Source organism: Pelodiscus sinensis, chromosome 1, assembly GCF_049634645.1.
Source record: "Pelodiscus sinensis isolate JC-2024 chromosome 1, ASM4963464v1, whole genome shotgun sequence".
NCBI classification, from domain to species: domain Eukaryota; kingdom Metazoa; phylum Chordata; order Testudines; family Trionychidae; genus Pelodiscus; species Pelodiscus sinensis.
The window spans coordinates 264,088,620-264,232,798 of record NC_134711.1 but is presented as its reverse complement, the minus strand read 5'-3'; the positions used below and the strand labels follow the sequence as shown (position 1 = coordinate 264,232,798).

Below are 144,179 nucleotides of genomic sequence, written 5' to 3'. Positions count from 1 at the left end.
AGCCACAAAAAGTAACTCCTGACCTGATGCCCTGCCGGACTTGGTTCTGGCCGGTCTTAAATGTGATTCAGCATCCACTCAGTGTGGACACGCTATTTTGAAATAGGAAACCGCTATTTCAAAATGCATTTTGTGTATAGACGCGTTATTTCGAAATAACTTATTTTGAATTAACTATTTCGAAATAAGATATTTCTAAATAACGCTGTAGTGTAGACATACCCTGAGAGATCCCATGGAGAAAATAAAAGCAGTATCTGAAAATGTTCTATTTCAGCTTTATGGTTCAGTGCTATGTAAATCCATTGGTGCAGTATAATCTGATTTCCTACCGGGATAACTGGTCACACTGCTAAGCTGAGCTGTATGCAATGTCTGAGCTTAACCCCTTTGGATTTGGGGGGTACCTGGGACAAACAGTTGTTCAAGGTTATCTGAAAGAGATTTCAGGACTATAGGATTTTCACAGCTCCAGATTAAAATATGACTCTAGAGCACTGGCTTTCAAAGCTTTAAAGTACTTCTGTTTAGGTCTGTGTCTGGTCTTCTCTTGAATTTGTCATCTAGCTGGCTGTCAGTCAAGCCATCCTGCACAAGTTTTCTGAGGGCAGGGAGAAGCAGCTGCAGACTCAATAGGAGCTCTGAGCAGATCAGCAGCACAGCTGTTCTTCTACACTGGTTTCTAAAGCAAAAGTCTTTTGTGTTTACATTAGGTAAGGAAATGTACAATTTGTGCCTTTCAGATTTGTTATTGAGAGGCAAAGAAAGCAAAAATATATATAAATTCAGCAATTGTACTAGAAAAGGGTTCTGTGTCAGTACCTAAAACATGTGGCTTAGGTTGACTTTAATAACCACTATTAATGGGAACTTAAAGTTAATTTAGTTGGTAGTAAAATGCATGTTAATATTGTTGAAGTTTTTAGTATTGTATTGCTTGTAAATGTGGATTGTAAACTGTATGGCAAGTAGCTGGCTGTCAATCAAACAGGCCTACATTTTTTCCTAAAGAAAACCAGAGTGGAGCAGCTGCATGCTAAAGAGGAGCTGATCATCATTATAAACTGATTTGGATTCACTGGGTGCATATGGCAGGGTCCTCTTCTGAGCACCTTCCAAAAATCTTTTAACTGGATGGGGGAGGAAGAAAACATAACTCAATTACTGATGATTCATGAACAGGTAATGCAGGGGGAAACTCCCACTTATTTCCCTTTTACTGTAACCGAATAAAGGGATCACCTAAAAAAAATTACTTGTATAACATATTACTTCAGTGAGAGGCCAATCCTGTTAGTCTGTCTTAAGAGACTACACAAAGGATGAACTGAATTTCTTCATAACCTCTATTAGAAAACTGCCTCTTTCAGAACTAACTTTTGCCAGTGCTTAAAAGTTAAAGTAGATGTTTCAATGTATCTTAAAAATGAAATAAAATGGTCTTCTGCAATCTGTGTATTTTATCAGGAGCACTCTATTCCCACATTTAAGGAGTGAGAGCTAAATTATTCAGGATACTATCTGACTATTTGAAAATTCTTAGCAGATTTTGTATCAGTTTTATTTATGAAGATAAAACTTGTATTGTGTTTCTAATGAACCTATCGTGAGTCATTTGTAATTTGTACCATTTTACAGCAAAAAATTTTTTTTAATTGCAAAAGTAGGCATCTATAGTGCAACCCCAGAATACACAAATGCATGAGCAAATAGGTAATTTAATGCTCAGAATAGGTGTCTGCAAATGTAGAAGGGATATTTTCAAGCTAAAATATCCAGGAGTGTGAGCAGCTATTTGTTTTGCACCTGTATATGCCCAATGCACTTATCTATATGTTTATAAGGGGTTTTATACAAAGCCTATTTGACACCATCTCAGTGGGCTTGGCTCATGCACAATAGGTAAATCATGACTGCACATTAACAATTGCATTTTTAAAATGCATCCCTTACTGTCCTTATGTTTTCATTATAGCAATTGTTACAGAAGATGAAGGTGCCAACAGAATATTAGGGATCACAAAATGAAATTCATAAGTAGCAGGTTTAAAACAAACAAAAGGAAATTTTTCTTCACACAGCACACAGTCAATCTGTAGAACTCCTCACCAGAGAATGTTGTGAAGACCAGGACTGAAACAGGGTTCAAAAAAGAACTAGATAAATTCATGGAGATTAGGTCCATCAATATATATTAGCCAGAATGAGTAGAAATGGTGTCCCTAGCCTCTGTGAGGAGCTGGAGCTGGATGACAGGAGAGGGATCGCTTGATAAGCCTGTTCTGTTTATTCCCTTTGGGGCATCTGGCATTGGCTACTGTTAGAAGACAGGATAATAGGTTAGATTGACCTTTGGTCTTACCCAGTATGACTGTTCTTATGTTCTTATGTTGAGATACTAGGTCACTTCAGAGAAACATATATTACCAAGAACTGACTGAATTAGGACTATTAAGAAGCGGGGGAAAGGATCTATCTCTCTTCTACAAGAGTTTTCAGAATTCTTCCAAGAACAGGATATTTTCTACCAGAAATAAAGTTTTTTTAAACTTTTAGGGAGAGTTTACGTTCTGCTGAGAACAACTGGCTACACAATTTACATACAACACAGGGCCCTGGCTTTCAGGTACGGAGAAAAGAGACTGATGTCTGTCCATTATTCAGCTGCAATTTTAACAATTGCTTAGATGTCTTAGTAGTTTGACAGGTGTTCAATCAGGTACATAGGTGAAAAGCAATTTCTCTAAAAAATTCTCAAGAGGTGTGACTAACTTCATGCAAAGTGGATATGCATACTTGAGTCAAAAAACAGACCTCACTGGAAGTCTCTTTTGGGCACTTACATTTTTCTGCATACTGGCCATGGCTAAGGATCTGGGCACCCAGCAGGGATTTTGTACCTGGATGTGGATCACATAGTTGGAAGCATGTATGAAATGTTGAACAATCTGTGACATTTCAACATGGTTGGGCTCATTAGTGCTGCTCTTACAGGTGCCTGATAAGTTTACAGAAGCTCCCTGTAAGGAATTCTCAATAGACCTGCCAATGGAAAGAAAAATCTATCTCGGCAATGTGTATATACTATGTTCTATGCTGGAAAAAAAAGTACTTTGTTGAAGATAGTGAAGAGGGTGGGATGGAGGTGGGATTCTCCTGCTGCCCTAGGCACTCCCAGCATTGGTCCTGCACACTACTTTCTTCCACTATTTGATCTGAGGAAGTGGGTCTGGCCCACGAAAGCTCATCATCTAATAAACCATCTTGTTAGTCTTTAAAGTGCTACATTGTCCTGCATTTTGCTTCAACTACCCCAGACTAACACAGCTACATTTCTATCACAGACAGGTGCTATTCTCCTCCTTTTGGATGCATGTACTCTTGATGCTCAGAGATGCAGGGCATCTGTTTACCAGGTTATGGGGAGCATGAGCCTGTTCTCCATCCCTACTGGTGTCCATGAAGAGCGAAGTGACAGCTCTCCCTGTGGGGGGTTGTAAGTTTCAGCAGAGGGCTCTCATGCCTCCATGGCTAGAAGTGAGTCCCTTTGGAGGACCTCATTTTTTGAAGGTTGATACTGACTTGTTTGTGGTCAAATAAGGAGGAAAGGAAGTTGTCACAAATCCTATGCTCACAGGATGAGGCACACAGTTATATGCCTAGGACACAAGTAACTGGGCTGAACCTCATTTTACACCTACACAAAGAAGCAACATTTGCCTGATGCTCAAATGTGGGTGGAGTGCAGCTAGGGAAAAAGCAGCAGAGGATGAGCTGCCTGTCTCTGAGTTGGAAATTTTTAATGAAAAATCAGAACTCAAGCTAAGTTGTCTCCAGTGCTGTAAGAGTAGGCAGTAAGACATCAGGAGAGGGAACACTGGAACACAGCCATTTTCAAATGCAGAGCTACATGTTCAGGTGACATGAATCAATATAAGTCTCTGAAAGAATGTTCATTTGCACCAACTCAAGACATGGCCATAGCATGCAGTGCAAAATTACTCTGGACTCCTAAAATAGTTCCTGTGCATGCAAATACTGTCCACTGATTCATGAAAGCAGTGTCTGGTGCAATCCTATGCATTGCTTCCACAGTGATTGCTCATCATGTAACTATCTCTCTTCATAATGAATGTGAAACATTTGTCTGGTTTGAACTCCCTTGTCCAGCCTCTGTTCAGTCAGCTGCTGTCTTCTGAACATCTTGGCACTAGCAGTGTTCTTGTTCTACATATCATTCATTGCCCTCCCACAACATTCTCGGCATCCAAAACTGCCATCCGTGGCTTAAACAAAATACCTCAAATAACCTATCACTTTTAATGTTACCATCTTGTTGGATCTGTATATCCTATTTTGGTGCATGTATCATTCTTGTATGTATAGTTAGAAATATGAAGTATGAGACTGTTTGTTTATAATTTTACATGTGCCAATTAGAGCCATTACTGGTGCCTCCGGAAGCCTTAATGACTGAGTAATAATCTTAACAACTTGTAAACTATTTTGTTAGTCCTGTAAATCCAAAGATGATTGGGCTAGTAAGACATGTGCCCATACCACCTTGTACAGGAATTCCATTTTTTGACCCAGGAAGTTTTCCATGGAAAGGGGAATGTAAAAAAAAAGATTTCTTCCCTGAGGAGAAGACTATTTAAGCACCAGAAAGTTATCACCCCTTTGTCTTTGGCTGGCATGACGCACTCCAAAAGAAGGTTGGGGTCAGAGTAAAAGATCATCTGTGACCTGAAGATTATTCCTAGAACAACAGCTCTTTAGGGTAAGAATCTGCTTGCAATATGTTTTTAAGTTAATTAGAACTATCATTGCATTTTTTCATTTCAGTTTAGTAACTTACTTTGATCTGCTTTCACTTGTAACCACTTAAATCCTACTATTTGTACTTAATAAAAACACTGTTACCTGGGAGGGGGAACCAACCAGTGTGCATATCTCTCTTTCATTGATAAAGAGGGGGAACATCCTTATGAGATTTGTTTGTGTAAAACTTTTACTCAGAGGAAAATGGATTTATTTGGGGGTTTGATCACTTTTGAGGGTTGGTTTCCTGGGTGCTATGTCCTAGAACTGTATTCTCCCAGAGCTGAAGTGGTTCAGTATCTGCATTGCTCTTCAGGGAGATAGTAACACCAACTCTGTCCCTTATATGGGGAGACCAGAGAATCTGGACCAGCAGGACAGGGTGGTGGGAGTCCAGGCTGCATCTAGACTACAGGTTTATTTCAGAAGAAACTTTTTCGGAAGAGTCTTCCAAAAAAACTTCTTATGAGAGAGCGCGTCCACACTGCCAAAGCTTATCGAAAAAGCGATCTGCTTTTTTGAAAGATAGCGTCCACACTGAATGAATGCTATCTCACATTTAAACTGTGATTACTATGGACAGAGTGGCCACCAGGACACCTGTGCTTTTTCCTTTTTCCTCTTCTTCTGAAAGGACTCCCTCTTTCCCATCCACACATACCTTTTTCTGAGAGAGCTCTTTCGGAAAAAGGCTTCTTCCTCATAGAAAGAGGATTACCAATGCTGGAAAAAAAAAGCCCTGTTCTTTCGATTTTCTTACGAAAGAACACAATTGCAGTAGTAGATGTAAGTGACAGGTTTTTTTTGGAAAAATGGCCGTTTTTCTGAAAAAACTTTGTAGTGTAGACATATCCCCAGAGAGCAAGAAGGTGGGTGTCAGTGACAGAATCATCACACCGGGGAACAATCCCAGCAGGTCTTCTGTGACTGCACCCCATCACACATGGTCTCCATTTGTACGCAATGTACACATGACCAAACTTATCCCCCCAAGAGGAATACATACCTTCCATTAGCCATATCTGACGTCTGCATGACTAAAACTGACTTTATTTTTTATTTAGTCTCACAAATCTGTTGCAGAAACACCTTAAGAGAAGATGCACATGCTCCGGTGGCAAATGGCACCCACACTGGTAGAGTGCAAGCTGTCAGAATGTAAAAATCTTAGTTGAGGTTCAGAATTCTTATTTGCATATGCTAAATAAGTATAATAATTTAATTATGCAAATTTATGGATAGTTTCCCAAGCCCCAGAATATCTGCCAGTTAAATGTGCTATTTTTTAAAATATTGCCTATAATTTGCCATATAATCATTTATGTTCTACCCTATGCTCTCTGATGAACAGTAGCAGCTAGTACTGAATGATGCTTAATAGCAAGTTTCTTTAAAGATGATCAGTATCATCCATTATGGCTGTTTGTACTCCTACCATGTATGCACTACTCCTGAGACATACTAACTTCCTGTTCACTGTGTTCATGGTTATAAACCCCTGCATCTGACAGATTAATTGAGCAAGCTACAGCCCAGTTTGTCTTACCAATTCCCTCACTCTCTGATCAGGCCTGCCTCCCTATTCTTTTCCTCTGTTCAGACCATTAACTGCTCCTAAGAAAACTGTTGCAAAAACGGCTGTATTTTCTCCATTCTGTGAGAGCTGTACTGTTATTAGCTATTGCACACAGAGTTCTCAAGATGGCACTGTGCCCAGAATTCATTGGCAGGATGTATTTAACTCCTTCTAGTACAGATGCAAGCCATGGAGAAGAAATAAGGTCAATTTTTTCCCTACCCTATAAATCTTCTCCTTTTGGGGACAATCCACAGTCCAGAATGTTTACGATGTAGCTTTTTGTCATGTGCACTCCAGATGAAATCAACAGGAGATCATTTTAGTAGGACTTTGGACCTGCCTTTAAAACAAGCATGGCCACAGTCCAAAATGTTCAAAGATAATACAAAACTTGAAAGCACAGTTCACAATGAATAACTCTGGGTAGACACATATCTCACTGCTTTATGTTGGCCATGTAGCACTCATAAAACACCCATTTATCACTGCACAGCCTAGTCACTGATGTCAACAGAGTTTGCAGATGTCCTGGAGTTGTAACAAAGGTGGAGACCAAAAGATGAGGAAGAGGCATAGGCAGCTAAATTCAGGTATGCACTGATCTTTGCTTTTTTCTGTCATCCATATAATGTAGGATGCTGCTACTCTCCCACTACCAAGAATACCATCACTGATCACTCCAAGGCAAATCTTCCTATATAGTTAAGTAACTTTCATGTGAGCACTGCAGACGGCCAAATGGGTTGTAATTGCTGTGGATTTCTTTTTCTTCCAACTTGCTTAGATTGTGTGGGAACACACATTGTAGGGATTTTGGAATGTCATTCCATTGCCTCATGACCTCCTTCCTCCATCTGGTCATTGGTTTCTTATTGTTTAAGGCAGCCTTATGAGGAAAAAATTAGACTTCCTATTTAATGATTGTGCTCAACTTGACACCAAAGGAATGAGGTCCTTTATACACAGAGTAGTAGGGGAAAGAGAAGAAATTATCTCAGGAATTTCTGATTAGAAGCATTAGTCTTACACAGCAAATGAGAATAGAATAAAAGTTAGCAGCAGCTATACCCCTTTACTTCCAACAAATCAGATGCCAGTTCAAGAAAAAGCAATATTGCTCAATTTTTGCTTTAGTAGCATGCATGTAGAATTCATACCTGCCTAATTCTAGAAACACAGAGATAAATCCCACATAGATGCTCAAGTCATTGGTGTCCTTGGCCACTGAGTTTCAGAGGTGCAGAACTTGGTCAGGCATTTAGATAAAAAATAGGCAGCCAATAAAGCACTTGAACAAAGCCTATGTGCTAAAATACACCCTAATATCTATGGTTAGAAGCTACTAGAACAGGCAAAAAAGGACAACATTTCAAAAATCCCAACTTAGGCAAAAGGAAAAAGTAAATGCAGGCACATAAAGAAAGATTTATGTTGAATTCTATTTCATTCAAATTAGCGAAAGAGAATCTCCAAAGTCTAGTTGCTCGGTTCGAGCTCCTGAAAGCTGGCTGGAGGAATATGTCAATTGTGTTACAATAACGTATTGAGAGAAAGCAGAGACAAGCCATGCCTGCCAATACTAGAGGAACACAGTGAGGGCCATGGCTTCGGCATATGTTACTGAGCTTGCTCAGTACAAACCAAGCAGCAAATGGAGTGTGTGTGTGTGTGTGTGTGTGACTGTTCATGTCCCCCATGCATCGCCTCAGATAGAAAGTGGAGTCTTAATTAACTATACATTCTGTAAGAGAGTGAATATGTTTTTTTAAAATTTAACATAACTATCTGCCTGCCACAAAATTCTATGTGGGAGTCCACAAAACAAGATTTCCAATTTAAACAAAAACACATAAGGATAATAGTTTATTTTCTGATTGAGAGTCTGTTATGCAGATCAAAAGCTCACTAAATTCTCTTCTGAATGTATTTATTTTCAAAATAAAAGCGAGATGATGTATTTGGATTTAATTTTCCATTTAATTGTGGTGTAAGATTTTGGGAGGGACCCATTGTGATAACCAGGCCTATAAATTTACTCTACAGGCAGTCCCCGACTTACGCGGATCCGACTTACGTCGGATCCGCACTTATGAACGGGGCTTTCTCGCCCCGGAAGTCGGGGCGAGAAAGCCCCATTCGTAAGCTGCTCCGGTGCCCCTGGTCTGCTGGAGACCGTCTCCAGCAGACCAGGGGCACCGGGCGGGTTCCCGCGCTTCTGAGGCTTTGCCAGAGCAAAGCCTCAGAGGCGCGGGGAACCGCCGCTGCTACCGCTTCAATCTGGGTGCCTGTGGTCTGCTGGGGACCGTCCCCAGCAGACCACAGGCTCCCGGACTGAAGCCGCAGCCGCGGCGGGGTCCCTCGCCTCTGAGGCTTTGCCAGAGCAAAGCCTCAGAGGCGCGGCACCCCGCTGCCGCTGCGGCTCTGCTCCCCGTGTCCCTGGTCTGCTGGGGGGGGGGGAGCGCAGCTAGTGTGCTCCCCCGCCCCCCAGCAGACCAGGCTTTTGTTTTGGACTCTGGGGCAGAGCAGCTGGGGCGCTGCCGATTGGTCCTGCAGCGCCCGCTCTGGGCACTACTGGACCAACCCGGCAGCACCCCAGCTGCTCTGCCCCAGGTCCTGATTCAGCCGCTGCTGGTCAGTTTCAGCAGCGGCTGAATCAGGACGCCTGGGGCAGAGCAGATGGGGTGCTGCTGGGTTGGTCCAGTAGCACCAGGAGTGGCGCTACTGGAGCAACCCAGCAGCACCCCAGCTGCTCTGCCCCAGGCGTCCCCAAGTCAGCTTCTGCTGAAACTGACCAGCGCTGACTACAGGAAGCCCCAGGCAGAGTTGCTCTGCCCCGGGCTTCCTGGAATCAGCTGCTGATCAGTTTCAGCAGCAGCTGACTTGGGGACGCCTGGGGTTCTTAAGTTGATTCTGTATGTAAGTCAGAACTGGCGGTCAGTTTCAGCAGTGTCTGAATCTGGACGCCAGTTCCGACTTACATACAGATTCAACTTAAGAACAAACCTACAGTCCCTATCTTGTACGTAACCCGGGGACTGCCTGTAATTGTGACCTCCACTGTGACAAGTAAGTGAAAGTACATTAAATGCCACAATAACCTCTAATAACAAATGTTGATGGGGAAAAGTGTGAAAGTTGACAGACTGAATTAGTCTAAGAAGCCCAGCCCCAATATGACTCTAGGAGGACTATGTTGAAATTATACTTGTTTAAAACTGCAGAGGTACTGCCAGAAGCTAATGAACCAAATGTGGGTGTCAGATATTAGGCCTAATTGGTGGACAAGTTAAAGAGGGAAAGGGCTATTGTATCCATCAGCTTTCTTTTTCAGTTCCTAAAAGAAAGGGTGTGTCTAGACTACAGGTTTTTTTCAAAAAAAGTAGCCTTTTTTCGAAAAAACTTCCCCTGCATCTAGACTACTGCTGCGTTCTTTTGAAAGTCAATCGAAAGAATGCAGCAGTTTTTTCAACCACGGAAAACCTCATTTTACGAGGAAGAATGCCTTTTTTCAAAAGTGCTATTTCAAAAAAAGGCGCTATGTAATGCAAACTGTGCTTTTTTTGAAAGAGAGCATCCAGGCTGCCTGGGTGCTCTCTTTTGAAAAAGCAGCTTACTTTTTCAAAAGTACTGGTTGTAGTCTAAACACTCTTTTTCGAAAGAGGCTTTTTCAAAAGTATCTTTCAAAAAAGCCTCTTTCGAAAGAGGCTTGCAGTCTAGACGTAGCCGAAGAGACTTTGGGAGAAGAAAGGCCCAGGAGAACAGACAAAAGTAAGCTTCATCATCATGGCTGCCTCACCCACCATCTCCTGGAATCCTCGGCATTCTTTGTCCAAATTCTGAGGGATTCTCTGACCAGCTTAGGCCAGTGAGAGGGATTCAGATGACCTCACCACTGCCACCAGCTCCTGATGAAGCCCAACCACTTGGGATCAGATTCTAAGAGCTGCAACGATAACAGCTCTAGCTCCTCACAATTAACTTCTTTTTCCCCCCAAGAGGACAGTAATTCCATGTAAGAGACTTTCAAACAATAGTCCATTTTCTTCCAAAAATATCTGCAGTTAATGGGAAATGGAAAAGGGAGTGTTTGTAAAATGAAAGTCTTGTTTAATACTTTAAATTTCAAATATATTAGCTGCTTTTCCTTCTTTTCTATATCTTAAATAAAAGGTTAAAAAGATTTTAAATTGTGTATTTTCCATGGTGCTAAGCAGGCTGAGGTCTCTGGATACCAAGTCCCAGATCTCATTTATCGCTGTTTAATACTGGACATTGACTGGGTCATATTAACACCTTTAGCCCATTTAGTCCATCTAAATTACTACCACACACCTCAACAGTGGCCATTTGCATCTACAATACTTCTGAAGAATTCATTTTTAGCTCAGTCTGTTTTTATGTAAGGGTATGTCTACACTTGCAGCCTATTTTGGAATAGGGCTGCAAATGTAGGCATTCAGAATTGCAAATCAAGCCTGGGATTTAAATATCCCTCGCTTGATTTGCATCTTCCCGGCCAGGAGCCATTTTTTGAAATTTACAAGCCCGGAATAACTGCCCACGTCTACACACGGCAGTGAAACAGGCATTCAAAATAAAGCCGTATTTCAAACTACCTGTTAAACCTCATTGCAGGAGGAATAACAGGTAGTTCAAAATCGGGCTTTATTTTGAATGCCCGTTTCACTGCCGCGTGTAGACGCAGGCAGTTATTCTAGGCTTGTAAATTTCAAAAATGGCGCCCAGCCAGGAAGATGCAAATCAAGCACAGGATATTTAAATCCTGGGCTTGATTTGCAATTCCAAATGCCTACATTTGCAGCCCTATTCCAAAATAGGCTGCAAGTGTAGACATACCCTAACAGACCAACAGATTTTGCAGTTTACCCTAGCATCCAAAGCAGAGGCATCTGCAATTGTCTTGGAGACTGAGAACATTGATGTATGCTTTGAAAGATTCTCAATTACCAAAAACGGCCTCTTTAAAAAAAGGTATTTTTTTCACTGAAAATTTTATTTTCTTTAGAATTTTAGATGACACTTTTGATAAAATAACAAAAAATATTTATTTTTATTCCTTTTAGTTTTCTAACCCCCAAAACAACCAAAAATGGGGGAGAAATATTTCTGATTTGTTCATTGTTGTTTTTCCTTTGTTGTAAAAAAAATATAATTTTTACAAAAACATTAGAAAAAAGCCATTTTCTGGAGGTTTTTTTGTTCATGTGCGTGCACACACACTGCTTGGGGAACTGGTTTATTCACCAGTTAAACAATTAATATGAAATCTGAAAAAATTGGGCTTCTGATTTCCCCGGCTTTACAGATTTTTTATAGAAATACAGATGTAGTCCAAATTACTGTCTCCTCTGTCATTTGATGTTCTTATTCCAGTTCCAGGTGTAAGAAGCTACCCAGCAAATCCAACTTGCATTTTATTGTTCAGTATATTTGTGATAGATGCCAGATTCCAAGTATTGCAGTGCAGCTCAGGGACCTCACAGAATGTAAAATTATTATCTGATTTTGATCTAGGAAATAAAGGACACCTTGCAGAACTGATAAGGCACATGACCATACCTATACCAGAATGTTCTCCTGCAAAAGTAAATGGTTGATGGTTTTGTCTTTATCTCACTTCTACAATTTTTCTTAACTGGCAGAATATTCTCATTGAGTGCAACACTTTGAAATTAAGATTAAAGAGTGATGAGAAGGTGTGATTTGACCTATGACAACTTAGCAGATATTTAAGTGATTCTGAGATTTGAATTAAATAAAAAGTTGTATCTGTGTAAGGGCCACACCTGCTTTTTAGCAGGCTGCTGTCAATGTCTATGCCTTCGAGGTTATTTCCTCATTAGTTTTACTGGACTCAGGTGACCACCATTTCTCAAAACTGAAGGTCTCCTACACCCTAATTAATGTGTGTATAAGGTCAACTCAGTGGTGAAATCTGATTGACCATTTGGTGAACTTTTCCTGAATTATCAAAGTGCAAATTTAGGACATTTTCTGTATTCATGGGACAGAATAAATAAATGTGCCACTATTTATGACTCCAGCTCAGCAAGGACATGGAAATTACATGTGTTAGAAGCTTCTGTCTTAAAATTCTAGTGATCTGTAAAATACAATATCTTGCCCTCCTTCTCTGAGTAGAGAGACTCTTGCTGATTTTAATGAACTTTGGAGCAGGCCTTTTATCACTAAATATGGGATGAGGTTTTCTAGGTTTGGGGATCACACAATGTAATTATTGCAACGTTTTGCCATTACTCTCTGTAAAGGTAAACAAAAAGAAATTGCTTGAACTGCAGAGAGCTTTTCAGTGGCCACTCATTAGACACTACATAAGTTTAGGCTTACCTACTGGCAGAAAGAGTCCCACAAGGTTGGCATATGTATTTTTGGCAATGGTGATCAGATAAGTATTTTACTTACAACTATACCAGGCTTATGAGCAGCAAAACAACATGTACAAATAAGATTAATTTGGGGTATTAAAACATTGCTGAGTTGATGATTCATTACACCCTTTATGGCAAAAAAAAAGGTATCAGAACAATATATGCTCATGTTTTGCATGCCCTGCAGCAAGAAAGTAGAATGTCAATCTACTTTCAAACTATATGGGAACACAATGAACCAGAGCCATGCCTACAGTGGGATTCAGCCTGTGCATAATGGGCAAAAAACAACCAACAGTTTTGCACAAGCCCGTTGGATAAGTAGTCCAGAAACAGGTGCAGAAAGCATCACTGAAGAAAACTGTATTGAGTCCTGAGTTGCTGAACACAAAATCATTCTTGCTTACAACAAAAGTTGTTTATTATTTAGGATTTGTATTACAGTCACGACAACTAGACCCCAATTAAAACTGTGGCCCCGTTGTGTTAGAGGTAATATTAAAAAAATAGAAGGCAACAGGCCTTGCCCTAAAAGTGTAATTCATAAAGCTGTTTTGTAAATATCTGAAAGTTGATTTAGAAAGTCAACTTTTAAGAGGGAAATTGTATTTAAATCAATCAAACATTGAGGCTAGTAATATATCCCTACACCAATTTTTTTAAATGGACATTCAAGTAGTGAATGAAGTCTTTCCCATCCCTGTAAATGAAGCTTCATGAGCTATAATCTGCATAGTATAATGCATACATTGCAATTGGCCTATAAAAGTATAAGCAGGGTTCATTATATCAGTGCTTGTTAGAAACCATTTATATTGTACCTCACACTATCTCTAGCACTGGAGAGCCTGAACTAGTCAGCTACACATTATGGTTAAGAGATTTTAAAAGTGTCTCTTAAGTATTACGCAAAATGTCATAAAAATGGAAGGATTTCAGCACTGATGAATAGTTTATTAAGTATGCATAAGTTGCTGCTAAAAAGAGTAGTATCATGGTTTCCTTATGAATATGAACTAGCGGAATGACTAAATCTTTGGTCATGCTTACATCTGGAAAGCTTTGTTTGTTAGTCCACAAGCAACTTCCTTTCTATTTTCAAATGCAGAAGGTTTGACTGGTTAATAAAATGGTTGGCAATAAAAATTCCAAAAAGCAGTTTAGGTGGTGAAAGTTAAATTATGCTCTTGGATCTTTTGAGGCCAAGTCCTGCCGGTGGCTGCTCAGACCTAACTCAAAGGGATTGCCAATGTGCATCTCAAGGCAGGATTTGCCTGGAAGTTGTTTCGGGACACTCTGCACTGATGCCTCAAAGCAGCTGATAAAATGTTACAAAAATATACACTAAAACAGTTTTCTTTAAATGCACAGGCCGTTACAGTACAGAGGACTGAACTGCAACATGGGAGGATGGGTTAAACCCTAACTTACAACCAAATTCTGCTTTGGCTTTTAAAACACTCTCTTGGCTTGACTCAGCGAGAAGACCCCTGTGCTCCACTACTGACACTACCTATAGAGCTCAACACTGACATGAGGCATGCTGGATCTATGATGGTACACATGTACCTCTTTCCTTTGATCAGAAATGCCAGGGGCAGGCAGGCAAAGGAAGAGGGACTCAATACCCTCTCCAAGAGGCACTATAACAGGTCAACCCTTAGCCTGGGCTGGGCTGTAGTTTCTCCAAGTCTCTTACCCTGGGGCCTCTGATGGGAATCCGTACTTCTGGACAATCTCTCCCTGTGGCAGTTCAGCTCACTCCTAGGTTCCTTCCTGAGACCAGTTACTTCTATTCCCTGGAAGCACTCCCCCAGTCCTGCCATAGTTTGCTGGCTGGGACTAGCCCTCCAGGATGGCTCACCCCTATCAGCCTTGTAGTGCCAGCTATAGTTCCATCATGCTCTGGATCAAGGTTAGGTGCTTGTCCCACCATGGATGGAACTAAAACACATACCCAATGCTCTGGAGGCCATTAAGAGGCCAGTATCATCCTCTTGAAAGTGGTGAGAAATGACTCTGGATTGTTGCTGTAGCCTTTTTAGTTAGTTTTACCAGCACAGGTGGCATAGCTCCCCCTGGTGTATGAGCCCTGTGAGGTCTCCCTGTTCAGGGGGCATTGACCTTAACTGTTGCAGAAAGTCTCGCTGGAATTTTTGTTGCTGGGATACAGCCTCCTTCAGCAGCTGCTGTTGCACTCATTGGGCCTGCTGCTGGGCTGTCCGCTGCTGCACCATCTGCTGCTGCAATTGCTGTTGCTTGTTGGCCTGATGTTGCCATCAACTTACACTAGCACTCAGCCTATGCTGGTGGAAGCTTCCTCCCTCAACAGACCGGTTCTCTACCAATTGTACTGGTCCACTCTCAGCCTGGGTTCAGACAGAGTCCTGCCTCCAGATCTCCTATGAGAACTTCCTCTCCTGGCCATTGGTCTGCTCCTGTGGGGAGTTCAGCTCACTCTTGGGAGCCCTTATGACCATAGTCCAATTATTTCTCATCCCTACCAATGATTCCTCGGGCCGACTACAGATCACTGGCTGGGGAACAGATATGCAGTGTCACCTTTTTAATCTCCCCTTTTCCAGTGGAGCATGATTTGTATGTGTACCTAACTGGGACTAAGTGCAGGAATACTTGATAGCCTTTCTGCCAGGGGGAATGGAGGTGATCCATCACAGGCCAGATCATCCAGATTGTGATGTGAGGCAATCACAGCTTTATCACGCTTCGCTGACTAATTCTCCCATCATTTCAATACAGCTACATATAACATTGAACATTGCTGGCTGCTGTAAGAATGGATGCTCTTAGTGCGAGCAGTGGGATGGGACACACTGCTGAGCAGATCAATGAAGGGTGAACTATTTAGAGATGGGGTTGCCATGGCTCAAGACTGGGGGTCCTCACTATAAGGCACAGATAATGACTCATCCCAAGAAATCATATAAGCAATTTTCTCAGATACTCCAGTTCTGCATCACCACCAGAAGTATTCCTTACAGGTATGAGAGGTTATAAAAATCAATCTCATCAAATAAAAAGTTCTTCCCATCCCAAGGGACCAGTCATATGTCTAGGTCAATTTATAACTTAGAAGCTTGCCCAAAAAATCAGACTCTGCCAATACTTTAGTAACTAAAATCTGCAGCTTGGAAAAGTCATTCAGTCCTTTGTAGAGAGTGTCAGTTTGCAGCAAAGATCCTCCAGAAGCAGGATTGAAGACAAAATGGAGGGTTGTCCAGGGTCTTTTATGTCTTCTGCCATGTGAAGGGAATCCCATTGTTCTTGCTGTGGAAAAGTACAGCAACAGTAGAAGCCATTGCTCCCATGCTAGTCTAAATACTAACTTAACTACCATACACTGTCATAGCAGTCTTATTTTTTTCATGCAACCACCCAGAGAACTGCCCAAGTAAACAGTTATCTAATCAGTCATTCTTCTACAATATATCATAGAATCATAGAATACTAGGACTGGAAGGGACCTTGAGAGGTCATCAGGTCCAGTCCCCTGCCCCCATGGCAGGACCAAATACTGTATAGACCATTTATCTAACCTACTCTTAAATATCTTCAGAGATGGGGATTCCACAACCTCCCTGGGCAATTTATCCCAGCATTTAACTACCCTGACAGTTAAGAACTTTTTCCTAATGTCCAACTTAAACCTCCCTTGCTGCAGTTTAAGCCCATTGCTTCTTGTTCTATCTTCAGAGGCCAAGATGAACAAGTTTTCTCCCTCTTCCTTATGACACCTTTTTAGATACCTGAAAACGGCTCTCATGTCCCCCCTCAGTCTTCTCTTTTCTAAACTAAACAAACCCAATTCTTTCAGCCTTCCCTCATAGGTCATGTTCTCTAGACCTTTAATCATTCTTGTTGCTCTTCTCTGGACCCTCTCCAATTTCTCCACATCTTTTTTGAAATGCGGTGACCAGAACTGGACACAATACTCCAATTGAGGCCTAACCAGCATAGAGTAGAGCAGAAGAATGACTTCTCGTGTCTTGCTCATAACACACCTGTTAATGCATCCCAGAATCATGTTTGCTTTTTTTGCAACAGCATCACACTGCTGACTCATATTCAGCTTGTGGTCCACTATAACCCCTAGATCTCTTTCTGCCGTACTCCTTCCCAGACAGTCACTTCCCATTCTGTATGTGTGAAACTGATTGATCCTTCCTAAGTGGAGCACTTTACATTTGTCTTTATTAAACTTCACCCTGTTTACCTTAGACCATTTCTCCAATTTGTCCAAATCTTTTTGAATTATGACCCTACCCTCCTAGCTTGGTATCGTCTGCAGACTTAATAAGTGTACTCTCTATGCCAATATCTAAATCATTGATGAAGATATTGAACAGAGCCGGTCCCAAAACAGAACCCTGTGGAACCACACTTGTTATACCTTTCGAGCAGGATTGTGAACCATTAATAACTACTCTCTGAGTACGGATATCCAGCCAGTTATGCACCCACTTTCTAGTAGCCCCATCTAAGTTGTATTTGCCTAGTTTATTGATAAGAATATCATGTGAGACCGTATCAAATGCCTTACTAAAGCCTAGGTATATCACATCTATCACTTCTCCCTTATCCACAAGACTCGTTATCCTATCAAAGAAAGCTATCAGATTGGTTTGACATGATTTGTTCTTTACAAATCCATGCTGGCTGTTCCCTATCACCTTGCCACCTTCCAAGTGTTTACAGATGATTTCCTTAATTACTTGCTCCATTATCTTCCCTGGCACAGAAGTTAAACTAACTGGTCTATAGTTTCCTGGGTTGTTCTTATTTCCCTTTTTAGAAATGGGCACTATATTTATCCTTTTCCAGTCCTCTGGAATCTCTCCTGTCTCCCATGATTTTCCAAAGATGATAGCTAGAGGCTCAGATTCCTACTCTATCAGCTCCTTGAGTATTCTACGACGCATTTCATCAGGCCCTTGTGACTTGCAGGCATCTAACTTTTCTAGGTGATTTTTAACTTGTTCTTTTTTATTTTATCTTCTAAACCTACCCCCTTCCCACTAGCATTCACTATGTTAAGTCATTCCTTCAGACTTCTCGGTGAAGACCGAAACAAAGAAGTCATTAAGCATCTCTGCCATTTAAAAGTTTCCTGTTACAGTTTCTCCCTCCTCACTGATCAGTGGGCCTACCCTGTCCTTGGTCTTCCTCTTGCTTCTAATGTATTTATACAAATGGTTTTAAGCAATCATTCCCTTTAAGCATGAGCAGTGCATTGAGTAGAAGAGGAGTGAACAGGGCAACTATTAACTGTTAATAGCATATCTTTTGTGGAGATTTAGACATATAACTTCTGTCATTATTCTCATCATGACTTGGAGTCACTGTAGATCTCTTTAAAATTTCTGAATCAGTCTAAATGCAATTTCCCTGGCTAGATAATCTACCAGATGAATGTCATGCTGAGCCAAAATGCTGAATGGGTGCTGCAGATCTGATTAAAGACAATCTCTAACTCAATTTCTACCTTATCAACAGTGCCTGTTCACCAGGACATGTTTTATTTCTGTCTCCAGGGTCCATTTACTGTCTTTCATCTTCACTTGGGAGATGCATTGAAAAAACAAAACCCTTTTTTCATGTAATAAGATTCAGTAAACCATTATTGATTGACTTCATTAGCTGAGATTAATTACCTGAATAATTATCTGTTTTAAACCAAATGCATGCACTGGAAAATAATAAGTTCTACCATCACTTCCTGTACCATTCTCCCAGCTCATCACAAAGTTTAAAGAAAGCTAGAATCCTGCTTTTTATTTCCTTACTCACTCCCTCACATCTTTTTTCTCCTCACTTCTTCCCTTTACACTAAGCAGTGGACTTTTTTGTTTGTTTCTTCTTTAGCTACATCACCCTTCTCTGCAGTGAAGTTTCTGTCTTGTTCTAAAATTACATGGTTTGTGCCTGAGTGGAACACTGTTCAGTGTAACAGATCTGCTGCATGACTGTCCAGCCTGTTCATACTTTCCTGTGAGTTGTACAGTTTCTTGGTCATCACAATCCCTGCCAATGAAAACATCTAATCTTTTAAACACAACTCATAGAAGTTTACTGTGCTGGGGGTGGCAGTGGTGAAGGTTAGTACTTTTCAGTTTCACTGCTGGCCACAAATACTTTTCCTCAGTCCTTAGTAAGTGAATCATGGGGGTGTTCTACTAGTGACTCAGAAATCATCCCACCTCATTGTACCATTCACTAATGTTTGAGGTTTGAGCTGCTGGCATGGGAGCATTCCACTACAAACAAATCAGTTTCCATCACCTGCCAGAAATCCTTTGCTGCTGGCCTCAGATATTATTGTTCTTCCAAAGCTCCTGTACAATGTTTAACAGTTTGCTAAAGCTGTATTAAAATTGTCCGTGCCAGGATGTCATAAATGTAGCTTGTTGAAAAAAATACTATAAGGAGGATCAGATGCTTAAGTGGGGGGGGGGGTGTCCTATCATTAATGAGTAAACAAGTAGCTTCTGCTTCTAAAATTAATCCTTTTATTGGTCTGCTTGAGATGTCATTTATGCAAATAATATTTACGTGCCAGTTTGGGGGCTCTGACTGATACATTTGTCTTGGTAGGTTAAATTAAATTCTATGCAGTCACTTTGGATCCTCAAATTTTAGAAGGAGTCTGACATTTCTATAACATGCAAAGCTTTTATTTTTTTAACAAAATACTTAAATACAGAATATTCATTCAAAGTACAAATAGTGTGTGTGTGTGTGTGTGTGTGTGTGTGTGTTGGTGGGCGGAGCATTGGTGTTTTGTAACTGACTGCCTTTCAGAGCTAGTGAAAAACAGACATTGTTTAGTCAGTGTGATAAAGCAGAGAAAATACTAGACAGCTCAGAAGGGGTTAAAGAGATTATTTGGGGTCAGTTATCTCCACTGTGATATACCTTGAGCCAGTGCAGGCCTGGGGGGAGGAGAAAAAGAGAAAGCCTGGTCCAGTTTGGGGCTGAGCGATGAAGAGGCAGGATCTAGCTGTCTCCCTACCTGAAGAGAATAAGATTGCCTCTCCAGCCAAAGAGACAACTGCAAAGGGGCCTCCAGCACCTGAGATAACTGAATGGGTGAACCCCAAACACATTGTGGGTCTTGCCCTTGTCTTCTTCTGGCTGTCCCACAGAAAAGAGCCTGGGATCACAGCAAGGTACTGCCTAAGAGGAGACCCTGCAGTAAGCAGGCTGTTCAGCAAATTGAACAAGAGGGGCTGTGCTCCAAAGTGAACAAACTAGTAGCAAGTAGCCCAGAACTGCAGATTTGGATTCCCTGCTGGGAGGCGGCTGATGTACACAGTGGCCTGAGTTGGGAGTTAGTGGAGAGGGATAATCTAGGTCTCCCTACACCTTCTGCCCTTAAAGAGTGAGGCTTTTCAACCAAGAAGGGGGCTAAGCACCAGGCATTCTAATCACTAGTCTGCCTGGCCCTCCAAGCCTCATGTTATAGTCAATTTCATAAGAGTTACACAAGCTGTGTCCTTCAAACACTGAGATGCTGTTGAATTTATTTAATAAGATGATACTGTTTCAACTTACACAAATGGACCCTGGACTAAAACAACAAAAAGCCATATATCTAACTGACCTATTTGAAATTAGAACAGGATTTGCTTAAACAGTGTTATTGGCAAAAGCATGAAGGAGCAAATGAATGCTTAGCATATCTGGCACAATACTTCATAATGCCAGCTACAAAAGTGACATGTTCCTACTTTCAGGTGGCATTGTAAACAAGAAGCAAGCAGCATTATCTCCTGTATATATAAACAAACTTGTTTGTCTTACTAATTGGCTGAACAAGAAATAGGACTCAGTGGACTTACAGGCTCTAAACTTCTGACATTGTTTTGTATGCAGAATGGAAAAATACAATTTATTTTGTTTATCATTCTTATAGTGCAAATATTTGTAATAAAAAAATATAAAGTGAGCACTGTACACTTTGTATTCTGTATTGTGATTTAATAAATATATTTGAAAACATAGAAAAAACATTCAAAAATATTTAATAAATTTATATTGGTACTCTTTTATTTAACAGATTGATTAAATTTGATTAATTATGAGTTAATTGCATTAGTTAACTGTGAGTAATCAACAGCCCTAGTGAATATCATCATCTACAAGTCATATAGCCATTATAGATCACTCCCAAATTTCAGGAGGTTGTGACCATCCTATTTTTTCCATATTGCTAAATGGGTTGGGGGTTCTGGCCAAGTGGAATGGGGATATGGAAAGACTGAGAATCATTGATCTAGTACTATTCAGGTTTTCAATTTAATACATTAGATTACTTCTATGGTGTTACACTAAGGAGAATTTACTAACCAGCAACTGACAAGAACGTGTCTCTTCCAAAATCCACATCAGCTGAAGGTACCCAGATTTCTGGAAGCTATATTCTCCTTCCTATAAAATGAATATAAAAATATGAATCTAACAGCCTAAAAAATATCAGCAAGGAAGTATCCTTTTCCAATGTACCAAATCATGAAACAGCTGCTTTTATCACAATGCTGCCTATCTTTGGAGCACAGAGTAGGGGCCATCTGTTAGCATGCTGTAGCATACAATTGATTGTGATTCCAAGAAAAGGAGAGAGGAGTGGTCATTCTGGACGCTAGTGTTTCCTGTTTACTACTTCTTTGTCTTCAGCTTTTTAAGATACTCATAACAAACTAAATAAAAACCGTTAGAAACTATAAATATTTCACTGGGTTTTTTTTATCCTACCCCTGAATGACCTACTTAGGCTATATGCTTTCAGTCCAGTCTAGACTGGCTAGACTATTATTTGCTTCATTGTTTTTCCTTTCCTATTGAAATACAGGAACTTCTATGACTTCAGAATTCCCTGCAGTTTTCAATCTCTACTGCCATTGGTTTGAATCAGGGTCCCTCCATTCAGACCTGCCCCAGAAGTGGACATAGGCAAAAATAGAGGTTTAAATTCCAGTTTATGGCACTGTTTCACAGCAGCATACTACCATAGAGAGCCTTCTCTTACAGCATACCAGACTCAACCCTGGTGCTAAACCCTTGTCCGGAACTGTAAAGAGACCTTCCTAAGCAGTGTTCCCTCTAATCTTTTCCATCCACATGCAGAATAACGTGTATGTGCACCATGGTGTACAAATGTACACCACCAATAGAAACAAAGATACCAAGCTGTGGGTGCTCTGTTAATCTGCTCAGCGGCATTTCAATCTCTCTTATGATAAGTGGAGCATCCTCACTACCCTAAAATGTTTGGGGAATAGGAGTGCCAGACAAGCAAGATTCTTAGGACAAAAACTTGACATCATTGTGTCAAATGCACTATATGTATCTACCTGGCAACTATAATTATGGGATCATTGGTAGTAAGTTAAGAGCAGTGTTTCTTAAACTTTTTAAGACTTTTTCTATGAGGAACACCAAGAATATTTTGTTGCAGAAAAAAAGTTGGGGGAAAAAAGGGTCAGGGAAAGTTATTGAGCAAACAAAAAAAAGGTTGCCTGCCTCTTAAAGGGCAGCCATTTTGAATTCTCTTGTTCTCCGCAGCACATTGCTGTGCCACGGAACACTGTTTAAGAAACACTGCTTAAGAGAATGCAGAGCGGTTTTATCTGTTATTATATCTTATTTCTTGGACATTGGAGATACATAGATCTCCAATGTGTAAAGTGTAAAGTAATGCACATTGGGAAAAATAACCCCAACTATACGTACAGTATGATGGGGGCTAATTTGGCTACGACAAATCAGGAAAGAGATCTTGGAGTTATCGTGGACAGTTCTCTGAAAACTTCCACACAGCATGCAGCAGCAGTCCAAAAGGCAAATAGGATGCTAGGAATTATTAAGAAAGGGATAGAAAATAAGACCCAGAATATCTTACTGCCCCCGTATAAAACTATGGTATGCTCACATCTTGAATACTGTGTACAGATGTGGTCTCCTCACCTCAAAAAAGATATTTTGGCCTTGGAAAGGGTTCAGAAAAGGGCAACTAAAATGATTAGGGGTTTGGAACAGGTCCCATATGAGGAGAGGTTAAAGCGACTGGGACTTTTCAGTTTAGAAAAGAGGAGACTGAGGGGGATATGATAGAAGTATATAAAATCATTAGTGGTGTGGAGAGGGCGGATAAAGAAAAGTTATGTATTAGTCCCCTAAATAGAAGAACTAGAGGACACCAAATTAAATTAATGGGGAGCAGGTTTAAAACTAATACGAGAAAGTTCTTCTTCACACAGCATGTAGTCAACCTGTGGAACTCCTTGCCAGAGGAGGCTGTGAAGGCTAGGACTATAATAGAGTTTAAAGAGAAGCTAGATAATTTCATGGAGGTTAGGTCCATAAAAGGCTATTAGCCAGGGGATAAAATGGTGTCCTTGGCCTCTGTTTGTCAGAGGCTGGAGAGGGATGGCAGGAGACAAATCGCTTGATCATGATCTTCGGTCCACCCTCTCTGGGGCACCTGGTGCTGACCACTGTCGGCAGACAGACTACTGGGCTAGATGGACCTTTGGTCTGACCCAGTACAGCCATTCTTATGTTCTTATGTTATGTTCTTAGATATAACAGTTCTGCATTCAGAGCTAAAAGCATTAAGGGTAGAATGTTAAGAGACCTCAGAAGGAGGGATGAGAGCGGAGGCTAATGAGCAACATTTCGCCCAACTCCCCTTGAAGAAAGACCTTTGCCCTGCTGTTGCTGCTGCTGCACCACCTCCTGGGTGAGAGACCTGCCCCTTTAGGATTAAGAATGTTTAGCTGTAGGTGTTACATGCAGCCATTACCAGAGTGGGCTTTAATCCAGGAGACTGACACTGGTGGTGAGCCACCACCAGTGGGTTGCACCAAAGGAGGCTTCCCTTTGGGGGAACCCTTTGAGGCAGATCAAGGGTGCAGGTGTGTGTTGTATTGTGTTGGTGGTTGTGTGTGGGGATATATAGTTTGATTTTTTGTGTGTGCTGGTGAGAGCAGCACATTTGCTATTTGTATGGTGGCCTATTCAGTGCCTGGTGAGAGCAGGAAAGGGAGGGGAAGGTTCTTGGTGAGAGAAGGTTCTCCTTACGTGCCCACACTGAAGGTCAAGGAAGGGGTTTATGTGTTGTGTTACGGGTTCCCCCCACCTGGCCTTTATCAGTGAGACCTGGCTGGGAGTGGAGGGTGGCCTTGGCTTCTCCCAATTGTGCCTGCTGGTCCAGCACCAGCCGCAACTTGATGGTTGTCTATTGGGATACTATCTCACTGGCCAGAGCCCCACTCCAACAAAGTACTAGATTTAAGTGTTTGTGTCTGGTGTTGGGTGGCCAGGATAGACTGGGTGTTCTGTTTGTGGACCACCCACCTCGCTGCACAGCAGATGCTCTGCTCAAGCTAGCTGAGATGGACTTGGACGTGGTGTTGAGGCTTTTGGTCTTTGGGGACTTTCATGTTCATGCTGAGGCTGTTCTGTCTTGTCCAGCTTGAGACTTTAAGGCCACCATGATGACCTTAGGACTAGCCCATGAAATAACTGCCCCCACACATGGGGCAGGTCACACGCTTACTCTAGCCCAGTGGTTTCCAAACTTTTAGGCATCACACCCCCTTTTTGATTTTTGAAAAACCCTCACGCCCCCCCCCCCCAGCAAAACTTGTTGAGCAAAAAAAAACTGACTAGTGTAGCAAAACTTGATGGGGAGGGAGAGGGGCTGGGTTGCCTTGTGCCCCCCCTGGAATTTCTTCATGCCCCCCCCCAGTCTGGGAACCCATGATCTAGCCTTTTGGATTAAGGGTGATAGACATTTCAGGATAAGGGATGTGGTTACACTTCCTTTGTCATGGACCGATCACTGCCTGGTCAAGTTTGGACCATTTGCTGACCTTCCCCTCTGCAGAGGTGGGGGACCCATTAAGATGGTCCGCCCTTGGAGGTTGACGGATCCGGAGGCTTTCCTGAGGTCCCTGAGGGATTGTTCGGCCATTATGGCTAGTGGTCCTGTCAATGTCCTGGTCGATATTTGGACATGATTGCTCCTAAGTGCTCTTTTTGGGTTAATCAGACCAAGTTTGCTTCCCTGGTTTTCTGGGGAGTTGTAGGTGGTGGAGGAGAACTCGAGCTGAGTCCAATCAATTGCGGCTTAGAGCCACATTATGAGCCTATTCTGTGGTGGTGCTGACAGCAAAGAAAAATTACTTCTCCGCCTGCATCACATCTGCACAGAGCCATTTGGAGGAATTGTTTTGAGTGGTGTGGGGCCTCTTACAGCCTGCCCCTTGTGATGAAATGGGAGAGACCTGAGCTATCCACTGTGACTTGTTTGTGAAACCCTTGCATCCCATATCAAACTTTGCATCCAGTTTGATGTGGACTCTGGCTGTTATGTAGACAGGGAGAGTGTGTCCCTGTTGATTCTCTTGGACTTCTCAGTGGCTTTTGATACTATCACCCATGGTATCCTTCTGGAACATCTGGTAGAATTGGGTATCGGAGACAGAGTTCTGTGGTGGTTCTAGTCTTACCTGTTGGGACGCTTTCAAAAAATGGAGCTAGGGGGCTGCTGCTCGACCCCATGGCAACTGTGCTATGGGGTCCCACAAGGTTCCATCTTGTTCCCTATGCTGCTATGTTAAGATGCAAAAATGTCTTGTTTGCTTACATGTTGGACGGGCAGCCAATATCACAGCACAGAAAAGTCAACAAGATTGTACACAAGACAGTACATAACCAAGGCAAGAAAAATGAATTTGATTATGTAACATACAGGAAAAGTCACCTTAGATAATTAGCTCAGGTATAAGTTGGAGACAGGAGACTGCATACATTGTTGCAAAAGTGTTTTATCATTAATATTTTTAGAGGTACTCACTATTACCCAACCACAATTTAGCAAGATGGAGTGGGCTGAGATGGTCTCACTGGACATGAGACGCTTATTAGGTGCACTGAAAGGTATTGGATAGGGGTGGTGTTCTAGATGTCTTGTGACTACTTCTTTCAGGTTTGGTGTGACTCTAATGTAACTCCTGAGCTTACAGCAGTCTAAATTAGAAAAGAATCCAACCTGTTGCATACCTCCCAGCATTTCAAGTTGCTAACACAGGACGCAGGACTGTTCGGGTTTGGCTCATGTGCTGCTCTAAAGATGGAGACAGAGGACCAGACATGTCAAATGAGATTGGTCTTTCGACCAAGCACATGGCATCACAATGCCACTCAGATTTGACCCAGCTGTCCCTCCATAGATGGATTTGGACGAGGGTGGGCCTCACCTGACTGGCACTTAATTCTGTACAGTGGGTTGCAATGCCAATCGATATGGGTCCCTCTGACATGGGAGTCTTGAGGCAAACTATCTAACAACAGAAAATAGGGGATGCTGGACCCAAAGTAAGACAATCCTGTAAAATCCAGAACTTTTACAAAGTATGCCTTCTATGTACTGAGAACTGTGTTGGCAATCTATACCTTTAAGGCAAGGGGTGGGGACTGGTCAAGCTCACAACCTATAGGGAGCTCAGTAGGAAAATATGTGATTTGGGTGTCCCAGCAGTCAATATGGAAACTGCAGACTTAAATTTAGGTGTAATGAGCGGTGTATCTCTGCCTTAGGGAGCACCTTGATTTTTCTCTCACTGTGGATTTTTGTGCGTAATTGTTCTGAATTTTAAGAAATAAAGAGTTACGTTGCATTCTTCTAATGAGAGTACATATCGTTTTATCTAATTTCTGCTGAGTGAGTTTTGAGCTCCAGTTAAACTCCAGCCTTGCTAATTGTGTTGCTCTTTGGATTTTATTTTGATAATTTTCCACAGCTCTATGTGGTGGGCCAAAGTCATCCTTGCTATAATGCTGAAGAAGTTAAAGGAGTCCCACCAGAGAAAAAGTGAGTCTGTTAATCTTCTTCTGAGTGCTAAGGGAAATTCCAATTGCTGTATGAAAGTTTGGTGCCTTTCTCTCCAAAAGACTTGAAATATGTATGTAGAAAGAATAACTGAAACATCACCCAGTTAGTGTGACAGTGAAAGTGTATTCACAAGTGTATTTTTACGCATATATATGACTGAAAGGATTTTTTGGCACTGTCACCTGGTATCTGGATTGTAACAAGCACTTATTTTATTATTAACAAATAACATGCGTTGGGATTATTTATTGTGCTTTTTATGGAGCATGTTTTTTTTTAGTGTTAAGATTTTCATCTGAGTGTTTTTCTAGGCAAGTATAAACTTTACCTGTGTAATTATGTAGCTAATTTCTAACATGGTAACCAATCAGCAAGGAGAGAGAGAGAGAGAGGTGACACTTTTGCAAAGTGAGACACTAGGCAGCTGTTGGCATAGATTACACTGCTCTGTTAATGATTCAGGCCTGTATTTCTAAAAAATCACTAATTCTATTTGCTTCCATTTCTGGGTGTAAAAACTAAATCTATTCCCTTCACAATTCCTGTTTACCTCAATGGTGTGTCAAGCAGTATGAGCAAAAAAAGGGGGAGGGCTCTAAAAATGAAGAGCTTTTTGGAAAACCTGAGGATTTTTACATTTGTTATATTAAAGGATCACAAAGTTCTGGAAATTTTAAAAATGGTGCTGTCAAGAATGTGAAACTCAATTTATAATTCACCCCAAAATAATTATTTCATCACTTTTTTTTTCTCTGAATTTTCCACTGGAGCTGGTCAACTCTCAGAATTTCTATGGGAAATTTGGCCATTTCAACATTTGTTTTGGTTCCAAACTGGAATGAAAATAGCACAATTCAAAAGGAATATTTCAATCATGTCAAATTACTTTTTTCCTAAATGTAATTTCATTGAAAGCAACACATTTTCAGAAAAAGTACTGAAAAAATGCTTTTTCCAAAGGCAAAATGGTGTCAGAAAATTTCCAGACAGCTTTAATGTCTACCAGCCTCTGCAAAATGAAAACTGCTGTAGTATTTATTTAGCATGAGCATAGTGGTCTAGTCAAGTGATGGCATCTTCAGTGATGTGATGCAGTTCTTCTGGACCACTGGTGAACATAGTCAGTGTGCATTGATCAACAGTGTGCGTCATCATCTCTGTTCTGCCGCAGCTGCACAAAAGGCTGTAGCGATGTTGGTTGGCTGCACAGACCTTGCCCAGTCCGGAACCTGTTCTGCAGGAACCACTGACAATGGGGCAGGTGAAATCCAGATGGGCAGATTGTGGGGTTGGTGACAAGGGACTGACTAGGGATTATAACAGATTTCCATTGCTCTCGCCAAAGTGTTTCTGCCCTAACATCCTGGGCTGTGTCCAGACTCAGGGGTTTTTTCGGGAAAAGTAGCCTTTTCCCGAAAAAACTTCCCCTGCGTCCAGACTCAAGCCGCGTTCTTTCAAAATAATTTCGAAAGAACGCGGCTTTTCTTTCAATGGCGGTAAACCTCGTTTCACGAGGAAAAACGCCTTCTTTCGAAAGTTCCTCTTTCGAAAGAAGGCGTTCTTCAATGTAAATAGGGCTTCCTCGAAAGAGAGCATCCAGACTCGCTGGGTGCTCTCTTTCGAAAAAGCGGATTGCTCTTTCGAAAGATCCGCCTGCAGTCTAGACGCAATCTTTCGAAAGAGGCTCTTTCGAAAGATGCTTTCGAAAGAGCCTCTTTCGAAAGAAGCCTGCAGTCTAGACATAGCCCTGGTGTGGCAGTTGAGACCATAATAGGCGATGTGATGGCAAGAGTGTATCTGGCACTTTAAAAACGTCTTTGTGTAGAGACAGGCATGGGTTGGGGCATACTTTCTCCAGTAACTTGCCAGTGGCAACTTCTAAACCCATGAGGAGGAGCAATATTGCTCAGAACTGGGAGCTATGGGAGTGGAGTCAGACGCAGGGTGCCAGATATGATGCACATGGTAACATATCCACCAATATACTGGTGCACAGTACTCTGCTACCAAATATGAGATGGCATCTGCAGGGTTGTGACATAAGCACTCCATGATGCATCTGTCAGTTTCCTAAGGTGACCATCTTAACTTTAGCTGCTGTAGTTGCAAGAAGTAATTGTCCACTGATAAAACTATTATCAACAAACATTGTGTGCCAGAGCTATTTGGGATTCTGACAGTATTTAAAACTGTCCCTGCTCACAATGGTGGACAGAATTTTAATCTTTTAAGCTTTAAAAGCCAATTTTTCAAAAATTGCCTCAATTTTTGCACAAATAATTTTGCAATTCTGCAACACTTAACATTTGTGTATACAAATTACAGAAGATGCATATAACGCACAATAACTTACACTCACATCACATGTTATTGGGCACAACTTACTGCAGCTACAAAATTGTACAAAGAAAATAAGAGGTCTATTTTTAGCCCTGATAATGTTCCTTTACGTGGAAGTTCTTAGGTCTGAAAGAGATATGTATTGAAATATTATGATAAGTGTGGCATAAAAACATAATACAGTTAAATTCTAAATTATATGCTACACTGTGTTTTCAATTTATGATAAAGATCAGGAACATTCAAAGCAGGTTGCACGATTAGAGACACAAAATGGAAATTTGTATTTGACTGACACTATAGACATAAAGGATCCTGTTATCAAAGAAAGCCCCAACTCAGCTTCTGTTTTTGCACATGCAAATTCTAGTGTGCTTAAAATGACTGTATATACAATATGAAGCATACAGCATTTGGCAAATGTGGTCCATATGGAAAGCAGGCCTAGATTTAAAAATTTGGGAGCTCAATGTATTATGGAAATTGTGGGCACACCCTCATTCCTTAAAGATCCCCTACCTCATGGACCCCACAATGTCCTTCCCAAACACCCTACACAGACCCTTGACTGCCCCTCCCATCACACATATACCAATAATCCTCTGATAGACATCCCACCCATCCTAGCTGTCTTGACATATATCCTACACACCATAGCTCCCCAGAAACTCAGCCCCTTTGGCCACTGCTCCCCAACACTTCCTGCTCACCCCATAGACCATAGCTCCTCAGAACCTCAGCCCCTTTGGCCACTGTCCCCCAACACTTCCTGCTCACTCCATTACTCTCAGCCTCACTCCCACCATCCCTAGACTCTTTTTGGCCACTTGACAGCTCCCTCCATGCCCATCACTCCATTCCCATCCTGGGCTAGGATGGCTTCTCCTGTTCTTGGCTGCCCAGATCTGCTTTCACCTATCTTCCCCACACTACTCAGACTTGGCCCAAATGGTCTTCTGTCGTAATAGAGGGAAAGTCAGGCCAAATTTGAGCGAGTGGCATTGCAACCCGGCACATGGAGTTGCAGCACTACTACTTCCTTTCACATCCTACTGACTTAAAACAAACAAACAATGGGTACTGAAGAACAACTTGTACCTTCTCTATCAGCTTCATGTAACATGAACACTCTAATTGACTTTTTCCCCCTTTTTCCCTTCCTTCTCCTCCCCATTCCCTATTTATTTTGGAACTGGACCTTTAATACTCCATTCATCTGAAGTGGTCTGTGCCCACTAAAGCTCATGATACCATCTATATGTTTTGTTAATTTTTAAGGTGCTGCTAGACTGTTTGTTGTTTTTTAAGTTTTTCTAGTTACAGACTAACTCAGCTACCCCTCTGGAGCTTTTTGGGGTTTTTTTTTGTTATTTTTCCAGTGATCAAGAACCCCCACCAAAATGGTCCTATGCAGGTGCACTTTGATTAATACTAACTTGGTGGGAAGCAATATAGAAGGCTAAATTCTTGTACAGGTTTATATAAAAAAGCCAAAAACCTTAGTAGAACCATTATCATATTAGCTCTAGTACCTAAGAACAGGACAAATTAAATAAGTAAACTAAAAGAGGTAAAGCCCTGTTTTACAGTAGTTTTCCTTTTAATTGGAGAACCTATTTTGGAACTTACTAAATGAAATGCTATGTCATGAGCCTCATCTTCCAAAGTATTTTAGGAATAAGTCCACATAGCCAATTCTTTACCAGAAAATATGAGTTGTGGGGGCAAGGGACTCTTTTGCAATGTGAGAAAGCCTTTGCATTTTCCTATGCAAATAATAAGCTCGAGACAGTTGTTTTTCAGACTGGAATAAGGGGATGTTGTCCTGGCAGCTCCTATTTACTGTAAACCAGCTTGTTGTATTTTAAGAGGGTGATGAGGAGTCCTGTGGCACCTTATAGACTAACTGAAGTGTAGGAGCATAAGCTTTCGTGGGCAAAGACCCACTTCGTCAGATGCATGTAGTGGAAATTTCCAGAGGCAGGAATAAATATGCAGGCCAGGATCAGGCTGGAGATGACCAGATGGATCCAATCAAGGAGGATGAGGCCCACTTCTAGCAGCTGATCTGGAGGTGTGAATTCCAAGAGAATAGAAGCTGCTTTTGTAGTTAGCAAGCCATTCACAGTCTTTGTTTAATCCAGAGTTGATTGTGTCAAACTTAAAGATGAACTGTAGCTCAGCAGTTTCTCTTTGAAGTCTGGTCCTGAAGTTTTTTTGCTGCAGGATAGCTACTTTTAGATCTGCAATTGTGTGTCCAGGAAGATTGAAGTGTTCCCCTACAGGTTTTTGTATGTTGCCATTCCTAATATCAGATTTGTGTCCATTGATTCTTTTACGTAGGGACTGTCCTGTTTGGCCGATGTATATAGCAGTGGGGCATTGTTGGCACATGATGGCATATATTACGTTGGTGGATGTGCAGGAGAATGTATCAGTGACAGTATGGCTGATCTGGTTAGGTCCTGTGATGGTGTTGCTGGTGTATATATGTGGGCAGAGTTGGCACCGAGGTTTGTTGCAAGGATTGGTTCCTGAGTTCGAGTTATTATGGTGCGGTGTGTAGTTGCTGGTGAGAATATGCTTCAGGTTGGCGGGTTGTCTGTGGGCAAGGACCGGCCTACCTCCCAAGGCCTGTGAGAGCGAGGGATCATTGTCCAGGATGGGCTGAAGATCACTAATGATGCGTTGGAGAGGTTTTAGCTGGGGACTAAGAGGGTGGTTCTGCAAGCCACTGTCACTGTCTTCCCTAAGCTGAATTTGCGCATGGAAAATACTAAGTTTTGCAGTTGGGCAACTAGCTGGCTCAGAAGAAGAGCAAACACTCTCAGATTTATCCCCGTTTTCAGAGTTTATTGTGAAACACTAAGGAATTTTGCCCACTAATGACAGTTTAGCACAACCTGTTTGGTTGTGAACAAAATGAAGGCTGTATTTATCTTACAATCTAAAAAGGTGGGCAGGGGGAGGGGGGCTCATTACCTGTAGGGGGAGGGGTGTGCCTAGATGTGCCATTTCTGATGCGGGGGACTCGTTGGAGTTGGATGGGTCTGGGGACCACAGGAGAGTGGACAGGAGGGGGGCTGGAGCAGGGTCAGGGATGGCAGGGGGCATGGGCATCACTTGGGAAGGGAGCAGAAGTATCACATGGGGGGTAGATGGAGGGGGAATGGGCGTAGCAGGGCGGGCAGGAGGATAGAAGCCAGAAGCAGTGACAGCAGGCAGGTGTGCCCCTCATGGGCAGCAGAGGAACCGGAAGCAGCCTGGCCCTCCCTGGCATCCACACACACTCCTGCAGCTTGTAGCGCTGTGTGCAGGAGTGGGTGGTGCCTCACAAGTGCAGGCATGCCCGTGTGACGTGTGCAGCACTCCTCAGTGTGTCTGGGGTCGTGCCTGTGCCCTAGAGGCTAACCTGCTTCCAGCCATAGCAGATGCTGGGAAAGCCCCTTCCCCCCTCGTGGCAGGATGTGTGTGGCCTGACCTGAGCCTGGCAGCAGGATCCCACCTATGCTCAGGGGCTGCCTGCTGCGTCCGCATGCCACACATTAACACTGCATGTGGTTCCATGTGCGTGGATCGCAGCATGATCTCCAGACTGAGCAGCCCGTGTGACACTCACAACCCATCCTCCTGTGCACCAGCCTCCCCTGCCCTATGTGTGTGGCAAATTAAGACCACTCACCTGAAGATCCCTCCCCGGCATCTGACAAGGCATGGGAAACATCCCGGCTGGGGTCACAGGCTCCATCTCCTTCTCCTCCTCCAGCTGACCTTGGTCCTCGTGCTCCTCCTCCACCGTGACCTCCAGCCAGGCGACAACAGGGGTCTCGAGGTTGGAATCCACCATGTTTCCCCACCCCCAAGGATCTGGTGCAGCTCATTGAAGTAGGGCCAGGTATGGGGTCCTGTCCCTGAGCACGAGCTGCGCCCTCTGATCCAGACATATCCCTGGCGGAGCTCTTTCGCATTACTCCGGACCTGTTCCAAGGTCCAGGGTAGGTGTCTGTGCTCTGCCAGGGACTCGGCTATGTGCTCGAACATCTCAGAGTTGTGGTGCTTGGCAAGGAGATCCTGCAATGTCTCCTCCTCACCCCACAGCTCGAGGAGGGACAAGATCTCCACTCCGGACCAGGAGGGTGCTCACCTCTTGGCCCCCCTGGGTGGGTCCTGGGACCCCTGGGGCTGCTCCCTGCAAGGGCCAGGGGAATTGCGGGGGGCTTGAGGCTGGGCCATGAGTGGCAAGGCCTGTAGGAGGGAGAGCCACATGGTGAGGAGCTGCTGTCAGGCCAGCTTCCTGCCACAAGGCTTGTCCCGGGTGCTTGCAGCTTTAAGAGGGGCCAGGAGACGGAAACTATAGAGTCCTAATTAATTTGGATGGAGTGGCCACCAAGGGACCAGTGTTATTTCCTGGAGGCCCCTTCTTTTGGAAAAAAAACCTTCCTCCTCGTCCACACATGCCTTTTTCCAAAAGAACTCTTTCAGAAAAAGGCTTCTTTCTCACAGAAAGGGTATTACCAATGCCAGAAAAACCGCTCTGTTCTTTCAGTTTACTTTTGGAAGAACGTGATTGCAGTGTGAACGTAAGTCAGGTTTTGTCGGAAAAATAGCTGTTTTTCTGACAAAACTCTGTAGTGTAGACATACCCCCAGTCTCTTATGAAGAGAGCTGTTCCTCCTCCCACTATGCTATTCAGAATGGAGATCTTTTGATACAGAGTCAGAACATAGGTCCTGATCTCATTCCAAGACAAGCCACAGATACAACGAGACCACTGAGGATCAAACTTTGTTGTGCCATACATACCATGTGCACTAATCAAAGGAGCTGTCACAATTGCTACTAATGTTCTATGGAGAGTGAGCCAACATCTTATCCAGAGGTGGGGTCCCTTTTGCTCAGGACTGAAGTACTTTGGTCAAAGGAAATTTGTATTATCACTATTTGTGCTATATAGTAATTGTGCTCTTGCTGTTGTCAGGGCAATGGTTTCAATGTATTACCTTTCATAAGCACTGATTTTTAAAGTATTACAACAGAGAATACCCGCTAAGATGTGCCAAAAACTCGGAAAAAGCTAGACAGACTCAAATATCACAGACAGGAGAATTTTTCCCTCAGTGTTTATCATTGTATCAGTTTTAAGACATTTTTTTCTAGTTTTCTCATGTTGGGTGTCTCTGGTTTTAGGTGCTCAATAACCACAATGAACTGGTTTGTACAGGTGCGACTAAAGGCAGTTATTAGCCTATCCATTCTAAGCTCTGTGTTTTGACGATCCCTAGGGAATCTATTGCTGCTAACAGGAATTCAGGGTGGGCCAACAGACTTGCCAGGCCCCTTGGAGCCAGCTCCATGCTCCCAGGATATGTCTACACTACACTGTTCTTCCAGAAAAACCTATGCGAATTGCAAACTGCAAATTGCATAGCTTTTTCCACTTCTTTTTTCGGAAGAGGCTTGTCAGACATTTGGCCCATCTGCACTGGGCTAAATGTTGGAAAAAAACCCTTTTTTTGGAACATCCCTTCTTTCTCGTAAAACAAGGTTTACAGGGATGCCAAAAAAGCATGTCTGATCTTCCAAAAAAAAATTTCGGAAGAGCAGATGCGTTCCCTGGACGTGGCAGAAATTTCCAGGATACCTCCGGAATCCCGGAAAAAACTCTTTTGTGTAGACATAGCCTCAGAAGAGGAGGGCCCTCGGATGTAAAGGGCAGGGCTGGGGCAGTCCTCAGTGCTACCTGGGGTGTACCATGCTGTTCTCAAAACAGCTCTCAGAGTTGCTTGGAGTGCACTGCACAGCGCACCTGCAGTGGTTTAAAGGGGTCATTGATCTGCCTCTCCCTGTGGTAGAGGTGGCTGGTCCCCAGGGCCTTTTTGAATCGCTGGGTCCTAGGGCAACTGTTCTTTTTTCTCCCCTTGCTGGTATTTGTAGCACTCAATAGTTTCTTGTACAAACTGAATACAATATCTTACTGTGTAAATCTCCTAGGATTAGAACTGTGATTAAATCTGAGATTGGACATGCTTGCTCAGGAGGAATGGAGGAAGAGTTTGCTTTGTGTCTGCCTACACCTTATAATGCCTGAAGAATGAAAACAGGCACTAACTATTATATGTTTCTCAGCAATATGAGGTTTGTGTTTCTTTAACTGAAACCAAAGTATAAGGTTTGAAAAACAAAACAGACCACTAAATCCTGTGGTTCTACCTATTCAGGCAAAACTCTCAACAAAGCCAGTGGGAGTTTCCCACACTGTAAAAAGACAAGTGGTAGAGGATCGGGGCCAAAACTGTTCTGGCTATTATTTCAGTCATCTTTAGAGGAGAGCAGTATACGATGACAGTTAAACACCAGTTTCTGATATACTAATTAGACATTCAGGAGCTGTCATGCCAGCATTTAACATTTCCTTTCCAACATGGCCTCATTTGATGAGCTCATTCACATTCAGCAACATGCCTATGAATATATGCCAATGAGATGGATGGAAACCCCTCTAGTAAGGATGGCCAAATCACACTTAAAGTGCAGCTCATGAACCCCTCCACCCATTCTCCATCTACCAGATGGTTTGTGGGAGCTAGGGGATTCTGCCCTGTGGCAGGGTGATAAGGCTAGGGATTTTGCCCAGCAGCAAGGGGATCCGCCCTCCAGAAGGCACCTGCTGGGGCTCAGATCTTCAGCCCCACACTTCCTGAAGCTACAAGGCAGAAGCCCCTATCCCCGCAATCCTTCCATAGAGCAGGCATGCACTAGATCTCAACGATGTTCTGAAGACTGTTGTATGTGGTTCAAAGGGTCAATAGGATCTGCCACTCCTGCCCTATAGGAAGGAACATTTTTCATTAGTTTCTGAGAACCTCCATGGACAAGCTTCAGCAGGAAAAGCAGCAAAGGCTGGAGTTTCAAAGATTCTCTCTCAGCACTGACTTAACTGCTCCCTTTATAGTTAGTGGGAATTTCACAATGTTAAGAGCTTTGGAAATCCCAACTTCAGCCTTTTAAAAAATTCAGACGCTCCCTATCCCCAGCCGGCCTCCATGTTTAGAAACATCGTAGAGGAAGCTGGCATCTGTTCAACATTTATGCCAAGATTTTCAGAAAAGGTTTCCTAAAATTGGGCAATGGGGAACTACTACATGCTCATCACTTTTTGAGCATTAGCGCTCTTATTTAGGCTCCTTAATATAGATTAGAAACCTAATGTTAGGAACCTACTATTTTTGAAAAGTCTTGACTTACCAATTTTTTTTCTGTTAATAAGAATAATCTCTGGGGTAAGAGGAAGCTTCATACTGAAAGAAATTATGCTAAGGTACGCATGACTTAACAAATTAGAATAAGAAGCAAAACACCACCTTACCATAAACATTAGCTATGAACAAATTCTCGATCATCACTTCATATAGACATCCCACTGTTTTCTTTCTTTCTCCTTTTTTTCAGTCTTCAAGTTCTCAAAAGTGAAATATGAGCAGAACTCCCATATTTCCTGTAATCATCTATAGTGAATCCAGCTCATAGTTTATACTGCCATTGCCAGTTAATTTAGTACTGTTTATTTTTCATAAATGAAATATTACTCATCATTATGACTAGTCAAATGAACAAGTGAAGCATCATCCAATGAACAAACTCCTTGACTAAGACAGCTGTCAGGGCTAGCAACAGCTGCTGATTCAAGAAAGGAATGAAACTTTGTTTTCTAAATCAGAGCATATCCAGAAAAACTTGTTATAAAAAGAAAATAACTTTGACTACAGTCATGTATCAGATAAACCAGGTGGGAGGAATTTTTGTATTTAAAAAAAATCTGACTTTATTGTGTTATAATAAAGAAATTGGAACATTAATTCTCAGCTATCTTTCTCTCTTTATGGGCCTGATCAAAAAAGCTCACTGAAATCAGAAGTCTTTATATATACAGAAAATCTCTCTGACAAATTCCAAGCACCTCTTTATGAAGTCTTTTCTATCTGTCCATCTTCCAGTCACCTCTCTAGAAATGCTGCTACCCCTTCATTATTTTGATAGAGTGATAAAAACAAGCAAAAAAAGAAACAATATAGACATTTCTACTTACAAATTTCTTTTTTGCAAACTAAAGTAAAATGATCAGAGGGTATGTCTAGACAGGGGTGCTATTTCAGGATGCTTCCGGTATCTCGAAATAGCTATTCTGCATCTTTTAAACAAGCCCATTATTTTGAAATTCCGATGCCCCTGTAAACCTCGTTCCATGAAGATTAAGGGGCATTTCAGAATAGCGGTTTATTTCAAAACTTGGTGCTGTGTAGACAGTGCCAAATTACAAAATAAGCTATTTTAAAATTAACTCAAAATAAGCTATGCAATTTGCAGAGCTCAAATTGCGTAGCTTACTTCGAGCTAAGGGTGCTGTTACACAGCAGGGCTAAAGTCAAAATAAGCAGAATAAGAGCCCTCAGGAGGTTCCCCAAGTTCAACCCCCTTCTCAAAGCAGGACCAATCCCAACTAAACTATCCCCGGCAGGGCTTTATGAAGTCGGGACTGAAAAACCTCTAGGGATGGTGGGTCCTCCCTAAGGAACCCATTCCATTGCTTCATCACCCTCCTAGTAACATACTAAAAGAGTCGTCCTGACATTTGATCTCCCGACACCAAACTCATTCCTGATGGAGCAGTAGCTGTCAGGCATGGAGAGCTTCCAAAGGCAATGGCGACGTGCTTCTGGAGGGGGATGAAGACTATGCAGGCGTGAGCCACTTGCGAAGTTCCAGGAAGATGGCCTTCTGCATGTGGAAGTTTTAGAGCCACTGCTGATCATCCCACCGCTCCATGACGATCTGGTCCCACCAGTCAGAACTGGTCTCCCAGTGCCAGAAGCCATGTTGCACTGTGTGCAGGGGAAGATAGAAGGGAACGTGGTGCAGGAGGAGTGCCTGGGCCTGGGTGAGGAGGTCTCCCCAGTCCAGGCTCATTGTCGTCCTCCTGTAGCATTATGTAGGCAGTTTGCCTGAACTGCGCCATGAGGCGCAGTAGGAGGTCAAAGAGCCTGGCACAGCTTTGCAGCTCCAGCTCCTGTTGGAAGTGCTGTGGTGTCCACAAGAGCAACCAGAGCACGCAGTGTGAGTTTGCTGTCCCTCAAGGAGGTAGGCAATGAAGAAGACGTGTGTGAAACATGGCTGTAGAGAGGAGCATGAGCTTCAGCTAGCCTCAGCAAGGAGCTACAGGAAGTGACTGCTCTCCTGATGCCCTCTCCGCAGTGCTTCCAGGGGGCTTTAAATGTGATACAGGCTCCAAGTGGTTCGATAGAATTCTGCGCTATTTCAATGGGAACTGGTAGTGTGGACGTGCTATTTCAAAATAGATATTTCGGCAGTTATTTTAAAATAACTTATTTTGAAATAACCTGGTAGTATAAGCATAGCCTGAGATACTTGTGTGTCCTGCCTCTAATCTAACACATACTCTATCTGGATACTGTTGTCTTTTATATTCTTGGGCCTACTTTGGGAGGGATGGGGGCAACAGATTTGCCAGGCCCTTGAGCAATGAGTGGGGGTTAGCACTGCTCTCCCAGAAGGGGAAAGGGTGGGGCTGGGGACAGCCAGCCCGCAGCACTGCCCAGATCATGCCACGCTAGCTCCCTCCAGCCCTCAGTGATGCCTGGGAGTGCACTGCACAATACTATGGTGGCAATTTATAGGGCTCCCAAGGCAGCGCAATGGAGTCCGGAAGCCCTGGGCTCCCTTTTAAATCACCGGAGTCTGGGACAACTGCCCTCTTTGCCTCTTTCCTTTGTTGGGGGGCCTGGTCTACTCTCATTTTACAAGCCACGCCAGTAGCAAGTTAGTTTATCTGCCATGCAGAAGATGAATGCCTTGCCAAGTTTTTTTAAACAACGGCGGAAGTGAATATGAATTTACATTCTGAAAAGTAAGACTATGTGGCTATCGTAAGTGTAGCAACTGTCTAAGTAACTGGTGTTGAAACCATTTTGTGTGAATGAATCTGATACCGTGGCCTAGAGAGGATTACTGTATTACTAAATTTATTCCATTTTGTCTACAATATAAAGCTACAAGTTATCAGCTACAAGATTATGGTAATTTAATTCTTAGCTATACTAAATCCATTATAAATCATCCTCATTATAACATAACCTTGTCATAAGGCACTAACGGTCTATTCAGGATGTTATTTTATTAAGGGTAGAATGTCATTTCAGTGTTCTTTACAGAGATGGGCATTTAATAGAAGATGAAACTGGTTTCCAGATGTTCTTTCATGCAATGGGGAAGGGACACCTAATATCTTTTAATAAAACGGAACACGAGTATTTTGTGGAATGTGTTCACTGACACCAGATTCTGAAGACCCCAAAAAAATAATTGTTTCACATGCTGCAGATCAGATTTTTCATAAGGGTTGGAAGGAGTAAATACACTGAGAACCTGATCCTGTTCCCTGAGGTCAATGGCAAGCTTCCCACTGATTTTTATGGGAGCAAAATTAGGACTGCAATAAAAAGAAGAGATGGAATATTAGATAATCCAAGTTCTATCATTTTCCCCATCGTGCACAAGTAAGAGTCACACAATTTAATATCTAGTAAAACATTTACAGCATCTGTTCCTACAGAATGTGTGTAGAGAGGCAATTGCAATATATGTTGTCATAGGGAAGAAACTTCAGTCTCAGTAGTATTAGTAATAGTAATGTGCCAGCAGCATGCTTTGTGCTTACCAGACAGGAATAAAGACAAGGACTCTCTCCCAAAGAGCTTGAGAGTCTAACTTGACGACTTACTGACCTGGGAGTTTGGATGAGGAAAGGAAAAAGCAGAGGGAGGGACGTGTGTAGGTCAAAAGTTCCAGCTTGTGCCTGGCTCTATGCAGGTGCGGTGTAAAGAGAAGAAACCAAGAAACCTCCCTGTCCCTTTACACCTAATGGAAAGGATTTTGTATAGTTCCACTGGGAAACTGGGATACATACGTCATTTTCTGCAACAGTTACTGCTTGTGCTAGCTGCCTAAATGGGATCCCGGGCAAGATCTACCTCTTCCACACTCAGACTGGCCAGCACAGCTGGCTGAGTGCAAAAGAGAACAATGCAGCATCTGCTTCCCAGTAGAAAGTCTGACTAAACCAGCCAGAATTCCCGTAGGGCTCTCTTGCTGAAACATTGCCTTTCCACTCCTATCAAAATTAGGCCAAAGTGTTTACTCTGATTTATTCCAAGGTGGCAGCACAGAAAAGAAGAGTTCTACCTGTCAGATGCTAGCTCACACTTTCTTAGTTTTCACTTTTCTACTGAGATGGACAGAATTAAAATTCCCATACATTTAACTGTAATCTGTTGATTTAGAGCTGAACTTTTGTGATGGGATAAAGGCCATAATGTAGCTTTACATATACAGGCAGTCCCCGGGTTACGTACAAGATAGGGACTGTAGGTTTGTTCTTAAGTTGAATCTGTATGTAAGTCGGAACTGGCGTCCAGATTCAGCCGCTGCTGAAACTGATCAGTTTCAACAGCGCCTGAATCTGGATGCCAGTTCTGACTTACATACAGATTCAACTTAAGAACCCCAGATGTCCCCAAGTCAGCTGCTGCTGAAACTGATCAGCGCTGATTCCAGGAAGCCGGGGGCAGAGCAACTCTGCCTCGGGCTTACTGTAATCAGCGCTGGTCAGTTTCAGCAGCAACTGACTTGGGGACGCCTGGGGCAGAGCAGCTGGGGTGCTGCTGGGTTGCTCCAGTAGCACCGCTCCTCGGCACTACTGGAGCAACCCAGCAGCACCCCATCTGCTCTGCCCCAGGCGTCCTGATTCAGCCGCTGCTGAAACTGACCAGCAGCGGCTGAATCAGGACGCCTGGGGCAGAGCAGCTGGGCTGCTGCCGGGTTGGTCCAGTAGCGCCGAGGAACGGCGCTGCGGGACAAACCCAGCAGCCCCCCAGCTGCTCTACCCCAGGCATCGTGGGCAGAAACGCCTGGTCTGCTGGGGGGGAGGGGGCACTAGCTGCGCCCCCCCCCCTCCCAGCAGACCAGGGAGACGCAGAGCAAAGCCGCAGAGGATTTGTATGCAGTGTAGCTATCTTAGCCTGTGGATATTAGACAGACGAGGTGGGGAATGTAATATCTTTTATTAGACCAACTTCTGTCAGCGAGAAAAAACAACAAAAATCGATCCATTACCTCGCTCACCTCGTCCATCAAAAGGGTTTGTGAGATAGCTAGATTGAAATACTAGTGAATGGACAGACAGACATAATTGTCTTGTTTATTGATTGATTCAAAGAGGAGATCTATATATGGCTCATTAAATGAAGGTCTTGAAATTTTGATCTAGCAAGTTCAATACAAACTTTTGTAAAAATTGGTTGGAACTTTAATTCAGAATCCCATTATAGATGTAGAACATTTCTATTCAAGTTTTCAATACATTGACTACATAACCCTTGATTTGTCTGTAATTATACATGTGCAGCTTGTCCCATCTCATATTTAATCACTAACGCTAAGTAATATTTGATCTCTGGAGAGGACACTTGCTTTAATTACATTTCTGGATTTTATTAAAAAAAAGAGCAAGGCGACAGCTAGGTTTTAAAGAAACTGGTGTGGGAGACCGTATGGCACTTAGGATTAGGGTGTGTCTATACTGGAAAGTTTTGTCAACGAAAGTACTGCCAACATTCATAACTCATCAAAAAGAAAGTTGCTAAATTATATTTACACTACCACACACTGTTGATGTATCATGGCCACATGATTAGCTCCCCCGTCGACAGAAAGAGCAAAGCAATGTGAGTATGTAGCCCACGGTACCTGGATCACCTGTAGTCACCAGGCACTATGGGAATGTGCAACGTAGCATAAGGCATTTCGATAATGTGAAAAATGTCCTATCTGCCATCTCTTTAGTTGTCAGCCCTCTGAGGGTTTCTGGCTTATTTCTGTGCCATTTCAAATTGTGACAGTCCTTGCTGTGCACTCTTATCATCTGCTGTGAGAAATCATAGATCCTAGACTTCTCTCTTATGCTGTGTTCAATGTGCTTAGGACATCATACATTGCAGCAGAGCTACTTATGCACTTAGTATCAGAGGAAGAAGCTTTGGGTGCGGACAACAATGTGAGTGCCATGGACAGTAGCATTGGGCTGTCACAGAGCAGCGTTGCAGAGCAGAGCAGAGCATTGCTTTTGGGCTAGGGAACAGGAGCCTGGGGAGTGGGGAGAGGGAACAGGAGGCAGGGGAGAGGGAACAGGGTCCCCTGCACCCACCTCCTCCCAGGATTCCCTCCCCCCCCCACCGCCTAGAGGGAAGCCGGCATGTGCCTCCTCTGGGGCAAACCCCCACTCCCACGGCACAGCCAAACCCTTGAACATGCCTGCCCCAGGGCCCGAGCCCCTGCGCGCACCTGCTCCGGGGCCAAACCCCCCTCCTGCGGCGCAGCCAAACCCCCGTGCACGCCTGCCTTCGGGCCAAATCCCAGGGCCGACCCCTGCTCCCACGGCGCAGGGAAACCCCTGTGCTCAACTCACCCCTCCTGCAGTGCAGGGAAGCCACCATGCTCCTCCTCCAGGGCCGACGCCCCCTCCCGCAGCGTGCCCCGCACGCCACAGAGCTGTGGGAGGAGAGCAGCCAGCACACTTCTGGAACCCCCGGAAGTGGCGCGAAGCTGCAGGCAGGACTTCCATCCACCCTGCAGGAAGCCGGCACTACTCTGGAGGTAGGCAATGGGGCTTCTCGGGAAAATAGGGGGGTGGGGGGGTCCCGAACACCTCGCGATCGACTGGTCGAGGCCGTGTGATCGACCAGTTGATCGCAATCGACTGATTGTTGACCACAGGGCTAAGCTGATACCACCTGGTTATTGAACGCGTCTTTAGCAGACTGAAAGGGAGATGGAGGTGTCTCTATGGCAAGCTGGAACTTATGGAGGATCATATCCCCATGGTGGTGGCCATATGCTGTTGCTTACATAATTTGTGCAAAAGTAAGGGTGAAGTGTTTGCCCATGGGTGGAGCACTGACACACACCACCTGAGCGCACACTCATGACAGACACTCATACTGTCAGAGGAGCCCACAGGGCAGTCATCAATATCAGGGAGGCTCTAAGGAACTGCTATGACAATTAGGAGCACCGGCACGTCTCAGTTTTGGGGTTGCTTCCCCACCTCATCCCATTGCTTATCCTGAGCAACGCATTCCCATAAAACCAAGGGATGTTACAGGCTTCCACTGGGGCCAGAGTGATTGCTATTAGTTGTGTCACACAAAATAAGCTCAAAGAAACCTCCTTCAGTTTTGTCTTTATTGATCTCTTTCATGCATGGTCACACACATAGGCTGTGTCTATACTGGCATCCCTTCCGGAAAAGGGATGCTAATGTAGCACTTTGGAATAGGCAAATCTGCGGGGGATTTAAACATCCCCCGCGGTATTTGCATTAACATGGCTGCCACTTTTTTCCGGCTTGGAGATAAGCCGGAGAAAAGCGCCAGTCTAGACGTGATTCTCCGGAAAAAAAAAGCCTTTTCTGGAGGATCTCTTATTCCTACTTTCAATAAGAGATCCTCCGGAAAAGGCTTTATTTTCCGGAGAATCACGTCTAGACTGGCGCTTTTCTCCGGCTTATCTCCAAGCTGGAAAAAAGTGGCAGCCATGTTAATGCAAATACCGCGGGGAATATTTAAATCCCCCGCGGATTTGCCTATTCCAAAGTCTACATTAGCATCCCTTTTCCGGAAAGGGGTGCCAATGCAGACACAGCCATAGGGTGAATGCTGGTAATAAGGGAGGGTAAGGGTTGTTGGAAAACCTCACAATCATGTTAAAGTCCAGCTTTCAATGTCACAGCTGCTGTGACAGGGAGTGGAGTGTGCTAGAGAAAAAAATATATTATCAGACTGAAAATGAGTGTGTGTGTGTGTATGTAGGAGGGTTGCTGGATACAGAATTTTGCATGTGCAGCTATGGAGGCTTTTTTGGGGATGTAAAGGAAGGGATCCTGTTAAAAGAATTCTGCATGTGCTGACAGGGAGTCCTTTGGTTCTGTACACTCTGCATCTTGATTAGACACTTCAGCATCTTGGTTTAGTCTTCCATGAGCTTTAGCATGCACTCAGTGACTTCTGTTCTAGCTTGCATCTTCCTGGCTCACCTTTCCTCCCTTTTCTCAGTTTGGAGCATTGAATGTTGCAAAACATCCTTCGCTAGGTCCTCTCTGGTCTGCTGAGGTGTTTTTCTTATTGACTTCAAGGTCTGGACTGGAATACAGTAAACTTCTGATAATCTGGCACTTTTAGGACCCAGGGGGTGCCGGATGATCAGATATGCCGGACTATCGGAAGGGGGGGCTATGAAGGGTCTGGGGTGGGGTGGGGAGATGCCACCCCAGACCCCTCATAGCCCCCCCTTCCACTAGTCCGGCTCTTCCCCAGGCATCCCCGATTCAGCCGCTGCTGGTCAGTTTCAGCAGCTACTGAATCAGGGACACCTGGGGCAGAGCAGCTGGGGTGCTGCTGGGTTGGTCCCGTAGCGCCGCCCCTCGGCGCAGCGGGACCAACCTGGCAGCACTCTAGCTGCTCTGCCCCAGGTGTCCCCAAGAGCAGCTGGGGTGCTGCCGGGTTGGTCCCACAGCCCCGAGGGGCAACACTATCGGACCAACCCAGCAGCACCCCAGCTGCTCTGCCCCCGGCTTCCCCAAATCAGCTACTGGTCAGTTTCAGCAGCGGCTGAATCGGGGAAGCCGGGCGCAGAGCAGCTCCAATTGTCCTGTTGCCCGGAGCACTTCCGGGTTCCCGATGGTGCCGGACTATCAGGAGTGCCGGAGCATTGGATGCCGGACCAATGGGGTTTTACTATAGTAACCAATAAAAATAGAGTGACTGTACTGTTCCTGATAAGGATTGCAACATCCTAACATGCATGTCTCAACAAAATGGGCAACTTTTCTTGTTACCCTAGAGGCAAACACAGATAACTCCAGACACTCTGATCATGGTGAGTTTTAAAGGGGGTGGAGGAGGGTTAGGCATGGGGTCCTAAGAAAGTACTGTCCATGCTTGTGCAGTAAGTGTACATGGAAACAGTTTGTAAGAATCCTACACTTGTCCACAGTCTGCCCTTACTCTGGCTGATATCTCTCTGCTAAAGGTTAATAGGAAAGCCAGGCACTGCTTTTGAATGCAAGTGTATGCAGCCCAACTGTCCCGCCTTGGTTCTGGCAGCACAAATCATGGAATGGTTTGCGAGAGTGTTGTACCATAGCAGTGGGGTAATGGCAGCCCTCTCAGAGAATCTCCATGAGAAAATAAGTACCTCAGGAAAAGCTTTGCCACCATCGGCCAGCAAGATTCTATTGCAGTGGTCTCCAACCTTTTTAAGCACAAGATCACTTTTTGAATTTAAGTGCAATCCAGGATCTACCTCAGAGCCAAATACAGCCTCTTTTGTACAGCTTCTTTGAGGCCCTACCCCTCCTCCCTCCCTTTCCTCCCTCCCTTTCACCAAGCAGGGGCAGAGGGTTGGGACACAGGCTCTGGTCTTGGGCTAAGGGACTTGGCGTGTGAGAGGGGCTCGGAGCTGAGCCTGGGGCAGGGAGTTGGGGTGCAGGAGGGGGTTCAGAGTACAGGCTCTGTAATGGAAATTGGGGGCAGGGGCACGCGGTGTTGGAGGGGGTTCATGACTGGAGCAGGGGTTCGGCGCTACCTCCAGCTGAACACTGCTTGCCTCAGGTGGCTTTTGGGTGGTGGTGTAGTGGGGCTAAAGCAGGCTCACCCCTGCCCTGGCCCTGCACCTCTTTCAAAAGCAGCCAGCAAACTCCCTCCATCCCATGCCCTGTGGTTTCCACCCCCCCCCCAAATTCTGTGGAGATAAAATACAAGGTGGTAGAGGGGCACCCTGACATCAGCGCCCCCTCCTCTCCCATTCCTGCTCTGCACAGTAAACAGGAGGCTCCTGGGGGTGGGGACAGCTCCAAGGCAAAGGGCAGGAGATGCATAGCAGTAGGGAAAGGGGCAGCTGAAATGTGCTGTGCTTGATAGCCTCTTGGCCAAACCAGTCAGGATCACCTGTCAGAGGCTCCAAGATCTACCAGTAGATCCTGATCTACTGGTTGGTGACCACTGTTCTATTGATATCTCTGTGTACCTCAAAGCCCTGTTTGGACATAACGCAGATCCAGGCAGGGCTTAGCCAGCTCACAGAAATAAAGCCTCTGGTCACCAGTGTTCCCTCTAAGCTACATGGCAGCACAGCTTCACAGGTGATTAATCAGCCCCGCCCAGTCAGCTCCCTGCACAGAGCCCTGAGCCTCTGACTGGGCAGGGCTGATTAATCATGTGATACCTTGCAGCTTAGAGGGAACACTGCTGGTCGCCCCACATTGCTGTCTCTCCCCCCCCCCCCCCCCGCAGCTGCAACAGAACAACTTACCACCTCACACTTTCACCTGCCCACCTCCCCCTGCAATAGAGCAACTTACTGCTTCTCATCAGCCATATGTGCCACCCACACCCCTCTGCATTAGAGCAACTTACCCTATGTCTCTTTCCTTGCTTCATGCTCCATGGCCAGTTGCTGAGACTCCCCATGAACTTTGGGACTTGAGAAGCATTCCTGGATGCCTGCTGCACCAGTTGACCTGCAGAGAGTCCCTCCTCCTCATTCGCTTTCACCTCTTCATCAAGAACTTCTGCCTCTGAGTTAAGTTCTGTTTTTGCTGACTCTGTGCTTTCGGATATATTCCCAGAGTCCTTGGCTGTGGATGTGGTGTCGCTACCCAGGATTACATTCAGTTCTTTATAAAAACAGCATGTCTTGGTATAACTAAGCAGTCATATAGTATTGAAAGCTATCTCTATATTTTTGTGCATTTAGTTCAATTTTATGTATTTCCTATCTTCTACAAGAGCTGTTTTCTTCATAAGAAGCCAAAATGTCTTCTTAAAGAAACATTGCTTCCTTTGGTTTATTAACCTCAGCGCAGCATTTAAAAAGAATGCTGAAACACAATAGACAAACTCACACATTTTTCATGCACAAGGTACTATTTAACCTTTAACTATCAGGAGATGACATTTTATCTGTGAGTTCATGGAATAGGAACTGTCTTATTTTAGCTGATGTTTATATTGGCCACATGTAGGAATCCCTCTACTGACAGAATGAGTTTATGCAACTTTTTTATAACAACTGAAAGCTGTTTAAAACCACGCATATGCGACTTTTATAAATGTCCATAAAATTGTTTTCATTCTCTATATGATTTGTTCAGATGTATTGCCCAGGAGTATGTTGCAATATTACTTTTCACGATGATCAAAAGAAAGACTTCTTACATTTACCATGTGAAATCCGCAACACTGGTGTAAACCGACATAGCTTCCTAACAGACTTACACCAGCTGAAGATCTGTCCCTGCGTGCCACTTTTATCTTCGGGCTTCTTTGTTTCTTCAGTTGCATTTTGTTTTCTTTACTGGAAATATTTCTTGCTGTCAGTACTGAGAGAAGCTGTGTTACTTTATTTGGTGACATGAGTGGCTCCAGCGCACAGCAGTAGGTAACTAATTATTTCACTAAAGAAACATTCTTCATCATTCTCACCTTTCCTGGACACTGAGTCATTTAAATTGAAACTCTATCCAGCAGAATTGATCTCCGCTGTCAACAACAATGAAATCTAGCTTTTTCATCAGATTGTAAGAACATGCTCTTTGAGAAGACCTCTATCTGAGGATGGGGTCTCTTGCAGACTCAAACAATCCTTGCATTTCCATATAATCTCAATTGCAGTAGCTGTCCTGTTAGGGCAGTTTACAGTTCAACTGACTTGATTTCATAGAAAGGCACTTAGTCAAAGCCTCCTCTGGTGTTAGTACCAGAGTACTAGATGCTGGCAATGTGCCCATGGGTGTTGATGGCAATTACTATCACAACTCTAAGTTCCCATTCTCTGCTCCTTTCCTAGTTTCCATAAACTCAAGACTTTAATCCCGGGATCGTCATTGGTGTGTCTAACCAACATCCTTACCTTGAAATAAGCTACACAATTTTCACTATGCAAATTGCATAGCTTATTTCAGGGTAATTTTAAAATAGCTTATTTCAAAAGCTGGTGCTGTCTACACAGCGCCAAATTTCAAAATAAAGCATTATTCTGAAATGTCTCTTAACCCTCATGCAATGCAGTTTACAGGGACATCAGAATAGTGAGCCAGTTATATTTCAGTATAACGGGCTTGCTCTTAAGACGTGGAATAGCTATTTTGGGATACCAGAGGTATCCTGAAATAAGCTACATCTACACAGTGGAGTTATGTGGATGACACGCCCACTGACTTCCTTTGTGATGCCTGAACTTGAAATGGTCTAAAACAGACACTTAAGGAAAAATAAACTTAAAAAACAATGAATAGTCTGGTAGCACTTTAAAGACTAACAAAACATGTAGATTGTATCATGAGCTTTCATGGGTACAACCCACATGTAGGCTGTGCCCATGTAAACTCAGGATACCATCTATATGTTTTGTTAGTCTTTAAAGTGCTACCAGACTATTTGTTGTTTTTTAAGTTTATCCTATACAGAATAACTTGGCTACCCCTCTGAAGCTTTTGAAGGAAAAATGATAGTCAGAAGTTTAGCTAAGAAAGTGGGAGGGGAGAATGTTGGATTTCATATGCAATAATCTAGTTAGGACTGAAGAAAGAAAATGGCCAATGTCTGCTCAAGCTCTGCTCACTGTCCTAGAGTAACTAATGGCTCTGCTTCAATGATCAGTAGTAGAATAATTAAAAGTATTGACTGCAACAGTCTCATCATTAGGTTTCACTATTCACTGAGAAGAATAACAGTACCATCATCAGGCAGGCTGTCCCTCTGCAAACTGAGGCAGACAAGCATTCTCTCAAGTCATTCTGGAAGGTTTTCATTGCTCTTCGCAATGGTCCTACTGAAAGAATCCAAATCACAGGATTATGCTACCTACTTTCTTTCACAAAAGCTGTTTTATGCTACCATTCTGGAAAAATAAATATTAAGGAAGCACATGGCTAATAGATGGTGAGATTCATAGAGTAAAGAGTGGCACAGAAACTAAACAAATGGAGATGCCTATCTCCTAGAGCTGGAAGGGACCTTGAATCCACTCCCCTGTTTTCACAGCAGGACCAAGTGCCATCACTGACAGATTTGGCCCCAGATCCCTAAATGGTCTCCTTGAGGATTGAACTCACAACCCTGGATTTAGCAGGCCAATGCTCAAGCCACTGAGCTATCCTTCCCCCCCATAAAGAAACACTACCTTTCCCCCCCCATAGAGAAGCACTACCTCTAGGTCTGCAGGGTAGCTGGTGGGAAAATTTCCAGCTGGGATAGACATACCCATGTTATCTGTGATGGAGGTAGCACACTAAAAAAACAAACGTGCAGCCGCAGTGGAATGGGCTAGTCACCCTCTATGTACCTATGGTCTTGGATATGATAGTACTGATAACAGCTAGGCCTTCCCAGCACTAGCAGACTAAAAACAGAAGCATATCAAAGCAGTGCTAGTTCAGCTGCAGCTAGCATAGATATGGGTACTGTAGACAGCACTAGCTAGGCTTATATCTGGGCAGCTGGCCCATGCACTGCAGCTTCACTGCTAAAGTAGCTTGATCAAAGCTAGCTCATGAATGGCCACATGTGCTGCAATTTCACATCCTGATCTGCAGTGCAGACTTACCCTCATAGGATATATGCTCTCCCTTGTTTTCATAAAATGAATCCTCAAATCCTGTACCTTGAAGTGTACAGTGATTTTAAGTTGTGGCTCAGCGTCGGAAGCCCACCAACCTCTCCCTGGGCTTCAAATCCCAACCTGCAATGTCTACACCACTTTTTTAGTGTTATAGTGTGAGCACAAGTCAGTTGACTAGGCTGCCACAAATTATGTAGACATATTCTTAGGCAAAAGCACACTCAAAATACAACAGTTTGATAGTCTGGTTTAAAAACTTTGATGATGATCCTCTACGTTGATTATGATATGTTGCATTACTAGAACAAGGGCTATTCTAAAACCAGAGAGATGTATTAAAGAAGAATAAAAATCCAAACACATCTTACACAAACCCAGGGCAGGAGCATCTTCCAATAGCACCCCAAACTGTACAGCGATCACACCTTGGTTTACCAGAGCCCTATTGACTTTTTATGCAGAAATCCAATCCTTAAAGCAACAGGACACTGGAAGATAACCCTACTAGTCCAGCCAGGTTTTAAATAAAAACTTTGTATTCCCTTTAAAATACTCTAGCATACGGACGTACTAACTTACGTGTTTTACAAAACTATATCTTTTTTCTAATCTGTACAGCCGTATTATGCAGCCGTATGATGCAAATCTTTTAAAATTTTTATTGCGGTAAAAACTAAGGTAAGAACGCTAGCAAAGATGAAGATGTTTAGCTTGTATAAAGTTTGCTACCCCTGTAAATCTCAAAACACTTTACAAAGGTTGTTAACGATTATTATCCCCAACTGACCTAAAACTTCTCCCCACAAAAACTTAACTTTGATGTCTAATCCTGAAAACCCTTCTTTGAGGCATTCCATGCCTTAGGAGGCAAAGCATGATCAAAATAAGATCTGGCTTTAAATCATTTAGTGAAATGGCAGTATCATGTCTGATCCCTCCAATCAGACTTTTTTCATATAATTATTTCCAGAGAAGATAAAAATCTGTTATTTCTTTGTATCATCACTGCCCTACCTTTTAGGCACACGTTGATTGTAACTCACTACAGTAGTTTCAACCAGAAGCAGCAGCATTTAGAGACATCCAGCATTAGTACATGGAACTAAGGAATATGGAATAATGGAAAGTAAATCCAAATAGGCTAAGAGTACCCAAATGGCATAATTTCAGGTGTACAGGCAGTCCCCGGGTTACATACAAGATAGGGACTGTAGGTTTGTTCTTAAGTTGAATCTGTATGTAAGTCGGAACTGGCGTCCAGATTCAGCCACTGCTGAAAATGACCGCCAGTTCTGACTTACATACAGCATCAACTTAAGAACCCCAAGCGTCCCCAAGTCAGCTGCTGCTGAAACTGATCAGCAGCTGATTCCAGGAAGCCCGAGGCAGAGCAACTCTGCCTCGGGCTTTCTGTAGTCAGTGCTGGTCAGTTTCAGCAGCGGCTAAATCAGGACGCCTGGGGCAGAGCAGCTGGGGTGCTGCTGGGTTGCTCCAGTAGCACCGCTCCTCAGGCGTCCAGTAGCGCTGCCACAGGCGTCCAGAGAAAAGCCTATTCTGCTGGGGGGGGCGGGGCGTACTAGCTGCGCCCCCCCCCCACCCCAGCAGACCAGGAAGACGCGGGCGGCGGACCGAGACGCACCGCGGTCCCGCCGCCTGGGTCCTCCGCGGCTTTGCTCCCCGTCTCCCTGGTCTGCTGGAGACCAGCAGACCAGGGAGACGGGGAGCAAAGCCTCTGAGGACGCCGGCAGCGGGACAGCCGCGGGGCATCTGGGCTGTCCCGCTGCCGGCTTTCCCCACGGCTTTGCAAAGCCTCGGGGAAGCCGGCAGCGGAGCAGCCCAGGTGGCCTGGGCTGCTTCGCTGCCCGAGCCCCTCCGCGGCTTTGCAAAGACTCGGGGAAGCCGGCAGCGGAGCAGCCCAGGCGGCCTGGGCTGCCTCGCTGCCCGAGCCCCCCCCCCCCCCCCGTGGCTTTGCAAAGCCTTGGGGAAGCCAGCAGCGGAGCAGCCCAGGTGCGCCTGGGCTGCCTCGCTGCCCGAGGCCCCCCCCCCCCCCCCCCGCGGCTTTGCAAAGCCTCGGGGAAGCCTTTGCAAAGCCGCGGGGGTCTCGGGCAGCAAGGCAGCCCAGGCTCGCCTGGGCTGCATCGCTGCCGGCTTCCCCGAGGCTTTGCAAAGCCGCGGGGGGGGGGGGGGGGGGGGGGCTCGGGCAGCGGCTTTGCTCCGCGTCTTCCTGGTCTGCAGACCAGGGAGACGCGGAGCAGCTTTTCTCGCCCGGAGTACACGGGCGGCGGGACCGCGAGGTCCTGCAGTCCGTGTACTCCGGGGCAGCCCCGTTCGTAACTGCGGATCCGACATAAGTCGGATCCGCGTAAGTCGGGGACTGCCTGTATATCAGATCCTATTACAAGTTTCAGAGAGGTAGCCATGTTAGTCTGTTTCAGCAAAACCAACAAGGAGTCCAGTGGCATCTTAAAAACTAACAAATTTATTAGGGCATAAGCTTTTGTGAGATATAACTCACTTCCTCAGATGCTTGAAGGGAAAGAAAAGATCCCACTCTGCATTCAGCCAGACTATGGCTGCTGTACAGCCTTTCACACGATTTCTATAATCGAGCATTTCTACTGTCTAGGATTTAAAATAGTGAAAATCTAATTGTTTCAATAGTAATGGTAAAGGTTCAAACCTAGACAATTCCTGCATCTGCAAAAAAAAGTATTTGTAGGTAGAAATATTCACAGCAGCCTACCATCTACTTCACAGCATAATGATAAACTCCCTGTGAGCAAATCACAAGCTAAAATGCACTGAAATTTGCATATGAACATTTTAGTAATTGCATGTGCAAACAGATATAGAGGGGAATGCTGCATGTATGAGTGTTTAATCCACAGACAATATGAGATCTTAACTATGCAGCATGATTCTTTAGAACAAAGTGTTGTGATTCCTGCTGTTAGCTGTCTGTCCCTGGTTCACCGTGCCTCCCCCCTCCATGCTGGTCAAAATGACAGACTTCGCATGTAAATAAAGAGCCTGCTTATGAGATTGCAACAATGTCCCTACAGATTTTTGCATATGCATCTGTTGTGGCCAGCACTGCAAATATGGCCTCTGAAAAGAATGTGACATCATCTAGCAACATCAACTCTAAATCAAGTTTTAAGTTTCAATATGGCATTTTTACATATGTTGGCCTCTTTACCCTTCAAATGATAACAAAAATGCATTCGTTGCTGGGCACCCCAGGGAGCTGTTGGCTGGAGAGATTTCAGAAACAACATTTCTGTATCCTCCCCTGCATGTCCCACCGCTGTGTGTTTGGGCCAGATTCAGCAACCTACATAAGCATGAGTATCCCATTAGAGTAAATAGGTTACTCGAGTTTTTTAGGTTAGCTATGTACTTAGGTAACTCGCTGAACTGTGATCAGTGTGTTGAAATGTACAGAAATCCTGCTCTCTGAAAAATGAATGGATAATTCCAGTATGTCAGGACCATAACAAGATTAGAATAAGAAAGAAGAAAAATGCCATGCACATGTACACTTTGTAATCTAGACCAAAACTCTGGTTATCCTTATACCAGTATAGTCTAGTTTCACGGTTTGCCTGTTGGTTTTACAAAACCCATTTAGTCCTGGTTTATCTAGCCCCTATAAATTGGCTGCTGAAAAAAAAATACTGTCTAGGGGTATGTCTACACTGCAACATTATTTCGAAATAACTAGCATTATTTTGAAATATCTTAGTCCGAGTCTACACAGCAAGCAGTTATTTCGAAATAGTGTCAAGCTGGAGGACTTCTTACTCCGACTCCTGTAACACTCAGGCTGTGTCTACACTGGACCCCTTTTCCGGAGAAGGGATGCAGCTGAGACAAGTCGGAATTGCAAATGAAGCGGGGGATTTAAATATCCCCTGCTTCATTTGTATAAACATGGCTGCCGCTTTTTTCCAGCTCGGGGCTTTGCCGGAGAAAAGCGCCAGTCTAGATGGGATCTTTCAGAAAATAAAGCCTTTTCCGAAAGGTCCCTTATTCCTCTTAAAATCAGGAATAAGGAACCTTTCGGAAAAGGCTTTGTTTTCCGAAAGATCCCGTCTAGACTAGTGCTTTTCTCCGGCAAAGCCCCAAGCCGGAAAAAAGCGGCAGCCATGTTTATACAAATGAAGCAGGGGATATTTAAATCCCCCGCTTCATTTGCAATTCGACTTGTCTCATCTGCATCCCTTCTCCGGAAAAGGGGTCCAATGTAGACACAGCCTCACTGTACAAGAAGGGAAGTCGGAGTCTCGTGCTCTGTTTCAAAATAAGTGCTGTGTAGATGCTTTCTATTTCTAAATAAGCTATTTTGAAATAAGCCACACAACTGACGTAGCTCAATTTGCATATCTTATTTCGAGTTAAGCCCTGCTGTGTAGATGCACCCTACGTGAGCATCAAAAATGACAGCAGACTGGGGGTGCATCTACACAGCACCCTAGCCTCAAAATAAGATATGCAAATTGCATATCTTATTTTGAATCTATTTTGAAATAGGCTATTTTGAAATTTGGCGTGTCTACACAGTGCTTTATTTCAAAATTGGCACTATTTCAAGACAACCCTTATCCCTCTTGGAACGAGGGTTACCGGGATGCTGAAATAGTGCACCCATTATTTCGAAAAATACTTTGAAATAACGGGTGGTTTGTGTAGATGCAGGGTAGCTATTAATAGCTATGCAGTGTAGACATACCCCCAGGTGAATAAACATGCATTGCAAAGCCTTCCTTTCTGTCGAGTCTGTCACCTTTTTTATCTACTCTCATTCTGACACAAGGTTTTCCAGTGAGCCCCACTCTATATGAGAGAGTCCCCAAGTCCTCCTCCAGATCTTATTCAGATGTCAACACAGCAAGAAAGCGATGAATAATTTACCATAAGAGAAGGAAGAGTAGGTAAACTCTCCTCTACTTTTCTCTCTTCCAGTCTCCTTTACAAGAAGACCTTAACTCCACCATGAAATTTCCCTGCCAGTCCACTTATTGGGATAACTGTCCCTAGTTTTTGTTTGAAAACATTGCAGTTACCCTTAACAAGATGAGGTCTTCAGCATAATCTGTCCTGTTTAGCAGAGTCCATTTTAAACAACAAGCATCTTTACACAATCATGAATCATAGTACATGGATTTAAAAAACATAAATTTTTTGTTCGAAGCTAACTTGAGAGCATCAGAGATTTATTTTTTAGCAATTTGTAGCATTGCACTCAAATGTTCCAATTTTGTTCTTGCAAAATTGAAAAACAGGAGAAGCTCCTCTGAGTCAGAGTCAAACAAATACAAAACTGGCAATGAGAGGTCCACAGTATCAATAGCAATAAAGTGGAGCCTGACAGAACTGATCTGGTGAGCAAACTCACTTAAAAAAATAAATCTTGCAAGCCTAGGGAGACCTTAATTACTCTTCAGACCCCCTCTGGTTTCTCCTAGAACAGAATTTTTATTAGTCATTGGATTTAAGGCATGTGATATGTTACGGGTGGGGATCAGAAATGTCATAAGGCTATACAGCATGTAAGAGCAACTCATGATTGATTTAGGCCTAGTCTACCCTAGAAAATTAGATCGGCACAACTTCACCACTCGGGTGTGAAAAATCCACACACCCGCAAGCAGCATAATTAAGGCAACCCAAGTCCCCAGTTACATAGGTTGACGGAAGAAATTTTCAGTTATCTAGCAGCTGCCTCTCTGGGAAGAATCTCATCGAAGAATCCCTCTCAGAGCAGGAAGTATCTACGCTGAAATGCTACAGGAATAACTCTGTAGTGTTTTAAGTGTGGACAAGTCCTTAGAGCAGTGTTTCTCAAAGTGGTCCGGGAAACCACTTTGAGAAACTTGTTAATGGGCCATGCCAGATTGTTTACTTACCGGTATCGTGGCCACGGAGCCTTGCAGTTCCTATCGGCTCCATTTCGTCGTTTGCAGCCAAGGGGAGCTGCAGGAAGCAGCTACCCAGCCCACGCCGCTTCCCACGGCTCCCCTTGGATGCTAACAGCGAAATGGAGCCAATGGACACTGCAAGGCTCCGTGGCCATGACGCTGGTAAGTAAACAAACCACTTTGGGAAACACTGCCTTAGAGACTAGCAACTTAGAGTCTTGCTAGCTCACATTCTTTAAAATAAAGTCAGATATATTCCTCTCTCCTTGTCTCCCCCATGTGAAGAAGAAAAATGAAGGAAATATAAGAAGTAAAGAACATGTTTTCTTAATTGTGCTGTAAACTGCCTCTGTAATGGAGCCCTTGGCCCTGCACTCTTTGGCCACATCTACACTGCAGAGTTTTTGCACAAAAATGGCCATTTTTGCTCAAGAACTCACATAGCATCCACACTACAAGCGCATTTTTGCACAAGAAAAAGTACAGCAGATCGTCAGAAGTCAGGGCTTTTTGTGCAAGAGTTATTCCTCTTTCTACATGGAATAAGCCTTTTTGTGCAAGAGCTCTTGCGCAAAAAGGCATGTGGACAGACAGCAAGGGTTTCTTGCACAAGAAGCTTGCAGTGTAGCCGTTGCCTCCGTGAAGCAGATGGAAGGTGATGTGAAGTGCAGATACATTTTCATTCAAATATGGTACACACATACACTGTGCCATATATGTATAGCTATTTAGTTCTGCATGTGCTACACTGCCAGCTGCAACCAGATTTTCGAGATAACCCGCTCACTTCAACATTACTGCTGAAAGGAACAGAATGAGAAAATCTCTGTCTACTATACTAGCAAATGTTGACCTAACAATTCACATGCTCACCCATAAGACGTTGCCAGTGATGTACAGACATTCATGCTACTGTGGTCACTACATTTGCAGGAGTAACCCTTGTGTAACCCACCAGCCTTATTGGTTCACTTGCTGCCTACGCTATCCAGCTCAATTGGTCCTCCCACTGCTATCCTGGGCTGGTAGGCCATCCTTGAGACACCCATCAAGTTCACTTGAATGGTCATAACACAGGTCCAAAAGGCAGGAACTGTCCTCTGCAGTTCTCTTTGTCCCCTTTGCACCCTGGACAACAAACAAGACACATTTAAACAGGCAAACAAATTTTTTTTACTCTAAAAGAAATGGCTTTCATTTTGTGATCGGTGATATAAACTGCCTCATCACCATTTTTAGAAAGGCCCCCTTACATTTGTCAAACATTTTATAACATGACAGATTTAAATTAATACTGCATTGCCGAACATAAAAAAAAAATCTTCCTTTTTTCCTTGTTCATATTGCCCTATTTAAAGAAAGAAAAAAGTATATGTATTTAAAACCCTCACAGCAGGCCTGCTCCTGAGAAGTGCTGCCAGTCTCAGGTATTTACTTTGCTGTGGCCTCTGGGTAGTTGGCAGAGAAGTATCTCTGGAACACCAGATACCTGAAAGAAAGGGAGGGAGGACAAGTAGTGAGATATATAAAGGGCCATTAGATTTGTATAACCTCACCTCCTAGTTAGCAGGGAGAGAAACGACTAAGAAGAAGGGTTCAGTCTAAGGATGTAAAAGACTACCCAGTTAACTGGTGAGCATTAGGTTTATTGGATAGGTAACTAGTTAACCAGGAACCCAGACAGGACAGCAGGTAGTGATCCTGGGTGCAGCCTCACCCCAGCCCCACCACACACTAGGGCTATGTCTACACTCGCAGCTTCTTGCGCAAGTACAGCTGTTCTTGCGCAAGAATCTGCAGAGCGTCCACACTGCCCGCCCGCTCTTGTGCAAGGAAATGTACAGTACAGCGTGGTAAGAGAGGGCTTCTTGCGCAAGAGTTATGCTCTTTTTTATCAGGTGTAAGCCCTCTTGCGCAGGAGCTCTTGCGCAAAAGGGCAGTGTGGTCACTCGGCAGGGAGTTTTTGTGCAACAAAGCACTATGACTAAAATGGCCATCACAGATTTCTTGCGCAAGAGAGCGTCCACACTGCCATGGGAGCCCTTGCGCAAAAGCACAGTGCGCACATGGCAGTGTGGACGTTTTCTTGCGCAAGACTTCTTGCACAAGAACCCTTGCGCAAGACGTTCTTGCGCAAGAAGCCGCCAGTGTAGACATAGCCTAGGAAGGGGCAAGAGGGACCCTGGCCACACCAGCCTGGCTGTGCAGGCCCTAGGAGGCAGGGTCTGGTGGGACCCCTGCCCAGCCCTAACCAGTGGCAGGACCCCAGGGAGCACTCCAGCATAGCCGGGCTAACCCCACCATATTACAAGCGTGGGGGATTCCGGCATGGCTGGGCTGGAGCAGCCCCCCTGCCTGGAGCACGGCAGGCACGATCACAGCAGCCCCCTGCCCATAGTGCGGCAAGCTTGGCCCAAGCGGGTGTGGTGGGCCTGGCTGGGCTGGAGAAGCCCCCTGCCGCAGGATCATGGCTTACTGGTTAAACATTTCCATTTAACCAGTTAACTGAACTAGGGATGTAAAATTGTGGTGGATCAGCTAAGCCCCAATCCTCTGTGTGTCTGGGAGGGTCAAGCATTGCGACTGCCCCTGTAGAGCTCATTGAACAATGGGAATTTACTGCTGTTTGTTAAGCTATCTGACCAGAGGTGGGAAACAACTGCAGACAGCACAGGGGTAGAGGAACTGAAAATACAGAATAGGCAGAGCAGCGGCACAAGCTCCGAGTACAGCCAGACCTGAGGGGAGAGCAGAAGGCTTATGCCTTTTAAATACTAAACCAGATCTAAGAGGGGTGACAATTGGGTTGCAGGGAGACCAAAGAGATAACTACAGATGTATTCATTGTAATACTCTCTAGCTACACGTCCTCTCTTTGGAGCCTTTAACTTACCACCTGATGGCTCTTCAGCCACCATTCATCTTCTCCTGTCCCCCCAGCTGCACGGTAAAGTCCACGTGGGCACCACTGCCACAGATGGGGGAGAGGTGAGAGTGGGAACTGACTACGGGTCCAGGAATCCCCCAGAGGGACCTGTTCGGCCCGTACCCTGGCCCACAGGATGCCTGTCCTTGGATCCTAGGGAGCAAATATAAGAGAGAAAGAACTCACTAGTATAACCAGAAAATCCAGGCACATGAAACACACACTCTCTAGGGTAAAACAAAGGAAGAGCTGCATGGCAGAGCAACAGACTTACTTTCCTGAGCACAGCCACCCACACATGGCCCTGCTCATCGTGGTATACTCCTGGGCACCAGGCCCATAATCGGTCAGGAGGAAGAACAGCCTGCATGCCTTCCCTCCCCCTTGCCACACAGACTAGTGTGAGGGTGTTTCCCCCAGGTGCATGTGCTCAGAAGCTGGGGCAGAGCAAAAAGGAACCATTGGACTAAACCAAAGGGAACAGCCACCAAAGGATTATAAACAAAATGAATATGATCTACTATTACATATAAACATAGCATGATGCTGTATCTATGCAACATAGAGCACTATGGGGTATCTAAGGCAATGAAGCAAGACCACACTATACAAAAATCAGACAAACTTTAATGCAGCCACTTGCACCCCCACTCCTCTCCAGCAGTGGCTACTTCCCTTGGAGCAGGTCACAGGCAACTCCGCCCCATAAAGGATTCTTCCTTTCAGATCTCTCCTCCCCCACAATCTCACTGCACATCCAGCTGTTGGGAAGGGGGAAGCCTACTAAAATATAACAGACATTGCTAGACTGTTATATGTAAGAAAAGTTAATAATTGTAATTATTAGAGTGTGACAAGGTTTTATTATATTCTGTGCCTGTGTTCTTAGTTTTTTAAGTGTGTCTTTTACATAAAGCTAGTTGAAATGCTAGAGCACTGTGTTTCTATCCTTTCTCTTTAAATTTGGAATTTTGCTCCTAGATCAGCTGCCCAGTTCTGGGGAGAAGCAAGCTAGCATTGTGTTGCTTGAGGTTTGAGTTCCTTCTAATGCTTCCATAGTGGTGAGCCTATGTTTTAATCCTTACTGCTACTGAAATCCTTTGAAGTTAAAATATATAATTGTTGTAACCGTTTAAAATGATGGCATAAAGTTTAAAGAGCAATCTCAGGACTAACAGTCACAGTAGGCTTGTGTAAAACTGACTTTGTTGGTCTGAGCCAAAAAAACTCCCAACAACTTTAGCACACAGGTTAGTATGTGATTGATTGCAAAGAAGGAAACATTTGGACTGGGTTTAGTACCCTGAAAATTGATTATTGCATAAAAAGTGAAAACTAACAAAATGCAAAGACTTGCATTTTGTTTAGAAATGAATCTGAGTAAAACTTTAGAAAGCATGTTGTAATCTTTTTAGGCCCTGACCTTGCAGAGCAATTATACAGTTACATGGAGTCTCACTGACTTTATTAGGTGTTCTGTGGGCATGGGGTTTTACCCAAAAGCTTCTCCTTACTGGATACAGGTGCTAAACAATAAGGCTGTGTCTACATTGGCATGATTTTGCGCAAAAGCACCCGTTTTTGCGCAAAAACATGCTGCCTGTCTACACTGGCGGGGAGTTCTTGCACAAGAACACTGATGTTCTAATGTGTGAAATCAGTGCTGCTTGCACAAGAACTATGATGCTCCCGCTCAGGAATAAGCCCTCTTGCGCAACTGTTCTTGCTCAAGAGGCTAGTGTAGACAGGCAACACGAATTTCTTGCACAAGGAAGCCCGATGGCTAAAATGGGCCATATTTGGGGTCGGGAAGGAATTTTCCTCCAGGGTAGATTGGCAGAGGCCCTGGAGGTTTTTCGCCTTCCTCTGTAGCATGGGGTACAGATCACAGCTAGAGGATCTCTGCATCTTGGGGCCTTCAAAGTATTTGAAGGCTTCAATATCTGAGATATAGGTGAGAGGATTATTCTAGGAGGGGTGGGTGAGATTTTGTGGCCTGCACTGTGCAGGGGGTCAGACTAGATGATCATAATGGTCCCTTCTGACCTTGGAGTCTATGAGTCTACACTGGCACGGATGCTTTTGGGCAAAAGCACATCTCTTGCGCAAAAGCATGTGCCAGTGTAGACTCTCTTGCACAAATACTTATAACGCAAAAACTCTTGCGTTCAAAATATTTGCGCAAAATCTTGCCAATGTAGACGTTGTCTAACGATATAGACATCTTTGTGAAATGTATGCTGGTTTAACTTTATTTTGTGTCACTAGTTTAATTAGACAATGGTCTTTGCTGCTAGGCGGAGCTCCCTGATGTGTGTTTTGAATTTGCTAGTGTATTAAGTGCACCTTATAAGACAATATCCTAGTGGCTGCTGTGTGTGCCACGAACTATGGGATAAGTAATCTCCAGGGAGTGCTACTAAAACACGTAATTACTGGTGATGTAGACAGAGCATTGGTGTGCTTGAAACAGGATGTGTGTTTATAGCCATTTATGGTAGCACACTCTCACTTAGTTTTTTAATATAGATGCAACCAAAGAGAGGTCATAGGTGTCAAAGAGTCATAGATGCAGCACACAGTCAATCTGTGGAACTCCTTGCCAGAGGAGGTTGCAAAGACCAGGACTTTAACAGGGTTCAAAAAAGAGCTAGATAAATTAATAGAGGTTAAGTCCATCAATGGCTATTAGCCAGGATGGATTGGAAGGGTGTCCCTCGCCTCAGTTTGTCAGAGGCTGGAAATGAATGACAGGAGAGGGGTCACGTGATGATTACCTGTTCTGTTCACTCCTTCTGGGGCAACTGGCATTGGCCACTGTTGGATACTGTGGCCAGATAGGCCTTTAGTCTGACTCAGTATGGCCATTCTTATGTTCTTATCTGGCTGATTCTTTCTTTGCCTTAGCCTCACTACTTGAACTACAGCTGCTACTCTAACTTTCTTCAGTGACACTGTAATCCCAGTTTTCAAGTGGAATACGATACTGTCCTAGGAGTGAAAACCATTACAAGTGGCTACTAAATAAGGGGGAAAATAATGGGATTTTGGGATACTTGGGAAGAGGTAATCCTTACACCTTGTAATTATCTGTATACTGTATAGGGCTTTGCAAGGAAAATTGGTATTATTATTCCTGTTTTCTTCATGGGGAAACTGAGGCACTGCAAGCAATGACTTCTCCAAGCTCACCCAACAAACTTAAGGTAAAGGTCTCTTGAGTTCTTCTACAGTGCGCCAGGCACTAGATCATGTTGCTTCCCTAGCTTATATTTGTCTAGTAATTAGCCTCTGTCTACTTTTCAACTACTCCTTCAGCCTGGGCACCAGGAGGAAGGCTTAACTGAGATTGGGCAGACAGGCAAGCAGAGAGCAGCACAGAGAGAAGTGATAGGGAGATCTGGTACACATATAGAGGTAAGGGAGATGACTTGCTAACAAGTTCATAGAGTTGTAAAACTATTCTGCCTTTGTTTTCTGTATAACTCACCTTTAGACGTGTAAGAACTCAGTCTGCTTGAGGAGTCCATAGCTGTTTTGTTATTATGATGCAGATACACATTTTGTATCCACGCAGGGCTCTACTCATAATTGCTCTGACTCAGAGGAATCAGACTCACTAGGTGCCAGGGGTCGAATTCCATGTTAAATTATGAGTCAGGATATAAATTTAGGAGGACATATGCTCCACCACGGAAGTTCACAGGGAGATCAGCACAGTGAGGAGAACATGCTGTCCTATAAGGTCATTGCTATCTCTGCTCTTCTTTCATCCTCCTTCCTTTCTCTGATTCTCTTCCTTCCCCAACTTCTGTTTCCTATGTTCTTCTTTTCACTGCATTTCCTTTTCTGAAATAGTTTGCAATTGCCACCTGTCTGTCGGCCTTGCTCTTAACCTCTTTCCCATTGCACCTGCTAAACTGATCAGTACTGATATGGTTAAAGTCAATACTGCAATGTCATGAGGGATTTTAGCCTTGATGTCCCAATGAAATTAATAGGGCACAAGGGAATTGACATTTCCATCACTGTTTTGTTCAGGCAGACATTGCTGCCTCAGTTATGGAGCTCAGTCCACATTTGGTAGCTTTACTTTGCTACTATGAAGACTAGACACTTAACATGAACTGAAAGCAGAGATTCTAAGCACTATGAATATTGGAAGCCATGTAACATACTAAGTTGGGCCAAATGTGGCCCACCAGTTTAACACCCTGGTGTAGGACAGATAGAGAGAAGGACACACTGTACTTTTTTTCTTGGGCCTTTCTTCCTTTTTGTTGGTTTCTTCACTTGAACTCTAAAAGTCATTCAAACTGAACACACCTATACAGAAAAACACAAAAGCAGAGGACTTGTCTGTCTGAGACGGAAATAAGAATTAAAGGGGTTGGGGGGAGGAAATTGCTAGGGAAGGGAGAGGAGAAAAGGGGCAGGGTATCAATCTATTAATCTAATTCATGTTCATAGCCCATTTAATATGTTCTAAGTGTTGAAAGGAAAGTTTGGCTCCAATCCTTCAATAACGATGACAGTCTGAAATTCCACATTTGGTTGCTCAAATTACAAAACATAATATACACTTATACCTTTGCTCACTGTCCCAGTCCCATGGGGGGCAGAATATGGCTGTTGTATGAAGATGACTAGATCTGAAAATTGGGCCTTAATTCCCCCATTAGATTATCTGTTTAAGAGACAGCTTTATGATACCACCTGTGTCCTCTTAATATCTTTAAAAGCAAAGTGCCTGCACGTGGAATATGTGTTGCCAAGTCTCCAGTTCCTGCTCTCTTTACAACAAAGCTTGATCTTTTAAACTGTTCACCACTGCCCCTCCACTCCACCATTTGTACTTGATGTTTGAATGAAGTCACAATAGATCACTGTGATCTGATGTGATTAGCACACTGTATAGTGCTTGAGCTGCAAAGTGGTTAATGGTCTACTTCAGGGGTGGGGAACTTAAGGCCAGGGGGCTGGATGCAGCCCCTGGCTTACCTGGATCTGGCCTCTGAGTTTCGGAGCTGCCCCCAGCATTGGGGAGCCCACACCGGTGAAGGGTGGGGATTTTTTCTCATTTGTGTGCAACCCCCAGTGGTCCCAACTCAAAAAAGATTCTCCACCCCTGGTCTACTTAAGGAAGAAGAGTGTTGTGCAGGTATCCTCATAGTTGTAGTGGACAAACTGCTTCCAGAATGCACCAAAGTGTACAGTATGAGTGGTGGATTTGTGGCAATTCACTCTCATCTTATAAAGTTGGCTAAGAGTCTTTTACTCCATCTGTGTAAAAATTTCTACACATTGTACCATATTCTGCATTGGGGAGCAAGGAGGAAGTTTGAAGTGGCCAATTTAATCCCAGCTCCACTTGATTCAAAAGAAGTGGCTTTTAAATGTTTGTCTTCTGCCTAAAGTTGCATACGGAGTAACTTTCACTCAAAGCACCCAAAACTCACTTTCAGGTTTGGTTACAAACTAGAAACTTGGCTTATATTTTGTAAAAGATTCACATATCTTTGCAATGAGGGATTGTGGTTTTTTTTTTAACTCTCATGTCAGAGACAACCACAATTTATAGCTCCAGATGAATATGATTCAAAACCAGGAAAGATTCTGTAAATTAGGTTCCTCATTGAATACTGAACTTGTTTGAATTCTGAAAGAGGGGACTTGAAAGGCACCTGAAGTGAAATAAGTGTAAGCTCCCTCTGTGGAAGTCACAGTTTACCTTAATGCTCTGCATCTATACTAGGGTTTGCACATTGATACAGCTACAGTGGTAGCTCAAATCCCAATGTGGACAAGTATTTATGTCAAGGTTTAAAGCTTTGGGCTGGTCTAATTTTGAGAGACTTAGCCTCACTCACTTACACTTGTGCTAAGTGAATGTAAATTACTACTACAGTAGACTTCCGATAATCCGGCACCTTTGGGACCTAGGTGGTGCTGGATTATCGGATATGCCAGAGTATCGGGAGGTACTCCGGCGGGGGGGCTGTGATGGGTCTGCCAGGACCTGCACTGCGTCTGGGGGGGGTGGGCAGGGAACAGCGCGGCGAGGGGCAAATCCTTCGCCGTTTTGCAGGAAGGTGGGGAAAGCCCCGCGCTGCCACCGAGAGTTTCTGGGAGGGGAGGGCAGCGGACTCCCCATCCCCCCAGGCTGCAGTAGTTATTGTTGAGCAGCGGGGTGAGGGGCAGTGCTGTGGGACCAACCTGCCAGCACCCCAGCTGCTCTGCTCTGCAGCTTCCACAAGTCCGCCATTCGTCAGTTTCAGCAGCGGCGGCCTTGGGGAAGCGGCACGGAGAAGCTCCAATTGTCCAGCTGGCCGGAGCACTTCTGGGTTCCAGTTGGTGCCGGACTATTGGAAGTGCCGGACCACTGGGTGCCGGACAATTGGAGTTTTACTGTATTTTGATTTGATAATGTCTTTCAGCTACTTGTGCAGCCTGCGCAAAGCTATGAGCAGTCTCAAAATTTCCAAGGGGGGAAAAAAACCCCTTCAGAGCTCTTTGGAGGCTCATTTTATTAGAAATCAGTCCATTATTCCTTTCCTTGTCAGAAGGTATGATCTAGGGCAGGGCTACTCAACATGCAGCCCGCCGCCCATTTGTTTGCGGCCCGCAGTGCGATTTGGGTTTATGCGGGGCTCAACTCGTGGCCTGTGGGTAGGATACTTTGAACATGGCCTTAACTGGGAACATGCTCCACAACAGTGAGGCATCTCCCAGGTGGGTTGAGCATTGAAAGATGCAAGCGGATGGGCTGGCTGGAACAGATGGGTACAGGGTGTTGGCATTTCTAGCCCTCACGGAGGAGGTGCAGGGAGTGCCAGGGCATTGTGGGAAGTGCTGGCTGCTTAGCCTTGTGGGCAGAGCCTGAGAGGTGCTGACTGGCTCACTCTGGCCACGTTTGGGTCTGGCGCCACAGCTTAAGGCTTAATCTTTGTAGTCATGCCCATGGGTGTGAAAGAAGCTATTTGAATATATTTGCATGTATATGGCAACCACACTTAATTTGCAGCCCTCAGCATGTACTGTGAGTATCATTGTGGCCCCTAGTGCTTCCAAAGTTGAGTAGCCCTGATCTAGGGGGCAGTTTTGTTCACCTAGAATCTTTCCAAAGGTTTGGTTAATCTGTCAGAGTTTGCAAACTGTGAAGAATGAGTTAGCCTGCTGGAATGGGTTTGGTTTGGAGAAGAAAAACAAATGAGTGGATATCCTAGAAACTCAGAACATTCTTTGTCTTTTTATATGTAAATGTTTATCTGTAAATGTTCTTGTTTTGATCAAGGATAGATAAAATATAAAAAAATTACCCAGAAATTGTTGTGTGGTGCATCAGCTAATCTCCTTTCAGTCACCCCATCTTCAACTGCTATGCAAAATCTGTAGATTTTAATCATACTTCAAGCACAACAATCTTCCTTTCATTCTGGTCTCTGTGCTGATTGCTCCAACCTCTTCTCTTGCAATATCTATCTATCTATAGATTTACCCAGGTCCTTAACTCAATTTTTGTGTTTTGGAAAATAAAATGAAAATGTACATGCTTCATTTAAATCATTGCTCTAGGGACGGCTGGGGATGAGGGGTTCAGAAGGCAGGTTGCCCTATCTCTTTGGCCATCCCCAAACCTCTCTTTGACCCCAGGAGCGTGGGGCCAGATAAGAATTGCCTCTCCACAACCACTGCAGCTCCAGTAGACACAGACAAAGGAGGAGTGCATGTCCCCCTGATGGGGCAGGTCCAAGATAAGCTGGGTGGGGGCCATGGAAGGACCATCTGTCCCGTGGCATGTCTAAACTGAGTGCCATGGCTGGGGAAGGGGGGAGTGTCCCCTTGTCTTGTCTCAGAGTGTAGCAGGCATGGCTTGGGGGTTGGTGGGAGACACCCTCCTGTAGCCCAACATGGAGCTGCTATGGCACTGGGAGATGAGGCACCCCCCATCTATGGCTACAGAACAGAGCTGCTACAGGTGGGGTGTTACACTGAGGAGATATCACAACTAAATTTGCATCCAATCATATTAATTAAAGCCTCAGTGGAAGATGCAGTCGACACCAGACCTCATCTATCATAGGTTGTTTGATCAAAGCGTGCCGCAGTAAATAAAAATGTAACCCAATTCAAAGGGGCCAAACCATATATTATAAAAGTTCAAATTACAACAAGGAAAGCAGGTAAATATTTAATGTCCCAATCCCAAGGAAAATGAGAAGATAGGAAAGCACCCCACAAACACAAGGGTATACAAACAAAATAGTTACACAGTCCAGATGCCGACGATAGATGAGAAGCTCCTACTCTCGAACCTTTGGCTAATGAAAAGCCGCTGGTGAGACAAGGAGGCGATCTCTCGCAGTGATGGTCCTCTGCGTGGCTCCCGACCTCTAGCCGTGGGCTCCTTCTAAGCCGTTAGCGAGGAACAGAGAGGCGGTGTCTCGGTGACCCTGGGGATGGGGATGGTGCAGGCACGTAGTGATGTCCTCGTCTGGGGCCTTCCGCTCCTAGATGCAGGAACCACTGATGGAAGCTGCCTGATGCTGGTCTTCAGAGGCTTCTGCCCTTCGACAGGAACCGACGATAGACGAGCAATACCTATCCCTATACCTGGACACAAAAAAAATCCTATCTACCTAAACCCCGTCGCAAACAAAGTACCCGGCCGCTTAAGCGGAGACCCGACGCACTATGCCTGACGAACAAACTCGATGACGAATACTAACTGCCCTAACTAACTAGTGACACAGACGAACAGGGTGGCGCAAACACCAGATAACTGTTGGCCAGGCCTTATATGCACCCCTCTCATGAATATTTATGATCTTATTTTTTTAAAATGATTGGACCTTATCCAGAAAACATTGGTCCCTGATTGGGTGCTCTAGTAAACAAGTTCTAACAGCCTGGATTAGCGTTCTGTGTGCAGTAGCACAATGTAATATGTGCAGCTACTAGCGTGCCGTGTGCACCACTATTCCTAAGGTGTTAAAATGACCACGTTACGGGGGGTAGGTGCATCCCCTGCCAGCCCAAAATGGAGCTGCTGCAGCAGCAAAGGTGGCACTCTGCATGCCTGTCCTGAGCCCCTGCTCTCCCTGGGTATGTCTACACTACCACCCTAGTTCAAACTAGGGTGGTAATGTAGTCAACTGGAGTTGCAAATGAAGCCCGGGATTTGAATTTCATTTGCATGTTGCCGGGCGCCGCCATTTTTAAATGTCCGCTAGTTCGGACTCCGTGCCCCGCGGCTACATGTGGCACGAACTAGGTAGTTCGGACTAGGCTTCCTATTCCGAACTACCGTTACTCCTCGTGGAACTTCCCTAAACCCTCTTTCAACATTTGCTCAGTTATGTCACTTTTGAGGCCTGTACTTGATTCGGTGAGTCTGTCTCTCTTCTGTTTGGCTACGTCTAGACTGCATCCCTCTGCCAACAGATCAAGCACTTCGGAAGTGCAAATGAGCCCCAGATTTAAATATCCCAGGCTTCATTTGCATACTCACGTTCCGATGCTGTGCAGTACAGGATCTGCCGAAAAAGCTCCCCTCTGTCGGCAGAACCGCAGCTACACTTTACTCCCACTTTCGACACTGAGCCTGATTGGCACAGCACTTCCAAAGTGCTTGATTTGAATCCCTCTGTCAGCAGAAGGATGCAGTCTAGACATAGCCTTTGATTTTTTTGAGAAGCAACCACATTCCATGCACATCTCGCTTTCCTGGCACATCTAAACTCTTACACTGCTTTAAGCTATGATAAGAGGAAGCTGTGCACTGAATTTAGTGGTCCTAGTGCTTATCATTTAGGAGGAGTTCTTGAACAAACAAACAAACTCTCTGAAATATATAGTAGATAGCTGGGCCTTTCTCCACCCCTACCCTGTGATACCCCAAAGGGGCTATAGCTGTCCCAATCCCCATCATTGGTTTCTTGCTGCCCCCTGTGGTCATTCTGCAGTACGAAGGTATACGCAGGCCAGCTGGCGGGGGGCAAACGGGGCAGTTGCCCTGGAGCTTGGCAGGTCAATAGCTAGAGTCCTGGGACATGTAAAATTGCCACCAGAGTGCTGCATGGCTTTGAGGGCTGGTCCTGGTGGCACTTAGTGCTGGCTGCCCCACAGCCCCACTGCTTTTGCTCAAGGCTCTGTGCCTTCTGGGGTGCAGACTTAGGTCCCCCACACACTTTGCCTGGGGAGCTGTCGGAGCCCCTTGTACACACTCTCTTTCTCTCAATCTATGCCCCTTTGGGAAAAAACAAACCAACATAGAACTATAATATTTGCAAAGCAGCACTCTACTCCCTGTGTCCCCTTCCCTTAAACCTTTCGGCTGTGTCTAGACTGGCCAGTTTTTCCGGAAAATCATCCGCTTTTCCGGAAAAACTTGCCAGCTATCTACACTGGCTGCTTGAATTTCCGCAAAAGCACTGACTTCTTACTGTAAGAAATCAGTGCTTCTAGCGGAAATACTATTCTGCTCCCGTTCAGGCAAAAGTCCCTTTTGCGCAAAGCTTTTGCGCAAAAGGGCCAGTGTAGACATCTCAGATTTGTTTTCCGCAAAAAAGCCCCGATCGCAAAAATGGCGATCGGGGCTTTTTTGCGGAAAAGCACGTCTAGATTGGCACGGACACTTTTCCGCAAAAAGTGCTTTTGCGGAAAAGCATCCGTGTAAATCTAGACGCTCTGTTCCGAAAATGCTTTTAACGGAAAACTTTTCCGTTAAAAGCATTTCTGGAAAATCATGCCAATCTAGACGCAGCCACTATCTTTCTTGTCCATTTCATAGAATCATAGGACTGGAAGGGACCTCGAGAGGTCATCGAGTCCAGCCCCCCGCCCTCAAGGCAGGACCAAGCTCCGTCTACACCATCCCTGACAGATGTCTATCTAACCTGTTCTTAAATATCTCCAGAGAAGGAGATTCCACCACCTCCCTTGGCAATTTATTCCAATATTTGACCACCCTGACAGTTAGGAATTTTTTCCTAATGTCCAATCTAAACCTCCCTTGCTGCACTTTAAGCCCATTACTCCTTGTCCTGTCCTCAGAAACCAAGAGGAACAAATTTTCTCCTTCCTCCTTGTGACACCCTTTTAGATATTTGAAAACCGCTATCATGTCCCCCCTTAATCTTCTTTTTTCCAAACTAAACAAGCCCAGTTCATGAAGCCTGGCTTCATAGGTCATGTTCTCTAGACCTTTAATCATTCTTGTCGCTCTTCTCTGTACCCTTTCCAATTTCTCCACATCTTTCTTGAAATGTGGCGCCCAGAACTGGACACAGTACTCCAGCTGAGGCCTAACTAGTGCAGAGTAGAGCGGCAGAATGACTTCACGAGTTTTGCTTACAACACACCTGTTGATACAACCTAGAATCATATTTGCTTTCTTTGCAACAGCATCACACTGTTGACTCATATTCAACTTGTGGTCCACTATGACCCCTAGATCCCTTTCTGCCATGCTCCTTCCTAGACAGTCGCTTCCCATCTTGTATGTATGGAACTGATTGTTCCTTCCTAAGTGGAGCACTTTGCATTTCTCTTTATTAAAGTTCATCCTGTTTACCTCTGACCATTTCTCTAACTTGCTAAGGTCATTTTGAATTATGTCCCTATCCTCCAAAGAAGTTGCAACCCCACCCAGCTTGGTATCATCTGCAAATTTAATAAGCATATTCTCTATCCCAATATCTACATCATTGATGAAGATATTGAACAGTACGGGTCCCAAAACAGACCCTTGCGGAACTCCACTTGTTATCTCTTTCCAGCAGGATTTAGCACCGTTAACAACAACTCTCTGACTACGGTTATCCAGCCAATTATGCACCCACCTTATCGTGGCCCTATCTAAGTTATATTTGCCTAGTTTATCAATAAGAATATCATGCGACTTGGACTGCAACTTCCTGACCTGCCAGCACGGGAAAGGGGATAAAGGGGAAAATTGCCCCAGGGCCTGATCATTTAAAGGACCCAGTGAGGGAGGCTAGTCCCACCCCCTCCTTGCCCAGGGGCCCAGCCACTCTGTCGGCCCCACTGGTAAGCCCCCCGGTGCAGCAATTGTATGGTGCTCTGAACAGCGGCTAGTGTACTAAAGTGATTGTCAAAGGATTAAGTAGGATAACTTTTCCGTTAAAAGCATTTGCGGAAAATCATGCCAATCTAGACGTAGCCACCAGGTAAACAAAGTGGCACAGGCCTATTGGTGCCGTACCCAGAAATAAGCAGAAATAAGCATCAGAATGCTCTTGTGCAAGGGGGGAGGGCTTGTGCAGGAAGGAACAGTGTAGACTTGCTCCTTCTTGCACAAAAGCCCCTTGTGAAAAAATGGCAGCTCATTAAGTATGCAAATGAGGCACAACGATATTCATTGTCACATCTCATTTGCATATGTTCTTGCACAAGAGAGCACAATGTAGACATAGCCCTGGGCTTTGACTGTGGGTCCCCTTCTACCTAGGGTAGTGGGGCTCAGGCTTTGGTTTTGCCCTCCCATCTCACGTAGGATGGGGGGCCTCAGGCTTTGGTCCCCAATCCTGGAGTCATGTTGTAATTTTTGTTGTTCAAAAGGGATGGTGGTACAATGACCCCCTGTTCTTGGTTGGCCTGTTGGTAGTGTTCTTACAAAGCTATTAATTGTTCATTTTATGATGCCATTCAGAAATAAAGTGGACTTTGAGCTGCACTGAAGGCTCACCTGTGGGCAGGAATTAAAGCTACTCCTCCCCTAGTGTAAACCCCATGAGAGGATGGTGGTGGTGCCTCCTGTCTTTTTGTCACAATGTGCTGGGTCAGAAGTTGACTCAGTCAAAGGTATTACCTCACCCACTTGTCTCTCTGGGGCAGAAGAGGCTCTGTATGCCCAAGCAGGCATAATTCCCTGGACCAGCTTTCATAAGGGAGTTTATTCTGAATGGGAGTCATGGGATGGAAGGACTTTGATATGGACTGGAACTAAATCAGTTTCAAGGAAATGCAGCTGGATACATATTAATTGAAAATTGTTCCAAGGAAACAATACAGACTATTCTGTTGGCCAGTCCTCCCTCCAGCTGAAGTGCACCAAGACTTTCTGCACTTATTTAACCCTCATGCTTCAGCATTGCTCCTATGACATTCATAAAACACATATGGCAAATCTTCCCTGAATTCTGTTTCCAGACACCTAGTTTTAACTTGACCAGCCAACTAGAGGCTAGAGTTTTGTTTTGTTTGGCTTAACCAGATGGGTTGTTGTAACTAACTGTCTGATAGCTGGGATACAAATTAAAGCTGCCTAAATATTTTTTGCTTCCTGAGTCTCATCAAGGTGATGGGAGTTCAGATTAAATTCTCGTGATGATTCTCATATTTTATATGTTCTATATAGTGATTTTGGTAGGCACATGAGTATTGAATACAAGGTTAAGGGTTATTTTCACCAACAAAAACTGAGAAACTACCAGTTTGTATTTGGATGATCTTATGCTGTGCAATGTGAAGCACTTTGTGGTTTTATACTTTCTAGGTATACTACTTCATATTGTCAGATGTTGGTTCTCAAAACAGATGACCCCACTTTTTGGAATTGGGCAGCTGAGCTCCTATCTATTTTGTAATGCAATGAACTACCGTAATTAAAAGTAGCACCAAATAGTGCTGAGGCAAGGTTAAAGTCAAAAGCTAAAACAATTATATAACCAGAGTTTAGTGATCTTGTTCTTGCTAGGCCCATGCATGAAATATGTCTATTTTTTAAAATAAACACAAGAATAAACAGGAAATTACAGCTCTGAGTGCAGAATGGACAGCACTCATCTTAAATAATGTAATGCAATATTTTTTCTGGACTTCATTAAGTTCTAAAAAATTCTATTTTAAAAATTTCATGCATATATGTTTGTTCACCAGGATTGTGTGGATGTATATCTACTTTAAAATATATAGTACAACTCCCATGGGTAAGCAGAAACCACAGTAAACTCCTTGCTTTACATAGTTTTTATCTTTAAAGCCCGATATTATTACTGGTCGAGATTAGGATTTCTAGCTAATTGAACAAAGAGGGGGAATACATTTGATAATACAAGTGGATTTCTTGCTCTTTCAGGTTGCAAACAGATTTCACTGTTGGTGTAACTGGGTATGAAAGTTGTGAAGAGGTGTATTCTGGTGGTTTGAGCACAGAATTAGGAATTGGGAGCACCTGAGTTCTACTTCCAGCCTTGACACCAACTACTTAGCTAACCTAAGGCAAATAACATCCTATTTCAATTTTTCGTTATCTAAATCACTGCCTGTTTTGCAGGGCTGTTCTGTGAATGTGTGCTGTTTTATCCATGAAGAGTATAATAGATGCAGCATGCATGCTAACTGTTCTTAAAGTATCTAAGTATTTTACAAATAAAATTAAATGAACTGTTTAGTGGAATATGCCTTACTTTAAATCCTCTCTAAAGAGTACTGCAGCTTTAAGGGTATCATTCCAGATCTTCATCACACCCACATATTTGTCCTCTCTTTACACAGCTAGTGCCAAGCAGTGACATCTACTATAGTCTCTAGGACACGGCTGGTCTCTGCCACAGAGTATTAAAAAAAAAAAAGCAGAGGGAGGGGGAGAAAAGAGGGAAGAGAGGGAGAGAGCACAAATCTCTTGTTATGTTCCAAAAGGATGAGTCACTTCCTAGCCATAATTCTGAGAAGCTTATTTATTGCGGTTTTGCTGATAGGAAGCCTAGCTCCATTTCTCAGCAGAGTTCCAGAACCCAGCCTCCCTCCTGGTTGTCCATTAATCATGAGGGACTGTTCCGAAGTGTATACAGAGTGGGAGTTCTCTGCCTGTGAGTGGCCTTTAGCTGTCTCCAGTTCAATGAAATTGCCTTGTGTGAAGACTTGTTTTATGAGAGATTGGTTTATTTGTAACTAAACTACTTCCTCTGTTATTTGATAAGCTCAAATATTTGCTACTGATAGTCAGAGAGTGTCACATTTATTATCCCATTTCAGGCATTGCCTAACTTCTTTGGATCAGGCTTCTTTAACCCCTTTGACAGCAGCACAAATGCTAGAAGCACTTGTGTATTCCAGTTTATTCATGCTGTAATAGAACGTTATTTGTTTAAATTAGTTTAGCAAGAATATGTGACATGGAGGTGATTTTCACATTTAATTTATAATTCTGCCACCATGTGACTCATGGATATAATTCTGTCCAGGGATTCTGGAGACATTTTAAAGAGCAAAAGTGTAGCTCCCATTGTGTTTGTTACTAGAAAATTAGAATGAAATGGAAATGGAAAGTCTTCCTTTTCTACTGTTAGGATATTTAATAGTGTCTGTCTGAGTGCTTCTATTTGAAACATAGAGGCAGTGTAGCCCAGTGGATTGGGCACTGATGTAGATGTCAGAAGTCCTGCGACCAGATCCTCAATGATAGTTAGGCACCTAACTCCCATTGTCTTCAGTAGGAGTCAGGCACCTAAATACCATAGGGGCTCTAGGGCTTGGGGTCAATTCCCTATTCTACCACTGATCAACTGTGTGACCTTGAACAAATTGTTTCACCCCTTCTTCCTCAGTCTACCCATCTGCTAAATAGGAATACTGTAGTAAGATTGACCTAATTTTTTTAAAGCATGATGTGAGATTGCAATGCCCAGAGACAGCAAAGCATATGCATGCCCCCTATATGCTAGGTAGCTCAGAGAGAGTTTGAGACTTAATCCCTCCTGGATCTTCCCCAGATAAGTTTACAAACACACACGCACTTCTGCTTCTGTTATAGAATGTAAAAATCTCATTTACATTCAGTAATGCTCGTCAGTCACCAATATCACAATCAGGAACTTAGTATTCAAAATGAAGTTATGCAGGTTGGGGGAATAAGTTTCATTTTGTTGTTTTATGAATGTTCTCAGTATTTGTTGTGAGATGGTGTTTCACTGTAGTATTTAACTGACACAGGGGGCTCTGTGGAGGATTCAGTTACAAGTTACAAACATTTTAAATGAGATTTTTACATTCTATAACAGAAGCAGAAGTGATGTTTAGTTTGGTAATTTAATTAGGAAACTGAGAGGGGAAGGAAATGTGGTTTTTTTCCAGACACAAAACTAGATTGCACTACACAAATGAGCTAGAGTAAAAGAAAGATGAAGCATACCTTTCTATTCTAAGGCAGTAGTTTACTGAGTACATTTCTCTTGGCTGCCTTTAAAAGTTAAGATGAACTTTCTAGACTAGTGAAAGATAGCTGGGGAAACAATGTAGTGCTTAGAAGGGATCCTAAGTAGTATGTGATTGGTTTGCACTATGCAAACAGCTCAGTATGTTTGATTTTTCACAGATTTCAGTGGGCCAAATCCTGCTTACAGCACAGTGCAGCAAACCCAACTGGAATTGACTTGGACGATTCATGTTAATAAAGGAACAAGGAACTGGCCCATTGGGATCAGTGAGCATCTTTTTGTCAGAATTATATAGCATGTGTGAATTTGAATTTTGCTAGGAAAAAAAGTGCTGTTTTTTCATGACATGTTGTTTTGAATGTGACCATACCCTATTAATATTTTAGGACTGGATGCTCAAATTTTCTGTACTTACGTATAAGGACAATCACCTTTTTGAAAATTCCTGTGACTTTACATTCTGAATATTGAATGATTTTGGTTTTGCTGGTGTTCATACAAATTTCAGAAAGCATCAGGTTTAAAAAAAATTGACTGTGTGTAAAATTGCATAGGGCAAGATTTTCAGAAGTGCTCATTGGTGACTTAACTCTGCGGTTGTTTAAATTGGTGGGAGTTTTACCACTATGTTCCCTGGGACCAGAGGTAAGCCAACATTGAACATTTTTTGGAAATCCAACTCTGTATTATAAGTAGTAACCTGACAAGTGAAGGAGATAGTGAGTGTGCCCACAATACAGCTGGAAGCAAGTCTCTAAGCCTAGGTAGATAGACTCATAGTAGAATGCTAGAAATAGCTATGTGAATGTTATGGCACGAGCAGAAGTTTGGGCTAGCCACCCAAGCTTGGATCTGAGGCTGTGGCTTGAGCTCGATTGGCAAACCTCAGCATCTGCCAATGCTGCAACATCCCCACAGCTATTTCTAACATGTTAATGAAAGTCTTGCTACCACAAGCTTGTCCACTTAGGATAAGAAGTTTGTTTCCACCTGCAGTGTAGAACAGCGCTGTGGTTCCTCGACATTAGGGGGTGAAATTCTTCTTGACTGAAATTATTGAACTGGTTAGTCATAGCATCATAAGACTGGAAGGGACCTCGTGAGTCATCAAGTCCAGTTCCCTGCACTCCTGGCAGGACCAAGCACTATTTCTTTCAGTTATTTATTCATGGTAAAATTGTGGCCCAACTCATAAACAACACTGGTAGAGATATAAGGCACAGAAAACAAAACATGATTTGAAGTTTGCATGTCATCATCTTCCTACAAATTTTGTCTATCTATGTTTTCAAAATATGCACTATGAAGTGTGTAACACCATATCATATTTGCCTATTAAGAGTGGGCTGTTAGCTATTGGTTAATTGAATAGTCAAGTAATCGCATTCATCCCTATCGATTACTCAACAATACTATAGTTTCCTGGTCCCGCCGTGGGCAGAGGCCACTTTATGGCAGCCTTCCCTGCCCTTCTGCCCCTGCGCTGCTGCATCTGATAGAGGCAGCAGCGCGGAGGGGCAGGCAGCACCACAGAACTGGTGCTGGGGGGAACCGGCTTTCAAGATTGCTTCCCCCAGCACAGGCTCCTGCTTTCCTCTCCCCTTGCTGCCTGTGATACAGAGGCAATGGGGGGCAGAGGGAGGGGAGAAATGGGAGGAGTTGAGAAGATTAACTGGTAATACTAGGCCAGTGGTGACCAGCCAGTAGATTGGGCTCTACCGGTAGATCCTGGAGCCCCTGATAGGTGATCCTGACTGGTTTGGCTGGAAGGCTATCAAGTGCCAGCTCTTCAGCAGTCCTTCCGCCCACTGCTGTTCCTGCTCAGAGCTGCCCCCTGGGAGCCTCCCGCTTGTTGTGCATGGTGAGGGAAACAGAGGCATGGAGCTCTGATGTCACTCTGTCCCACTCCTCCATAACCTGTCTTCACAGAGTAAGGAGGGTGTAGCCTCAGCAAAGGGGTGGGGCAAGGACAGGGCCCCGAATAAGGGGTAGGGCAGAGATATCTGGATTTAGAGTAGATCCTGAACTGAGTTAAATTCACTGAGACCACTGTGTCCTAGGCTTATCAGTTAATGGTATGCTCAACTACTCGTTTACATCCCTGATTAAGCGAGTTGTTTTCCTGATTGAAACATCAAGGAGTTTCAATCCCATCCCATCCATAATTACTGGATTTTTCTGCTCAGATCTTTTGACCAATCAGAATAGTTATGGAGACTAATAATAGTGAAGAATACCTAAAGAACTTGTTTTATGCTACTTTCAATCTTCCAAGAGAACATGTATCCATCATTGCTGACAACAGCAACTACAAAGATGTAATAGCATCACAGATATGAAACAAATCGTTTTCTGCTAATGTCTTTGGAGAGCTTAGTTGTTGGATGTGCCGCAAGTACTTCTGTGGTAGGAATCAGAATACAGCATGGGTGAGCAAATACCAGCCCATGGACTGGATTCAGTCTGCCAGGGTTAGCCCCTGGTGGGCCACTGCTGCTATGTTTACCAGCTCCCGTTGGCCATGGATTGCCATTCTCAGCAATGGGAGCTATGGAAAGCAGTGTCCTGGTCCACGCTGCTTCCTTCCACTCTCATTATGGAGTGTGGAGATCCGCAGCCAACAGGAGCTGCGATAGGCAGTACCTGCAGCCATGCAGGTAAATATAGCAGTAGTGGCCTGCCAGGGGCTAACCCTGGCAAACTGCTACCATATGACTGCCCACGCCTGGAATATAGGAAACTTTTTTTTTGTCCATATGAATTTTTTTATCCAGCTCTAACTGTAAATAGGGGAAGGGGGAAAAACACAATCCATGGGAAATGTTTAGAGACAAACCCTCCTTCTGTACCAGGTAAGCACTATAATGTTTTCATTCTATCAAAATGAATCAGCACACCTTTTCCATGAAGTGGCATGAAGAGGGTTCTCACTTCACTTCCTTTGCATTAGCTGCCTTAGAACTATTATTTTGTTAGGAAAAAGCCATGCAGCACAGAAACCCTCAGACCCTGCGTCCAGAAACTTGTATCCAGTAGTGCCATTCCCACAATATTCTTTCAACTACCAGTGCCACCATCAGACAGCTCAGGGTCTGTGACCAAGCCAGCATCTTAGACTGTCCATTCCCAGCAGCAGGCTCTGGCTCAGGTCACAAGTGCCATCTCTTAACCCTTATTCTCAAGTAGTAAAAGCCACTCCAGGATTGGTAGGGCCCAGTCCCTCATGCCACTTTTCTTTGCCCTGCTCCTTTATAGTGGAGCTGGCTACGAAGAGTCTGTTAGTAGACCCATGGCTCCTGTCCATGGTAAAAGCCCCTCCCTCTAAAATATGAGCTGCTCATAAACTACTGGAGCCCACTCAGAGCTCTTTTACTTTCTCATAATATTTTCAAAACTCTGTTCTGTTTTCTTCCCTCTCTGTTATAAAAAAGCCACATAAATTATTAATATTATGCCGAAGACTATTGATTTAGAATAGTTCTTTATTGTCTACCCATCCTTGCTACTATCCCAAGATTATTAGGGTTTGGAATTGCAGGGGAGAAACGTTCAGCTTCAATCTCTTTGCACGTGTATTAGGGCACTATGTGTTATGCTGACATTTGTGGTAAAAATGTCTTGAATGATGTTGAGAGAAATTTTCAGCAACTTGACGCTGCAAGTGTTCTGACAAAACAAGGAATCACAATCTTCAGGTCCCAGATGGCTCTGATTGCATTGCTACCCAAAATAAATTCCATAAACCAAATGGAAAGGAAAAGAATGATGGGCTGATGATCACTATCTGGAATCACAGGGGGGAAGGGGGATAAAGAAAAGGAGAAAAAAAGGGTGTGAGTAATCTAAATCAAGAGTTGAAATATAATGTTCATTCCTAAATGTTTTAAAAGACTAGTCATATTTTCTCATCTAGTCAATACATATATTAAACTGGAATTAGAAAATAACCTGAAGGAAAAATACTTTGGACCGAATTTTGCCCACAGATGCAAAGAGAGAAACTTCATTAATATCATGCGGAGTAATATACATGCATTCATGGACAACATTTCACCTGTAGTCAATATGCTTTCATTTGCATCTTAACTGTGGCAGACTTTTTAAATACAGTATGATTCTGGTTTTAAAATTTATATGTTTTTGTAAGAGATTCACAAATACTTTGTCACTGTCGCCAGTGACAAAAATCCCTGTGCCCTTTTAGTACTATGAAAGCAAAATGTACTGAAGTCCCCAAGTGTAAATTGACTCCTTTGAAAAAGGATCAATGAATTATTTCTAGCTCCATTATTTGCAAGCTGTAAGTGAATATATGGTGTGCTTTAATAATACTGTAGAGTTTTCAAATTGCATCTAAACTCTTGTTCATGTAGGTTAAAGAAAAATTATTCCACTAATACTGTTAGGACCTGCTTATTTCATTTAAAGTCAACGGGAATTCTGCCACAGACTTAAGTGGAAGTAGGATCAGGCCCTTAGCGTTGTGTATTTATCTATGCCAAAAGAGACACAGACACAGACAGGAGACTGTTCAATGGTTGCAGCTTTAGTCAGTAAGTTCACTGCTTGCTGGCAGAACGGCATTTTTAATGTAGCAAAATATTACAGCGTTAAGGATTGCTTCTGGCACTACTCAGACCATAGCATGATTCAAAACAGCCAGGGTTATATTTTCTAAGACATGGAGAAGTTTTAGCAGTTGGACTGAAAAGTCAGTGGATATTGCCAGACTTAAAATCTAGATAGCTCTCATTAGGAAACTATTATTATTCTTTTAAATTGATGTGTTGTGGTTAAGACACTGAACTGGGATGCTAGAGATCTGGGATCAGCTCAGAGCTTTGCTACAAACTTTCTGTTTGACCATCAGCAAGTCACTTTCATCTCTCTCTGCCTCAGTGTACCCATGTGTAAAATGAGGACAACACTTTTTCCTTTCTCCCACCCTTTGTTTTCTGTTTAGCTTTTTCTGTCAGGGACTGCCTTATTGTGTATATGTGCAGCAGTTAGCACAATAGGGATTCCATTTTGGATGAGGTAGGTGCTACAACATTAAAAAAATAACAAATTCAAGTAAAAATCCCCTTTAATTTTTGAATGTTTCAAACTTTCAGGTAGTTCCATTTTAATTATGATCGGGTTTAAATTTTAGAAAGCAACAAACAGATCTTTTTGGAGGAATGTTATTTATTTGTATTCTCTGAAAGATACCTGTTAAGATCTGCATTGGGAAGCTGTACAAACACATATGAGAATTCCTTACCATCTAAGAGCCTGATCCTGAAAGAGCAATGCACTACTAGCTGTGTTACAAATTTTCCTCTGTGCCAATCCATTTGTGCTTTTAACTCTGAAAAGCCTCTGTGTTCATTCCTCAGTGTGTCTGCCAAGATGGCTCTTGTCACATGAACACACTTGCACAACTTCATCCAGGCAGGGTAATTTTGGGCCCCTGGTCAGCAAAGGCCCCAGGCGGGTTGGAGAGGCTAGCTCTGCTAGATAAGGTGTATTCCAGACCAGGTGGAATTCCTTCAAACCCACTCACTCTGCAGGAAAGGAGGCAGGTAGGACTGAAAAAAAGGGTCTCCAGGGCAAGCAGCCTGCCTTCCCCTTTGTCCATGACCAAGCTGAAGCTGGAAGAGCACTGCACACAACAAATATGTGTCCATACCAGCTTCCTCCCCCTGCTACCATCTCTCTTAACAGGCTTCTTAGTGGTTCCCTACTTCTATCCCAGCCTGAAGCCACCAGAGGAAACAAGGACCTGTCTGGTCAATGCGGCTCCCATGGAATAGTTGGGGGTAGTCAATTTTTGAGCTCCACGCCAGCAGCTTATTGAATGATCCAACAGGGGCTGATATGGGATGGGGAGACAATAAGCTCCTTTGAGGATAGCAAGATCACTAGCCACTTAAAATAATACAGATGATAGGGTCATTCAGGCAGCATATCAAGTACTGTGAAACTATGCGTAGGAGGTCTGCAGCTGTCCTAGACAAGCTGCATCTCCCTGAGAAGAGGCGGAATGGGAATTTCCTGTCAGGCCCAAAAGACAGAGGAAAATACTGGTTTTTCTACAGCAGCTGCTTCTGTGGGTTGCAACATCCTGAATACTGGACTGTTGTTCCCAGCTATCATTGTGGGCCACTGCATCTCTGGTGCTGGAACAATTTCTATTGGGAGGGTGCTGAGAGCCACTGAACTGAACTGTAAACTCTCCGTATATGATGGAAACCCCTTCAAACCAGTGGTACAGCAGCATCCCCAGCATCCCTAGTTTTATCACCTGCGTTACATCCTAATGTCCACCTGCTACTGGTTGCCATGCCTACCAACCCTCCTCAAGTTAACCCAGGAGTGATGAGAAGGACAGTCGCCCAGATGTAGAAGAGCAAACAGGCAGTAAGAGGCATATTAGCCAATGATTTCTTTCTACCACACACCCCTCTATTTTTAAGGCCAGAAAATTCCCCACTGTACGTTAGTCCAAGTCCAACCTGGTGTCACTATCAAAGGTAAATGAGGCTATCTTCCATGGTGACCACAGACTTGGTATTTCTAATGGGCTGCGTCTAGACTGGCAAGTTTTTCCGCAAAAGCAGCTGCTTTTGCGGAAAAACTTGCCAGCTGTCTACACTGGCCGCTTGAATTTCCGCAAGAACACTGATGATCTCATGTAAGATTGTCAGTGTTCTTGCGGAAATGCTATGCTGCTCCTGTTTGGGCAAAAGCCCTCTTGCGCAAATGCTTTTGCGCAAGAGGGCCAATGTAGACAACGTGTTATTGTTTTGTGCAAAAAAGCCCTGATTGCAAAAATGGCGACTGGGGCTTTCTTGCGCAAAACCGTATCTAGATTGGCATGGATGCTTTTCTGCAAAAAGTGCTTTTGCGGAAAAGCATCCGTGCCAATCTAGATGCTCTTTTCCGTTTAAAGCATTTGCGGAAAATCATGCCAGTCTAGACGTAGCCATGGGGTAAGATTTTCACTTGCAGGAGTTGCCTTCATTCTATGCAGATCCTTTGCAGGAAGCCAAGTCCAGGCAGGCTCCTTCGGGCATGAAAACTTTATGGTAGTAACAGAACAACCCTCACCGTAATAAAACCACAAGCTGTTATCTGACATCCTTAGCTCCTTTGCAGGCTTACATAAGCAGTGCTGACATGGGTGAACAGTATTGCAAGTGTGGTCCTTCTTAGCCTAGAAATCCTAATGCCTAAAGACTTTCTCCCTAAAAAAAGGCAAAACCCATGAAAAAGTAGGAAGAGACATCAAGAGGTCAGCAAGTCCAGCTGCTGGCACTGAGGCCAGACTAAGTAAGCCTAGACCAGGCATGTCCAAAGTCCGGTCCGCGGGCCAATTGCTGCCCGTGTTCCGGTTTAATACGGCCCCACAGGTAATTTGGCAATATCTCTCTTTTATGGCCCCCAACGAATCCCCGAGCGCCGCTCAGGACTAAGGATGAGCTCGGGCATGTTCGCAGCTCCACGTACCTGAACCCGCCGGGAAGCTGACAGCGCGCAGTGCTAATCACAGGTACTGAGACATTTTCCTGGTCCGCAGCTGCAGAGATCGGGAAATGTCTCAGTACCTGTGATTGGCGCTGCGCGCTGTCAGCTTCCTGGCGGGCTCGGGCACGTGGAGCTGTGAACACGCCCGAGCTCATCCTTAGACTCTTCACCACACACAGCCACAAAGGCAAGAGAATTCTTGTTGGGCAGTGTATTAGTGCTCGGACGAACACACTTAGACCAAAACCTCTGGCACTGCGTTCACATGATCCCTTCCCCTTCTGGTCAATTTCAAAAATGGCGACTGTAAATAAGAGAAGGAAAGTTGACAGTGAGGGCTGCCGCTTCCAGGACAGGTGGAAAGTGGAATATTTCTTCACTGAAATACGGAATCACTGTGTTTGTCTGATATGCCAAGAGACTGTGGCTGTTTATAAGGAATTTAATGTCAAGAGACACTACCAGTCGAGAAATAGCACATACGACAAGCTAACAGGGCGCGACTGCAGTGAAAAGTTGAAGCAACTTGAAGCTGTTTTAATGTCACAACAGCGATTTTTCACAAGAGCCCGTGAGTCAAATGAAAATGCCACAAGGGCGAGCTATGAGGTGGCAACGTTAATTGCTAAAAATTGCAAATCTTTTGCTGAGGGTGACTTTATCAAAGAATGCGTTATGAAAATGGTTGAGGATATCTGTCCCGAGAAGAAGCAAGAGTTTGCCAACATTTGCCTGGCTCGTAACACTGTAGCACGGAGAATTGAAGAGATTTCATCAGATATTAAGAGACAGTTGACGTCCAAAGGAGTGGATTTTGACTTCTTTTCAATAGCCTGTGATGAAAGCACGGACCTGTCTGACACAGCTCAGTTGCTGATTTTTATGAGAGGGGTGGACGATGAAATGAATGTGACTGAAGAGCTACTTGACCTCCAGAGCCTTACGGACCAAACAAGAGGAAAAGATTTATTTGTTTCTGTTAGTTCCACCATAGATGACATGAAACTGCCTTGGAACAAAGTTACTGGGATTATTACTGATGGGGCACCTGCCATGGCTGGTGAACGAAGTGGATTATCAACCCTAATCTGTAACAAGGTGATCGAAGAAGGAGGCAAAGCTATTAAACTCCATTGTATCATTCATCAACAAGTTCTCTGTGCTAAACATCTCAAATATGATCATGTTATGAAACCAGTGCTAAAGACTATTAATTTTATTCGCTCTAAAGCCCTGTGCCAACGCCAGTTTAAACAGTTTCTACTGGACATCCAGGCTGAATACGAAGATGTTTTATATCACAACGATGTAAGATGGCTCAGTTGGGGGTCTGCACTGCAGTGTTTCTACTCTCTCAGAAAGGAAATCGGAGAATTCTTGGAAACAAAGGGACAACCAATGCGAGAACTATCTAATCCTATTTGGCTGGCAGATTTGGGGTTTCTAGTTGATATAACAAAGCATCTGAATGTACTGAACACGAGTCTTCAGGGGAAAGATGCGGTGGTGAACCAGCTTTATTCACACCTCAAAGTCTTTGGAACAAAGCTGCAACTTTTCATAAGGCAGTTGTCACAAACACAGCCCAATACCATACATTTTTCAGCGTTGCAGGAAATAATGAACAGTTTTCCACAGGACAATATCAGTGCACAAACGAGCAAGTATGCAGCAGACATCGCATCTCTGGCTGGGGAGTTTAAACGGCGCTTTCAGGATTTTGTAGCTATTGAAAAGGAGATCAGCCTTTTCTCCTCTACATTCTCTGTTGACCCCAATGATGCTCCAGATCAGCTGCAGCTCGAGCTCATTGAGCTGCATTTTGACAGCGAGTTACGCAGTCGTCACCAACAGCTCTCTCTTGTGAACTTTTACCGCCAACTGGATAAGAGCCGGTTTCAAGAGATTCGAACATTGGCTAAGAAAATGCTGAGCTTGTTTGGCTCAACATATATGTGTGAGAAGACATTCTCTGCTATGAACTTTAACAAGAACCGCGTGAGGACAAGATTAAGTGACTCTCACCTGCGTGACATTTTGCGCATCAAAACCACTGCCTTTGAACCAGACCTAGCCTATGTGCTGCAGTCCAGATCTCAGTTTCACCCTTCACATTAGTGCAGGCAAGTTTTTTTTTTCAATTGAGATGAATACATTGTAAAATCTCAGTTAATGTCAGTTGGTCTAAATCAGTTATAAATATATTTGGACACAACATGTATACTTGGTGTTATGTTCCTGTTCTTATTTTTTGAACTTAAAAGTTGACAGACAACCTTTATTACCAATAATTTGTAATGTACTTTACAATGTTCCTGACATATATTTCAGCTTCCTGGATTTTTTTTTCATCTGGCCTTCAGATATGAAAGGAAGAGTGATTTAACACCTGTTTAGATTTGTCATCCATGTGACGAAATGAAAAGTATGCCGTATGCAATAAACTTTGCATAAAATAGTTAATTTGCATTTAATTTTAATGGTTCAAAGAATGTCAGGCAAAATGGTCGGCCCTCACGCATGTTCACTTCATCAAATCTGGCCCTCTTTGAAAAAAGTTTGGACACCCCTGGCCTAGACCATTCCTGATACGTGTTTGTCTAATCTGTTCTTGAAAACTTTTGATGATGGGGATTCCTCAAACTACTTCTGAAGCCTGTTCTAGATCTTAACTACCTTTATCGTTAGAAATGTTTCCCTAAATCTCCCTTGCTGAAGATTAAGCTCATTGCTACTTGTCCTATCTCCACTGGACGTGGAAAGCAATTGATCACAGTCTTTTTCTATAACAATGGATATTTGAAGACTGGTATCATATCCCTCCTTCTGTCTTCTTCTTTTTTGTTTCAATACTAAACATGCCCATTTTTTAAACTTATCCTCATAGGTCAGGTTTTTTAATGTTTGTATCCTTTTTGTTGCTCTCCTTTGGACTCTCCCCAATTTGTCCACATCGTTCCAAAACTCTGGCTTCATAAATGGACAAAGTAGTCCAGTGAGGTCTCATCGGTGCTGAGTAAAGCAGAACAATTATCTCCCACATGTTAGATACAACACTCATGTTAATACATTCCAGAATGATATTAGTCGTCTTTATAAGCATACTGTCCACTTGACTCAACACATTCAGCCAGCAAATTGGACTGGAAATTAATTGCAATGAGACAGACATCATGACCTTTAATATTACCTCACCATTAGCAGTATGGCTAGAGGATCATATTCTCACTAATGTAGAAACATTCACATACTTGAGGAGGACCATCAGCCAGGATGGTAGAACAAGCCAGGACATTCAGAACAGAATCAATGAAGCCAGGTCCAGGAGCTTAAAGACAGTCCAGACATCATCAAAATATGACACCACACAAAGCCAAACACAAGATTTATCAGAGGTGTGTGCTTTCAACATTGCTTTGTAGTGCAGAATACTGCAGAATGACAAAGTATGACATGTCCAAACTGTCTTCATTCTACACAACCTGCCTCAGAAAAATCCTCCATATTTTTTTTGACCCAAAACAATCTGAAACCAAGATTTAGTGACACAGCAGCTAAGAAGTTATGAGCACCATTATTACCAGGAGGCGCTGGAGATGGGTTGGCAAATGGAAACTGATTCCATCACTAGAATAACAATACGATGGATGCCTGAAGGTAAGTGAAAATGAAGCCATCTGAAAACAGCATGGACAAGAGGTGTAGATCTGATCTGAAAGACTTGGGGCATAGCTCAGGAAGCATTGAAAGACTTGTCAAAAATAGAAGTAGAGGAGATTTGTCGCTGCCCTAAATGCCAGTAGTGTAATGGGAACCTGATGATGATGACAACAACAGCAATGACAAAGATGACTATAAGGCTGCAAGTATTTCATGGAGGTCATGGAAATCAGAGATTCTGTGACTCTTTGGGACCTGAGTGACTTTTGCAGCTGCAGTGGCTGGGGTGACTGACCTCAGGGCTGTCTGAGATGCTGAGATGGCCCTGAGGCTAGCCACAGAGACTGCTGCTGGTTATACTGGTCTCTACTTGAGTGGTCCTAGGCAGCTGGTCCTGGGTGTAGCCCCATAGCAGTGGTCCAGGAGCAGCAGCAGCAAAGCCCCAGGTGTCCTGTCTCCCAAACCTGCATTGAGCCTGCATTGGGGGACCAGCAGGTCCATTCTCTCCCCCAGCACCTAAGGTTCAGTTGTGGATATTATTAGTAAAAGTTATGGCCGTGACTCTTTGTTTATTGCCCATCACCTGTCCATGACTTTTTTACTAAAAATACCTGAGACTAAATCCAGGTGGGTATGTCTACACTACAAAGTTAGTTCGAACTAACGGATGTTAGTTCGAACTAACTTTCATAGGCGCTACACTAGCGCTCCGCTAGTTCGAACTTAATTCGAACTAGCGGAGCACTTAGTTCAAACTAGGAAAACCTCATTTTACGAGGATTAAGCCTAGTTCGAACTAGCTAGTTCGAATTAAGGGGTGTGTAGCCCCTTAATTCGAACTAGTGGGAGGCTAGCCCTCCCCAGGTTTCCCTGGTGGTCACTCTGGCCAACACCAGGGAAACTCTTCTGCCCCCCTCCCGGCCCCGGACCCCTTAAAGGGGCACGGACTGGCTACGGTGCCCGTGCCAGGTGCAAGCCTGCCAGCACCCAGCCAGCAGACCCTGCACCTGGCACGGATCGAGCCACCCACCCGATGCCCCCCAGCCCTTCCCCTCTTCCCGGGACCAGGCTGGCGGCTCCCGGGAGCTTGCCCAGGACCGCAAGAGGCGGACACCCGCCTGGGCTAGTGCAGACATTGTGGACCTCGTCCACGATCTCCGCACTAGGCACAGGAAAGTGGCCGTCTAGGGCAGGAGAGCTGCCAGCCTGGCCTCCCAGGAGCAGGTGTGCAAGAGAATCAAGGGGGTCCAGTGAGACCCCCGACCCTGAGCCCTGAGCTCACAATGGCCGTCCTGGGTCAGACCAAAGGTCCATCTAGCCCAGTAGCCTGTCTGCCGACAGCGGCCAACCCTAGGGACCCTGGAGGGGATGGACCGAAGACAGTGACCAAGCCATTTGTCTCGTGCCATCCCTCGCCAGCCTTCCACAAACCTTGGGCAGGGATACCACTCCTACCCCCAGGCTAATACCACTCCATGGACCCAACCTCCATGACTTGATCTCACTTCCCTTTAAACTCTGTTCCAGTTCGAGCCTTCACAGCCTCCTGCAGCAAGGAGTTCCACAGGTTGACTCTTTGCTTTGTGAAGAACAACTTTCTGTTACTAGTTTGAAGCCTGCTCCTCATTCCTTTCCTTTGGTGTCCTCTAGTCCTTCTTTATGGGAACTAATGAAGAACTTTTCTGTATGCACCGTCTCCACCCAACTCCTGCTTTTAGAGACCTCTATCTACAAAGCCAATAAGTCTGTTAGAGAAGCAGTTAAGTTGGTTGGGCATGATTTATTCTTGAGAATTACATGCTGGTTATTCCTTAACCCTTTTTGCTAGATGCTTACAAGTTGAATGTTTAATTTGTTCCAGTATCTTTCTAGGTATTGTGGTTGGGGAATTATAGATCAGTCAGCCTAAGTCCTCTTTGTTCCTCTGTTCAAAGATAGGTACTATGTTTGACCTTTGCCACTCCTTTGAGATCTCACTTGTCCTCAATGAGTTCTTGAAGATCATTACTCATGGTTCTGTCATGGGAAATCTGCCCCACACTGGCTGAAAAGGGGATAAAAGCAATCCTAGGGGGGCCGTGCAATTAGTAGCCAATCAAAGGTGATCTGAGAGGAGCAGCCAATCAAGTCAAAGCAGGCCCATATATAAGAAGAGCTGTGGGGGCAGAGGAGTCAGTTCTCTCTTGGTAACCCAGTATGGAAGGACTGGGTCCCTGAAGGGCTGAGGTTCCCTGGACAGAGCAGTGCAGAGCAGGATCAGGAGTGAGAGGGAGCTTCAGACTGATGATGGCTGCCAGACTGAGGCCCTGACACAAGGACAGAGGAGGTACTAAGGCTGTGGGGTAATGGCCCAGGGAAAGAAATGGCATAGTTGGAGGAGAGACAGTACATAGCTGCCAGCTATAGAGTCCTAGGGTTGGGAGCTGGAGTAGCAGGCAAGCTGGGTTCCACAACCTTGCCCTGACTTACCACTGAGGGGAGCAGCCAGTGATGGGCTGCAGTTTGCCACTGAAGCAAGTGGGTAGAACTGGAACTTCAGGTGGTCACTGAGGCAAGTGGTTGGACAGTAGACTGCTGTTCCCCCAGAAAGGCGGGGAGGGGGGGGAAAGAGTGTGGAGCACTGCCACAGGACTCTCTCTATGCTGTGGCCCTTGAGGTGACCTGGGTCAAGAGGCAGTCATGATAGCAGGTGAGGCATCACCCAGCACACTCAACCACAGATGGCGAACTCACCCACAGAGCTAATTCCCAAGACCACCAGCAGGCGGTGCTTAAGTGAGCACATCCCGTTACAAGTTCCAAAACTGCTTTAGCTAGTTTTTTAAGAACCCTAGAATGAATTTCATCGGGCCCTCTAACTTGAATCCACTTAGTTTATCTAAATATTTTAACCTGTTTTTTCCCTGTTTTGGCTTGTGATCTTGGGATATAGATCTGTTTCATCTAGGTGTATGGGGGGTTTGGTCCTTGAGATCAGATGCCCAGGAAAATCAATTTCTAGTTCTCTTAGTGATACAGTTTGGATTCTTTATGGAAACCTTTTACAAGTCACTGGAAACATTGATTATTAACCCTGGCTTTTGCCAAACACTAAAGAAAGGACTATAGGTTGTAGCAGAAACATCCAGGATACAAACACCAGAGTTATGGACTGACTGGCAGTGATCCCTCTAAGCTATATGGCAGCACTGTTTGACAGGTGATTAATCAGCCTTGCCCAGTCAGTCAGCTCTCTGCACAGAGCTCTGAGCCTCTGATTGGGTGGAGCTGATTAATCATCTGTGAAGCTGACACACAGCGCAGCTTAGAGGGAACACTGCTGATCAGTCAACCAGACACAAAGTAAAACAAGAAGTAATCAATCAGGCGGCAGCAGAAAAGACACCCCCCCACCTCCAAAAAGCAACTACCGTACTGTGCCTCTATTGCATCTTGAAGGCAGGTACATCTGGGCTGCCTGTCCTTTCCCCCCCTTCCTTTCCCTCTCCCCCCACGCACACATACACTCACATCTCCATGTGTAGGACAGCCACTTACAGCAATATGCTGAGGCTGCCAGCCAGCCCAAGGTAGCTAGAGCCACCAGCAGAGCTGGAGTAGCGCTCAGGGCTGCACTGTTTTCAACCTTTCCACTCCTCTAGCTGGGAGGGGGACATGCTGTTTTTACATTGTTTTCTTGCATGCACACCCCTCTGCCAGGAAGGGGGACAAACTTCATTGCCAGCACATGTGAGGACTGAGTTGGGAGTTCAGCTGTTGCTGAAGCCTGGTCTGGAGTGTCAGCTGGTGGACCTGGAATATGAACTGCTCTTTGTTCAGATTCCAAACATTTCAGAGCAATGGACAGTTTCCATTCCTGAGGAGTGGTAACTTTGAGGCCCTGAGGTATGGTAAACTGAATCAGTCCAAGGAGCAGCTAGAACAAATGTGCCGTATTGAAGCGAGGTCACTAATTTCCCCCAGAGCAATTTGAATGACTCCTAACCAGCCACATGTGAAGTTAGATCCATGACTGGTGCTAAACTCTTTGGCTATGTCTAGACTGGCAAGTTTTTCCGCAAACTTGCCAGCTGTCTACACTTGAATTTCTGCAAGAACACTGACGATCTCATGTAAGATTGTCAGTGTTCTTGCAGAAATGCTATGCTGCTCCCGTTCGGGCAAAAGCCCTCTTGCGCAAATGCTTTTGCGCAAGAGGGCCAGTGTAGACAACGCAGTATTGTTTTGTGCAAAAAAGCCCCGATCGTGAAAATGGCGATCGGGGCTTTTTTGCACAAAACCATGTCTAGATTGGCACGGACGCTTTTCCGCAAAAAGTGCTTTTGCGGAAAAGCGTCTGTGCCAATCTAGACGCTCTTTTCCGCAAATGCTTTTAACGGAAAACTTTTCCGTTAAAAGCATTTGCGGAAAATCATGCCAGTCTAGACGTAGCCTTTCAGTCTGCGAGCAAATGGCTACTTACAACTTTGGTCACAGTAAGCTCACTGGACACTGTTCAGAGAAGTGTCCTACAGAGCTATAGGAACAACGGTTTTCTATTGTCAAACAGTGTCAAGGAATGCCAAGATACACATCATACAAACATAGGGCTTCACAGGACCTCACGGGTGGGTCATTGTGTCCACCCCTTTTGAGTTCCTACAGGAGAGTATTACCATGGACAAAATATATAAGCGTATCCTAGGTAAACAGACATTTCTATAGTATAATATTCTTGGCACGTTCAAGAAAAGATTTTCAAGATTTTCTGTAAACAGTGTAAACACCCCACTGTAAAATACTTCCTGAAGGCAAAAAATACCCACAGTCTTAGAACAAGACCCGGAAACTACCATCGTCTGCTCCATTTAACAAAGCCCAGCACTATCTTGCAGAATGTGCCATTCTGCTTCCTTTCTATTAAAATAGACTTCCCAATGACTTCTGTCTTCAATCGGATGAGTGTTTGAAGTTAATTTTAATTTTCCCAAGCAATTATGATTCCATCACTTCCTTTTGGTGACTAATGCAGAGACAAAAGCAATTCTCTGTCAGAATACTTCCCTGGTATTCCACCTACACTTTCTCTTTTTTCTTTTTAGCTAAGTACCTTAGTTATATCATCTTAGCTAATACCTTTCATCCCTCAGTGTTTACACCCTTCAAATATTTGTACACTTATCATGTGTCCATATTTAAGAGTCCTGGTCCCGGAGGCAAGATTTTCTGGTTTTACTGCCATGAAAATCAGTTCAGGGAAGCAAAAACTGGCAGCTTTGCACAGATCTGTACATGTACGGTACTGTAGATGTCTGATGTGTATCCGTAAGTTATGCCTAGTACAATCATAATTTGCACAGCATGTTCATTGCTTTTGGCGCATACATATTCACTCTTCCTTACATACTGTTTATCTAACCTATCTACTAGTACTCTGACACAAACAACTCTGTTGCCAGTTGTCAACATTGCAGATTTAGTGAGGTACTTTGGAAAATTCAGTTATTTGCAAAATCATAGTTATAAATTAGCACTTTGGTTTTTTAAAAAAAAAATCATTATTTTATGCTTTCATTTAAAAAAGGCTTATTGGATGTGGGCATGAGCAAGGAAATCCCATTTTAACACTTTTTTTAAAAGTTCTCACCCATTTATATTTTAAAAATGACTCCCTGGAGAGCCTAAAATGCTAGTGGCTAAACTCCCACTAAGTGTGGAGAGCTTCAGAGCCCACAGGCCCACTTACATTAGGGTGTTTGAGATGTGTATTCTATACAACCCTGATCTCAGATTTTCATGTGCTGGGTTTTTATCTGATTAGTATCCATTCTGAACTAAAATGGAAGACCCTACATATGCAGCATCATTAATGTGGAGCATTGCTGTGCATGCTTTATCAAAGATGTAAATACTTCATTTATGGTAGAGTGATTCATATGTATCTAGGCCCATATACTGAGGGTATGTCTACACTACCCTCCTAATTCGAACTAGGAGGGTAATGTAGGCATACCGCACTTGCAAATGAAGCCCGGGATTTGAATTTCCCGGGCTTCATTTGCATAAGCCGGGCGCCGCCATTTTTAAATCCCGGCTGGTTCGAACCCCATGCCGCGCAGCTACACACGGCACAAACTAGGTAGTTCGGACTAGGCTTCCTAGTTCGAACTACCGTTACTCCTCGTGGAATGAGGAGTAACGGTAGTTCGAACTAGGAAGCCTAGTCCGAACTACTTAGTTCGTGCCACGTGTAGCCGCGCGGCACGGGGTTCGAACCAGCTGGGATTTAAAAATGGCGGCGCCCGGCTTATGCAAATGAAGCCCGGGAAATTCAAATCCCAGGCTTCATTTGCAAGTGCGGTATGCCTACATTACCCCGCTAGTTCGAACTAGCGGCATAGTGTAGACATACCCTGAGGGATTAGTTCTGTAGAATTGAATGAAAATTGGTCAAGGTTTTACAGACCAATCTCTGGAGGTGTATAAAGGGTTTTAGAGTAGCTGCTGTAAATCTCTATTGGTTTTCTTCCTATTAAATTTCCCAGGTTTCTTGTGTAAGTGTGTGTGTAAAAAGAGGAACACTGAACATTATCTGAAATGCTCTGTGGGATTAGGAGAGGTATTAGTCTGACGTCTGCTATGTATCTTTGTCTTTTGTATACATGCCAGAGAGGAAAGCATTGTTTTTATACATATTATTATTTTTACATTGCCCAAGAACTTAAATTAGGACTTCCCTCTTCCAGCTGTATGAATCACCAGCCAAACACCAACAGAGTCATTATTTTTTATTATTTTGTCCAGGTCTTCTGTATGTATGGATAATCAAGGAATGCTCACAGTAATGCTTCACTGACTTCCAGCCAATGGCTATGCTTGGAGACTCTGCTATGTGCAGAGTTCTACAGAGAAGTTGTAGGTAACTAAGGAGTGCACCTGTATTTGCACATGGAAGTAGAAACAGCAGACAACCCGCCCCACTGTGGGTTGCCCACAACTTTGTTCCATGCATCTACCAGCACTGAATTTAGCCAAGCATTTAAGTCTGCATTGAAGTCCATGCTTGTTTGACAAGCGTTTATAGCAAAGGGACTTAAGCACATGGTTCAGAGTTAAGTTCATGCTTAAGTGCTATGCTGAATAGGGAGCTTGCAACACAGAGAGCATAGTACAGATTGAACCTCCTAAATCTGGGGATCTCTGCTCTGGCAACATCCATGCTCTAGAAGGACCATGGATGTTGCCAGACCAGAGAGCCCTGTCGCGGGAATGCGAGCCCACTGGGAGTCCCAGCCTGGGCTGGCAGCAGAGGCAGCTGGCGACCTCCGTCTCTGGGAATCCCCAGCTGGGTGGGGCTGCTGGTGAGCCTCGTCCCCGAGGAACCCTGGCCAGACGAGGCAGAAATGGGGCCACTAGCGAGCCCTGTCCCCAGGGAGCCCTGACTGGGCAGGGCACAAGCAAGGCCGCCAGTGAGCCCTATCTCTGGGAAGCCCCGACTGGGGAGGGCAGAAGCAAGGCCGCTGGCAAGCCCTGTCCCTAGGGAGCCCTGGCTGTGCAGGGGGCAAGCTGGGCCAGAGCCCAGTTACAGTAGGGCCAAAGTGGAACCAGCTGCAGGGAGGGGCAGCGTATTGGAGGCCAGGGGCAGGAGTTCTTCCCTGATCTGGAAAATTCCCTCATCTGGCACTGGCCAGGTCCTGAGGGTGCCAGACCAGGGAAGTCCAACCTGTAAATATGCAGTCAGTGTTTACTGAAATGTGCTATACATATAAATGTAAGAACATTAGTATTCTGTCTGAAAGGAGAAAACAAAACACAGTGGAAAACATGTTTCCTATTATGTGATTTTTACTGTGTTTGCCTTCAGTTTACCTAAAATACCCAAAATACACTATTCTTCATTATTGGCTCTTAAAAGTACCTTGTATTTCAAGGAAATCATAATTGCTCTCACTTTTTGAATCAGCTTTTTTTCTTCTTGTAAATAAAGACTAGTACTTGTATCAGTTAAGCTTCTCTGACCATGATGATCCCTCTATTTCTTGCTATAAGAAAGGAAAACTTCTAAAACGTGAGTCATCTCAGCCTCAGCTGGGTTTTTATGGATGGTAAATACATTATGCTAGGTTCCTCTCAGCTGAATTGCCAAATGTCTCGAAAGGGAATCAGCACAATTTCCTCAAAGATACAGAACTATTAGCTATGTGATCAAAAAGACAAAAGGTTTTGGTTACAAGAGAAACCCGCATATTATAAAATTTCAGGAGCAAATGGGGAAAGCTGCAAATGCAATTAGTTCTGGAAAAGGCTAAAATACTATCTATGAAGACCATCCAGCATTTACTCTCAACAGCCCCTGCACTCCCCCCCCCCAAAAAAAAAACCAACAACAATTGATCACGCCTTCTATAATCCCATTGCCTTCAGTGAGATTGCATATGTTGTAAATCAGTGCACCCATTTGGCCCATTATGAATTGCCATACTTAATCAGATTAGCAGTCTATCGAGTCAATGTTGGATCTCAGATGGTAGACAGTATTTAATTCAAAAGAATGTGCAGTAAACCTTGCAGAAGACAATTATGAAATAACCTGCCCACAGAAAAAAATTATTCATAACCCATTTTACTTGCAGGCTGGCTTTTGCACTGAAGTATGACAGTTTATATCCCATTCAACACTTTTTATAAAGTATGTTGTTATAATTCTGGATGTTCTTTCTATCTATTTCCAGACCTTTTCTGAACCTGTTAAATTCAGAGTTTCAATAATATTTTGCAGCAATACATTTCACAGATGAATTGTCCACTGTGTAATATTTTCCTCCCCTTTATAATTTTTAAATTTAGTTTCATGTAATGTCCTCTTGTTCTTGTGAATAGAGATGACTGATCTAATTTTTCTCTGCCACTCATTATCTTGTGTACCTTTGTCATGTTCCCATTCATTCATCTCCTTTCTAAGGTAAATAGTTCTAATCTGATTTTTAAACAAAAAAAATATTGCTCTTTCCTTAAATTCTGTTTGGACTGTTTGTTGTCTGGACATTCATTTGTGGCCTGCCTGGATTCAGAGAGTTATGAAAAAGAAAGAATGGAAATACAAATGTAAGTTGTTTCTTGAATTATTATGAAGAAGGAATCTTCATATTAATTTACTAATATGCACTAATTAATGTGGGAATTTGGTACAATTATTACTTTCAGAGTTTGTATGCATCTGCTTCTCTATGGAACATACCATACAGTCAGGTATCTGCAGAAAGATATCTGCAGTCCAATGGGTTAATGTGTTCTTGATGATGTAATCTTAGCAGTATTCAGGTCTGCAGCTATGCCACCTGGCATCTGCAACACTGACCTCTAGATAATCATGTCACGTGAGCATGCTATCCTGTATTGGCTAGCTGGAGTTTAGGACATACAACACAGAATGTAGTACTGAACGTGTACTGAACCTTTGATATAATATAAGAAGCTAAAGCACATTGATCAGAAGATGCTTTATCTGTACCTTTCAGATTAGCATGGTTAAAGATGCTTAAATTGAGTTTGCATTAAGCCTCTCATTTTCGTAGATTGACTTAATTTCTGAACCATGCAATCCAAGTTGTTGATAAGAAATTCTAGGTATTGCCAGTGTGAGAGAGAGAGGGTGTTTGTGGCATGTGTATATGCTGTACTAGAATGGCCCTGTTTGTCTGCCATGAGAGGATCAGAGCTGTGGAACTATAGAGTTAAATTGCAACAGCCTGGATCTAGGATTTCTGTACTATGCTTTCTATGTGTTTATCTTCTCCCAAAACATCCCTTAAATATTTTTAATCTCTTCCATCCTGCTGGCATTATAGCTGAATCTCTGGTTTTGGTGTCTCATATACTATGTGTCTTTTAGGCCAACTCCCACAGAAGTTTCCCTTACTAGGGCTGAGGTCACCAAATGGCACTGTTGAATGTAATCTTAAAAGTTCTTTTTCTTGGCCTACAAGCAAGATTTTAGACTCCCGTAAGTAAATATGGTGGTGGTCATCTTTCTGAGTCAATTTCTTTGGGAGAAGCAGTGGCAGGTAGGAAGGGAATTTGCTGTCTATCTTAATCCCTCCAATATGATGGAATATAATCTAATATGAGGCAGGATTATATTGGGGAACTGGGCACTGGTGTTAAATCTTATCATCTCTGAAAGAAGGGATTGCTTACATGCTGTTTGTGATCACCTCTGTTCCAGGACTAGTACATATGTTTAAATAAAACAAGTTTCATTTAAAATGTTATCCTTCAAGGGCTAGCAGCGGGTTTTTAAATTGTGGTATAGACATGTCCTTAAGCACCAAAAGACTAAACAAATTCTTTGTTTAAGGACTTGGAGCTGAAGTGCTCGCAGTTAGCATTGTGAAATAAGGTCCTCTGTATGGGCGGTCAGTATCCTGGGCGGAGGAAGGCTTTGCCTTCACAAACTGCCAGGCATGGCCCTGCCCACACTCTGCCCCAAGAACACTTGCTGTAGGCATTCTGAGGTGGATTTTACTGCCCCTAGCACCCACCCTCCAATGCTCTGGGGCTGGGGCTGCACGGCGCACCCTTCTCTCTCTGTCGTGCCCCCGGGCTGAGAAGGCTGGGGCAAGCATGTGCCCACCTACTCCTCTCCCTGTGGTTTGGCCTCCCTGAGGGGGAAAGGTGTGGGGGCCTCAACAGAGGGGGGTGCTGGAGGTTTGTTTCCCCCAGCCCTACCTTCACCAACTGCCCATGGTCTTCTCACTGTGATTACAAATTTTCCTTCCATCAATCTAAGTTTCTTTTGGCTTCCCTGGCCCAGGGATACACATTAGTGCCCCAGCTATGAAAGGTATATCGGGGTTCATATCTGATCAGACGGGAAGTGCAAAAAAGTCCATTCCATTAGTATTGATATCAACTCCAATAGAAAATTTACCTTTCAGGCCTTGACATTTGGTATTGCTCAGCAGAAGGATGACACACATCAGCAGTTGGTAATATAGTTCTGTATGGTTTGTTGGCATTTTGGGGTCCCTACTCAATTTACTTCCATGAATTGTCCCATTTACATCAGTGGATCTGTTCATGGGAGCAAGGTGATCAGAGTTTTCACCTTTATATGAGAACATAAATAATAACAGTATCCTTTTGGACCAACTCTCCTCCACTGCACTACTTCTAATACTCCAGTCATCTGAAGAAGTGGGTTGTATCCACGAAAGCTCATGATACCATCTACATGTTTTGTTAGTTTATAAGATGCTGCTAGATTATTTGTTGTTTTTTAAAGTTTTTCCACTATAGTTAGCCACTTCTCCAACATTTAAAAAACACGCACAAAAATAAAATGTCCCTTTTTAAATGTAGAAAAAATATTTTATATTTTGTTGTTGTTGTCATTGCTGTTGTTTACAAGTATTTTTGTCACTGTTTTTTTCTGTGCCAAACTGAAAAGTGGTATACGTGAAGGCAACAAAATGAAACACATCTGCCTGACAGGTGAATGTCATGGAAGTGTTTTCCTTTTACCAAAGGTAACTGCATAAAGACAATCAAAATTTTCTTCCCTTACCCATTTGATTTTTTTCATTTATAAGCATACTCAAGGTTTTGTTTGTCTGTATAAAAGATTAGGCTAGAGAGGCTTGTCTCTGATTTTTTTTTAATGGGGAGAAATAAATTATAATGATTGTAAGTTATAGTTATACTTTTGTTTTCCATAATCTGTAGTTTTATGTAACTAAAATCATGAACTTTATAATGTGAATGCCATATGTGGAAAGGCTTGGCAGAAAATATATTACACTAAATCTAATAGCAAAAAAATTGATATAGTGAATCCATAAGCTTCTTTTACTTCCAGTCTCAAATGGGGAGGGAGGATAGTCTGAGAGCTCTCAAAAGAGACTGCCAGATCTTGTTTTTATTGTTATTCATACCACTGTCCAGGGAACTAGTACATATTTCTAGGAAATACTCATTACCAGATTCAAAGGAACTTTTTTTTTTAAGAGAACCTCTAAGGATTTGACTGCCAAATCAATAGAAAGACAGGAATTTTGATGTAATTATCCCACTGTTTCTGTTGGCAGTTAATTTGCATATCTGAAGTTAATGTTGTCTCTCCCCTTCCACACCACCAGATTTTCAGTACACAAATGGTTGTATTGCACAAGTTGATTATGGTCTGCTTTGATTTGGCTGGACTGCAGTGTGGTCTGGCCACTCTTATATGCCCCTTCCTGCATCCAAGATGTCTTTCCTATGTCTGAAACCCCTCCAACCTGGGTGTGTATGCTGGAGCTAGGGGGGCTGCTGCATTCCCTGGCTGGAAGTGGTTTCTGTTACATACAGGTTTTACGGTTTGGTGCAACAGCTATCAACACCCCACAATAAAATCTGTTCCCGCGCCCCTGAGTGCAGAAGGGAGGAGCATAGGAAAGTGGGTTATCCCTAGGAAGGGACCTAAAATAAATTACTGATCTCTTTGTGTTTCCTGAGAGATCCAGAGGAAGAAAACTGGGACAGCAACTGCCTCACAGGCAGATGAGTGTGTAACACCTCACTCAAGGCACATAGCACATTACCGATTGAGATGTGTTCTGAGAAAAACTTTGTACTTTCATTAGAATGACTTTTCCTTAGATTCTGTGCTTGGTTATATTTTATGGAACTTTGATCATGTTATGCAGACAAAAGAAAATCAAAGATTGTTTATTATAGCAGTAATTACTAGATGGCTAATTGCAGATATTCCTAGCTACAGCCATGTGAAGCTCCCCATGTCTACCTCTGCAATGCAGATATTCTGTCCACTTGCATTTTAGGACAATATGCAAATCCGATCAAGTAGAGAGCTCTGCAATTTCTCTCAGAAAGCACAGCATTGCACCAAAAATATGGCAATATTTTGCCTTTGGAAAATCTCAAACTTGCTCCAGAGAGAGAAATTGCAGGTGTTACAGAAAATACAGGGTGAGGGAGAGAATGCAGAACTCTGGCCATTAAAAAGGCTGGAGGAGTGAAGAGTCCTTTGCCACAGGAGAGTGTTGTGTGGTCACGGAACCTGCAGGTGTAGGTTTTTGATGGGGATAGGGTTGGCAGTTCTTATAAAAAGGACATGAGTGTGGACTTCTTCCCTATGGGTACAGATAAACAGGAACTGGAAGGTGAAATTTCCAACTCAAGTAGACATATCTGTGCTAGCTCTTATTGAGCTCCTGTGCTAGTGGTAAAAATATAGCTGCAGGAGCAGCTAACTGCTCTGTAGTGTGCCCATCTGCAACCACAAGTATCTATGTGAGTATAGCTACTTCAGCTGGAAATTTCTTCTTCAAGTGTGTGATGGGGGGGTAATGGTCAGAGGGTCAGGTGCGGTTCACCAGGGCTAGCCACTTGCAGGCTGCCAGATACTTTTTTTTTAACTTGCGCATCCACAGGCATGGCCACTCGCAGTTCTTGTTGGCTGTAGTTCACCATTCCCAACCAATGAGAGATACAGGAAGAAGTGGCCTGGTCTACATGAATAGTGGCCAATGGGAGCTGCGAGCAGTTGTATCTGCGGTTTAAAAAAAAAAGCATTTGGTGGCCCACCAGTGAGCTAACCCTGATGAACCACATCTGGCCCCACAGGCTGCTTATTGTCCACCCCTGTTCTCGTGCCATTTTAGACATGCGCTATTTGGGAGAGGAAAGCCTCTTTACAAGTTTAGGAAAAATAAGAGTTGGAGTACTAAAGCCTGAGAAATGTTCAGATAATTCAGACGTTTGGAAAAGCATATCTGAAATCCCAAACATTTTGAGGTACACATCGGTCTGGTTTGGGCATAGGACTTTCATTTATCTGAACTTTTTTTTGTAATGACAAAATTACAAACAGACCACATCCATCTAAAAAGGGATACCACCTATTACCATATGAGCTGTATTCCAGAGAATATGAAAAAAGTAAATATCAGCTCATTACATTTAGGCTGTTTTCTCAAATACAGGTGTTGTCTCTCAAGCTGATAAACTGGCCATGCTGAATCTCTCTTTGTGATTGGAGAGAAAGCTGTTTATAAAGTTGAAGAAAAGGGGACGAAGAATAGGGCTAACGGGTCCATTTGAGGCAAGCCTCCCTCCTTTTATCTAATATATCTCTGGATCATTTAAGCAGCCTGTTACTTGATCCCTGACCTTGCCATGAGAAATTGCTTAGTAGGAGGTTGCAGACTTCCATTGGCAAACATGCTGAAAAAGTACTCAGAAAAGCAATTGTTGATTAATTATGTATATTGCATGCCACAGAGATCTCTGAGCACATCAGTGGGCTCAAGAGAGAGGGTGGTGTATGGTTTCTGATTTTTACTACTACATAAAACATTTTAAATCTGCAGTGGGAATGGACACCTGATTCCCTCCTCCCCCTTATTCTCAGCAGAGTGTATGCACAGCATCTTTCCATGGCAAAAAATCTTGTAAATGTATTGTATTTTACTGGATAAAGGTATGGCTGTACCTAATTGTGCATTATTTGTGTAAGGTCTACTAAATTTTACCATTGAAAAGGAAAGCTGAATTGTACAGTGAAATGTTTGATTGAATATCATATTTGGAAATGTAGTTCTTTTCTTTTCAATATTTAATTTTTAGTGTGAAATTGATTTTTAGTGTGAATTCCTGAAGGGTGCAGACAATGAAAGTCCTGTGCCCAAACCAGACGGAAGTGTACCTCAAAATGGAATGGAACAGAACAGCATGGGCAGCAGCAGTAAAAGCTTTTCTAGGGAGCCTGAAGTCCTGAATGGAGGCGCCATCTCTGTGTAATTTAAAGTAGTTCAGTTTCCCGCAAGAACACAAAACCTTGAAATAGGAAGCCATCAGATAATCTGCCCCCATATTAGGTCTCATCTTTATCACTAATATTTAGAGATTGTTTCACATCCTTAAAAATGAGCTGAAATGTCCCTTCCAACGTTTTATTATAGTTCTGAATCACTCTGTTATTCATATAAAATATTTAATTTGGTTTTGAATGATTCTAAGTTGCTGGCCTCAGTGACTTTCTGTTGCTGTGAAGTTCCACATGGTACCTATACATTGTGTGAAAAAAAATATTTCCTTTTACATTTGGTATTTGCCACCTTGTTTGTTTAAATGAGCGCGCCCTTGCTCTTCTGTTATGAGGGAGAACAGAAGTCCCCAATCTACCTTCTCTATTCCTGTTATTATTTTACGACCATTCCCCTTTCTGAGTCATCCGTTATCTGAGATAAACAGTTCAATTTTATTTTCAATCTCTCTGCATGAGAAGGTTTCTCATTGTCCTCTCTGAGACTCCTCCTCTTTTCAATATACCTTTTGAGATATGTTGACCAGTATTTTACACAATATTCTAGCTGAGGACTCTCCACTAGTTTAGGTAAGGACATTACGATATTGTCTGTACAGGCAGTCCCCGGGTTACGTACAAGATAGGGACTGTAGGTTTGTTCTTAAGTTGAATCTGTATGTAAGTCGGAACTGGTACATATTGTAGGGGAAACTCTAGCCAAACATTTCTCCAGAGCTCAGTTTTATTCTCCCACACCTCACTTCCCTCAGTCCTTTATTCTCAAGCTGAGGTGTCTGCTGGGGGGGGCGCTAGCTTCGCATCTCCCTGGTCTGCTGGGGGGAAGCAGCTAGTGCGGGGTTGCCTCACCCCGTTTGTAAGTAGGGATCCGATGTAAGTCGGATCCATGTAACCTGGGGACTGCCTGTATTCTTCATCTTATTCCTTCTGCCTCCTAAAATCTTATCTCCTTTTCTTGCAGTGGCACTTTGAGCAGAGATTTTTATTGAGTTGGGTTTTTATTGAGTGCCACATCCTTTCCTGAATTGATACAGTTAATTCAGAACTTTTTAGGTGCTTACATTTTTCCATTCAGACTGAATTATTTTGTATTTTTCAACACTGAATTTAATTTGCCCATTTGCCTAGATTTATTAGGTTTCTCAAATTCCTCACAGTCTTTTCTGGGCTTGACTATCAAATATGTGTGTGTCATCTGCAGATTTTGCTACCTTATAGATGATAAAGAAATTAATTTAATTTTATTCTCCATGTTCCTCCTTGTAAATAAGTTAGTGTCACAGATCAAAAACTAATTCTACTACATGACTATGTGGCATCCTTAGTTGCCTCTTTTGAGGGGCCTTGTCAAAGGTGTTTTGAAAGTATAAATAAATTATGTCAATAGGTTCTTCTTTACCCATCACTCTACTGATTCAAAAAAATTGATTAGATTAGCATCAGCAAGAGTTTGTCTACGCAGAAAGTTAGTGCACAACAAGCCAGGGTGACTTGTGAATCTACAGAATACCAACTTGCCAAGCATGAATGTCCTATGTAGACATTGCTACAGTGCAATGAAAAGTTACACAGTGCAGAACTGCTCAGGAATTTTCACTGCACTGAGTGGCATCTGCACAAGATGATAGCGCAGGGTAAGCACATCTACTGTAGATTCATCCCCTGGCTTGCCAAGCACTAACTTCTTTGGCAGAAACCATACTGATTAGACCCTCTCATGCAGTGATATTCCAGGGCTACGTCTACACTGCGGAGATGTCCACACTACAAGCACATTTTTGTGCAAGAAAATACAGTAGATTGTCAGAAGACAGGGCTTTTTGCGCAAGAGTTATTCCTCTTTCTATGAGGAATAAGCCTTCTTGTGCAAGAGCTCTTGTGCAAAAAGGCGAGTGTGGACAGACAACAGGGGTTTCTTGTGCAAGAAACCCCTATTGGAAAAAACCACAGGTGCTCTGATGGCCATTCTGTGAATGACCATCAGAGCTTTATTGCACAAGATCTCTTCCGCAAAAAGTTCTTGCGCAAGAAGCCTGCAGTGTAGACGTAATCCAGGTGTTTTATTGTTTGATTTAATTCTTATTGTTTCAACCAACTTACCAAGTACAGGTGTAAAACTAAGTAGTCTGAAAAATCGTGGATCATACCTAGAGCCTTTTTAAATACAGGTATGACATTTGCTATCCTTCGATCTTCCTGAACAGTAGCAGTTTTAATGAGAGATTGTATATTTTTGTTGGCAGCTCAGTCACTTTACATTTAAACTCTTTCAGAACATATTAGCCTGGTGACTTATTGCTTTTTAAATTATCAATTCATTCTGTTGCCTGTTCCAATGGCATCTCAATCTCTGATAGTGCCGATCTTTAATCTGATAAAAGAGTCTTTTCATCTGCTCAAATTTTGGTCTGGATGACCATTTTCAGAAAGGTGTATACACAAATGCATTAAACATGTGCATCTTTCATTAATTTTAATTTATCACTATCATAATACATTTTTAGAAATTCCTGTTATTGTCAGGCACTGTATATTTTATGTAAATATATTATTTTATGTGGCTATCAATAAAAAATTCTAAGTCAATAACAGTGAGCTATAGCCAATTCATGTTACACTTTGCTGGTGAAGACTGAATGTAGCATGTTAGGCTCAAATGGCACAGCTAAAAAGCAGCTAGAAAAAAAGAAAAGAAATATTTATCCACATGCAAAAAACCTGCCAAACTAAGTTCTTAAGTCTTTCATGGTCAACATTAGCTCATTAAGCTAGTGGAGTAGCAATAATGAGAAATCTTTACATTCAGAATCCATCCCTTGCTCTTGGTGATGGTAGAGTCAAGTGAAAGCATTCAGGGTATGCCTTTCCAGTAGTTTTTGAATAGCAGGGATGAAACACTGGCAGCATAAGCAAATCTTGTGTTGAATTTTTAAATACTTTTCTGAAATAATCCCCTCAGGATCTGGAAAAATACATACAATATAACAACAGCAGCCATTCCACACACAAGCCCAGGAGCTAGGTTAGTTTACAATCTTAAACTTCCACTCTCCTTTAATATACACATTTTTTGATTTGCGTCATCCTTTGGTTAAGGACAGTAACAGCTCCAGTCCAAGTCAATGCTTCCAATTCTTACAGGGTCAAATTCAGCTGTTGTGTGAGTGAGCATAATTCCAATTAAGTCAGTGAAATTACATCCATTTACAGTATATGCTTATTATGCCAGGACTCAGTTTGGCACAAATCACAGAGTCCAATCAAAGTCTTGTATATTGCTATATGAAACTGAACAAAAAAGATGGCAGTCACTCAAATCCCATGTTTTTCTTACTCCTTTTCCTTGCATTGCTCATCTTAATATAAGCCCATATTGCTCCTCTACCCTTCACACCTATTCACAATGTGGACCCTGTGTATGTGCATTTTCCTGCTACCAGGCAGAAGGGAGATTCTACCACCTCCCTGGCATCAGCTACTCTCTCTCCTCCCCTGCATTGGGTCCTATGGATACCTCCTCATGAGCCCAGGGAAGGAAGTAAAGACTTAGTGGGTTCATTAAAAAGTGGGCCTCAGAGGGCAGATATTGAGAGGGGGGGCAAAAAAATTCCCTTTAACCCCAAAGAAAACCCTTTAAAAGAACAAGAAGAGCTAGGGGCTATGTTATCTTTTCCACTGAACTGTCCCCCTCCAGCTGCTCCATGGCAATCATGGCCAGGAGGATTTCTCTGACAGGGTGGATGCCAATGTGCCAGAGAGAAGAAAAAGAGGCCCAAGCTGATTTAGATGCACAGAGAGACGGGATGTCAACAGGTCCTGGAGATGTGCCAGGTTTGGTGTGGCCCTTGCAGCCTTTTGCATTGGGGTGAAAAGTAACAACGCTAAGGCATTGAAGTATGACCAGGGTCAGTGAAATGTTTCCAGCAGCCTGAGAATACTCAGGTTGAATGTTTACGCAATTAAAAGTAGTTTTTTCTTTCAGCCATCCTGACTCATGACCACAGCTGATCAGAGAAATTTATCCCAAAGTGAGATTTTTGTGCAAAAATTGTAACGATATTTTACAACTTTTGCCACATAATTTGTTTCCTCTGCTTTTGAGATCTGTTTTCATGCTTCATTAATACTACAATATGAAAAATAATATTTCTAGAATGTATTTAACCAGAACATGTATTTTTTACAACATTTATAATAAATGAGCAGAGGGAAACTGGTCTTATTTTCAACAGTGAATTATTATGTTTAGTAACATTTAAAAGAAACTCTGTTCATAAACCCAAGGCAGATAGAATTCTTTCACCGTCTAACAATGTTCCTTCAGCCTATTAAATCACAGTTGCTGCTGTTTCTTTAAAATGACCCTCCCCAAAATGACTGCAGTATTATTGATTCAGGTTCTGATTTTCTGATCTCACCAAGTATCACATTTTGCTTTCATGCAACCACAGTGCTGCAGCAGAATGGAAAAAATACCCTTTTAAGAGCTACCCTTCATGCTTACTGTTAAGGTCTGCCTGCTTCTTCTTGACTAATATCTCTCTATAGATATCAAAACAGCAAATCCTGTATGCTTGCCTTTTTTAATCACTCGCAAAAACTATATTGAGCCACCTTCCAATGAGACGATATCCTATGATAAATGCTGACCTAGTGCATGAAAAGAAATGCCATTATAGAAATATTTTTTAAAAGGTGAGGAAATAGTGAAGCAGAAAAAAACAAAATATGGACATTGAATGCTATAGAACCCAGTATGTAAAATCATGTACCAGATAATTTCTCCCTAACTTGAACAATTCAGATCCATAACGTGTTATCGGTTTCTGTACAAACCTCACAGAGTGCTTCAAAAACCTGACTTCAGTGGGAAACTGCACAGAGCTGGAATTCATATGCAAACTTGATGCTATCAGAGTGGGTCTCAATAGAGATTGGGAATGACTAGCTCACTACAAAAAATAATTTTCCCTCTTTTGGTATTCACACCTTCTCATCAATTGTGGGGTATGGGCTACATACACTCTGACTGAATTTACCTTGTTAGCACTAGACCTCTGCGTGGGAATGTTACAATTACATGTGCATACCTTCCAAATTGAAGTTTACACTTCATGCATCTGATGAAGTGGGCTCCAACCCACAAAAGCTTGTGCCCAAATAAATATGTTAGTCTTTAAGATTTCACAGGGCTCCTTGTTGGTTTTGCTGAAACAGACTAACATGGCTACATCTCTGAAACTTGAAATCTCACACTTCACAGACCCAGGGCAGTAGATATTTCTTAGTTTTTAATTACTCTATTCTGCGAAGTCCCAACAGCATCAATGGGAGTAGAATGTTACATCCATCCCTAAATTTAAATTAAACTGCACGACCTATATATTGTTAAAATAGTTGGTGGTTCTATTTGTTGATGTTATTAGAGTCCACACATTTCACTATGAAAGTGGATGAACAGCATTACTATAGAGTTGTATGCACTGGTTGCAATGAAATCCAAAACCATTCAAAATGCTCCTGAACTTGTGAACTTGAAGCTTGGACTATATAGAGGGTGTTTAATTTTTTTTTTCAGTAGTGTGAACAGAATAAGTAAATGAATCAGTCTGCTGTTGAGTGAGAGGAAGAGGAAAGCTTTTATCTGTCTGAGTTTTCATACTGCACCCATCACCATGAATCATATGAGGATCTAGCTCATATTAACTGTGGGAATACACAGTTCTTCCTGGCTATAGGCCAATCAGAAGTTTCAGAACACAGAAATAGTTAGAAGTTAGTTGGAACAGGTGCATGTAATAAAGAAGCCTGAAATAAATAAATATAACAACTGGACTGTGTTAAGTAAGAGTTACTATTACATAGGGCCATGCAACGTTTTCACAACCAAACCTCAGATTTTGCCCTTTTTTAACTTTCACATTTCCTTTTCATTTAACAAACCTGGTTCATTAACATTTTATGAGCTGGCTCATTTTCCACTCAGAACTTGAAGCAAAGCCTTAAAATTTCTAAACTCCTTGTAGTTTGAAATGTTGTTGACCAGAGTCAAATTTTGTCTTGAAAATACACAGTGTTTTTAAAAGTGGCATGTTTTAAAGTGAAAATTCCCATTTCACAAACTTCCAGGAAAATCTAAGTTTGGGGCCCATGAAAAAGCCCAAAGCAAAAGGAGAAATTCTTTGTAGTGTGCACATATGTCTATTTAAACCCATACTCATATTTTGCTGTGTTTTGCCTAGAACCTGAGACATGATGGGGAACAGAGGAGGAAGTGAACAATGCCAGCAACAGTGAAAGGAGGCATTGGCCTTGATCCTCAAAGGGTATTAAACCGCTTCCCATTGATTTCAATGAAAATTAGATGCCTGCCTACCTTTGAGGACTTTGACCATTGTGTGGGCGGAGGGCGGAAGCCATCACTAGGGAAACATCCTTTGACTTCAATAGAACTATTTGTATCAGCTGAGGATCTGGCCAACAATATGCATTTGGGGACAAGAGCACCACTGGTTCATACTACATAGATTATGTGATTCATACGAGTGGAGGGGCCTATGGCATGACCTTCCTCCTTCCCAGATAAAGTTAGAAGCTTCCACAGCATTAGCAGTGCACACCCACATATGCTGCGCACACACAGCAAAGACAGCATATTTTTACCACTTCCTCTGAATAAGCATCAGAGAGCAGGATTTCTCTGCATCAACAATTTGATACCCAAACACTAAAAAATAGTCCCCTCTGCTACTTTAATGGAAGACAAATCACTATGGGGAATACTGTAGAGCAGATCTAACTTCAGAGTAATGTCAAGCTCTCAAGTTTGTGTGGAAGCCAGCATAGGAGAGAATTTGCCCCATTGACTTGAGAAAGCTGAGGGCATTCATCACCTTGGAAAACTGAACCCATTAACATTAAAGAGAATTATTTACAAAACATTAAAAAACACGCTGTCTTCCCAGAACAATCTGTATTCTTCCCAGAATATACACAATTTAGATACAGCCCTTCCTGAAAGGAAATATTCTACAGTAATGATTACCAAAAGAGCAATTCTGTGTCATCTTGGAACAAGGAACTGTTAATGGGAGACCAGCCTTCTATATTTGGATATTTTAAATGAATCATGAATATTTGTTTTATTGAAATGTGCTTTCAGTAATCCTGGGCCTTGTCCATGCACCTTCAATTTCTGTGAAATTTAACAAAAGTTGGGGGTCCTCAGCACCTTCCAACTTTGATCTCCTATTGTGTAGGGTATTACATATGTCCATTCATTTAGCTACAGAGGTTAAGTTCCTCTAATGGATTGATAAATGGTTAAAAGACAGGAAACAAAGGGGAGGAATAAAAGGCCAGTTTTCAGAATGGAGAGAGGTAACTAGTAGTATCCTTATCCTGCAAGGTTTTGTAGTGGGACCAATCCTATTTAACATATTCAAAAATGATCTGGGGAAAGTGGTATACAGTGAGGTGACAACATTTGCAGATGATACTAAACAGCTCAAGACAGATTGTACCAGAACAGTCTGTGAAGAGCTTCAAAAGGATCCTACAAAACTAGGTGACTGGGAAACAAAATGGCAGATGAACTTTAATGCTGATAAATGCAAAGTACTGTAATGCATATTGGAAAACATAATACCAACTACATGTACAAAATTAGCTATTGCCACTCAAGAGAGAGATCTAGACACTACTGGGTCCTGCCATGAGGGCAGAGGACTGGACTCAATGACCTCTTGAGGTCCCTTCCAGTCCTAGTATTCTATGATTCTATGATCTTGGAGTCATTGTGTATAGTTCTCTGAAAACATTCACTCAGTGTTCAGTGGCAGTCAAAAAGTAAACAGAATGTTAGGAATAATTTTACAAAGGATAGAGAATAAAACAGAAAATATCTTATTGCCGTTATATAAATCTATGGTATACCCACATCTTGAATACTGCATACAAATGTGGTCATCTCATCTCAAAAAATATAATGTTGCTATTGGAAAAGTTCAGAAAAAGGAAACAAAATGTATTAGGGGTTTGGAATGGCTGCTATATGAAGAGAGATTAAAAAGACTTGTACTTTTCATCTTAGAAAAAAAGAGACTAAGGGGGATATGATAGAGGTCTATTAGATCATGACTGGTGTGAAGAAAGTAAAGAAGGAAAAGTTACAGTAAAACTCCAGTGGTCCGGCATCCAATGGTCCGGCACTCCTGATAGTCCGGCACCATCTGGAACTTGGAAGTGCTCCGGGCAGCCGGAAAATTGGAGCAGCTCTGCCCCCAGCTTCCCCGAGTCAGCCGCTGGTCAGTTTCAGCAGCAGCTGACTTGGGGAAGTCTGGGGCAGAGCAACTGGGGTGCTGCAGGGTTGGTCCCGCAGCGCCGAGGGGCGCATCCCCCCCTCCATCCCAGACCCCTCATAGCCCCTGCTTCCGATCGTCCGGCATATCTGATAATCTGGCACCCCCTGGGTCCTAAAGGTGCTGGATTATCAGAAGTTTACTGTATTTACTTTTTCCCATAACACAAGAACTAGAGGTCACCAAACAGAAGGAAGTATTTCTTCACACAACGCACAATCAACTTGTGGAACACCTTGCCAGAGATTGTTGTGAAGGCCAAGACTATAACAGGGTTAAAAAAGGAACAAGATAAATTCATGGATGATAAGTCCATCAAAGTCTCTAGATGTATGACTTTGCATTTGCCTGTGTTGAAATGTATATTGTTTTCTTGGGCCCTGCTTACTGAGCAGTCTGGTCCACTCTGTATCTGTAACATGTCCTTTATGTTATTTACCACTCTCCCCATCTTTGTCATCTGCAAATTTTCTCAGTAATGATTTTGTTTTTTTCAAGTTACTTATTAAAAGTTAGGTAACGTGGAGCCAAGAACCAATCCTTGACAGGCCCCACAAGAAATGAAACTGCTAAGTGATGATTTCCTATTATGATTACATTTTTAAGATTAAACAAATTATGGGAGAAATGTCCATTTCCCAGTGATCTCCAAATATATTCTGCTTATGAATGAAAATCACATTTTTCCCATTAGAAAACTACCGTAGTCTACATAACAAAGCATACAAAAGATAGTTATCTTTTGTGGACATCTTCCTGCTTTTCTTTTCTCCTTAACTAGAGTTGCCAGGTGTCTGGTTTTCAACAACATCCAGTCAAAAAGGGAAACCAGCTGACTGGATACTATAAGTCTAGTTGGCCATACTAGGGCTACCATAGTTGTTGAAGGGCTTTCTGGAGCTGGGGAGATGACAGTGACCACTCTTGCTGTGTGGATCTGCGCGGTCATCATGTTGGCTGCAGAGCTGATGCTGGAGACAGCGCCTTGGAGGCATCTTGTGCACTGCATTAATACTGCAGCCCACATCCTCACCATGGAATCAAGGGGACATGGCCCTTGCTGCAGCCCTGTTAACTTGCCCTCAGGCTGCGCACTAGGGGAGGCTGGCAGCACAGCTGGGACTGTGCTCATGAAATAGTAGAGGGAAGGTAAAATCTGCCCTGCTGAGGGCAGGAGCGAGATGTCCCAGGATGGGAGCAGAGCTTGGCCCTGGCACCTGGATGGCCAGCAGCAGCAGCAGCTTGTCTCCTAAAAATGGGGAGGGACTGCTGGGCATGGTACTACATACTGCAGGGTGCTTGGAGGTACATTTTTTGGGAGTAACATAGGGCTTGTGGCAGGGATTCACAGTCTGGTTTTCAGGAGCTGGGCATTGCAAGCTGAACATTGGAGGGCACTCGCTACTGCAGGGTATTGGGATGTGATTGCCTTGCGGGGTGGACTAAGAAAGGTTGGGGGGAGTCTGGGTATTGCAGGGATTTTGAAGAAAAGACCTTTAGGGTTTTGGGGATTGTGTGTTCTGGGATGTTTGTAAGTGATTAATGAACATTGCAGGGCCTATCTTGTTGAGAGGGGTGATAAATGGTGCCAGGCTTTGAGGTGCAAATATTATGTGGTTAAGGGGTGGAAAGCAGGGGGGGGGGGGGTCAGCTAGCTGTATTTGGCTGTGACTTCCAGCTCTGCCCAGAAGTGAAGGATGGAGGATTACATATGGAATGTGCTGATAATGGGGGAGTGGAGCTGGTCTGGAGAAAGCCAGGCACTACTGGGTGCCGTGTTTGGGGGTCACTCCTTTCCCCTTGCACCTGGGTTTGGTTCGGGCTCTCGAGGGATTGGGGGAGATTCTGTTCAGGGGCTTGGCTTGGATATAGGCAGGCGATCACTCTCTGGCCTCTGCCACTAAGGGGTGGGAAGAGTAGCAGCTGAAACTTCACAGAAGAGCTACTCTCTACTCAGCAGCTGACACCTGACAGAGAGCAGTGGTCGCCTTCCAGACCAGGCTCCAAGAGGTGGGTGCCACCAGCAGGAGGGATCCTGTGCACCCCCTCTTTTGTCCTATTGTATCCTGATTGCCCCAGTCCCTTACCATGGGACTGAGACCTACTCACTCCGCTATTACAAAGTTGGCAGCCTTGTCCTTAACTGAATTGAAAATGGGGCTCAGCCTACAAATTGGTTGAACCCTCAGTTGTGACAACCCTCTGCCTGCTGCAACTGAATGGTTACTGGGGTGGGGAGTGGCTTTAAATCAGTGGTGGGTAACATGTGGCCCATGAGGTTAATCTGATGGTGGGCCTTGAGGCATTTTGTGGACATTGATTGTCCACAGGCACAGCCTGTGGTCACTCAGACCTATGGGGAGGGAGGTTCCTGTGGACAGTCAGTATCCGTAATATGTCTTGGGGCCTGCCATTGGATTACCCGGATAGGCCACGTGCAGCCTACTGGCTGCCCACCACTGCTGGAAGACATCTTTCCACCTTCCCTGGTCCTGGAGCTGTTGGGTGCTGACTTAGTCTTGGTGTCACTGAGGGAAAGTATCCTGCTGACAACAAGTGGATAACTCGTGTAAGCAAAATCACATCTGGCACACTTGCTGCAGTGTGTACACTTAGAAAAAGATGGGTTGAGTAGCTCAGATGGGCAGTGATGGGTTGGCTCATTGCTGTGCAATAGATCACAGCAAGTGCATCCATGGATGAGGCAGACCTACAGTGTGGGACCAACCCTTGCCATAAACTGTGGGTGAGAGGCACTGTGTGTGCGGGGGCAATGTCACTACATTTCAAGAATGGCCCAAAACACCTCTGAATATATCCCCAAGACCTTATTTCTGTATATTTCCTCTGCAAAGATGCTAGTGCTTGACACATTCCCCTTGCCTCTCACCACTCTGGTTCTATAGTTACTAAAACTGCAAGTTGGACTTCCCTGGTCCGGTACTCTTGGCACCTGAGCTGTCCTGAAGGAGGAAGTTTGTCAGATCAGGGAGGTCATTTCTGGCTCCTCTGCTGACAAACTCCAGACTCTTCTGGGTTCGTCAGCAGACCCAGCCAGGCTCCTCTCCTAACCCCTCCTCCCCCCCCCCCAGCTCTGCTACCGGGTTTCCTGCCTCCAGGACTCCTGGTCTCCTGCCCCTTTGGTGCTGCCAGATTCCGCAGCCACGCCTGGGGCCACCACTGCTGCCACTGTCTTGAGACTGCTGCCTCCAGGCTCAACGGCCAGCCCCGAAACACTGGACTTGACTACCCCAGGTCACTGCTGGGCTCTGCTGCCCTGGGGCTGCTGTTGCTGGGCTCAGCTCCATGACCAGCCCCAGCATGTGGCTCCTTGGCCAGCCCTGGGCCACTGGGCCCATCTGCCTCGGGGCTGCTACCACTGGCCTCGGCTGCCCTGGGGCGCTGTGGACTGCATGGCCAGCCGGCATGCAGCTTCGTGGTGTGCCCCAGGGCCACCACCAGGCTTCGTAGCCAGCCCTGAGCTCTGCCGGCCCTGGGATCCACTGGACTCCTAAATCCCTGGCCAGCTTCAACTCCCCTAGCTTCATGATGCCGGCACTCTCTGGTCCAGGGGCTCACTGGTCCAGCAACATTTGTGGTCCTGCTGGACCACTGATGTTGGCAGACCAGGGAGTCCCAGACCAGAGAGGTTCAACCTATAGTTAAAATATTTTTGCCTTTTGAGGCAAGTGAATGTGATTGAATTTAGATGTAGATTGAGAAAATGATTCCATTGTTACATAATCACTTGTCGGAGCAGAGCTATCTTTTAAAATATCTGGATGATGATTAAATAAATCTATTTATTGAAGATTCTTTGATGTATCTGAGATCGGAATCTGGTCCTTTGACTTGTTTTGACTTGTTCACTGCTCCCTCCCCCCCTCCCCATATACTCTACACTATTTACTAGGACTTGCACGTTACTTTTAAATGGGCATGTAACATTTCAGGGATTGAAGTGGGAAGCAGATTTTTCTTGCTGGGATTATTGTGAGACTCTAATTTTGATCTAGTTATTCCACATGAAGTATTTTAAATACAAAATGAAGATTTCTAGTGTCATTAACAGAATTCTGTAATCTACAAGAATGGAAACAAAATAAAAAAACAGATCTTGTTATCAGAACATTTTAAAAATGCTGTATCTTGCTGTGAGAACATATGAATCATCCACCTGGAACCTCGTAGGTATTCCACAATCTAAATAGTGTGGTTTCAGACTAAACCCTCGAAAAGTGCAGCGGGACCCCTTATAAACAGTTCAAGGCAGATTGCCAAAGTCACCATTCAAAATTAGAAATAGTTAAAAAATGAGAAGAACTCAGTTTGTACAGGCCGAGATTTACCAGTAGGGCAGGTCATTCTTCAAGTACATGCTTTAAAGGTAGAAGGGAAACAAGGAGCTACAGAACTAATGAAAGGAACGATGGCTGAGGCATTCCAGTGGGCCTTAGGAAATATGAGTTTAATTCCAAGATCTGCTGCAGACTTCCTTGGATGACCTTGGGCAAGTCATTAATTAGTACTTTATGGATCCAGACATTTAAGCATTGCAACATGTAACTTTGAGGCACCTAGAAAATCACAATAATAGATTATCAGAGCCTAAGTTAGGCACCTAGAATCCCTACACAATGCATAGCTATAGATAGGTGTCTAAGAATGGGACCCACAAAACTCAGCAAGCTAGATGGGGAGCCATCTGTGCTAGGCAATGGGAGATTCTGAGGAGAGGGCTTTGTTCTGAGCCCCACCCCCTCATGGAGTTATGGTGCCCAAGTCCAGGTTGCAGAGAGGCACCTATCTCTGCTTATATCCACAACTAGGAACTCCTCTCTTTGGTACAGGCAGCTTAGGTGCCTGAGCCGTTTCTTGTGGGAACGAGCTAGGCACCTGCCTTATGCCACACAAAATGGGGTGGCAAGAGAAGAGAGAGTGAGAATGATTGTATCACTTGATATTTAGGGCATCCACCTGGCAGGTGGTATGGCCAGGGTCCAGTCTCCCTGTTCCTTATTTATTTTTCCAAAGTGGAACAGCTTCAACAGGAAAGACAAAGGCCTTGTCTACACTATGAGATGAGGTCAACACTATTATGGTTGATTTCTGGTCACTCAATTTTGCAAAGTCCAAGGTCCATGTCCCCAATGCAGGGAAGAATTCAAACTAGTTTGAAGTAGTGCATCCCCATTAAGGAGATTGCTGTTGACTTTGAGAACAAAGCACTATGGGTAGCTACCACCCTGTGCCTGTGCTGCTTTGCATTCTGGCTTGTGCTCCCACTGCCTGCTGGAACCAAAACTGTGCAGCAGGTGGTCATCCGTGTTCCATAATATGCTCAGAGTCTACTCCTTACCCTATTGCTTGAGATCAACATGAAACAGCCTTTTCACACCCTTTTTGGCCCTGGTTGCCCATGCAGATGCCATAGCAGCACGAGCATGGATCCCATTTGCATCAAACCATTGTGATGTTGATGTCTAACTTGGTGTACTTATATGGCACACCAGGAAGAGGACAAGGAGGAGGAAACTTCTCCGTCTAGGGGTCCCATAGGCAGGCTGTTCTGGCAAGCCCTTGCGTTGAGGGAAATGGAACCGCACCCAGCATTTGATCCTATTGACAGAGTGGAATGCGAGTTCTGGTGCTGCGAGACAAGCACAGACTGGTGGGAATGAATAGCGATGCAGAGATGGGACAATCAGCAGCAGCTGCAAAAATTCCACATGTGCAAGGCCACTTTCTTGGAATTTTGCAAATGGCTTTCCCCTGCCTTGAAGCACAAGAATACCAGAATGAGACTCACTCTGACCATGGAGAATTGTGTGGCAATTGCCCTGTGGAAGCTTGCAATGCCAAACAGTTACCGGTTTCCTGGGAATCAGTTTACAGTGGGAAAATCTATAGGTGGGGGCTGTTACGCAAGTAGCCAAGACAATCAATACCATTCTTCTACAGAGGGTTGGGGGGTTTTCAGGGACTGGGATGAGGCTGACTGGTCTGAAGTTCTCAGGATTTTTCTTCTTCCCTTTTTCAAAGACGGACACTACATTTGCCTTGTTCCAATCATTTGGGAACTCCTCCAATATCCATGAGTTTTCAAAAAGAATGGGCAATGGCACCACGATCACCTCAACTGACTCCGTCAGCATCCTCAAATGTATTAGATCCAGCCCCATGGATTATCCATGTCCAGCTTTTCTAAATAGTTCTTAACCTGTTCTTTGTCCACTGAGTGCTAACCACTTCATCCCCATATTGTGCTGCCTAGTGCAGCAGTCTGGGAGCTGGCCTTGTCTGTGAAGACAGAGGCAAAAAAAGCATTGAGTTCATTTTATTCATTACTGTTTAGGTTATGATTTCTTGATCTTTTATATTATTCAAGAACAAAACATTGCACATATGTGGTGAGAGTGAGTTGGAATGCTGTTCAATGTATCCCTCCATTATAAAAAATAGTTCCTACTAGAATAAAAGACATTTGTAGGGAAAAGAGTTCTCCATCATTTTGAACATTTTTATTTGTTCTTAATTTTCTATTTATTTTTTCCCTCTTCCTGTTCCCCAAAAGCCTAGCTATTCTTACAGCTGTTTGTATCCTCCAATTTTTGATCTATTTTCTATTGTAAACACTACATACAGAATATTGAACAGTTTGAGTTAGCTTGACAACTGAAAGCAAGTTACAAGTGATTAGTGGACCCTAAAGTGCTATTAAATGAGCAGCTTGGCACTTTGCTGAAGGGAGCAATATAAAACGGTCTCTTTTCCACATCCATGCACTTACCTCTCGCCTCCCACTGACTGCCTCTAAGCACCTTTGTACTTGCATTTACTTTCCTCCTGGTCATTGTGGGATAGGCCCACAGGTCGTAATAGAGTCTGGTATGGAGTCTGGTGTGTGAAACTGTGCTATGTAATGGAAGTTACACTACACAGGAAGCCTGTGGGCTAGGGATTAATGCCCTTTGGGAACACTGTTTATAGATTAATATGAGGGTGGAGGGTTATACAAGTTGTGTTTTTAAAATTTGGAATGCATGTAGTGTGAAATAGATGAAATAAAGAAATAACAGAGAGAGGAAGCATGCTCTCATGCTTAACACAAGAGACTGGGATTCTAGGTTCAGAGCTCAGCTCTGCTCCAGATTTCCTGTGTAACTCTAGACACAGTGGATAATTTCACTGTGGCTCAATTCCCTATCTGTATCATGAGGATTATAATATTTCTATTTTCTGTCTTATTCCTATTTAAATGTTTCACGGCAGTGACTGCCTCTTACTATGTATTCAGAAAGTGTCTAGCACCATGAGGCTCTGATCATTTGAGGTCCACTAAACACTACTTGTAATAATTAACATGATAGGCATAGTAATTTTTTTTTCAGTGATGAGGTCCTCACTCTGCACTACAGGGCTACGTCTACACTGTCCCCTTTTCCGGAAGGGGCATGTAAATTTCACTAGTCGTCGTAGGGAAATCCGCGGGGGATTTAAATATCCCCCGCGGCATTTAAATAAAAATGTCCGCCGCTTTTTTCCGGCTTTTAAAAAAGCCGGAAAAGAGCGTCTAGACTGGCCCCGATCCTCCGGAAAAAGTGCCCTTTTCCGGAGGCTCTTATTCCTACTTCAAAGTAGGAATAAGAGCCTCCGGAAAAGGGCACTTTTTCCGGAGGATCGGGGCCAGTCTAGACGCTCTTTTCCGGCTTTTTGAAAGCCGGAAAAAAGCGGCGGACATTTTTATTTAAATGCCGCGGGGGATATTTAAATCCCCCGCGGATTTCCCTACGACAACTAGTGAAATTTACATGCCCCTTCCGGAAAAGGGGACAGTGTAGACGTAGCCCAAGACTTTGGTGCACATATGTCTATCAAAATGGCTCAGTCAACTGTTTAAGAATTGGCTTTGGATAGTAAGTATCCCCAACTAGGGATGTAAAAGATTAACTAGTTATCTAATAAGCATTAGCCTTACTAGCATGTTTACCAGGTAACCAGTTAACCCAAGTGTCAGATGGGGGAACAGGTCTTCACGCACTGCGGCCCAGCTGGCAGGCCCCCAAGTAGGCCACTCACGTTGGGCCGGCAGGAGCAATCCCCCCGCATGTGGTTAACCAGTTAACTGATTACAATGAAATAAATTAACCAGTTAACTTTTTCACTAGATATTTACATCCCTATCCCCAACCACACTGTGCTGCTAATCATTATCCAAATTCTTTTCTGGTGGATGATAGGGTATGTCTACACTAGCTCGGTAGTTCGAGCTAGGTAGGCAAATGAGGGCAACAGGAGTTGCAAATGAAGCCTGGAATTTAAATATCCCGGGCTTCATTTGCATCTTCCCGGGTGCCGCCATTTTTAAATCCCCACTAGTCCGAACTCCGTGCCCGTGGCTACATGCGGCACAGAGTAGGTAGTTCGAATTAGGATCTCTAATTCAAACTACCGTTACTCCACGGGCATGGAGTTTGGACTAAGGGGGATTTAAAAATGGCGGCACCCGGGAAGATGCAAATGAAGCCCAGGATATTTAAATCCCGGGCTTCATTTGCAACTCCGGTTGCCCTCATTTGCCTACCTAGCTCGAACTACCGAGCTAGTGTAGACATACCCATATAGACACTATGCTAGTCAGTGTGAATGTACTGGTAATGCTAAGCAAACCCCCAACGATTCACTTCAGCTTCAGTTTTGATAAATATGACACACAGGTCATCGTAAGCTGATGAGTCAGGATGTTGAGGTCCAATCTTGCTACTCTACTGATGTAGTGTATCTTTTATTTATGGATGCAAGTAATCCTGCTGACTTCAATGGATTATAAATGTAAGGGTTACTCAGGTAAATCTGCAGGAGTAAACCAAGAGCCTGTTTGTAATGAAATATCTAGTTCCATTCCTATATATCTATCCATGAAAACAATCTTTATTCAAAATATTTGGTTTTGACCCCTGGCTGGAGAACAGACAGGCAAAGGCAATGAGAATGGAGACACCGCGGGGGGGGGGGGGAAGGGGTTGGGGGGAGGGGGAGAGTTCCAGTAATGTGTTAGACCACTTAAAAATCAGTTTCAGTTTGGTAGGAAAAATTGGCAAAAGCTCTTGGGGGCATAAATTTATCCAAATGGTTTGTGTGGGAACCAGAATATGAAGGGAGAAATAATTATTTTAAAAAAATGGTAATTATTTGTGTTGGTGTAACAGAAAACAGCCAGTCAATGTTCAAAATAAAAGAACATTATGAAGAGTAGGTATAAATGAGCTGATTTTTCAATTTTCCCAGTCAAGAAAGGTGCAAACTCAAATAGTCTGCTTTAGCTACAAACCTATAGAGCTGTTTTTATACACAGAAGAACAGCCAGTTTTCTTCACATATACCCTCACTGGAGGCCTCTTTGCCTCACCAAAGATCATCTGTTCTAGGAACAAATATTTTAATGGCAGTTATTTACCTGAGAGGAATGGGGCCAGAAAACATACCTCACTACTCTCCAAGAAGTATAAATATGGGAATTGACCTATCATGTTATTATGAAAACTATATTTTAGTTTGACCATTAGAATTGTTGACTGAATGAAGTTCAAATGAATAAATAATAACCACAGATACACTACATAGAAGTATGGTGCCAAAATATCCCTGAAGTACTTGTTGTGTACCGCTCTTTCATCTTAAATCCTCTATGTAAGAAAGGAGTACTGGACATTTTAAATATTAAATTTAATTTGCCTTTAAGAAATGACAAATGAAGCTGATGGGAAAAAAATAGATCTTTGTTCTTTAGAAAAACTCTGTACTCTGTGCTGCAGCACACTACTGAGCTGTAGCAGTAATTTTGACATTCCTTTGCAAATTAGCCAGCCTTTGTGAGTACAGGTCTGTTTTACTGCACAGGGGGGCTTTCAGCTTTAGGAATCTGGCAGGGGTTCAAGATCAAAGTGTTGCTTTGAACCCACTTGTTAGCTGTGCAAAATAAACACAATCCACCTTGCAATAAAAAAGCATCAGCAGGGGAAAAAAAGAACATTCTAAAAAAACTCTTCAAATGAGACTTCAATGCCCTCACTATCACTGTTAAATTAGAACAAGGAAGGTGGACAATTAAAAGGAGGATGAGAACTCTGCAAGTGAAAAATTTCTAGACTCTCAGAGAACTAATTTTGTTTTCATGATCACAACTGCAGTCAGGTCTTTCAAGCACTGAGAGCATCCTGATGTTGCCATAAAATGTTCCCTGGCTAATTATTTGCCAGTATAACTGTTCACTTCCTGTGGTGGATTTATGCTAAATCCTGTTATTAGTCTTGCTCTGCAATTGCCATTGTCTGTGACTGGAAGCAAGGCTCAAAGGCTACAGTCAGCCTTTTATTACAAAACATGTGAATAGAGATTTGACCCAATGTTCGACCACTTCCCCCTTTGGTTTTATGTAAGCTGTTGAGCCTTTCCCTATAAATCACTGTGTTGAAATGAACTTTAACTCTTTTATTTTTCTTACAGCCTGTAGGGTTTTTTTAAAAATAAGGCATCTAGTTTCTTGTTTTTTGAAAAAAAAGTATTTGGGACTATTTAATTACATAGTACCTCTAAAGACTCCTGCATGAGGGGAAACAAAAGACATGCTCGAAGTCTTGAGTATAATCCAATAGTTGAATTTTTGTGTTTAAAAAAATCCCTAAATCTAATTATACTTTGTCAAAAGTATAATTAAAAATAGGTGCCAATTACTGACATGTATTATTGAAAACTAGCTATTGTACAAACTAAAAACTTCCTATAATGGCCAATCTGACCACACATTTTTAGAGCATTTGACATTTTCTTCATTTTAAACTAATTTGTTTTTTAATCTTTTTTTTTTAAATTGGGCAATAAAGGTTTACTAATGTAAAAAAAAAAGAGAGAGCTACACTCTCTAAAGCCATTTGTAATGTTGAAACATAGCTGTAATGTTCTGTCCCTGAAAGCAGAGGACCTGATACTGTAGTTATTACGCAAAGAAAAAATTCCCATTAAAGTAAATGAGCCAAAGCTTAAAGTCTTTCCTTATGCAAAACTCTCACTGAGGTTAAGGAGAATATTGATGTAGTAAGAATCGCAAGATCAGGATTTGTTGAGCACTTGTGTGGCACTGCTTTTTATTAGTCACACCAGTATAAATTAATTCAAATATACACTGATGTGCTTGAGAGCAGAGTTTCTCCCGGATCTGATTTTGCTTCCCCTGAAGTCATTGACATTTCCAAGGGATTATAGTGGAAATAGGACAGACTGTACAAATTAGTGAAATACGAGGGAAAGCAAAGAATTCTGGGCCTTATTCTGCTCATTTATACATGAGTAAGGGTGTTGTGATATTGTCACCCTTTCTTCTGTGTTGCCTTCAGAGCTGGAGCACCCACAGAATTGGGCAAATACCGGCCTGCGGGTCACATCCAGTTCCCCAGAGTTAGTCCCTGGCAGGCTGCTGCTATTATCTTTACCTGCCCCTCCACAGGTATGGGCAATTGTAGCTCCCGCTGGCCACAGGTCGCTGATCCCAATCAATGGAAGCTGCGGGAAGTGGCGCAGACTGGGAAACCACTTCCCGCAGCTCCCATTGGTTGGTAATGGCAATGTTGCAATCACCTGTACTTGCAAAAGTGCAGGTAAATACAGTGGTGGCAGCCCACCAGGGGCTAACCCCAGTTAGCTGCCGCCATTTGATTGCCCACTCTTATACCATGACATCCTTACATCTGCACTGCTGCTGTCAGTGGCTCTGCCTTTAGCGCTGGGCTCCCAACCAGCAGCCACCACTATCCAGTTGCCCAGCTCTGAAGGCAGCACGGTTGCCAGCAGCAGGGTAGAGGCAAGGGTAGCAGTACTACAATCCTCGCTGCAATAAGCTTGGAACCCACTTAAAAGTCCTTTTTTGGACTTCTACAATTATAACATGAAATTGTAACATGACATTGACAATTTTTAAAATCCTATGACCATGAAATTGACTAAAATGGACTGTGAATTTGGTAGGGCCCTACACATGAGCGAATGATTAACACCATTTACATGGAATATGATCCCTCAATTAATCTGTTAGGCCACTTACCTTTTCCTTCAAATCCCTTTTCAAAAGCCACCTCTGCTGTGACATTTACAAGAAACCTGCCAAATACCAATCTCTAGGTTGAGTGGCTGCCAGGATAGCAGATGTTTAATTATTCTTAAAAATGGCTGTTTGAATTGTTTGGAAGTTATGCACACAGCTAGCCAATGCACAGATGTAATCTTACTAGGGTTACTCTGTCCTCCCTTCAGACCCTCCCCTACTATTTACTACCCTAACTTGTTGCATCATGTCTTAAATTAGGATTGTGTCTCCAGTCCCTTGTCCCCTGACAACAAGGAAATTTGGCTTCTGTAAAACTACTCACAGTGTGCAGAATTAAATATGCATGTGAATCTGTGCAGAATGGAAGTCTGTATAAAGATATGAGTAGATCTATATGGAAAAAGGGAAGACTAGGTATAATTCCTGGATTCAAAGTTTGCTGTCGTTTACAATGTGAGAAATTGGTAATTATTTTACTTTTAGGGGAGTTACACAGATTCACCCCTATGAAACTGAAAGAGCCTCTGATGTTTTCAGGGCCATACTTTCATTTTAGATTATACAATATATACAAAATCCAAAATATGCTGTTGCTAAATTGTGCTGCTCTTCTGATTTGGAGCAAAATTTATCTTCTTTTGTGTAGGATGTGCCTTGCTCGCTAGCCTTCCTGCTGCTTGCCACACTTCACCTGGTAGAATAGCGTAAGTTCCACTGATTTCAGAGCATTCTGTCCTGATGCAGCAGCTGGAAAATGGTTGAATTTTTGAAAATTCAACAAAAATCTTAGCTGAAAATTGTGGCGTTTCTTTTGTCTTTTTGCAAAAAAGTCACATTCCTTTTCAGCCACTCTTGCTCCACTGTCACCAAAAGGCAAAAGAATATGGCTCTTCTTCACTGGGGGAGCCAGGAAACAGTCTCCTCTCTGAGACGTCTTCTGCCCAACCTTCTTTGGATTTGCACCAGGCTGAGGGGTGGAAAGCCACAGTATCTTCCTAACTTCACACTTTTGGTTTGAGGGTTAGGTTTTTGTGGGATTTCTCAGGCTTCCCTCCAGGATGTCAGGAGTTTGGTACTGTGGCTGCTAAAGTGAATTCAAATGGAATAGAAAAGGGACCTCTGTGTAAGGCAGGCTGAAAAGAAGACTATTCTTGAGCTCTTGAGACTCCTTTAAAGCCACCCAATCACAAAATATTTTTCCTGATTTAAAAAAATAACATTTTTTTTTGCCAACAATCAGCTTTTGGTTTTGTTCATATAAAAGGGAAACCGTGCAAGGAGTGTTAAGAACAGCCCAAAAGAATATACAGGCAGTCCCCGGGTTACGTATAAGATAGGGACTGTAGGTTTGTTCTTAAGTTGAATCTGTATGTAAGTCGGAACTGGCGTCCAGATTCAGCCGCTGCTGAAACTGATCAGTTTCAACAGCGGCTGAATCTGGACGCCAGTTCTGACTTACATACAGATTCAACTTAAGAACCCCAGGCATCCCCAAGTCAGCTGCTGCTGAAACTGATCAGCGGCTGATTCCAGGAAGCCCGGGGCAGGGGCTTCCTGTAGTCAGCCGCTGGTCAGTTTCAGCAGCGGCTGACTTGGGGACGCCTGGGGCAGAGCAGCTGGGGTGCTGCTGGGTTGGTCCAGTAGCGTCACCGCTCCTCGGCGCTACTGGACCAACCCAGCAGCACCCAAGCTGCTCTGCCCCAGGCGTCCTGATTCAGCTGCTGCTGAAACTGACAAGCAGTGGCTGAATCAGGACGACTGGGGCAGAGCAGCTGGGGTGCTGCTGGGTTGGTCCAGTAGCGCCCAGAGTGGCGCTACGGGACCAACCGGCAGCGCCCCAGCTGCTGTACCACAGGCGTCCGGAGCAAAGCCGCAGAGCACGGGGGCAGCGGGACAGCCCAGACGCACCGTGGCTGTCCGCTGCCCGCTGACGCGTCTGACGCATCTGGGCTGTCCGCTGCCCGCGTGTTCTGCCGCTTTGCTCCCCGTCCCCCTGGTCTGAAGACCAGGGAGACGGGGAGCAAAGCAGAGCAAAGCCAAGGAGCACGTGGGCAGCGGACAGGCCAGACTCATCTGGGCTCTCCGCTGCCCACGTGCTCCGCCACTTTGCTTCCTCTCCCTGGTCTGCTGGAGACCAGGGAGACAGCCCCATTTGTAACTGCGGATCCGACATAAGTCGGATCCACGTAACTCGGGGACTGCCTGTATATGCTTTACAGCTGCCTATTGTAGGCAGGCCTGGAAATTACTCTTGTAACTTACCCTTATCACTTTTCCCTCTGCTATCTCTATTTGGTGCTATTTGCCTTCCAGAGCAAGAATACAACAGTACAAACAAACAATCAGACCCAGTGAAGAGTCTTCACAGAGAAGACAAACTGATTTAAGTACAGACACTGACAGATGATCTTTAGTGAGGCAAAAAGGACTGTACTGTTAAAAATTACAGGAAGAGGTGAACAGGAAGAGATGAACAGTGTTGATTGGCAGGTGGTTGTTGACCACCCCGGTGAACAGTGGGCAGAAGGTACTGGAGAGGTGGGGCAAGAGCTGACTGGCAGGCGCAGAGACCGCTGGAATCATTCATCTGGGAAAACAAGCTGCCAGTGGACTTCTACTAATGAAAGGAGGGTCTCAGCCACCTGGATTAAAAAATGCTAAGAGATGGACTTTGGGTAGGCAGTACCTTATTAAACAAGGAGGCAAATTAGCTATATTTAGGTTCTAGAATTGTGATTTTATTTTATATGTAACCCTTTGTTTCCATTACTCCTTCTTGCTTTTTCTGGAATAGGTATTCTTTTTTAAGCAAAATTCATTCTGTTCTCACCATAAACATGTCTAAGAGCTGTGTGTTAAGCAAAGCTGCATGAAGAGGTGAAACTGATAAGCTGGGGTATACTTTTCCTTTAGGAATAATGGATCTGTGGATTCTGAAAATGTCTGGTGATCAGAGGCTGGCCACTGCAGGGGGGACACTCAAAGGACTCAGGGGTGGGAGTGTGCCTATCACTAGCTTGCAAAGCGACAGCAGAGCCAGTGTAAGCTTAGAGGGGGGTGCCTATGTTGCCTGTGACTTGGGAAGTGACCTCTGTCAGGTATGGACAAGGCTTCCTCATGCGAAGGGCAGGTGATTGCAAGATGCCAAACACCCTTGGGTGCCTCTGAGAAGTAGCACAGGCAGATCTTTGGTTTTCACATTCTCTAGAAGACAGCAATTCTTCTAGTCTGTATTTGTTGACCTGGCGGAACATTAGACACACCTCTAGACAAGTGACTAGTTCAGATTCACCGACCCTAGAAATGCATACTGGGAGCAAAGAGTTCAAACTGCTAACAGCAGTGCTGTTACACAGTTTATTAGCATATGGCTACCAACACGTTCCAACTGGATTAACAGTTAATTTATAATTTTAAGGGTACTCATGTGTTCTGCTGAGAGCAAATCCTTTCTCCCTTGTACCAAACCACTAGTCTCTTGGCTTTGCTCAGGAACTGTCACAGAGAGTAAGCCAGACTTTTCTTCCCCTAGACACAAAATGGTAGCAAAGACCCTCTGTGGCAATTGCCACCTTAATAATATAATCACTGGTTATGCTATGGGCAGAACCCTCTAAGGGTATGTCTACACTGCAGTGCTATTTCGGAATACTTCCAGTATCCCAAAATAGCTATTTCAGGTCTTTTGAGCAAGCCCGTTATTTCGAAATATAAGTGGCTCGATATTCTGATGTCCCTGTAAACCTTGTTCCACGAGGAGTAAGGGACATTTCGGAATAGTGCTCTATTTTGAAATTTGGCACTGTGTAGATAGCGCCAAATTTCAAAATAAGCTATTTCAAAATTAACGCAAAATAAGCTATGCAATTTACATAGCTCAAATTGTGTCTTTTATTTTTTGCTCTGGGTGTAGTTTAGACGCACTGTAACACTGCAGAAGAAACCGGATTTTTCCTTCATGACTGACGATCCAAACACTGTTTAATTAAAATCTTAAAACTTTTCCTTTCATATTTTCCTTTCATATTATATTTTTTCTTGTTTTGTTTTTTAAAATATCCTTTTGAGGTAGCTAAAAAATTGAGAGACATCTTTCATAGAGTCAGGAGTTATATTGGATAAATTACTGATTTAGTTTGCCAGTAATGCATTAGATAGGACCTTTTGGGGAAAGTCACAATATCTTAATGTAATCTGAAGCCTCCATCATAATTTCTACAGACTGTGTTGACATCTCCTGCTGAACATAGAGCTGATCAATTTCTGACTTCCTGAGAAAGAACTCCACTAACAAAGCCACTCTTACTCCATCGTTTTAACAAATGTTTCTGCTTCCTGTGCTCGGCCCTTCTCATATTGAAATCAGTGGCACAATTCCCTGCTAATATCACTTGGAGGAGGATGCATTCTCTCTTGTCTCTGTGGACTTCAGAACAGAATGTGCCTGTTAAGATTTAATTCTATTAGCAAGCACACTCCATGAAAAATTAATCTGATCGTTTGGTAACACTCTAAGTTACATTGCTACTGTTATCAACAAAATGCAACACGTTATTTGCACTGAGCTCAATTTGTGTATTTTTAGATGATGCTGACATGCCCTGGCTAACATGCAAAGTGAAGTTTAGTTCCCAATTAATATTATAGTTCCACATAATCACTAATGACCTTATAAATACATTGTGTGTTGAATTTTAATGTTACCAGAAAGTGGGAGTGTAGGTTAGGAGGAAAGCAATTTCCAAAATGCCTATTATCTCTTTACACCATTTATTTTTGCCTGGGATTGTCTTTAACTTGGACTTGGTCATAACCTTTGACGTGACCTTTGACAATGCCATTAAAAATGAAATAAGTATCTTTTTTAACCATAAGTTATTCATAATGTGCATATATTCAGTATATGATCATGTTGTAAATGCAATTGTATCTGCATTTGCCCAGGGCTGCCATACAGTAGGTTTTTCCAAATAGTCTGTCTTGTATACTGCTGTGTGGTAACTGTAGTCAAATATTTAGAAAACTTTTAGTGGCTTCATCCTACAAAGCCACTCCCCAGCCACAGCATTCTGCTTGCATGGAGCTGTTTAAAATAACTGGCTCCTATGAGGTAAAATAAAGCATTCTCAAAAACCATTCTTGCTCTTCATAAAATATAATTATTTGTTTTAAATCTAATATATATATGAATACAAATCTGTCTATTTGTTCAAAAACTCCTCCTAAAGAGAAAGAGCTAGGACCACCAAATGTGGTATACAGCTTCCTCTTATAACTAAAAGCAACATAAGGGTTTGGTTGTGCTAGGAAAATGAGATGTCCCTGGAATAAAAATCATAAAATCATACAGAATCATTAGGAAGGTGAGAGGGACTGGCTGGGGCACTTCCTCCCCTGAATTGTGTCATCCCCGAGCATCCTACCCCCCAGGTGACCTTGTGGTGGAGGCTGAAGCTCCCCCCCTCTTACATTCAACCCTGATTCATACAGGGACATTGCTGGCTATTCCCCTTTGACAGGGGGAGAGGATAAAGTGCACAGTTTGCTGCATTTGCCACTCTGGCTGAGGAATATAGGGAGCAGATGAGCCTGGATCTGCCCCCAGCTGGGAGGTATACATCCCTCCCCCAGCTGTGCCGCTGGATCTGCAGCAGCAGCATTGGAAAGGTGTTTCTCACCTGGCCCCAAGCTTCTTTGGTGAGAGAGGAATGGGGTAGTACCCTCTCCCCAAAGTAGCTTGCATACTGAACCCCTCATCCCCAGCCCCACCCAGAGCAATGATTTAAATGAAGCACATACATTTTCATTTTATTTTCCAAAAATGAAAAATTTAGTTAAGTACCCGGGCAACACTGGGTAGATCTACTTTATACAATAAAAAAGAATACATTTTTACACTGGGCTTTCCTCGATTAACAAAAACATTGCCTCAAAAAAATCAGACCCTCTTTCCCCACACACACACTTTTGAGGCAGGGAATTCTGTGAGAGGAAAAATCTGTTTTAGAGGGTTTGGAGGGGAGATAAACAGGATTAAAAGACAACAGTGAATCTTTATTCTAGGCTGTGTGATTTATGTTTTGTAGAATGAGACAAATGGTAGCTTTACATACAGGTTCTTCAGCATTAACAAAAGATAGTTTTAGGTAGCTGTACAGAAGAATAACAATACTAGAACAGGAAAAACTTAAAAAACAACAAATAGTCTGGTAGCACTTTAAAGACTAACAAAATATGTACATGGTATCATGAACTTTCCCACTTGACACAACCCACTTCTTCAGATGACCGGAGTGTTAGAACAGTTTTTCACTTTCTCACTTCAGACTGGTTCTCAGAATAAGCTTCCCTTACAGGAAGGAAACATATGCAGTACACTATTGATGCAGGTAAGTGTGAAACAGAAACATGAAAGCTTGAGAGCCAGACTCATACTGACGGAAATTGTTCTTCATCACCCTCAGTGACCTGCCTGTTTTCCCCCAAAGGAGACAATTCAGAGATCTGAGTCAAATATGTGAAATTCCTTTATTCCTTGACTCTGGGGATTGAAAGTCAAGACAAGTCAACTTCATCCTTGTATGGGTACCCTTTGTTTGAGGCAAAGCTCTGTGGAACAGGATACGTTGCACCTTCCATGAATGTAGTGAGTTGCCATTTCCATAAAAATGCTGCTATATAATATGTGTTCTGTTGGATTTTCTGTCTAACCTACTATGCCTACAATGCTCATGCTATTCCTGTGTTCCAAGCCTTCTCCCTCCATTCAGGTCCCTTGTAAAGAGTCAGTCCACTGTGATGCCACAAAAGGTAAACTGACAAAAGACATACAAAGAGTATAATAAATGTGTATTCCTTTTGTTTGAGCAGCCATCTTCTCAGTTTCTGTCCTTCAGGCTGAAAGCCCTTTGGGGCCAGGACTGATACCGTTTTGGATGAGAGTTACGGAATGCTCAGCAACCACTATTGGAGCAAGATTTTCAAAAGAGTTTAGCTCATTCCAGCACCTAAATTAAGTGGACAGATTTTCAAAAATGCTCAGGGCTTAGTAGCTCCTGATATTTACTAGATCCCATTGAGAACAATCAGACGTGCTGGAAACTGAGAATTTTAAAAAAATGTGTCTCTTCACTAGGACAGTGTTGGCCCATTATCTGCTCATAAATTTAAAAAAAAGGCCAAAAGAGCCCACCCTTGTATCTTGAATGGTACCATAAGACCTGATTCTGCATAGATGTAAGCATGTGTAACGTCATACACAAGAGATCCTACTGGCTTCAATGGCAGTATTATACAAACATATAAGTAGGGTCTAAATGAACTGCTAGTTCAGGAGGGGAAGAGACTTCAGGAGCAAACTATATTTACATGAACAGCCCTACTCTGCAGAGGTATCTAGCAGACAGGAGTTGTGTAGCTCCAAATGATCAGTTTTGGCTAGTGTTAGGTTACAAATCACTTTAGTTATTGAATGCAGTGAAATGTTATCTTCATTGTATGACTAACAGAGAGATGGACTGTGTTGAGCTTGTCCCGATTTGAAAAGTCACTCCGCTGAAAGGAACTCGCTAGGCTTGGAGCTCAAATGCTAGACTCTTATGGAAGTAATAGAGTTGGGAACAGATGTCCCATCCAGGAGGTGTGGACTCCCTCCCTGGGGCCCCTCACTCTGATTTAACCTGTTCCTCCTCATCGTTCGAAGATGTGGCTAAATAGGCTCCATTAATAGCTTTTTTATGTTAAAATGCTTTAATGAAAGCTGAAATCGCTTAAGATGGGGCAATGTTTCTGACCAGCCTGCAAAGACTATGTCTACACTTGCACTTGATTGACAAAACTTTTGTTGTTCATGGGTGTTTAACCCTCATCCCTATAGGACAACGTTTTACTGTGGCAAGTGGAAGAGTGAACACTGCTTTGTCAGCAGGGCGTTCTGCTGCCAATTAAGCAAAAAAATCCTCATTGGGGGGGAAGTATTTTGTTAACTAATGTACCAATAAATAGCATAGATACACTCTGCTTTTTAGCAAGAGGGACGTGTCCAGAAAAAACCCCAACCTTTATCACTAAAAGCTGAATAGTGTAGATATACCTTCAGAAACTGATATGCAAATAGGGTTTTCAGATGGTTTAAACAAAAAAAATGAACACCTCCTTCCCCCCTCAAAAAAAAAAAAAAACACCAGGAAAAAATTCTGTTGAAGGAAAAAAAAGGCTTATTAAGAAAAAAAAATAAAGTAAAAAAGCATTAAAACAGCATGTCCCCTTTAAGAGTGAGTGCAGGGATAGGAACAGGGGAGAGGTTGAGCACTAAGACCCAGGGCTGGGAGTGTTGGAAGCCAGGGGAGGACTCGGTGGGGAAGCTGGGCGCTGAGTGTTTGTAAGATTGCCAGGTGCCCGGCATTTTTGCTTCCTGGCCGGAGAAAAAAATCAGAAAATACCAGACATTTTAGGTGTCCAGTATTCTCTGAATTTTTTTACTGGACAGGAGGCGAAAATATCAGACTGTCCAGGTGAAAACCAGACACCTGGCAACTCTATGCAGAAGTCACAGCAGAGAGGAAGGTTATAAATTGTAGTGACCATCAATTACTACCTGTATGTGCAGCACCTAAAACAATATGAAATTAAGGCCTCTATGTGTTATCGAAATATAAATCATCTCAATAATACATGCACATATTACTAAGTCTACTCCTATGGGTCAAATGCTGCTTCTTCCAGGTTCCCCATGGCACTTCTCCCCACCTGCCTGAGACTGAGGGTTAACACAAGCCTCTTCCTAGTGGAGAGGATCTTATTCTCCTGCCTTGTCATGAGGCCTTGCCCCCCCTGCTCCTCCTCTTGCCCTGAGGGCCCACCCCTGGCCAGGCCAGAAGCAAGAGCTGTCCAGAGTACTTGTGCCACTGTGAAGAACCCTGGACCTTCCACCTTCTTTGGGCAGCACGCCCCAGGGATTGGGGACCCAGACCAGGGACTGTTCTCAGGCTTCCCCCCTCCCCCCCCCGAGCAAGTGAATGATCTAGGTAGGGCTTCCTCTGTGGCTTTTGTCCCTGTCCACTCTCGATGGCCTGGCCTGGCCTGGCCTGGCCTGGCCTGGGAGCAAAACCTTGAGTGAAGAGGAGCAACTGAGGGTAGAGTCTCAGGGAATGAAGAGGAGTAAGGGTGGGACCATGGAGGAGGGAAGCGTTCCTGCGCATGCCCTGCTTTTGCCTTTGAAAGGGTGGTCACTCTGTTGAGACTAATTTGACCTTATATGATTATGTGCTTGAGTTGTAACCTGTAGTTTTTAACAAGTCATCTAACATTTTCAACATACACAATTGTACAATTATTGCTTCAGAAAAAGCTTGCTGTTAAAATAAGGATTTGTTTATCTCTTACAGTTTGCAACAATATTCTGTTTCTCACCAGCTCAATTTAAATACTTACATTGTCTCATAACTAATTTAATGAGGCTATTTAAAATGCAATATGTTGAAACAAAGATTTAACCCCTCAGTTTCTGAGACGATGATTAACGATGCTGTCCTAGATCCAAATATGTGCTCACAATGATGCATTCATAGGGATGTGACAGGTGGTAATAAATGTGTTAACATTCAGGTATTGAAATGTAATACAGTCCAAGTAGGATTTTCTCTTATTACCTAGTTTACAATCAGCTTTACTACAAAGCTGAAACAAGGAAGACTACTACTGTGATTTGTAGTGTGGGGTGCTTTTTGTTATCTTGAAACCCATAATTTTACAAATTCAGTTTTTCTCTCACAATGAGCTCTCGGGTAATGTATTTACAAAGAGCTATAAGAGATCTGCCCTGTGGGTTGGTAGCTGTAAGAATGGTCCAGTATGCATTTGTTGGTCTGGCTTTAGGAGTATTTAGTGCTCTGTCACACGTTCAAATTATTAATACTGTACTTTGCAGACTCTCTTCTTGTCTTCTGCCTAAAATCTGTGTCTTTAAGGTTTACACACAACACTGTGAATTACAATGGAGCCTGTGTGTTATCTTTGTATAATCGATGACTCTCACCAGGATTGTCTTAAGGAGAGACCCTTAAACATTGGCATTGGAGATCCTATAACCTGTATTGTAGGTCTAGCACAAGTGAAAAACAGGTCTAGCACCTGTTGAAGTCATTGGGAGTTTTATATGTGTCAGTAATCCAGCAACAGGTTTAAGTTCCCAAGCAAACAAAATTAAATTACAAAAGAAGTTAGGTAGGAAGTTTAGGAAGAGGAAGAAGGTGGAGAAAATAAATACCTCTATGTGTATGTCTAAAATGAATGTTCCTGCTTTATATAGAAGTAGAAGTAACCATTTCAAACCTTAGTTACTGAAATAAAAAATTGTTTTCTGGTGAGCAGTTGTTGGATGCAATAAAGTTTGAGGTTTCTGCAGATGCAAGTTGTTACAAATTCCATGCCTGATGTCATCATAATTTTCTCTAGCATACAAAAGAGCAGTTTTGTTTTCTTTTGTACTTGAATACAGCTCAAACTAACTATAATCAGCTAGACTAAGTTTTAGGTGATTAATGTGTAACAACTCCCCACCAGCACCACCAGGACAACCACCTTTGCTCTGTGAAGATTGCATTTTGTTGCAATGTTCCCTCATTCTTTTTATTTATTAGCATTTCTACATACTCTTTAATTCACAGTATATATTTATAGAAATCCTATATATATTTTCGGATGTGGGCACAGGGCCAGTTTTCACAAGGAAAGCATAATGCCAATGTGAATTGTGTAATACTACCTATGTACTTTAAAGACTAGCTCTGTAGCCAAAACATGTCTGCTTGCATTCCTCATTTCTCTTAAGTGGCTTTTCTTATGAAAAGGTTTTGTTTGTATTCTTGCAGTTGATTTAAAGCCAAAAAAAAAAAAGAGTGAGAGAGAGAGAGAGAAAGAGAGGAACTGCGTGCCAAAAAAGGCCATAAATTAAAATGCAATGGAAACCTTTCTTAAAAAGACCACTAAGACCACTACCCCCTGTTTTACTACAGATATTTAAGCTATCATTTGGCATACTTAACAAGTGGCTAGAACACCACTAATTCACAACACCTAGAGCTTGGGATTGTGAGAGGAGATCGTTGGGCAGGGGAGTTAAGAGTTACAGTAAAAATTCACAAATAGTGGTATGTTTAAAGAACAAAAGAGTGGAAGGAAAGTTTCATATCTTCATTCATGACCTCTCTATAGTGCAGCTGAAGAAATAATGTCCTTTGGAGTTTGTTTATTTCTTTACTGTAAAATGCATTGTACAATCCTTGTTGGATTTCTTCAGGACCTCAGAGTTCAAATAAGTTTGAGTTCCAGAAAAATAACCACAAGAGAGAGAATGCTATTTGATTTGTTACAGGGTTTTTTTTTTTAATTAACACGAGACAGTTGATTTATTTATGTATTTGGTATAACTTGATGAAGTGATTTCAGTTTAAAGTTGTCAGCTTTTTGTATTCTCTCCCTCCCCTTCTTCAGAAAAAAAAAACCCCTCTCTCCCACAACACAATCACTGTAAATGTTTTCACATTGAAATTGAAGATGTAAATGAAGCACTGCAGTTTCTGTCTGGTTTTAGTTACAATGTCTGTTTGTTGACATCTCACATGAAGGCCTGCTGTGTCTCTGGCTCTGTCTACTTCATTTCCCCTCTAATTAGGCTTTGCCCTCAATTACGTTAATGATGCAACTTTTCCTATAGATCATTTGCCCCTTCAATCAATTAGAAGAATATGAAGGGTGCATCCTTCTTTGGCTTTAGAATTGCTTGCTTCAGGGCATACCATTCACAGAATCACTTAGGCAAAACAATGTTAGATGTTTTCTCTGAAATATCTAAACTCAAATAAATTAGGGTTCATGAAAGTCTGATCTTGATAAAAATGTAATTTGCTAATTACTTGTATGAGAGTGTAGCAGCAGCTGCAGTCACCTAAATGCCAGAGAAATTACTCAAGTCCAAACGGTATTAAATGACAATCATTATGCTGAGTACATTTAATCATGGGCAAGGGCAGAGCAAGGCTAAATGAGGGCTCCTCAGATGTTCTCCCTCCCAGACCCATCCCTGCCTCTGATAGACTCTTGTTATTCTCTCTCTCTTAAGTCCCTCCTTGACCTTTTTCCCCAAGAGAACCAGCCAGCCCAAGCTCACCTCTGTGGATAGCAATCAGCTATGTATTGTCTACCCTCTGCTGTGTTACCTCTGATTCATTGTAATATACAGATACCCAGATCCCTAGAATTCTTTCTCATTCCATTTTCAATATTGTGTGCTACAATAAAAATACAAGATTACCACTGTGGTCTCCTTTGTTGAATCTGCACTCTTCTTCTGCTCCAGTACCTTGTCTCTCTCTAAATGCAGATACATTACTTGCCCTTTTCCCCAAAATTCCCATTTCTTTAATTCCCAATATTAAAATGCTTATCTCTGTCTTGGTCATCTCACCTTAAATAGCATAACCCCGTCTCTCTTCCCTTCCCACCTCTACTCCCTTTCTTTCCCTCACCCAAAACACTGTACTCTTCTGCTGTTCCGACCATGTTATATTCCCCCTTGAATCTGGCTTCCTGTGTTTTGTCTTAAACATCAGATGAAGTAGCCTCCACTTCAAGCCAATGACATCTCTACTCATTCTTCATACTCTCTCCCTGAGCATTTCTCCCTCCTGGTCCTGTGGACTTTAGAAAGCACCAACACAAGGCCTTTGTACCCATCTGGCTGGCACCCCCGCAGGCTACTTGGGGAATTCCTTTTAGGGACTATTTTTTTCCCATTCCTGATGGCAAAAGGATATTTATCAGCCAAAAGTCAAAATGTTTTACATTCCACTTATTATTTTTCCCTGCTTTTAAACAAAGAAACCCATTGGTCAATCAAGAACCATCTCTCTTTAAAGCAGTAATGCTTCATTCACGGGACTGTGAGGCAGGGGGACACCACAGATCCCCTGTCTGGGACCGCTCTCTTTTTAAACAGTCATGGCTTCCAGAGAGAGGAATGGTGGCTGGAGATATAAGGACTGTCCATTCAAGGCTTACTCTGAGTTAGATTAACTGTTGAAAAAAAATGCACTACAGCTTCCTGCTGATATTTTCAAAGAAATCACCAGGACACTCTGAGGTGTGGCTCTTCAGTAATCAGAGTTAGTTGGCCCCACACCTTCCAGCCCCTACGGGCAAGCCAGATTCTTACAGCTCTGTTTCGCTATAGGTCAATTTGAAGCCTGCCTGGAGGCTAAATGTACCATATTGTAGTGTCACAAATGTTATTTTCTATGAACCCACTAACCTCGTCACTTTTTGCAGTAAGCATTATTATTATATTATTGCCAAGAATATGTTATATATCCAAGGTTCAATGGCACTATAATTCAGTAACTATTTATTATATTATAATACCTTATTTTTCCAGTCAGTACAGTGTTATCGTTCTACAGGATAATCAAATGAGGTTCAAACCAATGAGCAATTACAGGGAAAATGCTGTACCCACATTTTGAATAGATAGAAGCCAAAGGGTATTTTTCTGGATGAAGAAAAAAAGAGTTTGCTTGTTTTGAATCTCAAGCAAGAATATTTGTCAGTGCCAACAAATTTTAGTGATATCTATCCATTAAACATTTATTGTTGTCATCTTATAGTTAAGATTATCAGCCTTACAAAGAATGAGAGAAACGAAACACTTTCTTCCTTTAAGAATATGTAATGCCCTGTATAAATCAGAATTTTTAGGGTACTTAGTACAATGCAGGAAATGGAATAGATTAAAACTTATGAGGAACATTGGAGAAAAACATAGAACATGGAAAATTTAAACAGTGAAATACTTTGATCTACTATGTTACTAAAAGGCTTTTCTATTTTTGAATAACATTAAACAGTCTCTCTCTGTTATAATGAAATAAATCATTCACATAATCCTTTCAAAAACTTAAAGCAGTGAAGCCAAAATCCGAAGTTTTCAAAATATATATGAACAACACAGGCCCTGATCTTACAAGTATTTAGGTATTTGGGCACCTCTGGTTAGGTGCCTAAATACCTTTGAGGATATCAGCCTAAATATGTACTTAATTTTAATGGGTAGCATTAATGGGTTTATTCATGTGCTTAAGAATCTGCAAGTTTAGATGTCGGCCCCTAGACCTTGAAATCACTGGGTCTCCCCCAGGTTGCCAAGGAGACCGCACACACAGAACAAATTGCAGGACTGGAGCCTACAGCTTCTCAGTCGTGTGGGCCTGATCCTATGCGCAAAACATAGAAGTCCAATGAACTCAAAGAGAATAGTATCCCATGTGCAATATATTTTCAGGATTGATTCTTTCCTCTTAATTTTCTACTGTTTCTGGAAAAAAACACATAGATTTATTGTGGCAGCAGCTAGACTACATACATACATTCTGCGTACAGTATATATGATACAGCCACCTTTGCACGTGTCTCCTCTGTAGCTGGAAGCAGAGACACATATGTTAGCTCTACTGAAGCCAGCTTGCGAAAAATAGCAGGAGTAGGACAGCAGGTGGCTAAGGCTGGCTACCTGAGTATGAACCCAAGGTGTCCCTGCTATTTTTAGTGCACCGGTTTGGGTAGTGTACACAATATGGAAAGGATCAATATGCACACTTTTTTATCAGTCATTATGGCCCAAATGCTGCAAACATTTACAAGTACAGTGGGCAGTCCTGTCATTCAGATTACAATCAATTTTGCTTTATACAAAGTGCCTTGAAGAAATTTCTGGTGTTGACAATATGTTCCTGAAGGAGGACATTTTATCCCCTTATTCTTTGCAAATTTTGGCTGGGTGGATTCATATCAGTTTCAGCTTACACCAAGAAATCACACATCTCTGCCTGCATTGCAACTATCAAATGTAAAATGACTGTTAAAACCTTGGATTTAAAAGTCCATTTTAATGGAATGAAAAGACCTCTTAAGTAGGAATAAAAAAAAAGTGAATAAAACCTTTATGTTTCTTACATCTAATTACTCAGGATCCAGGTCTTTTAATTCCTTTCTCTTCCCAACAGGGGGAAAAAAAAGAAAGATGGATATTATCTTTGCACAGATAAGAAAGAAGATGAAGAGTGGAAAAGTCCAGCAACATGTGTATTCCTCCGCATAATAGTTTGCATAAGCCAGAGGAGGTAGATAATGCACTTTTATTTTATCAAATAAACCAAATGGCCTATTTTTATAAAGAAAGGCAATTGGTTTTTTATCAATCAGAATTTGGAAGCTTTGTCAGTGGAAGAAATTCTTCATGACAGTCCAGCACATTTCAGGGAAGAAAGGTGTGATAGCTGATGTCATGTTTTGTGCCAGAATGGAATACTGTGGGACGGAAAAGCTTCTCTGCTCTGAAGCTGTTTCTCCCTCTATGTAGTGAATTGGGTTCTCCACACTTGGGACTGTTTTCCAGTTCTCTGAAAACAAAACGTTCCCTCCAATTTTTTCATCTTCTCAGATAAGAGAGCACTGGAACAAGATGCTTACTCTATAACCTAGACAAGTCCCCAGAACCTGACCTGTCCTCCTTCCCCTGTATGCTGCTGGTGAAAAGGAGCGATGGAAAAGTTAAAAACATGTCTTCTGCTTTCAGATAGCAGAAAGCATATGAGAAACCATGCCTGTACTTCAGGACTCAGAGAAACACAAGTGGGAACCAAAAGAAGTAAGAATATATACCAACTGGCTGAGCCAAAACTAAGGTTTTCTGTGCCTGGGGCAAGCTACTGGCCTGCCCTCCCTCCAAAAAATAATAAAATTCTTAATTTTTTGTATTAATGTTATTCATTGCACACGTTAATTGCACATATATTGAGATTGCAAATAGATGATAGTAAAGATATAAATGAAATAATATTTTAACTTTCTAATTTTTAATTTTGCACCCCTAAATGAACTGCTATACAGGGAAAAAGGGAAAGAGGAAGGCCAAAGAATAGTTGGAGAAGAGATCTCTATGTGAATGTGAAGAAAACAGGCAAAAGCTGGAGAGAATTAGAAAAGGTGGCACAAGACAGAGAGGCTTGGAAAGAAATTGTTGATGGCCTATGCTCCCATAGAGCTAAGGGCAAAGAAGAAGAAATGTACTGCACCTGGGGCGAGTGCCCCACTTGCCCCACCCTTGTTATGGCTCTGCCGACTGGGAGGGATAAACTATAGCCTGCAGTAGGCAGACACAAAATAGTTACTTTTTATGGCCTGCCTGTCCCAAACTTAAAACACCTAGAGGTTGAACCTCTCTAATGTGGCACTCTCTGGTCCAGCAACATCTGAGTTCTGGCATGATTTTAGTTAGCTGGATGTTCACTTATCGTGTGTGGCCAAGTTTCCCACGGTCCTGTACAGTTTGTTTACAGCCACCAGTCCTGGCTCTCAGTGTTCTGTACTGTAATGTTAACTCTAATTTATCCCAAATGTCTTCTAAGAGCCCAGTAGGCAGTGGAAGTGTTGGTAATGCTGCTAGAAAATATTGACCTCCCTAGTTCGGCAAACTCTTTGGTTTGGCACCTGGTCAGGCCCCGAAGGTGCTGGACTATTGAGGTTCATCTAATAGCTGTCAAAAAGGAATGCTGATAAAAGTTCATGTAGGAGGGTGAACCCACATTAGAAAGCTTGCTGGAAAAGAAAGAAGTCGTCATTTTAGAAAATGTTGCCTTTCTGCAGAGTCTGGGTGCAAGCCAACTGTGCACCTTTTGGGGCTTAAAGGGGTTGGCTTGAGGTTTTCTTTTTCTTCATATTCTATCTCTGTTGCTACGCTGAGGTATTTTGACAACTGTTATTTTAGGAGAATCCTTTGCATCACACTCTCAATGTGGCAAGTTCCATGGTCAATCTGTTGTGGATAAAAATTCCACAGCTGTGAGCCAGTCATTAGGAAAGTATGTTCTTCCACTGCCATGAATTTCTTGTTTCTGTTACCACCATTGTTCCTGGTGACCACAGTTGTGGTAGGACGTCATTCCAGAGATGCAAGTGACCCCTGTTATAGCTCACATCCACTCCACTGAGAACACTGATGATCAGGTTCTTAAATTGGATCCAGTGGAGAGCAGAGACCTATTGCATTGATCAGAGCAATGAGGGAATGTGCTCTTGTCGATCGGTATTGCTTAGCTCATACATCACATATTGGAAAATCTGGATGTCATTCTCCATCCTCTCCAGGTACAGTGTATTGCAGTAATTGTACCTGTAAGTGATTGAATGTATGGACTGCCATGGTCAAGATGGCAACTCACTAAAAGGCGCAGACACTTTTTCTAATGATATCTGGGGTAGCCAGGAACTAAAAGGAGTCCCAAAGGAGATCAAGACAGTGAATCACTTTGAAGTTGGAGAGAGAGAGGTAATGGTTTTAGCATGTTTTTGAAAATCTTTGCCTCTTCCCACCACCTCAAATGCACCTTATCTGGATTTAGTTTTCAGCCATCTGCTCTGTATCCAGGTGCTTATTTCTCCCAGACCCCAACACGATTGGTATATGATACACCTGCAGTCCACTGAACAGGAAACAGAGGCCCAGTTTTTGGACTGCATCCAGTGCAGCTCAGAACGAAAGAGTGTGAGGGTGGCTCAGGCTGAGTCTATGCTATAAGCACACAGCTGGTGCTACGCTGCTGAACCACAGTCGTGTGTACATTTATGGTTGGGGGTGGGAGATCCATCTGAGAATCCATCTCTATGAAAGAACAACAGCTACGTTATGGAAGAATCCTTCTGTCGATCTAACTGTGTTTACTTTAAGGGGATAAACCAGCCTGCCTCTGGTGCTCAAGGCATGAAGTTTTTCACAGCCCTGAGTGACTTAATGGTGTTGACCTAAATTTTAGATGTCGATCAGGCCTCTGATCTATGGGGATACCTGCTTAAACTGTGTCCCTGCTGTGCAGCTTGATGCTAGCATAAATTAAAAGGAAATTGTAGTGGAATGGATCTATTAGCTTTTTCAGCTGAATTTCAAACATTAGGACCGTGCCAAGCAGTTAGAGCCTGTGCCAAGATCCTTTATCAAATATGACTGGAGGCTTCCACATTTTTTTAATATGTGTATACATGTATACAAAAAAAAAGATGTTATCTAGAGCCTAGACTAGGCACCATTTTATAAAGAAAGAAAAGGCTTTCCTTTCCTTTCCTTTCCTTTTGCAAGTGGCTACCAGAAAGAATTACCTCCCCTATGTGAAAATTACAGTGCAAATTGGTGAGCAGATGTCAGTTACAACAGAGTCCGGATAAAAACTGAAGCAGTTTATGGCCCTAATCTTGCAAAACACTCTACTTGGATAGACTCCTACATAGGCAGCATTCTTTTTTTTTTCAAGTTGCAGAGAGGTGGATGGTAATAGTGCAGGATGCAGTATTACATCCTCCATAAAGATATTTGTCTGGGCTTGCAAGGGAAAATTAAGGAAGAGGAGGATTGATAGATGCTACTTAAAGATGGAATATACTGCTTTTGGGAAAACTGGATGCAGAGTTTCCAGCCTCATTGGCTGATAAAATATTTTCATCCTGTGGTTTGTAGATGATTAATATTTTTAATATTTCATGTACAACTATCACCGTTACCTTAATGGTTATTGGAGGTGAATCTTAAAATTCAACTTTCTATTTACATTTATACAGAAATATTATGTGAAATCAGTGCCAACAAAAATCCTGTTTTAATTATTGTTCATTACACTTCCAAGATGACTAAAGCAGACATCAACTACATTTTGAAGCAAAGCACAATCTAGTTCAGGAAGACTCATGAGAGTGACCTTTGATCCTTATTTCCCGCAGTTATGCCATAATAATTCTTTTTATCTCATCAAGTATATACACATTCCTAGGACTTAGAGCCAGTGGTTGTGCAAGAAGTTATTTGTAGTTTATAGGAAGCACTTGGATGATATATCAAGGTGTTTTATACTATACTAACATGTAATTAATCATTTTTATGCTGTTTTCTCTTTCCAGTACTTCACCACCTCCAGCTCATGCCAGCATAAGATACTATGGATATTTGGGCTTTCTGGTCTGTTTTTACGAGATTGCAAAGTCCTTGAGACAGGAAACATTACCTTGCATTTGAACAGTATTGAGCCCAGTAACTCTACATCTACACTGCAGCACTATTTTGTGATACCAGAGGTATCCTGAAATAGCTATTCTGCATCTTAAGAGCAAGCCCATTATTTTGAAATATAACGGGCTCACTATTCTGACATCTCTGTAAACCTCATTCCACGAGACAGAAGGGACATTTCAGAGTAGCAGATAGCAGATTATTTCAAAATTTGGCAGTGTGTAGACAGTGCTAAATTACGAAATAAGCAATTTCAAAATAACATTGAAATAAGATACACAATATGCATAGCTCAAATTGCGTATCTTACTTCAACCCATAGTGCAGTGTAGATACACCCTATAAGAGGGCAAATAAAAAAATTAGGAATTTAGTGCATATTTTGAAAACATCTGTGATGAAAATATAGTTTAGAATATTAAACACATATAAGTTCTGTTTCTGGAAAACGGTTCTTTTCCTAAAATTAGGAACCTAAATTCACAATTAAGCACCCAATAATGGTTTGACACTGCACCACTGAATTCCCAAAGTGAATTTTGCCATTGACTTCAGTAGACCCAGGGTCAAATCCCATGCAGCTCAACATTTCAGTGACTGGGCTCCCGTTGACTTCAAAATGTAACTTCATTGACCTCTGGAGAAAAAAACTCTACAGTGTTTTAGACCCTAGTTCTGAAACGACAGTCATGTGCTTATCTATACTACAGGGAGTAGCCCAGGGGCTTATTTGGATGTCTAATTATATAATATGGCCAGATCCAAAGCCCAAAAGTCAATTGCAGTCTTTCCATTGACTTCAGTGGATTTTAGATCAGGCACCTACTTATCACTGGAAATCATTCCCTCTCAAAAGGGTCACTTGTTACAAAACAAATACCCCTTAGAATACAAATGCCTGCATCTGTAATTAAGTTCTATTTTACATAATCACAATTCACAAACATAATGCATCTCCTTGGTGGTACTTTCACAGCCTACTAAAGTCAATAAGGCTATTATGCCTGTTTGTGGATATAAGGTTTGCTGTTTCAGAAAGTTTGATCTATAACAATAGATTATTCTTCCAGAATAACAATGTAATCAAACTCAGTGTAATTCATGTTTAATGGTACAAAAAGGAATTGTCTAGCAGCCAAAAAGTCTCTCTGACTCTATGTAGTCTATATTTATGTCTATTAGTGTTATATTTGTTCCTGCTAGAAATTTTTATGAATCAGTACGGAACAAATAGACAAGAGGAACAGATAATTCAAATGAAAACATTAAATGCTTTTGTCTAGATAAAAAAGCATGATTATAGAATTGGCATAAATTAAAAATGTGGGCCCGTACACAATCCGAGATTTACAAACATAGGCAATAACTCCTGCTGGGGCAGAGAGAACAGGCGAGTGAATGACTCTTATCGGCCAGGGGTTAGGACATCCATTGGGGAGGTGCAGATTCTAGTCCCTCTGCTCCAGTGACTCTTTCGTTACTTATACAGGGTAGGTTGATGGAGCTTCACATCAAAATATCCCATAACACAGTAGTTAGAGCACTCTGCTGAGAAGTATGAGAAACTTGCCTTCCTTAGCTGGACCTTCACCCACCACTCATGCCCAAAGATCCACTCCGACAAACCTTTACACATATGAATGGTGCCATTTAAATCCCTAATTCCACGGACACATGCTTGTGCTGAATTTAAAGTACATAAGTAGCCCCATGTGTGAGTATTTTTAGGACTGGAGGCTGAAATCACTAGGATTTAGGTGCCTAAATTTACTCTGAGGATTTGGGCTTCAATCAGTGAAAATGTGCATTCAAGAAAGACGATTTGCAGGATCGGGCCTGTGTGCTTAGGAAATGCTGAGTAGGAGGCTACTGCAGTGTGAGATAGGCCAGTTATATTTTCCTGGGCATGTGCCTCTGTTAAGTTCATGATAGCAGTATATTATTCACTGTCAACCTATAATCTTTGTATTATTTATTTTTCCCTGTCTTTAACAGAAGCCAATGAAGGAAGGAAAAAATATCAGGAAAGTAGGAATTCCAATCCTGGAAGTGTATGTTCTTCATGCAGCTTTTATTGGATTGCCTATGAATAATAATATATAATGTACTCTTCTGTGTATTTTATATGCTAAAAGGTTACTAAGTTCATTTTAAAATAAAAAAGTACTGGACCCCAAAATACTACTTCTACGATGAAAGGTGTATTTATTACCTTGGTGTACCTAATGTGAGAGAACTATCTTGAGGTAAAAGCTGATCCTGGGTCTACAGTACAAAGTTATGTCAGTACAGCTGTCATTCTCAGGGATGAGGGAAATCCACATCCCTGAGCAATATAGTTATACTGACCTAACCTCTCTCCCCCCTTCCCTCCCCGCAGTGTACAGTGCATATCAATGAAAGAGCTTTTTCTGTAAGCATAGCTACTGCCTCTTAGGAAGGTGCACAGGTATTGCCAACATTCCTGACTGGATGGACCAGATGCAGTTGCCGTGAATGGTGTCTGGTCCATCCGATTGGAAAAGTTAGCAACCCTAATACACCAATGGGAAAAGCTCTCCCGTTGGCATAAATACTAACTTTACAAGCCCACTATACTGTCCAGACACTATAGTTTTACATGAAGTTCAGCTTCAGATTAACTCCTGGAGAGGCTGGAGGGCCATTTACCTCATGGTAAAACTAAAGTCTCTGGTCTTCACTGTGTTTTTAATCTTGTGATAATTCATATGTGTTAGTTACCCCAATGTAACATCTTTTTTAGCAATGACGACATGGCTTAAGATATAGGTGTAGGTGTCATGGACAGGAACACAGGTAGTGTTTGCCAGTTGGGAAGGGACAAATTAAGGGAAAAAAGAACCGTTTCCTTTTTAAATTCCAAAGAGAGATCACAAACAAGGCAGAGTAAAAATATTTATTTAAAATGTTGGGTTAGGTGATCAACTAACATAAATCCATGTGAGTTAATAGGGTATATCTACACTAGTTCGAACTAGGGTGGTAATGTAGGCAGCCGGAGTTGCAAATGAAGCCCGGGATTTGAATTTCCCGGGCTTCATTTGCATCTCGCCAGGCGCCGCCATTTTTAAATGTCTGCTAGTGCGGACTCCGTGCCGCGCGGCTACACGCAGCATGGACTAGGTAGTTCGAACTAGGCTTCCTAGTCCGAACTACCGTTATCATGTGAAACGAGGAGTAACGGTAGTTCGGAATAGGAAGCCTAGTCCGAACTACCTAGTCCGTGCCGCGTGTAGCCGCACTAGTAGACATTTAAAAATGGCGGCGCCTGGCAAGATGCAAATGAAGCCCAGGAAATTCAAATCCCGGGCTTCATTTGCAACTCCGGCTGCCTACATTGCCACCCTAGTTCGAACTAGGGTGGTAGTGTAGACATACCCATAGAGATTTGCTGATTTTTACCAGTTGTGGGTCTTGTTTAAAAGTAGTTAAGTGACCTACTTGGGGAAAAAAATCCATCTGAGTCTCATGTTTTCATTTTAAAGTTTGAAAGTGTATGAAATATGTCAATCAACAAATGAAACCATGACAAAGCCTATGTTGTTCCACTATGTGTTAAATTAGTTGTGTCAAAATATTAGCCTTGCCAGACTATTAATGAAAGATAGAATGAAACATGCAACTGCTTCTCCCTCCCCCCTCCCCCCCGTAAAAAGTTTGGCCAGGCCGTTCTTGCTATAGTGGGCTGCAGCACTCCTTGAGAGAAACCGGCCGCACCCTTCCTGCATAATTAGAAAAAGGGAAGGTGTGAAAAGGGGAAAATAGCCTTAGACT

General features: G+C 43.1%; 2 long non-coding RNA genes across 5 annotated transcripts; one reads left to right on the top strand and one right to left on the bottom strand.

The window, feature by feature from the left end:
- Positions 1-58,684: 58,684 nt before the first annotated feature.
- On the bottom strand, positions 58,685-63,489 carry LOC112544702 (uncharacterized). Its single transcript, XR_012900592.1, has 3 exons — positions 63,380-63,489; positions 62,915-62,989; positions 58,685-58,816 (listed from the first exon to the last, which is right to left on the bottom strand). It is a non-coding gene; the product is annotated as an uncharacterized LOC112544702 (long non-coding RNA).
- On the top strand, positions 58,953-143,393 carry LOC112544703 (uncharacterized). Of its 4 annotated transcripts, none has more exons than XR_012900590.1 (5): positions 58,953-59,480; positions 59,645-59,724; positions 61,769-61,869; positions 136,336-136,452; positions 142,380-143,393. It is a non-coding gene; the product is annotated as an uncharacterized LOC112544703 (long non-coding RNA). The 4 variants fall into 4 exon arrangements; XR_012900591.1 differs by lacking the exon at positions 142,380-143,393 and adding an exon at positions 136,908-139,414; XR_012900589.1 differs by lacking the exon at positions 142,380-143,393 and having other exon boundaries at positions 136,336-139,414.
- Positions 143,394-144,179: the final 786 nt, after the last annotated feature.